Source organism: Natator depressus, chromosome 15 (genome assembly GCF_965152275.1).
Source record: "Natator depressus isolate rNatDep1 chromosome 15, rNatDep2.hap1, whole genome shotgun sequence".
NCBI lineage: Eukaryota > Metazoa > Chordata > Testudines > Cheloniidae > Natator > Natator depressus.
Genome location: NC_134248.1, coordinates 12,847,710 through 12,990,775, shown reverse-complemented (window position 1 = coordinate 12,990,775; position 143,066 = coordinate 12,847,710). Strand labels below are relative to the sequence as shown.

General features: G+C 43.2%; 6 protein-coding genes across 12 annotated transcripts in view; 2 read left to right on the top strand and 4 right to left on the bottom strand.

Annotated features, from left to right (window-relative positions):
- The window catches only part of CRKL (CRK like proto-oncogene, adaptor protein), a 19,829-nt gene extending 6,125 nt beyond the window's left edge, over positions 1-13,704 (bottom strand). The window contains exons 1-2 of the mRNA XM_074972393.1: positions 13,123-13,704; positions 7,882-8,347 (exon numbers count right to left, since the gene is read on the bottom strand). Coding sequence (XP_074828494.1) covers positions 7,882-8,347; positions 13,123-13,436 — 780 coding nt within the window. The 5' untranslated portion in view covers positions 13,437-13,704. The remainder of the gene's footprint in view (positions 1-7,881; positions 8,348-13,122) is intronic.
- An 8,835-nt stretch (positions 13,705-22,539) lies between these two features.
- KLHL22 (kelch like family member 22) lies at positions 22,540-47,282 on the bottom strand. Of its 2 annotated transcripts, none has more exons than XM_074972740.1 (7): positions 47,192-47,282; positions 36,368-36,641; positions 32,109-32,274; positions 30,047-30,765; positions 26,802-26,994; positions 24,708-24,941; positions 22,540-23,876 (listed from the first exon to the last, which is right to left on the bottom strand). In XM_074972740.1, exons 2-7 carry the CDS (start codon positions 36,592-36,594, stop codon positions 23,499-23,501), a joined length of 1,917 nt encoding a protein of 638 aa, XP_074828841.1. In that variant the 5' UTR covers positions 36,595-36,641; positions 47,192-47,282; the 3' UTR covers positions 22,540-23,498. The 2 variants fall into 2 exon arrangements, with proteins under 2 accessions (XP_074828841.1, XP_074828840.1); XM_074972739.1 differs by lacking the exon at positions 47,192-47,282 and adding an exon at positions 40,866-40,949 and having other exon boundaries at positions 22,541-23,876.
- Positions 47,283-47,757: 475 nt separating this feature from the next.
- Positions 47,758-90,467, top strand: MED15 (mediator complex subunit 15). 4 transcript variants are annotated; one of them, XM_074973019.1, is made up of 18 exons: positions 47,758-47,915; positions 59,333-59,420; positions 61,225-61,276; positions 62,234-62,263; positions 63,707-63,919; positions 65,010-65,266; positions 66,270-66,437; positions 67,922-68,014; positions 73,110-73,229; positions 82,045-82,187; positions 83,214-83,341; positions 83,763-83,897; positions 84,278-84,341; positions 85,216-85,282; positions 86,041-86,201; positions 86,403-86,569; positions 87,928-88,026; positions 88,132-90,467. In XM_074973019.1, exons 1-18 carry the CDS (start codon positions 47,848-47,850, stop codon positions 88,266-88,268), a joined length of 2,190 nt encoding a protein of 729 aa, XP_074829120.1. In that variant the 5' UTR covers positions 47,758-47,847; the 3' UTR covers positions 88,269-90,467. The 4 variants fall into 4 exon arrangements, with proteins under 4 accessions (XP_074829120.1, XP_074829117.1, XP_074829116.1 ...); XM_074973016.1 differs by having other exon boundaries at positions 47,759-47,915; positions 66,111-66,437; positions 88,135-90,464; XM_074973015.1 differs by having other exon boundaries at positions 47,759-47,915; positions 66,111-66,437; positions 88,132-90,463.
- A 453-nt stretch (positions 90,468-90,920) lies between these two features.
- Positions 90,921-105,320, bottom strand: CCDC74B (coiled-coil domain containing 74B). Of its 2 annotated transcripts, none has more exons than XM_074973021.1 (9): positions 105,214-105,320; positions 103,838-104,528; positions 101,891-101,935; positions 96,696-96,752; positions 95,938-96,088; positions 95,146-95,356; positions 94,932-95,014; positions 93,202-93,255; positions 90,921-91,216 (listed from the first exon to the last, which is right to left on the bottom strand). In XM_074973021.1, exons 2-9 carry the CDS (start codon positions 104,103-104,105, stop codon positions 91,078-91,080), a joined length of 1,008 nt encoding a protein of 335 aa, XP_074829122.1. In that variant the 5' UTR covers positions 104,106-104,528; positions 105,214-105,320; the 3' UTR covers positions 90,921-91,077. The 2 variants fall into 2 exon arrangements, with proteins under 2 accessions (XP_074829122.1, XP_074829121.1); XM_074973020.1 differs by lacking the exon at positions 105,214-105,320 and adding an exon at positions 104,892-105,086.
- Positions 105,321-106,939: 1,619 nt separating this feature from the next.
- Positions 106,940-135,406, bottom strand: SMPD4 (sphingomyelin phosphodiesterase 4). 2 transcript variants are annotated; one of them, XM_074972467.1, is made up of 20 exons: positions 135,297-135,406; positions 134,034-134,120; positions 133,411-133,497; positions 131,950-132,092; positions 131,725-131,800; positions 130,937-131,045; positions 130,348-130,400; positions 129,542-129,693; positions 127,979-128,111; positions 125,205-125,276; positions 121,176-121,265; positions 117,771-117,916; positions 117,026-117,116; positions 114,376-114,476; positions 112,998-113,161; positions 111,925-112,130; positions 111,012-111,245; positions 109,234-109,365; positions 108,948-109,076; positions 106,940-108,175 (listed from the first exon to the last, which is right to left on the bottom strand). In XM_074972467.1, the coding sequence occupies exons 2-20, from the start codon at positions 134,070-134,072 to the stop codon at positions 107,849-107,851; spliced, it is 2,484 nt and encodes an 827-aa protein (XP_074828568.1). In that variant the 5' UTR covers positions 134,073-134,120; positions 135,297-135,406; the 3' UTR covers positions 106,940-107,848. The 2 variants fall into 2 exon arrangements, with proteins under 2 accessions (XP_074828568.1, XP_074828569.1); XM_074972468.1 differs by lacking the exon at positions 121,176-121,265.
- A 537-nt stretch (positions 135,407-135,943) lies between these two features.
- On the top strand, positions 135,944-142,647 carry LOC141999442 (uncharacterized). The gene is made up of 2 exons (XM_074972844.1): positions 135,944-135,985; positions 141,484-142,647. The coding sequence occupies exon 2, from the start codon at positions 141,607-141,609 to the stop codon at positions 142,423-142,425; it is 819 nt and encodes a 272-aa protein (XP_074828945.1). The 5' UTR covers positions 135,944-135,985; positions 141,484-141,606; the 3' UTR covers positions 142,426-142,647.
- The last annotated feature ends 419 nt before the right edge of the window (positions 142,648-143,066 follow it).

Genomic DNA, 143,066 nt, shown 5'->3' with positions numbered 1-143,066 from the left:
ATTGGGACTCATGAGTACAGTGGTTGGAGACTAGTGAAACATTTCCTATTTCTGCTCTGTTCAAATTTTCTGCAAGTCAGTTGAAAGCAATTTGTTGTTGTAGTACTTCATTTCCACCTTGATTTATCAGACTGAATTTATTGTACTCCAAGCATGTGTACAGCATTTAGAACATTAGACAAAACCATATCAGACTAGACTAACAATTTAGGGACTCACAGTTCTCCTACTCTCCACAGAAGAGAGACCTACCTCACCCTCACATAAGCCTTCTCAGACAGATATGCCTTACTGCCTGCCCCAAAGGTCGAATCCCCACCAGCTGGGAAGAAAATTGAAGAATTCCAGATTTTTACTAAAAATCTCCTGTCTCCATCTCCAAGATGTTTTAACTTAGGACTGATAGTTTGACAACACTTTGGCTGATCAACTAGTGGGACACTAAGATTTAAACTATATATGGCTTTACTGACGACCACCAGCCCCATTTTAATTGCTCCTAGAATTGAACTGTTTTAGAGTAGCAGCTGTGTTAGTCTGTATTTGCAAAAAGAAAAGGAGGACTTGTGGCACCTTAGGACTAACAAATTTATTTGAGCATAAGCTTTCGTGAGCTACAGCAGTATGCATCCGATGAAGTGAGCTGTAGCTCACAAAAGCTCATGCTCAAATAAATTGGTTAGTCTCTAAGGTGCCACAAGTACTCCTTTTCTTTTTAGAATTGAATTGGAAGCCAGTACAAATTATGGAGCAAAAAAGGTATATGCAGCAGAAGCTGGGGATGTAAATATTGGCAAAAAAGTTAACCGGTTAAACGATCACAATTATATAGTTTAACCTATTAACCAAGGTAGCTGGGGGGGGGACTGGCATGGCAGGGTCCCCGCTTCCTCCTGACGGGGGACACCGGGGTTAACAGTTAACACTGGTTAACTGAATGCTTACCGTAACAGTTTAACCTTTTACCTCCCTAGCAGAAACGTATTTGTAAGCGTATGCGTATGCATCTGCATCAGCTGGAGTTTGGATGGTTTTAGCCCCACATAGAGGGCACTACCATAATCAAATTTTGGATGTGACAAATACACTCATTGAACAGTGACAACACTCTAGCTAAAACTATTTCAGAATGATTTCCTCTCCCTTCAGCCCAGGTGACTTTTCCCAGGAAAGGAAGATTAGAGGCAAAAACTGTCACCCTCAGCACCAGGAGACTACTAAAGTACTGGCCTAAAATGTATGTTTATGAAGCTGCTGACAATTTACATAAATAAAAAGGACCTAATGGCATGGTGCTAGATTTAAATAACCTGTCAGGGCATAGTTCTAAAATACAGATTGTGCACCCAACTTGCATCATAGATCTCCAAAGCTCCTACACCCTAAAACCAACCAATTCAATCTGAAGCAGGTGAATTTTATCCATGAAGTGGTAAAACTCCTCACAACAAGAAAATAGTCAACCAAATTTGAGCACTGACAGCATGGTGAATCCATTTTACCAATCTCCCAGAATATTTATCTGTATACAGTATGGAAGAACGCCACAACACCAATCACCTCTATTGCTTTGTCTGACTTCAAAAAAAATTATATTAAATCACATTCAGAATGTTATTTCTTCTATCTTGCAATAAAGGGCTTCTTAGTAGAGGAGTACTTAGTGTGTAAAATATGATCCTGCTAGTTCACTTTAAGTTTTCCAAACACATGCTCTACACCAAAGTTAATTTAACATGGATTTACTCCAAGAAATAGCTTTTAACAAAAGTTCTAGTGGCCACAAGTTTCCTAACAAAACATGAACATTTCCTTTTTTTGAATACATTTCTGCTGAGCAGCACTGAAAGAGAAAAGGCTTTAGGAGAGTGGATGTAGAAGCGATGCACCAGAACTCACCACGTATTTCTAAAGAAGGTGTTTAACAATTATAATTAGTAGAAGCTTCTGAACATCCTCTCATACTATATCTACAAAAGTAAAGCTGTTTCCTTGAGAAGATTTTATGAAAAGGATGCTGAAACAAGATTTTGAGTGGACATGTTAACGAATGTCAATGCAATGTCAAAAAGAAAAGGAGTACTTGTGGCACCTTAGAGACTAACCAATTTGAGCATAAGCTTTTGTGAGCTACAGCTCACTTCATCAGTATGCATACTGATGAAGTGAGCTGTAGCTCACAAAAGCTTATGCTCAAATAAATTGGTTAGTCTCTAAGGTGCCACAAGTACTCCTTTTCTTTTTGCGAATACAGACTAACACAGCTGTTACTCTGAAAAATGCAATGTCAAGTCAGTGTGGGATGTATTTTAGGTCGAGGAGTTTTATATTTTGTTTGAGAATTTATTATATCAACTTCCTATATCTGATTAGTCAGCATACTGAAAATGATTTAAGACAAAATGCTTGTGGAAAAATAAGGTCAACAATGGCAAATTATAGAGGTGTTTCAGATGTTCCCATGCTCTTCTGAATAAAAAACACTAGAGAACAAAATATTTGATCAGAAAGTAATTTAAGCCACTATTAAGGATGGTCATAATTAGGGCCTGGGACAGAGGGGGAGTAGAGGAAGTCGGGAGAATGAGCAAGGTTCAGAATACAGCTTAACCACAGGACAGTCAGAAAACCTGGGAGGTACATTTCCCAGCTCTGCCACAAACTTCTTTTATGACCTGGACAAGTCAGCTTCAAGACCTCATTATCCCCAATTCATAAAAAAAGGGCAATGCTTAGTTATCTCAGATGTTTTGAGGCTAACTTCATTTGCAAAGCACGTTAATATGTCTGGGAGGGAAGAGTAAAATATTGGACTCTTGAAATGAGAAATTCTTTAGAGGTACAGAGATTTAGTCCCACCCAATGATAAAATCAGAATGTATTTTAAATTACGTTCCAGTTACAGCATGAATTCAAAGCCCCAGGAAATACAGCTCTTGGAGTATGCTAGTCAAAGTGTTACTCATGTACTCTAGACTCTTCCATACCTGCGTCTTCCATTTGGAACTGATTCATGCATCATAAAAAGGGAAGAAGTTTGGTGAATATCATTTTATTTATAGAAAAATATAAGATTACATCCAAGTGAATTTTACAGCTACTCATTAACAATTTCATGAAGACACAAGTGATGTGTGTCTGGGGACAGGATTGACCGTGGAACACAGGAGATGCAAATCATAACTGTAAATCAGTGGTTCACTGGTAGCTGACTAGGTCAATAGTTGTCAGAAATAATCAAATGGCTGTTTGGAATCTATCTGGAGTTGGTAATCTCATTCCAATTCTTAACAGGCAGGTGTGTCTGCCTCACAACCGGTAATTTTGCCGAGAGAATCACTGGTGGTGTACAATACTGAATGGATCATGAAGATTTGGCTACCCATTCAAAACCAGGCACAATATGGGGCTGAGAAGAGTATCTGAGGTCCAACTGAACCAGGAAAATAGTGGCTGGGGCTAAATTGCTGCAGTGAAGAGAGGTACAAATCTGCAGCAAAGTCCAGCTACGTGGAAGGAAGAAGCTGGTACTATGTAGAGGTGGCAGTCATGCTAGGTCACTAGGGGCAGCAGGAGGGATGAAGGGAAGGGTGTCATTGGGAGATTAAAGGAGTCAACAGCAGGGAAATTATGCAAATATTTTCATGTTACATTGGGTTCCAAAGCTAAGGGACAGCAGAGGATGGCAGAGAAATGAGATGCCCAGGCCAAAGAATCTAGCCACTTGGACTAGGGGGCAAGACTGTCATCCATTAAAGTCTCTTCACACCAAGTAGGACCACCAAATTGGCATACAGGGGGCCTAAAAATGACATCCTACAGGAACAGAATTCCCCCAGTGCAGGGACTGAGGAAGACACCATAAGGTTATCTTCCAAGGATCTCTTTGCAATCCCAGTATAGGGAATTGCAGTGGTGTACGAATAGCTAGGGAAAGGCTGCCCTGAAGTGGTAGGTGCAAAGGTGGCTTAAAGACCCCTTAGATTCCCCATCTCTTCCAAGGCACAGCACAGAATTTCAACCAGCATCTCCAGCACACCTACATCTGGGGGGAGAAGAGAAATGAAGAGACTCCCAATATAGCTAGATTAAAAATCTCATCCAGAAAAAGCTCTAGCAGTAAGCCAACAACTTTGACAAAGGCACTGAAGTGAGGATTTGGTACACCTCATCTAATAAGGAGACTGGAACAAAAAAATTGGCACCAGGATTCCTGTGATTAATATAGGATGTCTATGGGACTTGTCCTGGTGGTAGTCTCAAAATAAACACTTTGAACTTGTGTGTACCTTCAAGTATTATGTAAACAGATGATATAGATGTGATGTTTAAAATATTAAGCATTTTAAATATCTTTACTTACACTGTTTTCTTCCACAAAGGAAATTTACCATTGCTGTATGAACATTAATGAAAAAAGTAGCCTAATTTTTGCCACTCACAGTTTTGTACATCATCATCAGGGGAATCTAACTACTGGCACATTTTGTCCTACTTGTGCCTCAATTTTCCTTTACTATTAATTGTTTTCTTTGTAACCTAATTGTAACAAGCCCAAGAGAGAGTCTAGAAGTCAGTTATATAATTAAGGTCAACAGATATCTATTTTGGTGAAATAAATACTTTAGTGACATACTCAAAACTTTTCCACAGCTATACATTTGCAGTCAAATGCCACCTGAAAAATGAAATAAGCCACTTCTAAGCTGGTTATAAAGTAGGACTTGAAAAACTGCCCTCCACAGTGAACAGGAATCTTTCCTAAGCAAATGCCATCAAGTTTGCAAAATTTAAGCTTTCATTAAAAACAAAACAAAGCAGAACACACACTTACGGGGAACTAACTCTTATGATTGCAAAGATAACCTTCCTAATGTAAACGGTGTTAACCAATGCAGTGATGTCTCTTTAGAATTAAGATGACATTGCCACAGCAAAGAGTTCTGGCTGATGCTACTGGTACACTGGGGCTACTACTGCTTTGGACGACCCTGTTGGGTGGGAGGCTTTTGTTAGGAACATAGTACCCCAAGGGTAGCTGCCACTCACAGAGGGCACTGTATTAGGCTACCCCGCCCCCACTACCAAGTTAGTAGGTCCTCACCCCAATACACAAAAAGAGCCTTCTGCCTGGGTTGCAGGAGGACCAGCACAAACTCGAGAACCCTCTTCTGACATGGTAGGTAAGGGCCTCTTGATTCCTTAGGCAGCAGCTCCATTTCTGTGATGGGCTGAGGTCAATCTAGTTCAGGACATGGGAACATCAGCGCCGAGTGTGGCTGACAGCATACATTTTATTTAAGGGGTTACCCAGCATTAACTGATCCAACAAGGGTATTTGGCACCATTAACTTGGTGGCAGAGAATTCAGCCACGAGAGATGAAGCAATGGAGGCACCCAACCAACAGGAGAGAGCACTGCTTTGGGTACTGGTGTATTTTGGCACAGTCAGGGCTTCATCCTCAGACTAGCAGGTGTCAAGTAAGTTTTTCAAGTCCTGATTATAAGCTCATGTAAATTTAAGACAACCAGTAGAAAGCCATGAAATCCCCAATATTGGGAAACCTAAGGTAGGATGTCCCTTACCCCCAAATTCCTTCCACCAGAGCTTCTGAAAGTGTGTGTGGAGGGGAGTGGACCGGGGGTGGAGGGGGAATAGTCTTTTGGCTAAAACATAAGATTGAGGATAATAAAATTTGGGCTCTATGCCCAGTTCTTCCACAGAATTCCTATATATCCTTGTGTCTGTTTAAAAGCATCTCGCAGTCTGAACCTGGCCTGCAGGTTGCCTATTGATTACTCTGGCATTAAACTATGACCTTACAGGAACTATTATTTAGTTTATTGATATTAAACCTCTGCCTCTTCAAGGCCCTACATGTTTGGTCAGTGCTTCAGAGGTCCACCTAGGTCCTAGGGAAGCAGAACGAAGACCACAAAAGAATTCCTTGGTAAGTATATCCACTGGAAACACTGGAAAAGATAGTATAGGAGCTGCTGAGATTCTGTATGTAGATGTATGGAAGAGCTGCAGCCACTGTGACTATGAACAGAAGTTGAGCAGCCCCTCCAAAGTTCACTTCAGAGGTCCCTGAGAAGACACCATGTGACCCCCAATATTAATTCTTAGCTAAAACTGATGATTGGGCAGAAAGACATCTCCCTCCCCAAAGAATTGACAAGGCAGAAGCAATGAAAGCGTGCACAAGAAAAGACCACCTTTTAATCAGACTCCAGATATTTGGAGGTTCAACAATCCAACCCCATTGGTCTGAAGCAATTAATTCCACAGGAGCAGTGGTGAGAGTCTGAAGTGACCACATAACCAGAGTTACGGAAAAGAAAATTTAAAGTATATTTGGGCAAGTTATCGCACGTTCTCCCCACCCCTCCTTTTGGAGCTTCCATGGCATGCTCTTTCCACCCCAAACTAAGCCTCCTGCCTTGGTTTCAGAAGCATGAGGAGCTCAGTAGGATGCAATTGTATATTGAACATGGCATTGAAAAATTGTTGCCTATATTATTTGCACAAATATGTTAGTGTAGGGCTTCTTGCAAATAGTGGGCCAATGGCTTTCCCCCCACTCCCAGAGTAGAATGTTTTGGTGCATTTTCATCTTTAGTCCCTCCACAAGAACACATCAAGAATCCCCTCCCTTCCAGTTAAGGTCCAATTTTTGACCCTGACAGTGTCACTTTATGCAGAAGGGACATTTAAATGAATAAAAGGTAGGAAAATTGTTAGACAACATTATTTTAAAAGGTATATAAAATTGCTGGGTCTGTAGACAGGAGGCATCTGCTTTAACAGCCTTAGCTTCTGCCGTGTTTTTGAAGCAGAGCACCAATGAAGGTTCAGAAGAGTCTCCTTATGGTGACCAATACTTAATAAAAAGTTTACATACCTAAGAAGCCATACATATAATATCTTTGCTTGCTCTCTTTCTTGCATTTTCTCCCTTCTCCCCCCACTCCCTGCTGACAGCAAGTGAGCCACAGTTATACAACACTGCATTCAGCATTGCATTCTGTGATAATCCACTGCTTCCAGCGACATTTAGTGGATAGGTTTTTCAGCTTCATTCACATGAGATGTCAAGAACGGGACCGATGTTTAACTTTAGATAATGTGGTGTGGCCAGCCAGCATTGATGGCACCAAATTTACTACATCTAAAGAACACATTAACATGGTTTGTCCCTTTTCAGTGTTTTAAACTAGTTTAGCTATAACCATGCTTAAATATGGCTCACCAAACTATTCAGGGGCTACAAAGCATAGCCATAAATCATTTGTTCAACACACCATTCCCAACATATTAGTTCTAATTATCTCTGGAGGATGCTATAACTAGTTCTCCCAACCAGGACCACTAGTGTGGCCCTCCAGGATTCCCACTGCAAAACAAAGCTCAGTGAGCACCACACATAGTTCAAGTGCAGGAGAATAGCCAAGCCAACCAGATTATTATTTCCTTTGCCACTGACAGAGGTGATGGACCCACATGTTTCCAGGGCAGGGTGTGCCCATCCCATTATTCTTACAAACACAACCTAGTAAACAATTCATATTATAGAAAAAGAAAAGAAAGAATCTGAATTAGGTACATCTTTTATATGTACTCTAGTCCCTTTCTAAAGGGAAGTGGTATGGATGAAGCAATTCTTTTTGTAGAGCTGTTATGGTATGAAGAAAGACCTTGTTCTCTCAGTTACTTGAGTTAGAGAGTCAGGTGAAGCCCAATCTACTCAAGACAACCACACAAATGAATGACTCGAATTACATAATCAGGTTGCCAACATTTCAACTAAGTTGTGCTCTTATTTTATTAAATTAACTACTGAAAATGTTAGAAACATAGAACTTGATAAAAATCTTACCTCTAATGCCAAGGCAGTCTTGTCATAAGCACATGGTACTCTTTTTTGAATAGCTTTGGCATAGACCGGTCCATTCTGTGTTGATGGCAGAGGGTTGATCACTGCTCCAGGTGTACTGGATACAGAGGGAAGGGGACTCGTGGTCTGAGGTTGAGCATAAGCATGGGCAGGTTCTGGAATACCATAGCTGTTGGAATTCCTGTTCCCATGTTTCCCATGAGGGGATGATCTCACCAGCTTCTCTACATAAGGAACAGGGATCATCCCAACACGACCATCTTTGTTTCTGGCACTCCACCACTGGTCTTCAGGCTTCTCTACAATTACCAGTATCTCACCCTTTTTAAAAGGCAGATCTTCAGCATCATTCCCAAGAAAGTCATAGAGAGTCCGAACATATTCCAGATTTTCTTCTGCAGTGGGAATGGTAGGGGCTGATCCAGATCCCATTGGTGGACTTGGATACCTGAGTATTTAAATAATAAATAATAATAGATATTTACCTTACTCTGTATACTGGGTAACAAAATTTACTCTATCATTTTTTAACAATAGACTATTCATTAACATTAAAGAGATACTAAGAAATTCAGCTGTCACTAGATTACCAGTTTGATAGCACTTTGAAGCATTTAGTACGACTAGTGCTTACCTGAAGTCTCTAAACAATGAGCTAAAGGCTATATACTGTGTAGTCTCTCAAGAACTCATTTTAAAAAGTCAAATTTTTCATGGAGGCTGGAGAAAAATGGATGAAGGATGCATATTTTATCTTACTGATTCAATACAGCAAGGTACTTTATTATTTTAATTAACTTAGCACCTGGAAGTCCTAGACATTGTGCTACACACTATACAAACACAGCACAAAAAGACATTCCTGCTCCAAAGGCTTACAATCTAAGTATAAGAGAAGAGACAACAGATGGATATTGTCAAGTTTTTCATAGGCATCACAGCAAAGGAGATTTGAAGGTGAATAATGAGGTAGTTTCACAGAATTGTACGTGGCAGCATGGGAGAAACAACAAAGGCATTTGTTTGAAAATTTAACAAGTAGGTAGCGGAGGCTTGCAACACAGGACAGAGGCAGGCATCCACAACTTGATATTGAATAAGAGAGGACGGGTAGGGTAGAGTAGAGATTGACTGTGAAGGGCCTTGAAAGTGAATACAAGCAGCTTACATTTGTCATAAGAGAGAATGGAAAGCCAGCGGAGGAATACAAAAAGAGGGTGACATGGTCAGAGATAGACTTGAAAAATTAATTTATGGCAGCATTCTGAATGGCAACAAGTAGAGCAAGATTGCATTTATCAGGGCCAGAGAAAAGGATATTGCAGTAATCGAGATGCAAGATGATGAGAACTTGGAAGAGAGTTTTAGTTGTGTGGATTGATAGAAAGGTTGTATTTTAGAGATGTTATATAGAAAGAATATGCAAGATTTAGATATAGTCGGGATGTGAAGACCCAGAGAAGTCAGAGTTGAAGCTGACACCCAGGTTACAGGCCTAAGCAACAGGCAGACAGACTGTATTATTCACAGTGATCAAGAGGTAACAGGAAGAGTTTGGGAGAAAAGATTAAGAACTCTGTTTTAACCATGTTTAGCTTGTGATGGCAGCTGGACATCCATGAGGAGGTATCAGAAAGACAGGACAAGATTTTAGTTTGGACAGAAGGTGACAGGTCTGGAGTAGGGAGGTAGATCTGTCAGTCATCAGTATAAAGACAGTAGTTGAACTTGTGTTTGTGGATGAGATTACCCAGAGATAAAATGGTGTAGAATTAAATCCCACTGTAAAATAGTCTCAATTTGCTGGGTAACGCTAGATAAACTGTCCTTACAAAAAAGGAAATTTAAGACTTAAGCATGCATTCCTCTTTTTACACGTACAATAATCCTATAGTGCAAGGTTTGAAAAATCCACTCCTCCATGACAAGGTGGCAGCTTCCCTGGCAAGTATGGTGATCTAGTGTCAGTTTCTACAGAACGTAAGTTATTTAAAATGAAAAAGTTTCTAGCGCATATGGTTGCAGACTCCAATCTTGCCTCTCTGACTGCTGCTTTAGAACTTTTCTTAACAGAGTGAAATTAAAAAGCCTGTTCAGATTATTGCCATTATGCAGAACTCTGTATGCAGCACTGAAACAGTCAAGAATCATGTCAGTTTTGTACTGTTACTGCATGGGAAAGAGATGAGCAGAGGCAGGCAGTGGAGTTATTTAGGAGCACCCAAAATACAAAGAAAAGTAGCGGAGTGTCTCCAGTCCCCTTGCAGCAGCCTGAAAACCTTTGTGGGCTATGGGGGTTGCAACAGAAGACAACCCAAGGCATAATTGCTGCTTCAACTGACCTAGCTTCACTCCTTAGTTCTTCAGAAACAGCAAGAAAACTGTATTTAAAAATAAGCTCCCAGTAGCTTAGAACAGTGATTACTTTACAGCAAAAATAATCCGTACAAAACACACACTTTCTTTTGGTGCTCAGCAGTTGCCCCATTCCTTAAAAACGATGGAAAAGAAAAGTATACTAAAATTGAGAACATAAAGGTACCCCATTTAGGTTATTTTCATTTTATTTACTATTCTTCATTTTATTACTATACCTTCACAGTCTGAGAACACTTCACAATCACACCTCACTACAGCCAACAATGCTAGTGTTTCTTTTGCCCATCATTGATCTAGTACAGGTGCAACACCAACTGTGGTATTAACAGGGGAAGCACTAATGTAGGCCAGAAATAGATTTACCATGTTGGCTAACCACAATGATAAGAACTTCTATGACTAGTCCATATTAATGCTTCCACTTATGCAGCCGCATTGCTGCGATACCAACAGTGGGAAAAGTGCTGTAAAATACCACACACAGAATAAAGACAAGTTTACTGTTAAACTTGTCAAAGCTTAACCCATAACATTCTGGAGGAAAAAAAAAAGACTACCCATCAATTTAACAAGCTATTCAGGAAAAAACCATATGGAACAATACTTGTTTAAAATGAACTTCTACTGAAGTCAGAAAGGACAAAAAGAAAAAATACAATACTCTCATATAGTCAAGAGCAAGAGGCCAGGTACACTTGCAATTACAGTCAAAACTGCCATCTGATTCAAAGCGTAAGTAACCAATAAACAGCTCAGAATAATCTGTTCACTTAAGTGAACAGAATTGTTAGTTCTTAAATGCAAAAATGCTCCTCTACATTAAGTATTTTTAAGCTGAGGGTTGAGCTGATCACTAAGTATGCAACAAGCCGTTTTTTATATTGTTTTTTAAAATTAATAAAGGATGAATAGCATCTTCAAAACACAAGAACCCTGGAATAAGATATTCCACTAAAAAAAATTGTACCAATGATTTTACAAGGAGGGAAAAATTAATACTATCACCTACTTCCAAGACCATGCAACTGGCTAGTCACAATGCTATCCGAGTCCTATACTACAAGAACACGTAAGTTGAGAAATGCTGCAGCTGAAAAAAGATTGGTTCCCACCCCTTCCCATCCTCTCTTTAAAGAGAAGAGAACTTTTAGACCCTACCATCATGTCACTGAATTTCTACAGCTGTAAATTTTTAACACAAAGGCTGAATTAGGGTAACAATTTAGATAGTTTTGCTTATAGCATATTTCCTCTTCCTAATCAATCCCATTTGTAGTATTACAACTACTGCTAGGAAGCCTGTCAGTTTGAGTTAACTTAGGGCCCAATTCTGTGTTCTTTATGCAGGCAGAATTCCAATTGATTTCTATAGTTTTGCCTGCATACTGAGTTTGTTCACTGAACTAAATCATCCCTATATGCTCAAGGCCAATAAAGACATGGCAAATGAGTGGGTTTGCCTGTGATCAAGTTAGATGGCACCAAGGCCTCAAACGGGTAAAGAAACCAAATTAAATCACTAAAGCACATGACTGAGAATAGAGGCTTAACTTCTAGGAAAGCAATGCAGTATCCAAGTGGAGAAGAATTAAGATAAACAAAAGGACTGTGAAGAATATCTGCAATAAGCCCTCCATTGATTGACAATCTGAGATACCAGGCAGTCCTGCTCAACTGCTCCTGCAAATGGGTAAGAGCACCTGTTAATTACTAAGCAGCTGTCTTTTCTGCCAAAGCATGATCATTACTACTGAACATTTTCTAGCATTTAGTTTTTAAAATACCAAGTGATGCTGTTTCTACCAGGTCCCAGGCAAAACTATTCCACTGCTTAATAATTCTATCTGGAAGCTTTTCATGACAGCAAGTTTTTCTACTCAGTAGAATTTTTTTGACAAGCCTATTTGACCCTTAGCTTTGCATCTGACGACTAAGTTTGGAGCTAAATTTAAATTAAGTATCAGTCTAGCTGAAAAGGTTCTTTAAAAAACTGGGGTCACTAATAGGGAGACTTTAAACTGTCTAAATAAATCAAGTGAGCTAAATCTGGATCTTAAAATACCATTTTGTTTAGCTTTTTAGTATTTTATTTTATTTTCATATAACATCTCAATAGTAGCTGTTTGTGCAGGATTCCAAAGACCTCAAAGCAGGGTGCTGAGAGACTGTATAAATTAAGGATAAAGAACAAGTTCCTCAATCATTTTCTAATGTAGTTTAGTGGCACAGGCAAGTACAGTCCTGTGATGGATACAGGACAAAACATTAGCTGACTGCAGAGTAAGTGATTAATTTCTTTAGTTCATATTCTATAACATTTCCCAAAGTGTGGGGCATGAAAGACACATACATTCAGATGGACAGGCCTTTAACATCAGATAGTAGAATTAAGTGGGAAATGCATATTTTATTTTATTTTATTGAATGGAAGGGTGGGGTGGGTTCCTCAGCTTCTAAGAGTTTAGGAAATGCTGTCCTAGATGCTAATGAACACTAAAATCAATGAGTTCACCATAGTCCAATTGAGTCTGTGCATGGGTTCTAAGCAGTTATACAAGTCTGTTGTAATTCATATCAGCAGGAGACATAGGGGTAGGGAGGAATATGGACCCAAGCACAGAGAGTACCACCTCTGTCGGATGTGAGGCAGGCAAGTACAGTCACTCACAGAACAGGCAGGATACAACATACAACCACTTCCTCGCTTAAGGCAATTGCAAGCACGAAGGTGAAGGGGTTGCAGGAGAGCTCCCAGGACGATGCGGCTATACGAGCATTCGGGCGGCCCACGAGTACCACACAGACACAGCCCCCGGGCGCGGGCTGGCCGAAGGGGGCACCTACCTGGGCGCGGGCTCGATGAGCGTGGTGGTGTCCAGGTAGTGGATCTTGTAGAACTCCAGCAGCGCCGGCAAGTGCTCGAACTCCTGGTCGCCGATCTTGAAGCGGCGGCTGGGCAGCGAGTTGATGATGTAGTGGGAGACCCGCGAGTTCTCGGACACCGACAGCACGTAGTCCCCCGGGCAGGTGGACGAGTCCCGCACCAGGAACATGCCGTGCCGCTGCCCCTGCAGCCGCGTCTGCGCCTCCGCCCGCGACAGCGGGCCCACGTACCAGCTGGAGCGGTCCGACGAGTCGAAGCGAGCGGCCGAGGACATGGCAACGGGCGGGGGAGCCCGAAGGCCCGGCCGGAGAGACCCGAAGAGAGAAACGGCTGGCCGGGGAAACCCAAGCGACCGCAAGCCCGGGCGGGGGACCTAAGGGCACGGCCGGGAAAGGAATCCCTGTGGCCGGGCAGGCGGAGGCCCAGCGTGCAGCCGGGTGGGGCGGGAGCGGCGGTCGGGCCGCTGCTTCTCTCTCAGCGGCGGGGCGTGCGGGGCATCCTTCCCGCCTCGCTCTCCGGCCGGCAGCGGGGCCCGGGGGCGCGCAGAGCGGCGGCGGGCACAGCCAGGCCCAGGGCGCTGGCGAGGGGCGGCTGCTGTGCCAACGCCGCAGTGAGGAAGCGAAAAACGCTCGGCTCGCGCTTTATCCTATGGGCTCCTGTCGCCAGAGCCAAAATGGCGGCCCGCGCCGGTTGAGGGAGGATTCCGGAGAACCCGCCCCGCGCAGGCGCTCTCCGCGCCTGGGCTCGCGCCCCCAAGGGCAGGGTGCAGCCTGCTGCTCCCCCCCACAGGAGGCATCTCCGGGCAGCGTGAGCCGGTTCGGAGATGCGGTGTCTGACGCGGAGCAGCCGCCCAGCCTGCCTGGCGGCGAGGAGGGGGCCGGCTCCCCCGGGCTCCGCGTCTGCAGTGGCAGAAGGAGAAGCGTTCACGTCTCTGCCGCCCGAGCTCCCAGAGTCACGCCGAGCTCTCCCCCGCCCCTCAGCGGCCCGGAGCCGAGCGCGCGCCAGCCACCGCGCCGCGTCCTCGAGGGACTTTCATCCAATCACGCCGCACCCCTCCCGCCGCCCCGGCCAGTCTGCGCTTCGTGCCCGCCTGGTCTTCCAGGAGCTTCCAGGGGGACGGGCTCGCTGGGTTCAAATTAACGGCACATGTAGAAACATAGCAAGGCTGCCAGCGTGTGCCCCCCCTCACCTGCTCCTAAGCTAGGCTAGTTCCCCCCCCCCACTCGCTATATTGCCTCCCTTCCTCCTCAGTCCCCATCCCAGTTCCCCGTGTTCCCCACCCCGGGCACATCCCTCACAGGCCCCCACCTCAACCCCAAGCACCATCCTGCTTCCCTGCCTACCCCCTCACAGTTTCCTCCCCCCTTCTCTATTGACTAGAGGTTTCCTCAGGAGACCCTGGCTTCAGGCCTGTTAAGAACAATAGGAAGCCAGGGCTATCTTTGTTGAGGGCAGCCTCACTGCCATCTTGTCGGTGGTTAAAATAGTTTCCCTAGATTTTAGAGCCAGAAGGGGCTACTGTGATAATCTCACCTGATCTGATCTAACACATGGCAAAGAACTTCAAGCAGATCTTAAAATAGCCCATTTTCCTGCCCTTTCCTATTCCCCTTCTCAGCTGAAGCTTTTCAGAAAATAAAAACCCTCCCCGCCACAATATTACCAACCTTCAAAAGCCAAGAGTCAGGCCTCCCCAAACATCAAGACTGACTTAAGTATTTTAAAACAAATTTTGGATTTGTTTATTGGCCTTCAGCTCTTTAAAGCATTCGCATTTACAATATTTTCTTTAGAAACTTTTTTTTTAAATGAAGGCTGAGAGGCTAACATAGTAACATGACTCCATGAACTGGGGATTTTAGAAAAACACTGAATAGTGCAAGGATCACAAAAAAGTCATAAGCAGGCAAAACAAGATCTGCTGTGTTCCTCCAAGAGGCAGGCACCCCTTGAAAACAGCTCCTCTTAGCAGCTCCCAACTCAAAGTGCCATTCCTATGAGCCACAGAAACTTTCAACATCAAGGTGGTTCTAACAAAAGATAGGGCAAACCAGCCTGACTCATGACATTCTGCCTGAGGTCTGAATAGGAGCAAGAAGAGATTATTAACCAACCAGTATGTTCCCGCTTCAAGTGCAGCCTTTTCCCTCCACTTCCATAGTCCCAGCATATTGCTAGGTGCACCAGCTCCATGGGATTGGCCGCTTCACATTAGCTAGACAGTTGTGATGGGCATGCTGGCCCAGCACAACCTCCTATTCTGCACAGCGACAGGAAGGCGCTGATACCAAAACAGAAGTCAGCCCTGGAGAATCCTTGACAGGGTCCAAAAAATGAGCCATTACAGTTACAGATAAACAAAAATTTAAACAAGTGCTGCCAACGCTCACAAGTCTATGCTATTTTGGCTGGGGCTGGAGCCATGCCAGAAGGTTCAGACCTCTAGTAAATTTCAGCTTTGCCAGAGGGCCAAACACCCCCACTCTAATTAGCTGCCTTCCCCCCGGCCCACCTCCTAGGGAAGAGCAGCTGTTGCAGAAGGCAGACAGAGCTCTTCCCCCTCCCCTTCAGAAGTCAAGAGGATTTTTGGGGTAGGGGATGGACCAGCTGACACCATTATTATTTGCATTACTCTAGCACAGAGGTTCTCAAACTTCATTGCACTAAGACCCACTTCCGACAACAAAAATTACTACACAACCTCAGGAGGAGGACTAAGACCTGAGCCTGCCTGAGCCTGCTGCCCCAGGCAGGGGACCCAAGGCCAAAGTCTGAGCCCCACTGCCCCTAGTGTAGGAGGGCCAAAACCCAGGGCCTTCAGCCCCAGGCAGGGGGCCTGTAGTCCCGCCACCCAAGGCTGAAGCTCTTGGGCTTCGACTCCGGCCCGAAGTGGTGGGGCTCAGGCTTCAGCCCCAGCAAGTATAATGCCAGCCTTGGTGACCCCATTAAAACGGGGTCATGACCCATAGTTCAAGCAGCAGTTCTCAAACATCTAGAAGCAAGGAGAAAAGAAAGTCTGGCAACTGAGGACCTTGCTTACTCCTCTCCTGTGAAAAATGGGCTGGCCCTTGTGTTCCTCCCTATAATCAATATCCTCAGAGCTGGGAAGAGGAGAGGGGAGTAAAGAACACCTGGAGCTGAAACAAAGGTGGGACTGGACGAACAGGCAGACATGGGGACCACAATTAGAATTTTGGGGAGATGCTGGAAACTCTACCATCAGATAGATACAGCTCCTGCAGCAGGAGCCAAAATTACCCTACTCAAATTTAGGAGAGTTGGAAACACTAATCAACACACACACACACACACGGGAGTTAAAAAACCCCAAAAGAGACCAAAAACACAATGTAATTCTTTTAAATCTGAAACATTTAAAATGAACAAAAAGACAGACTTGGGACAATAATTTTGTAGTTCCTACATTGGACCCTTTCTGCAGGACTCACTCCAACGTTAGTATCTTCTTTCTCTCTAAACCCTGCTCCTAAGAACTGGGTTGCAACATCTGGCAATTTCACCAAGTGTTTATATCCTACATTGACAAATGGTGCAAAATCTAAGAAGTCTGGGATGGGAAATGGGGTTTAAGTTTTAGACCCTTAACATTGTTCACATGGTTTAATATGGAAGATTTAAATCAGGCCTTATTTTAAAAAATATTGTCCAAGAAACGCACTTACAAGGAATGGCCAGATTGTGATATCAAGGTCACAGGTAAAATCGGAGATTTTATTGCAAATTAGACAGAATGTTTCTAGGTACCTAAGGTACAACTGTCAACTTGTAATCATCCAGGAGAAATTCAAAGCTTACTATTCATACATATAGAATTGCCAGTTTTGTGTAACATGGGGATCATATGTGAAATCCAAAACCTTATTTCAAATATAGAATCACACAACACCTTTAATATGAAATCTTCCCAAAGTACACCACTAACTTTGTGTATTGGTAACACTTCACCAACCACAGAAATACAACCATATCTAGGATAGAAAACAACAGCTGTTTAACGGCGTACAGCAGTACTAACAGAAATGATTAGGCCTGGAAGTGAAAAATGCCATTTTGAAGCTGCCTATACATGCAAAAACATTTCCTACATTTCTAAAAAAAGTTACCTATGTGTCATGCTTCAACTCCTAATGGTTTAAGAGTTCACATTTGTCTATTCAGAATCTTTGTTTCATTCATGTACGGATAGTTTAGATTGGACTGAGAAGCTCATAAAATTGCCTTACACCATTTGAAGATGGGTTTAGTCCTCTCAGTGTGATACAGCTGAAATGGAGATCAGGGGGAAGGGATAGTTCAGTGGTTTGGGCATTGGCCTGCTAAACCCAGGGTTGTGAGCTCAATCCTTGAGGGGGCCATTTGAGGGGGGATCTGGGGCAAAAATTGGGGATTGGTCCCGCTTTGAGCAGCAGGTTGGACTAGATGACCTCCTGAGGTCCCTTCCAACCCTGATATTCTATGATTAAACACTATCACATGCTAAATATAATAATTTGTGTAGCTATAAATACTACTACTATATCAATACTTTTGAGACTTTGGGATGAAAAAGAATTAATGAAAGCTGTTTTACAAACATTAATAAATTAAGCTTCATCACTGTAAGGTAGGCAAGTATTAGTAGCCCCATTTAAACAAATGGAGAAAACAACATAGAGAATTTAAGTGACTTGTCCAAGGCCACAACAATTTAGCGGTATAGCCTGGAACAGAAAAGACAGCAATGAAGAGTTCCTATTAAAATTTTACTGGATGTTTTTCCCTTTGTTACAGTTTGATTTACTAGAAAGTAAATTTAGCAAGCCAATTATACAGAGACTGCTCCCGTTTTCTTTGGATACCACCAGGTTAAAAAAGGAACTGAAACAAAGCTGTCAACAGTAAACAGTAAATTTTATTATAACAATTTTTGGTCTAGGTAGTAACATCTTTACTTCGTACAAATGCTGAATGGCTGGGACAGGAACTATGCTGCAATTTTAATACTGCATATAGCTGAGCTAACTTCTAACTTACTTCTTTGGTGGAGTACCAGAGAACACAACTTCCCATACAAAGGAGGATTTTAAAATCTAACAGATTTTAAAGCAATTATGTTCATCTGGTCTGACCTCCTGCATAAACACAGGCCATTGGACTTCCCTTTAAAATAACTCCTGCTTCAAGTCCAATAGCTGTGGCTAAACTAGAGCATATCTTTTTATAAAAGATCCAATCTGGATTTAAACAGAGATAGAGAGGGGATGACTTGTCCAAGATCAGCTAATAGAGCTGGGAGTTAAATCTATGCACTATTATAGCCCTACCACCGCTTGTTGTCTAGGCCTGTCAGCAGGGAGTGAGATGAAATTCACCATTTTGGCAGCAAACGCTCAAAACACTTTGGTTTAAAGGAGAGTGGTTGGTTTTAGTTTTTGTTTTTTTAAAACTTTTAAAGTTTTGGTTTTCAGAGACTGAAAAGGGATATTTCAATTTTAAAAGTTGGATTTGGGGGGGGTGGTAAGAAGGGGGAAACAGTTCTTCTGAAACAAACACAGAAGCAGCCACAACCACTTCTCTTCCAAGTATGAGCTTCTAAAATAGTTCTGTAAACAAATCCACTAACTGCAAATCCACCTGAAATGCAAACTGTAGGGCCATAGGTTGGGTTAAATAACTAGGACTTCAATGAAAGTACCATATAACATTTATGTTACCTACTTTAACATAAAAGGAAATATTATTGTTGGGCTTTAGCAGCCTGATCAGCATGACAATACTTACAGTAAATGCATCCATAGGCTCCAGGCTCAGCATCTCCTTGATTTCAAAATCATCTTTTAAAAACCATCAAGTCTCTGTCTTATAGGAACACGAACAACAGGATGATTAAATCAGCAGCAAAGAAGTTATAAAGGCAGTTCAGCTTCTGTAACAAAGATCCAAACTATTCACCATCCTTTCCTCAATCTTTCAAAGAAAAACTCTACTCTCACCAAGTCACCTCTTCGCTTTCCTGGATCCTACCATTAGCTCCCTCTTATTGCACCAAATGAACTTGCCATCACCTTCAAGCCCAAATATAATCTTGACTGTGCCCACATCTGTGCTCTTCCTTCCTTCCTTCCTACACTCACCTTACTGCTGCCTGTGCATCTTTAGTCCATTCTGCGATTGGTGCCTTCTGTCATGCTACTTCCCACAACTGAACCAGCCTTCCCTTCCCCCCCCTTCACCAAGCACCCTCTCCTGCCTCCTTCAAATTCCTCTTGTAGGAATCCTCCCTCACACATCTGCCTTCTCTAGAATTACCCTTCGCTTCTCCCTGTGCAAGATCCTTTGCAGCCAATTGGAGGAGCCCATGCTTTTCCACACTGTGGGATTGGGCCCATACATTTCCTAGGATTTGAAAGGTACAGAGAAGAGTCTTCTGTGATGGATCATAAGTACTTGAACAACCACTTCCAATTCTGTATTTTCAACATGCTGCAGAGATAGGCATAAGCAAAGCTCTGTTCTTAGCTCATGTAGCTTGTGACATGACACTCCGCTCTAGCTGCTATTACGATTACTGTGGCAATGATGGATTTCCTGATATTTTGAGACATCCTTAAAAATACGCAGAAAATGACACTGGGATTCCAAATGGAAGTTCTATCTATGGAACTTCATTACTGGGCCAGATACAAATAGACAACCAATGAAGTAACCCAAATTATTATTCTACTAAGCCTTGTAATGTATCAGCGAGACGAGCTTTTGTGTTTTTAATCACTTGATGCTGATAGAAGTATTGCATTATACTTTTATTAGTCAGAACAATTTTTATAAATTTCCCCATTTCTGGATATTTCTTGTGCTACACCACTGTCCAACAGAACTCAGTGTAATTATGAATGCACCTCCTTATTGCTCCAAGATACAAGGCTGGCATATTCAGGAAATCAGAGGAATCAAATTTAATCACTGACAATAGGGTCAAACTAAACAACAGAATCCTTACTAGTGCATGCCTTCCCATAGGAAGAGGCAAGGGCTTTTAAAGGCAGGGTTCCTATGCAGTTCCTGGGACACTGTTCTTGATAAGAAACAGCAATAATGACTGAGAATATCAATCTGTCCTCTCCTGCAGTTTTTTTGTGAAAGATGCATTATTCCCAGTAAACCAAAGCTACAAAGGACTTTCCATGTTCTCTATTAGATAGCCCTCTGACTTTGAAACTGAGATTTCATTATGAACACATTCATTTGGAAAGATGCACTTATAACAAAGTAAACCACTGCTGAATGACTAGCTTGGGTGAAAGTACACTAAACTTCTGTTACCTACTAACACAAAACACACACAGATAAGATGGGTCACACAGTATTACTTTGGATCAGACACACTATGCACAGCTAAAAAAGGAATCCATCATGGACACTGACAAGCATGTTGTCAATCCTCAACATTAAGAAATAATACCATCACAATATCTAATATAAAGAAAAGGAGTACTTGTGGCACCTTAGAGGCTAACCAATTTATTTGAGCATAAGCTTTCGTGAGCTACAGCTCACTTCATCGGATGCATCCGATGAAGTGAGCTGTAGCTCACGAAAGCTTATGCTCAAATAAATTGGTTAGCCTCTAAGGTGCCACAAGTACTCCTTTTCTTTTTGCGAATACAGACTAACACGGCTGTTACTCTGAAAAATATCTAATATGTTTACTTATGCACCTGAAAGCTTAAGTCACCTGGCAACATCTAAAATCAGAACTTTTTACCAGCTGCTTCTTTAGCTCAGCTGAGGAACATTCATTTGGAACCTAGTATATTATTGTCTCACCTTGACCTCTTCTGTGAAATCCAAGAATTAGCCTGAAGACCTGCTTATTTGCAAATTGTATGCATTGCCCTCTACTGGTACATACAGGTAAAGAAAACATGCCTCCACAAGCCTCACAAAGAATCATTAACCCCTTTCTATCACAAAAGAACACAATAATATCACTTAAAAATACATATATAATTAGGATGCCACTGGTAATAATGCTTCTCCATTGAACAGAGAGTTTTTCAAAACTTATCACCTTACTTTACATTAGGTCTGAACTTTAAGAGTAGAATTCTGTAAGAAGATACTGTAGCAAACCAATTAAAATACAGCACTTATTGGTGCACAGCAGGCAAAACAACAAACAAAAGATCCACATTTAACTTAGTCCCCTCATTTATTCAAAGCAGCTTTCTAGACACAGAATAAAGAGCCATTAATCTTCAATATTGAAGTTTGCCTATATTTTAAGAGTATGTGTAGGTGTTAGGTTCATTATCTCCTGAAAGGGCCTTTTCTGAAGGGGCTCATCTGTATGGTTTTCCTGGGTCTTCCTGCATAGCCCTCTTGCTTCATGTACTTAGCTGTATAGAGCACCCATTTCAGGTTGCAGACAGGGCCACTGACCTGGCTTAGGTCCAGGAGATCAAGGACTCTCAGTTTAAAATGAGTAGAGCTGAAAATTCTGCTCTGACCCAGAAAGTTGATTAGTGTATTGAAAGAACTGCATGGGGGCCTCCTTAATCTTTTCTAGAAATCCTGTTTACCGACGTGGAATCTTCTGGAACTATTTTACAAGTCATCCGTTTCCTTTACAAAGATTCCCTACTGTAAGTTAATTTCCACTGGCTTCCTCCAGTTCTTTATAGTGCCAGTTCCAGGTTCAATCTCCAAAGCCTCTATGTGATGGCATACTTGACTAAGATCACATCATTCCAATTGTCTCTTTGATTCTGTCCCTTCCCCTCCTTCCACTTTAACTAGGGTATTATTTTAACACCTGTTTCCTAATGAACTGATAGAATTGGTTACCCTGTGCCTATTTGAAAGCAGGGATTACAAAGTTTTTGGATGTCATAAAGCACTGGTTTCTATGGCAGCTGCTAAAATTATTAATTTAGCATCAAGAAAGCTGTTAAAATCAGAAGTAAATGATTTTACAAACTGCCAATTAATAAAAGGAATGCTCTGTTATACAATACGTGTTTCTTGCTCTGGTGGTCTACCATTGCTTTCCTGGCACTAATCTAGCAAGTCCGGATCCTTGGACCAGGGTCATTTTTAATCCCTTTAGGGTATGTCTATACTGCCCACGTTACAGTGCAGCCACGGCAGCGCTGTGACGTGGGCAGTGTAATCATGCTTTATTGCCGGTGGAGAGCTCTCCCGGATAAAAAATAACCGCCCTGAATGAGAGGTGATAGCTTTTATCGCTGGGAGCTGCGTAAAGCGCTGTCTATACTGGCGCTTTTCAGTGTTAAAACTTTTGTTGCTTGGGGGGGGGGGGGGGTTTCCACACCCCTGAACGACTAAAGCTTTAGCACCGAAAGTGGCAGTGTAGACACAACCGACGTTACCCTTGATTGAGGTTTTTTTCCTTCTTCCCCTTATGCCATTGCAAAACAATCTCATCTCTTTTTCACTTTCTAAGCATATAAGTGAAGATAAAACAACAACATAACTGGGCCAAATTAGTTACTGGTGTAACTTCACTGACCATAATGAAGCAATGAATTTGGCCCCCCCAAGTTTTAGATTGCCACATTCTGGTGGGGGGAAAAAAACAATAACCCAAAAAAAAATAATAATAAAAAGTTCCCACAAGGATTTATTATTTCATTTGTGAACAAATGGTATCTGTAAAAGTTCATCTGATAAAAGAGATTACCATAACCAGTACAAAGATCATTTTTCTAGAAGTCTTCCACCTTGTTGACAAAGCCTGCAGTACAGTAATTCAGAAGTGGGAGTCAGATCACAGTTTCTAAGCCTTTTATGAGGATGGCTGCATGCCCAGATGGGAGCAGGGTTTGAACCAACGTTCTTGCTGCGGTCACTGCTACAGCACTCACTCTCACTGTGTGACCTATACAGCGGACTGACAACTGACACGGGCAGACACTTGGTTGTATCTTCCTGGCCATTAGATTTGATGCTGACAGGGTCATTACAGAGGAACAAGGAAGTGATTTCATGCTGAAAGTTTGAAGCAAAGGAGCTAGCCAAGCTAGGTCTTTTGTGCTTCTTCTGTCCATGCTGTGGATTGAAAAGAGGCCCCTTCAAAAGGACAAAAACCTCTGCCTTTTTATTGAGAAGAAAAAAAAAAAAGTTCTTTGGTTGCTTTCACACTGCTGCATGTGACAAATAGAGAGAATGCAGAAGGCCTTTTGTACAGAACGTTTAAGTTTCCAAATGTTTAAATACTGATTCAACGTATGTTATACCAAAGACATTAAAAAGTTTCTAAACAATTTCCCAAGCCTTAATTTTCTTCCCTCCCTGAAAAAAAAATCCTCGGTCCTTAATCTTCACTTGAATTGTCAAATTCCTCCCAGTCTGACACACTCATAACCTCAGAGGCAAAGTCTGGGTGATGCTGTAGTCGCTCTGGGTTCCATTCTGGAGTCCACCTCTCTGTGTCCATTAGCATAGCCCTAGGCAGAGTGAGGACACAGGCAGCCAGCCCAGAAATATCATCCTCCAACTGGGGACCTTCCTCCCAGCAGTCTCTCTCAGCTTCATAAATATGGACATAGTCCATCCGGATCCCTCGATTGTGGGATCTGCCCCCCAAGACATAGATTCTATTGGCTAAGACAGCAATACCTGGCTCTCCATGCCCTGCAGGTAGAGGGCATACATTTGTCCACTGATCAGTACTTGTGCTATAGCAGGCAACCTGAAAGAATATAAAGAAATAAAAGATGCAAGGTAACTTATTCCTTTAAAAAACATTTAAAATGTCTACATGTAATGGGTGTCTGCCATAGTGTACAATATTAGTATTACATAATGGGTATTATGTGTAAATCTCAAAGATAAATCCCAACATTGCTAACTTTTTCACTGCTGATTCATTTTAGTAGAAATATCTAACAAATGCGTTTCTCACAATTCTATGCCACTACAAATGCTAAAACTCAATTGCTCCCAATCGAGTGCCAACACCTTCCTCAAGACACTGTCTAGTTATGCATTGCGAATACCAAAGCACTTGACATATCAAAAAAATGAAAGTGTGGGGATAGTGTAAAATAAATTGAATTAAAATCAAAACTATTTGATGATAATTGACTTAATTTCATATTATTCATTTAAAAATACAACAACTTTTTTAGTTTTAATGAAGCTGCTGCAGAGTTTCTAGTCTGCCACACCAGAGTGCTACAGAATTTAGATTTGCCTTGCTGGAGAATACCCAGAGCACTTAGTTGCTATCACCAAGGTACCGCCCAGTTGGATGTTCACCACCCACCACTGATTTTTTCTAAATTACAAGAAGCCAAAAGGATTAAGAGTTTTAATGTTGCTGAAGTCAGAGAGAATGCATGCAGTGGTGGGAGGAGTAAGTAAAGCACTGCAATGTTTGTCAGTTAGATGGAGGAGAGGCAGTCCAATAGTTAGTGTGTGGCTGGTAGTTGTGTGTTTATGCTCAATGGGAGGAAGGTATGACGACACAATGTGAGTGTCATGTCCGGGCAGGAAAGAAATAGCCATGACATCTTCTCACCTGGTGAACATCTCTCCTATAGCCAGAGTCATTGTTGCTACCTCCAATCACGTACAGCTTTCCCAGAAGTGCAGCCATCCCATGCCAGGCACGTCTGACTGGACCATCAGCTAAGCTGTCCCAGCGGTCAGCCCCTGGATCATAACAGTGTAGTTCCTTCAAATAATCATCTCCTCTCCTCCCACATGTAATATACATCTTTCCATCCAGTGCTGCTCCAGCATGTGCATACACCTACACCATCACAAAAAAAAAGGCACAGAGGGGAATGACAGTTTTCATTTTTTGTGTTTCCTCCAGCGTCAAGAACAGTAAGTATGGAATATATATCTCCTGGCAATACTTGACATCAGAGATGGTGTCTTCCTCTGATTACTTAGATGGCAACATTTGGAAGAATTCTGTGTATGCTGTTATTCTGTAGGTGTGAGGATCAGTCCTTGAACTGAAATTAAGTAGAATTTCTCTGACTCCTCCACAACTGCAGTGCCTTCATGTTTCTTATTGCTCCTGAATTAGCACCTCTTCAATACCAGTGCTTTCCTCCCTTGCCTTTTTTGAAGCCCTGTGTAGAAATTAAGTCTTACAGAAGTTTTAGCAAGGTTATCAGAAAGGCAGAATAGCCTAATGGATAGAACTTGAGCAAGTCATAAGACCTGGGTTCTATCCCCAGCACTGATTTGTTATTACTGACCTCAGGCAAGTCATTTCACCTGTCCATGCCTCCATTCCCCACCTGTAAAATGGGAATAATACTTTCGTGTTTGTAAAGCGACTTGAGGTTTTCAGATAAGAAGCATTGTGAAGTGGTTTTATTTTGTATTGTTAACCTGCTACAAAACTTGTTATAGTAGGATTCAGCATAATTTCTTGAAAAGGTGAATTAGAATTTTACTTCTCTTTCCTAGCCAAAATTGTCATCAAGAACTTTTGCATGCAGTTTTTAATTACGTCCTCCTTGTTTTGTGACAGTCTCTTAGAGACCTAAAAACAACACTTCTTGGCTGGTTAAGTAGAAAACTTAGAAGGATAAATACTATGTAAATGGCTGTTCAGTGACTTATCTCAAAAGAGCGCAGTGCTCTCAATTTAGTTCACCAAGAGCTGATGGTCACATCACATAAACCTCCACCACCAGCACCCTTGTTTGATGGTCATATCACATAAACCTCCACCACTGGCACTTTTGCGTGCAGTCTCACAACAGTGGCCAAGGACTGAATGGGCCATAGAGACTGACTTACCCTATCACCCTAGAGGTGGTCCCTTCAGATCAGGGCTGAGACGGGGGAAGCTTGCACTACTGCTGCCCATGCTGTATCCATTCTGGGAATAAACAGAGGCCTTCATTCTCCAAGGCTATGAAGCAGGCACCTTTCACCAGCATGAAATTAAATTTTAATTTTTTTAAAAAACAATAATAAAGTTAACATTTACGGGGGGAAAACTAGTAAGAAAAGAGGAAGACAAGTATCTAATTTCAATGGGAGGTCATACGAACATTGTCCCTGGTACTCATACACTTAGGGATTTTTTCCCTCTCTGCCCATACCAGTTTTGGGCTTGATCCTGAGACATATTGAGCACCTGCAACTCTGACTAAAACTGATGGGACTTGCAGGTGCTCAGTACCTCTCCGGATCAGACCCTACATTATTTAGGAACTACTTTTCTTTGGAAAGTATAATACAAACTTCCAACTTCTATGGAGCTGCCACTTGAGAACATACCTCTCAACCATTCTCACAAAGAGGTATACTGGCTTAATATTACATCCAAACTAACCTCTGTCATGCACATAGGATGTTTACCTTGATTGTGTGCAAATGCAAAATTAATTTCTCAATATGACTTAATTTTTAAGGCCTAACATTTTGATTCAGTTAGAGAGAACATACACAAAGAAGCAGATCCAGTGATATTTTAAGCATCCGTCTTACTACTTTTTGTCCCATACACAGAGGCCACTGACAGCCACCAGAATTTTTGCAGATTGAGAGGTATGCTTGAGAAAAGTAGCAAAAAGTATTTAGGAAAGATGAAGGCAAATATTAAGGGAGCTTATTAGCGTTTGCTGGCATGTGCATTCCTTACCTCCTTCCTCAGCGGTGCCATGTATTCCCACGTGTTGGTTTTTGGATCATACCTCTCTACTTCCCTTAGGTCTTCATGATAATCTCGCCCTGCGACAGCATATATATATTTGTCCACAACACAGACACAGAGGTCAGCATGCTCTTGCTGCAGGGACTGGATCTGGAACCATTTGTTGTGTCGTGGGTCATACCTTGCAAGGGAATATGATCAAACTGGGTTACCAACACAAATCTACCACAGGGTACTGAGACTTGGACACTATCATTGCTGGAACATTGGTCAGCACCACATACATAGATTGAGACCAGTGCATTCTCTTTGGCCCAAATTCAGCTTCGCTGTAAGGAGGTGCAATTCACTAGAGTGAAATTTGGCCATTCATATCAAAATATATTTATCAGCTAAGTTTTTATTGTATTTTGAAGGAGAATGCATAAGCAAATATTATCATGTTGTACACGTCTACTGTTTCCAGTATCCTTTGCACCACTGCCAGTCTACATACTATCAACCTTGTTAGTTTGCAATCATTCCACAATGTAAAAATTGGCTAAAAATAGCACAAAGTTTGTACCTGGGAATTTGAGAGGCCAGGAAGGACATGAAAATTTGGAGCTTCTTTGATTTGTTCAGATATCTGCTGGTAAGAGAGTACTGTGACACTCTGCAGCCTATATTCTTCACAGTGGTATGAATATAATGTAATTATGACATTATGATGCACTTTGTACAGAATGTGTCATGTGAGGTCTCATTGGAAAAGTTATGATTTGCTGAATAGGATTATCCTATTTGTATGCATGTATCATTTTTGTATATCTGGAGTTATGAATATTGACTATGTATCTGTACTTCAAGTGTGGTTACACCTGGTTGACACCCACTAGGCAAGATGCTTCTAATCTAGACACTATCAGAGGGGCCGTTTTAGTCTGGATCTGTAAAAGCGGCAAAGAGTCCTGTGGCACCTTATAGACTAACAGACGTTTTGGAGCGTAAGCTTTTGTGGGTGAATATCCACTTCGTCGGACGAAGAACTGCCTATTCACCCACGAAAGTTTATGCTCCAATACGTCTGTTAGTCTGTAAGGTGCCACAGGACCCTTTGGCCGTCTAGACAGCTGATTGTGAAGGGCCTATTCAAGGTAATGGGCCATTAAGGAAAACAATAGGCTTTGGGAGAAGCTTATCCCCCACCTGGTGAGCCTTCCTGAGAATGCTGCAGACAGCCTACAGATAAGGGCTGCTATGACTCAGCAAGGCATGAAAGGGCATATGACCAGACCATGCGATTTACCTGTATTTTTCCACAAACTGGGCTGCGAACTTAGCTTGGAACAAAGAAGTCCTACCATATGGAAAGGCTATAAAAAGATGGGGAGGGACATCACTTCTGGGCCTCACTCTCCACACAAGAGCACACCTGACGAACAAAGACTGAACTGTGAGAGGTACTGGTCCCAGGTTAAAGGGATTTCTAGCCTGTGTTTGGCAACTTGGTGAACTACTTGCATCATCAGTGAGGGAGAGACATTGCTGATTCAAATCCTATCTAGTATATTAGGCTTAGTTTGTGTTTTTGTTTAATTTCCTAGGTAACCAGCTTTAATCAGTTTGTTATCACTTAAAATCTCTCTTTCTGTAGTTAATAAACGTGTTTTAAGTTTTATCATAACCACTGGGTTTCTGAGTGAAGTGTTTGGGAAAAATCTCAGCTTGGTTATAACCCAGGCTTGTTGCATATCTTCCTCACAGCAAGGGTGGAGTGAACGCTATTAATGAGCTTGCACTATACAGATCCCTGTGCAGTGCAAGACAGTATAATTCCAGGTTTATACTCCAGTAGAGGTGCAAGGCTGGGGAGCTGGGAAATTGGCTGGTGCTTATATATTAAATTCTTGAGTAGCTTAGGTAAAGCACTCAGGTAACTCAGTTGGGTGTGTGGCACCACCTGCTGTTGTGTTGGGTGATAACAGTCCCCGGAGAGGCTGGCTGCGTTTCACCAGAGCAATGTGAGAAAGGCCAACCTAGCTGAATTGTTAGGGGGCACAGTGGTTCCAGATGGCACCCCAAGGGGTGACAACCCATCACAGGTACTTCAACCTTTTCAACTTTAGCTTTCACCCCCTAAATATCAATTCCAGATAAAATACTGAAATCTTAATTACAGGAGCAGCCTGAATGCAATGGCAGGAACTTAAATTCATCTTGCACGTGACAAACACAAGAACTGGACTAAAACCTATAAAAATCACTAGTTTGCAGACAAAAGGATGTTGTCAGACACAGGACTTGTAATACACCTGTTTAGCCACATAATGGGCATTAAAATCTAGAAAGAATGCCTGATCTCAATGGAACTTAAAAAAAAAACCCCAAAACTGTTACCAGGCTCAACTGTAATTTTCTAACTTAAATTTTAAGACTTTTTTTTTACGTTATTTAGTTGTGCTTCAATCTTGGGAAGTAGCAGGATGCTCTTTAATGGCATTATACACACCAATTCAAAATAATCAACTGATGTTACAATTGTGTTTAAAGTGTTTCACAGCTGTGCTCCTTAAATCACTTGCCTTTTATATCAGATTCACATATACTACATCTTTGAATTTTTGATCATCCTAATTCATTGCTGCAGACCATCATTCTGACATTTGCCCTCTGTCTAAGAAGGGATGAAGAATTCTCTTCAGAAACAGTTAACAAGCTTCCATTCCTGCCCTATTTAGGCAAACACACAAGACTTCATGCTTAAATACAGAAGCACGGCTGACTTCAAAGCGCTCTATAAACATTAACCTAATAAAGCCTCACAACAACCCTACAGGGTGGTAAATATTATCCCCATTTTACAGATGAGAGAAAATAAGAAAATCAATCGAGGTAACAGAGGAAGTTTGCGTCAGAGCCAAGATCAGCACACAGGAGTTCCTGGCTCCCAGTCCCGTGCTCAGAACTCAAGAATAATTTTACCACAACTCAACAGAGCTGTTGTGTAACGTTGCTACATTTGCTTTCCCCCTTGTGGTTGATTAGCAAATGAAGCATGCACATACAGAAAGCTTCCTCCTTTACAATCAGGTTGGTCTTCCTTAGTCCTTGCAGTTTCTTTCAATGAGATCTCAGTACAATTCCCAACTTTTCTGGCCAGCTATCATGTGCACTGTGAAAGTGACTGCCCGACTCAGGGAATGGTAATTGGCTGGTAAAAAATAACGATGGCAGAAGTAGTCTCCTCTTACCTCCAACACCTGGACTCTGCTCGAAAACCTCGTACGTTGTTATCTCCCCCAATCAAGTATACAAAGTTGTTGAAAACAGCGATTCCTTGGTTGGACATTCTGGGGGCTAATGCAGCAGTAAAGTGCCTCCACTCTCCCAATATGGGGTTCAAGAACTTGGCTTGGTCACTGAGGGCTGTGGATGGAGTGGAGTGCATCCCTCCAAAGCCCACTACACAGTGGAACTCTGACCTCACCTGTGTCTGTGAGGTTTGAAGCATGGGCTGAAGACATTCATTCTTGTGGTACATTAGTGCATCGGCTACAGTCTCTCTTAATGGACATGGGCTTAATTTGTCATGGAGCCTTTGCAGGATCTGGAGCTCCATCAGGGGGAAGCGGACTGTTTCCAGTAGCTTAGGAGGCTCCATCAGTGAGACCTGATCTGTCTCTATCTGTTCTAGGGTGTAATGATACAGAAGCACCCCTTCATAAACCTCATTCTCACAGCTGACCTCCAAGAGGTTGCTGCTCAGTAGGGAGTAGACCTTCTCCAGGGGTAGCTGGCGATATATCTCTGTCTTTGAGAAAGCTACAAAGTTCTTGAGAATGTAGGAGTCCAGCTGCTCGCTCAACTGATTCAAGTCAAAGAGGTCAGCTAATTTGTATACATCCAGGATGTTCTCCTCATCCACCCAGGACATGAGAAAATCACAACAGAACTTAATGACTTCTGGAATCTACAAGAGACAAAGCAGACTGTTTGTTTATTTCAGTAAAAAAAATTCTTGTCTTACACTGGAGAGACCAGATTTATAGGAGTATGGAAGACCCAAGCTGAGGAAGTTGTAATAAATTGCAGGGAACACCTGTCACCAAGAAGGCTGACAGTGGTCTCTGGCTGTTATCAGTACTGCGTGGAAATAAAAACTGATAGATTAATGGAGTACTGTTGACCATGGCTTTCACCAAAGATGACGTGAATATGATCCAATGTGAGTTTGTAGATGAACAGAATATAGTTCTTCTGTTTCCAGACAGATTAACCAGTGTCCGAAAGGCAGACGCACAAAAAGGCACAACAGGATAGTAAATTGGGCTGTATCATTCAAATGTAGAGGAAACCTTTTGCAAGGAAAGCTAATGTATTTTATGTAGTTTACTGAGTACAATATGACATTGCTTCTGGACACCAGGAGATAGCAGGAAAGTTCTTTGCTATACATGACAAACTTCTGTTGACTCCACAAAGGTTAATAGAGTAAATATCTAGTGAGTATGTAATCTAATATCACAGCATGAACAGTGTAGGAAATAAAAGAAGCAAAAACTGTCTTCATGGCAAAACAAGAGCCACTGTAGTTGTATCAACTGGGATCGTAGTTCCACCCATAGTGGGTCTGTGAATCAGCCTTTATACTGTAGATGAGAGCCTGAGAGGCTGCAGCACCAAAACAGTTTCAGAAGAAGGAAGTTAGGTCCTTTAATGTAGATCATAATGTAGGAACTCTTAACAGAATCTCCCCTCAGGAGTCACTAAGCAGGAAAGGGGTTACTGAGCACATCGGGGAAGTCAACCACTATAAAAGAGTCACACTCTGGATAAAATGATGAAAAATTATAAATAAAAACATAAAACTACTTATATAAACAACATATCCATCCATCCAAACCCAGTTTATACACATCTCTAGCTACTTACAAAGCCCTTGTCTACACTACTTATGTTGGTATAACTACGTCACTCAGGAGTATGGAAAATCCACATGCCTGAGCAACATGCCTAACCCCCAGTGTAGACGGTGCTATGTCAACAGGAGGGCAGGTGGAGTAGCCCTTTCACTAAGTGCTGCAGCTGCACCACTGCAAGTGTAGACAAGCCCTTACTCCACAGTTTAGAGCATTCAGAAAAAAGTTCTAGTCAAATCCACATATGTAGACAGAAAAGGCCCTGCCCCTTTACTCCTCCTCTATTGTGTTTGTTCACCTCTTCAACCTCTCCCATTTATTCCCCAGAGTGTCCCCATTCCTTATTTGTCCCATTCTTCCCTGTGTCTTCTCGCTCCATCTCCCAATCCCTCACCTGAAGTTGGCAGGCGGCAGTTAGCGTTTCTTGCACGTTGTTCAGGCTGAGTTCCAGTTCAGAGGTGTATATGAAGTTCAGGATTTTACACATAGCATTGTAGGAGACTCCATGAATATGAATCTCTTCCTGTTCCATCTCTCTTAGACCACCAGCAAACATTCCTCTGCAGAAAGAAAAAAGGTACACGCTACACTGGAGACGTACCAAAGCTATGTACAGTTCAACCCAGCTTAGCCATATTGTTCTGGGGACATCCAAAACATTCGGTCAGATGGGTAACTGGACAGATAGATTTGCAAAGCCTCCATGCCTGTTCCCAAATCCCGTACTCCAGGAAATATGCTGAGGAAGTGTTGTTCTTTCTACAAGCCATTACCCTCTGATCCCACTGAGGGTTACCAAAAGAAACTACACCATTTGCTCAAGAAACTCCCTGAAAAAGCACAAGAACAAATCCACACAGACACACCCCTGGAACCCCGACCTGGGATATTCTATCTGCTACCCAAGATCCATAAACCTGGAAATCCTGGATGCCCCATCATCAGGCATTGGCACCCTGACAGCAGGGTCTAGCTATGTAGACTCCCTCCTCAGGCCCTACGCTACCAGCACTCCCAGCTACCTTCGAGACACCACTGACTTCCTGAGGAAACTACAATCCATCAATGATCTTCCTGACAACACCATCCTGGCCACTATGGATGTAGAAGCCCTCTACACCAACGTTCCACACAAAGATGGACTACAAGCCGTCAGGAACTGTATCCCCGATAACGTCACGGCAAACCTGGTGGCTGAACTTTGTGACTTTGTCCTCACCCATAACTATTTCACATTTGGGGACAATGTATACCTTCAAATCAGCGGCACTGCTATGGGTACCCGCATGGCCCCACAGTATGCCAACATTTTTATGGCTGACTTAGAACAACGCTTCCTCAGCTCTCGTCCCCTAATGCCCCTACTCTACTTGCGCTACATTGATGACATTTTCATCATTTGGACCCATGGAAAAGAAGCCCTTGAGGAATTCCACCATGATTTCAACAATTTCCATCCCACCATCAACCTCAGCCTGGACCAGTCCACACAAGAGATCCACTTCCTGGACACTACGGTGCTAATAAGCGATGGTCACATAAACACCACCCTATACCGGAAACCTACTGATGGCTATGCCTACCTACATGCCTCCAGCTTTCATCCAGACCACACCACACGATCCATTGTCTACAGCCAAGCTCTACGATACAACCACATTTGCTCCAACCCCTCAGACAGAGACAAACACCTACAAGATCTCTGTCAAGCATTCTTACAACTACAATACCCACCTGCGGAAGTGAAGAAACAGATTGATAGAGCCAGAAGAGTTCCCAGAAGTCACCTACTACAGGACAGGCCCAACAAAGAAAATAACAGAATGCCACTAGTCATCACCGTCAGCCCCCAACTAAAACCTCTCCAACGCATCATCAAGGATCTACAACCTATCCTGAAGGACGACCCATCGTTCTCCCAGATCTTGGGAGGCAGGCCAGTCCTTGCTTACAGACAGCCCCCCAACCTGAAGCAAATACTCACCAGCAACCACACACCACACAACAGAAACACTAACCCAGGAACCTATCCTTGCAACAAAGCCCGTTGCCAACTGCATCCACATAACTATTCAGGGGACGCCATCATAGGGCCTAATAACATCAGCCACACTATCAGAGGCTCGTTCACCTGCACATCTACCAATGTGATATATGCCATCATTTGCCAGCAATGCCCCTCTGCCATGTACATTGGTCAAACTGGACAGTCTCTATGTAAAAGAATAAATGGACACAAATCAGACGTCAAGAATTATAACATTCAAAAACCAGTCGGAGAACACTTCAATCTCTTTGGTCACTCAATTACAGACCTAAAAGTGGCAATTCTTCAACAAAAAAACTTCAAAAACAGACTCTGACGAGAGACTGCTGAATTGGAATTAATTTGCAAACTGGATACAGTTAACTTAGGCTTGAATAGAGACTGGGAGTGGATGGGTCATTACACAAAGTAAAACTATTTTCCCATGTTTATTCCCTCCCCCACCCCCCACTGTTCCTCAGACATTCTTGTCAACTGCTGGAAATGGCCCACCTTGATTATCGCTACAAAAGGTTTTCCCCCCACCCCACCCCGCTCTCCTGCTGGTAATAGCTCACCTTAAGTGATCACTCTTGTTACAGTGTGTACGGTAACACCCATTGTTTCATGTTCTCTATGTATATAAATCTCCCCACTGTATTTTCCACTGAATGCATCCGAAGAAGTGAGCTGTAGCTCACGAAAGCTTATGCTCAAATAAATTTGTTAGTCTCTAAGGTGCCACAAGTACTCCTTTTCTTTTTGTGAATACAGACTAACACTGCTGCTACTCTGAAACCTGTCAAAGGTTTTAGAGTTCATGTTATAAGCCTTTGTTTTTAAAGAAGTTTAAAATAGCCATTGAAGTGTGCTAGCCTAGTAACAGTGCTTTATTGCTACAAAGGACCCATGGATTCACATGCCATTGTGTTCTCTTCCAAAAAGGGGTGGGGTGATAGAGAAGTGAGTGCACTCAGTTCAAAGGTGAACAAGCCCATTAAATGTCTACATTGCAGGTCTAACAGACTCTGAAACATGTTTAAGCCCAATTCCCCCTACCATCCACACAAAGCCCTCAGACATGTGCCTATATGTTCTCAGCACATGCGTTTGATGGCTCATCCAGGGATACTGGTATAAGCCCTTGTCTCACTGTACCACACATCTCTGCCCTCCCACTCTGTGGCAAAGACACAGCTAAGGGTTCATGTGGCTAGATTCAGATTGAGACAGTCCATCAATGCTATCCCACAATTCCTGGGGCCTGTGTGTTCTGGCCTTTCTAATTCCCAAGCTCCTACTCACCTCCCATGCACCATAAGCAACCCCAACGTCCAGAAATCAGAACATCAGAAATTTGTCAATGCAGTGACTGTGTGGACAGGGCATGGGGCATTCATACCACTGCAGTATGCACGCTCATAAGCAAGTTTGACAAGCACAGCTTTGCAGGCATGGATGGCTGGACACAGGTACACTATGCAGTGTAGACATACCCTTAGCTGCTAGGAAGGGAAAGGAGTGCTTCACGTCATTCAACTGCAACCTACCCCAAAGCAGTGTCGATGGGGTCTAAGGAAGTCCCATGCAATCCTTGTCTAGAAAGATGATGGCTGTTACATCAGGATTTGTGGGTTGAAGAAGTAGGAGTTGTTGGAAGGAGACAGAATCTTCAGGTGCACCATCAGGAATGCAAAGAAACCAAATTGCTCTAAATGTGCTCAGAGCTGAAATCTGGGAGTGTGTGTTTTGGATCAGTATGGTATTACTCCAAATAAGACTGGTTAAAAAAAAAAAAAAGGCTTGTCCCACTTTTGCGTGCCACTCACTAGAACTAATGTGGTTTTGGAACTGAAAACTTGCGGGACATTAAATCTATGATGCAAGACATGACTTTTCAGTATTTTTAATTTTTAGCAGCTAAGGGCTGCTGCAACTCCCCTTAAAATCAATAGAAAGACTCCCATTGACTACATCAGGAGTTGGATTGCCCCTCCCAAGTTACATAAACAACAACAGCATTAGGGACCACTACTTCCCATAACATGTTTTATAACTTGCTATGTATTATGAAATTACTGTAATAGGCCAAATCTCGTTGGTGCCAATAGAACTTTAACAGCTCTGTAAAATGACTGTGTCATACTTCTAACGAATGGGGCACGTATAAAAGAGGGAACGCTATGTTCCTCCAGCTACTATGGGTTCTGAGTGAAATGGAGGCACCTGGAAGCAAAACTCAATGTGGAGTAATGAGAGATTAGCTTTATTTTGAAAGTCACACAAAAGAAAAATAAAAAGAGACAAATTAAATATTTTAAATGCATTCAACGCATCTTAAGGGTCTGATTTTAAATGCACAAGGATAAGGATACTCCAAGATACGGCTAAATTTCTATTTCTTTCATTCCTCTATGGGTAGGCCTCCAGACTGCAATGGGCAGGCATTAAAGTGTTCTGAATAAAGCATGGTATGCCATATGCAACATAGTACAACGTGGGAAAGGACGGGGAGTCCCAGGGGAAGAAAGATGGAAGTCCAGACACAATTTCTTTTTTTTTTTTCCCTGGTTCGAGTCATATTGAGAAAGATGCTGGTTACAGATTCACAGTGACACTGGACTCACCTGAAATAGTCACATGACGCAGCTAGAAGTATCCGATGAGCTTCAATAGGTTTCCCTTCCACTACCAGGACTACATCAAAAAGGATGCCACTATCTCGGAGAGCTACCAGGCCGCTGAGTAAGGACTGGGAGTGCTCTACACTGCGGTAAGTGTTGCTGGTGCACTGCTGGAGGGAGGGCTCCAGGGGAGTCTTGCATGGCTGAGTCAGCTCCTGATCCTCTGCCATCACAAGCAGAAATTCTCAGTACCTCACCAGTTATAGCAAGAGGAATTCTGTGAGACAACAAAAATAGCAAATGTTTGTGTTTGCTGATTAACAGCGTTTTATCTGTTATCACAATCAGCAAAACACACAAACCCTTAAGTACAATGGAGAGACCTTAAAACAGGGTTCTACCCCAATGAGATTATTTTGGATTTACACCAAGAGCAGAGTTTGGTGCAAAATGTCACTTTCATTTACCAAATTCCCAGCTGCACAGTGTTCTTAGATACCTTTGCTGTAACAGAAGCTGTAAATTGAGTCTCCATCTTTAGTTTACCAGAGTACATCAAAGGGCTTGTTTTGTTGTATTTTTTCTTGTCTTTGCCTTTTTACATTAGCTGAGCACATTTCCACAAATGCCCCTTCTTGGCCCAGGGTTAGGGTCCCTACACTCACGGCTAATCAAGGAAAGGAAGGCACTAAGGCATTTGGAGACTGTACTGGCCTTTTACAACCTTGGCTATGAATGTTCAGTGCTGTGAGAGCATGCTTTTGCTGTCAAAATTAGTAACCTTCTAGAAAAACAGCACTAAAGTAGGAATATAAAGACAACTTTCAGGAAGAACTGAACTTCTAAACAATTCCCAGTCTCTAGAATCAGTGGAACATTTGAAAGGGAGAAATCTCCATGATACAATATTGTCTAAACTACATTTACGCTCACAGCTCTATATTTTACTATATAGTATTCACTGCAAAATTATGCTGAGAAAATGTTAAAGTTGCAAATTGCATAGCTAGGCAATCAAAAGTCAGGAAATGCCAAAGTTAAAACTGAACATACAACTTCAACTGTCTTGTGCAATACAACAGACATTAATTGTCCAATCACAGACTACTCTCAGATGCAAATACAGGTTCTTCCTACTCATAAACTGCAATACATATTCTCACATACCCACATTATGCTCATCATCATATGTAGTATGCTGTAGAGATTTTTCTTAGTACAAGTTCTGTTTTCTATATCAGAGGTTCTCAAACTGTGGTCCATGGATAGTGGTTCACCAGTGGTCCACAAGCTCAATTCAGGTGGTCTGCAGATAGTTCCCTCTAAGGCGCACGCTTGGGCGGCTACACACGAGAGAATGAAGGGCCACCCACCTAATTAGTGAAGCTGCACAGGCATGGCTCCACTAATTAGGTGTCTGGACCGTGGAGAAGACGCACATATAAAGTGAGGTGGTAGCCTTGGGGGTAATAGGGGGCAGGTGGGAGGGGACAGTGGGGTGAGAAGGGGGGGGGGAAATTTGGGATGTGCAGGACTGCGGCAGTCAGAGAAAGAGATGACTTTCCCTGCTCCAGGGCTGCAGCTGCTGGGGAGAGACAGCCCTCCTTCCCAGCCTCAGCTCTGTGGCGGGGGAGAGAAAGGGCACATCCGTCGCATTAGAAAGGTAAGACTACAGATATTAAAATATGAGTTGTGTGCTTTTATTTGTAGAACAAAAAAATGTTAATTATTATGAAGGGTTTTTTTTATATAGCGCTTTTATCCAAAGCGCTTTACAATAGTTAGCTAACGGTACAAACTAAATTTGGAAAGATCATTAAGTGGTCTGCTGAGACCCTCAGCAATTTTCAAGTGGTCCGCAGAAAAAAAAAGTTAGAGAACCACTGCTAGAGATCATGGGGAAAATCTTGGCTCCAATGAAGTTAATGGCAAAACTTCCACTGAATTTACTAGTGTTTACATTACTATGCGACTTTTCCGTGTGTGTGTGTGCGCGCGCGTGTCTCCGAACAGCAATATATTATTGGAATATAGTAGTTCACAAAATGTTTCTCAGAAACACACCATAATGGAGTTACCTTAAAAGTATGAATTTCTTAACAGTGGCTGTTTTACGGAGATGCTTGCCCAATATTTCTCTCTCATGTGACCTTTCCCCCAAACTATAAAATTACCATATGATAGTTTGCACTATGTTCTTGAGCACTACCTTGTAGGCCACACACTGGGCATTAATGCATAATAATGGAATTATAAATACAGAAAAAATGCTAAATAAGCAAAAAAGTCTTTCCAAAGGTTTTTATAAGGCCTCAGTGTATCTTTAAGAGTTCACTGCTTCTGCTATTTATTCCTCCTTACAGGTCACGCTCGCCTGTTGTTTTTAACATTATAATTTTCACAGCATCTACTTAGGATGTCACATGGATTCTGACAGACAGCGGCGGCAGCTGAACTCTGGTATAAAAACAAGCACTTTTTTTTTAACCATCTCCTTCATAAAAAAGAAGAAAGAATGACAGAGAAAAGTTGAACTTAAAAAGAACTCTAAAGATTCTGTGAGGCTGTGCAGGTTTTTAAGCAGTAGGTAATTTAATGCAATGGCTTTCAAATTCTGGTCCACTGAATGATATTTTGTTGGTGTGCAGGTAGCTATCTGGTCAAACGTTGCTTGCTCTCCCCTATGTTTCCAACTGTTAAATCAGATTAAGACAGGTAAAAATACGTAAATGCTTTCTCAATATTCCTTTTCCATTTAAGTCATTGCCGTATTTGCCACAAAGATATCATATAATTGTGAATGAGAGAAAGGTGTCCAGGAGACATTTAAGTTGTGGTCCACCCTTAAAAATTTGAGAACCCATGATCTAAATGGTTTAACTGCCATATGTGGATTCACTGGCACTACTGATACCAATTGCATCTGTTATAAAACATTACTTTCCTTCCCAAAGTAATTCCAGGCCCCAAAGATCTATTACAGGCTCTGTACTATCTTTTATGGGTTAGAAGAAATGGAGCTTTCTTGCAACAAAGTGCCTATTCTTTCCAATAACAGGGCAGTTCCAGTTTCCTAATATCACTCCCAATGTCCAGTTCCTACTGTCAATCCACAGATTCCTAATTGTGAAAAGGGTATTCCAGGTTACACAAGACTGAAAGATAGTTTCCCAGAAATCAATTTGGGTTCCAAACTAATCAGTTCATGTCCATTCTCAGGTCAGGCAAGAAATACAGATAAAGTCAACTTCCAGTTTTACTACCAAACTCTCTCTTCTAGTTGCTACAATTATTGCTCACGTGGAACTGAAAACACCATCCCAACAGTCATCCCAATCTCAAGATACACGGTCCAGATAAGGCAGGATAGCATAGTTAACAACCCTATTCCATGACTGCTTTGTCAGGACTCAGTGATGAAACTACAGTGTCCCTTGGGACCACTGGCTAGGTTAGTTTTGGAGCTAGACACTCAAAATAAGAACAGCATGAGGTCAGCAGTCTGACTAAAGAATCTTCTTTCCATTTAGAACAGTGGAATCCAGTCTCTGCTCTACCAATAGAGAGTGCTACAGGTGGGACTAAGATTTGACTTTTCAATGAGATTCCCTGCTATATACTGTGGCTTTGCTTTTCATGACACCTGAAGGACAAGGTTGACTGCTCATTCACCTTTAACCTCTACGCCTTTATCCTATTTGTGGTTGTAACAGTACTTCTAAAGCTGTGGGTACAGCCCTGCAGAAGACTTTATGTTTTTAGCGGTTAATTAAAAGGGATCTCAGAATCACGAATGCAAATAACAGAAACGGCTGTAAGTGGTCGTTTATTTGATCCTTGTTCCCGCAGGCAAGACTAGACCGAACCAGTCCTGCTAGTGGCTCCCACCAAGGCTTTTGAGCGCTACTCGTTCCCTAGAGTCCCAGCTCCAGCTGGATAAGCCGCTGTGTTACACGCCGGCCGAACGGGGCTGACAAGGCAGGATCACAAGGTCAGCTCCACCCCACCTATTCGTGTGTCTCTGCCTCGCCACAAACACACCAAGATGGCTCTCCGACCGCGGCAGCCAAGGAGGAGGAGGACAGCGAGGGAGGGGACGCGCCAGAAGAAGCGGGCCTAAAATATCCGCGGTGGGGGGGATTCCTTGAGCCCTGGGCTGCGCCGTCCGTGTAGCCACCGGCACCGGCCAGCAGGCTGGTCAGCCGGTGACTCCGTTGCTGGACAGCGCCGCGGGCCGCACACGGGCACGAAGCCTTACTCGGCGCCGGGGGGCAGCACCCCGTGGCGGGGGCCAGGAGCACGGGCGCCCGCCCCCGGGGAGGGGTGTCTCCCTATCGGTGGGGGCAGGGCGGCCGCTCAGTCCGGGGGAGCTAGTTGTCACTGGTTCTCCCCCCCCCCGGGCGGGGGCCTTGGAGCCAGCCCCCCCAGAGCGGCCACCCGCCTGGAAAATCCGGGGAGGGCAGAGGGAGCCGCACCTGGACACAGCCCTGCAGTAACCTACCGGCAGCGGCGACCCCCAGCCTCACGCCTGCGCCCGCCTGCCTTCTTCCGTGTTCATCGTCGCACAACCATAGAGTCTGGCCAGAGCGCCCTTCCCACGTGATTGAACAGAGGGATACGCCCACAAGCCCCTCTTAAAGGGGCCCTCACCAATTTCCTCTCTCGGGCTGGCTGCGTATAGATCTGCCTGCTTGTAGCGCTATCGGGACATCTGTCATGTCTTTCGGATAGGCGTCTGGCACATTTGCCCTGGTTAATGCAGTGACCCGGTTCCATCCAAGCATACACTTAAAAGTGCTGCCAATGCTAATAGGTCAATGGCCAGCAAGAGAGAGAAATTTCGATGATATCTCCGAAATCAAGTGTGATGCAGTGTAAGCGCACCTACATGCACCGTAACCCACTTCTTCCCCCCGCCCCCCAAAGAGCTTTTATTACCGGTAACTTATTTGTAAACGGAGGCAAAGGGTGCAGTGAGTCACAGAAATCTTTCTACTACAAAACTATCAGTCCCTTGGCTCTGACAAACAATAACTTGCCAGCTGTGTAATGTATTTTAGCTTCCTGCTCTATATTTTTCAGTGTATTTCCATTGTAAACATATTAGCATGCTGTTGTCCTCCATCTACAGCTTTCATAGCTTCTCCCTGTGTTCTACAGGTGACCAGGTCCACCACATTTTCACAGATGAATGATATGCGTGGCTGCTTATTTCAGAAAATCCACCACTGTGCATTGATGTGCAATTATTAGAGTGGATTTATTGAGACTGAGGTGATCTACATCTCGAAGGGCTTCTCTATATGGGAGGTTTACTATACACTAATTTTAGTTTGTGCACATTGATTAAAATGACCTTGGTACACACAATGCAATTTTTAAAGCATACTAACATGTCAGTTAATATATATCATATAATTTACTTTGAAAGTTAATTAATTGCACGTTGATTTAGTGTGCACTGTTTGTGTGAACACATTGCTTCATCATGCTAGTTTGGCACAGTACTCAACCTTTCCAGACTACTGTAACCCTTTCAGGAGTCTGATCTGTCTTGCGTACCCCCACGTTTCACCTCACTTAAAAACTACTTGCTTACAAAATCAGACATAAATATACAAAAGTGTCACAGCACATGAGTACTGAAAAATCACTTACTTTTTCATTTTGTCTATATGAAATTTTAGTTTGTACTGACTTTGCTAGTGCTTTTTATGTAGGCTGTTGTAAAACTTGGCAAATATCTAGATGAGTTGATGTACCCCCTGGAAGAACTCTGTGTATCCTCAAGGATACACATACCCCTGGTTGAGGACCATTGGCTTGGCAGTCATCCAACTTGTATCCCACTGCCAATATTCCCTCTAATTTTTGACAGACTGTGTACGCAAAAAATTTCTTCTGTGCAAATTTTTGAAGCAGAGTTCAAATTTGTGCATCATGAGGCAAATGCGCCCAAGCGACTAAAATGTGTATATATTTAAAAAGTTTTAATTTGCAATTTGTGTCGACTTATATGGGTTTTCAGGTAGAGACATCATAAGTAAAAAAAGAAAAACAACAGTTTGTGTTTTAAATTTAAAATTTTCCTAAAAAATATCAATAAATGATTATCAGCCAAGAATAAGATATGTAATTACAAATGCATTTTAATTTCCTTATTGGTTGAAATGTCAAAGACTGCTAAACTAACCTGACTGTTTTTCCCTGCAATCTTTTTCATTTGCCCGTTCAATATAAACTCTGTCCAGATCTATCAATCCTCCATCTAGATGGTAACTCTTAGTACACATCAGCATGTCCAAATGATCTACTTGTAAATGATTCCGTAGTTTGTTTTTTAGAGTGTTCATTAAGCTAAAGCCACGCTCACACTCTGCACTTGATGCTAGGAACGTTCCTCCTATATCCGTCAACTTTGCGAGATCCTGAAACTTGTTCGTTCTGATAAGCAAATGTCACCATATCTGGGAAACTTAAAACCAATTGGCTTTCGATTCTTTCAGCTACTGCAAACTTGAAATCATTGTACTGACTGACTATAACAATCTCTTCAGCAAGAAAGTCTTTGTATTTTGAACATAGGGATTTGACAGATGACGCTTTAAGAAATCCAGCTTCCAAACATTGCTCCACATTCTTCCTGTTGAAAATTCTCCTGAAGCTCTAGCATCTCGACAATATACACAAACCACTCCGTTGTCCTCATGATATGTGAATATTTCACGAAGTTTAACAAGCATTACACTATGTGACTTCAGTGTAACCGTCTCTATAGTCTCATCCAGCCATCCAGATTTAAATGAAGTCGCTGTTCTTTTATGCTTTAGACCTCTAGACAGTGACATTTTGGGATTGATTTTTTACCAGATTGGTTTATTTAAAATTAATACTTTTATTATATGGCTACTATTTCAATGCGCTTAACAGCATGACTCGACAAAAGGGCAAATGGGAGATCATTCCGATCAGGATACCAGAAGTTTGTGCATAGCTCCGATCACATCCATGAATCTGTGGCAAAAAAACCGTGGGAAAATGGTAAAACATCACAAGTAAATGTATGAAGTCCAATGCCTTTGAAAGATTTCAATCACGAAAACAACACTTACCTTTGTTCATTTCTGGGAAATCTTTGCAGTTCCTTAGCAACTACAGCCAGGCATTTTGACTTATTTGCACGTACTTGAGTTTGTACACAGCCAAATGAACAGACTACAAGGAGATGTGTGGGTCCCGACTGTCCCGACGTGATCAACGTTCCACATTCAAAATGCTGGCAGGGAGGGGTATGATTCATTGACCTCCTTTCCCTTTCGCCCCCTTGCCAGCTAGTAGAATCTTGCTGTGTTGATAGATGGCGGATGAACAATGTCAAAAGTCGCCTGTAAATAGGCTGACCAGATCGCAAGAGTGAAATATCAGAACAAACTGGGCAAGTGGGGGGATGAGGGGGGAGGAAGAGAGCCACACAGCTCCCCTGCCCTGCACCCCCTGAACCCACTATGCCCAGAGCCTCCCCACAACCCTCCCCCCACATTTCCACCACAAATGCACAGTGCTGTGCACACCACCACCCCTGGCCAGCGACCCCCTGCCCACAGCCCGCCTACAGCTGCCCAGCACCCCACGCAGAACCCCCCACTCGCTAGTTTCCCAATACACACAGATTTCTCCTCCCTCCCTCCCTCCCAGTGCCCCTTCCCCACAGCCCCACCACCACAACTAAACAATGCCCCACACAGACCTCCACTGCCCAGTGCTTTGACACACACAGATCTCCCCCACTGCCCAGCACCCCCCAACAGGCCCCTACTGCCTAGCATCCCAAAACACACAAACCTCCCGCACTGCCCAGCGCCCTCCACACCCTCACAGCCCAGCACTCCAACCCAGACACTCACTCCATCACGCCCTGCCCCCTTCCTTGGCCGCACTCACCAGCCCTGCTGGGAGGTCTCTGGCTCCTAGGGTCAGAGCGGAGAGGTGGGGTGGGTGGTCTCCAGACTCTTCACGAGCTGTGCCTGCCACAAGCGTGAGCTCTGTGGCTCCCATTGGCCGGGAAAAGCGCCGCGGAGCAGGGTTTCCAGGCATCGGTAGCGTGCAGAGACCCTACGAGCCAGCAGGTCCCTCTGGCTCCTAGGGTCGGGTGTGGGGGGGGCGGAGGGCTCTCCGCCCACTGCCAGCACCTGCAAGCCCTGCCCCCGCAGCTCTGATTGGGCAGGAGACCCCCTCCACCTCTGTGCCTAGGGGCCGCCCGCACTGCAGGCTCCTGCCGGTGGGCAGGCGCACTGCCAGGAGCTGCCCCAGGAAGCGCCGCCATGCCAGCCCCGGGACTGTGGCAGTGATGGTGAGTAGTCCCCGATATCGGGACAAAGGGCGTCCCAACCGATGTGCGGTCGGGACGCGGGATAAATGTGTGCGCGGTGTTTCACCGTGTGCTTGGGGTTTAGGATCTGTGTGAGCGCGCACACACGCAGAGCTTAGAGGGAACAGTGCCCACTGCCCACACTGCTTTCCATGACACCAGGATCTATCGACTCTGTCTAGTCTTAATTATTGTAATAATCTCCTGTTTGGCCTCCCATTTCTAGTCTGCTCAAAACGCTGCTACTTATGCCCTTTGAACATCTTCATTATCTTCCTTCCTTTTACAGCATCATATCAAGTTAGGCACAACTCCCTTAGTCTCCTGTGAAAACCTCACCCCTTACCTATAATTCTATGGTTCTAAGTTCCTCATAAAAAATCTATACTCATCACACTTTTCAGGATCAGTCCCTTAGTGTGAATGTAAGTAATTGCCACATAATTGAGAGATAAAATAGCTTATTAAGAAAGTAACATCAGTACAACATGAGAGAAACCCCTTACCAAATGAGGGAAATGGCAGCTTGTGTATAGGGGTTTATAGTGCTAAGAAACTGGCACTTGGGAACATATAAACACACAGCCTTGCTCTGCCCCTTCTCTCCCCTTGAGAAACCACAGCTGCTGCTGGACTAGAGCATCCCACCTACATGCCTGAATTGGGCCATTCCAGTGCTGCACTCAGCAGAGAGCGTAGTAATACTCTCAGTCTCACAAAGGTGTGCTATCCAGTTTCACCTGTGTGGTTTTTTTGACTGCCTCATCACTTGTATTAATGTTTGTCTCACTGTCTGAAATTTCTCAAGCCCTAGACACTACAGTGACTGGTCCTAGCCACACGTGTCTTACTCCAAAATGTGCTGCTGTTGCTAAGTGAACGACCAGCAAAGTGAGTACAATTTGGTTGACATTTCCCTTACCAAATATGCTCCTAGGTGTGCCATGTCCCACTCTACTGCCTCAGAGATTAAATTCTACAGTGTCTTATTTGAGTCAGAGAAATCCCACTACCGCTGTACCTCTAACTTGCCTGCCAGGGAATGTATTTTCATTTCCTTTTCCACATCTTTCTGTGTATTATAATTACAAACCTATTAACAAGCTTTTTCCTGCAGCTATAGCTCTGAAAGCTTTGTATGGCTTCCTTTGTAATATGCAGGTGCCCATACTTGCCACATTATCACAAGTGCAACATGCATGGCTGCTTGTCTCAGAACATTTGTCATTGTAACTTGGTGTCAGTACAGTGAGTCTACTGACACTGTGATGATTGCTCCCCACACTTTAAATTGGCTCTAAATTTCATCCTGATTCTGTTTGAATCAACTGGAACTTGCATAACTAGATTTTTACTATGAAAAGTATGTGGAACCTGAACTATAGAAATACCACTGATTGCTCCTCCGTAGGAATGTTTCTTAATTGTTAGGTCATCCTTTGGTTCTTTCCTTATACTTTCATTTTCAGTTTTCAATTTAAATGAATTATAGATGTAAAAGTCATATGAAGAAAATAATTTCAATTAACCTGAAGAATTTCTCTCTCTTTAAATCTTTCTGAGGGGCACCTGGTATGTCTCCATCTAGCCTTAATTTCTGTAACTGGCTTGTCTGGCTTCCATGTCTTTTATCTCTTCCTCCTGTAGTCTGTTAAAAAATGAGGCTGCCCAAAGTAAACTTCCTATCCCATCACTCCATCCGTGTTTCTTGAATCTTTTCATTAGCTACCTGTCTCCTACAGCATGCTATTAATTTTTTTTCCTCATCTACATAAAGTCCTCCATAATCTTGCCCCATGTAGTAGACCTCTGCTCCATTTTGCCTGCTTCTGATGCCTTTACTAGATTTATTACTTTAGTCCTCTGTCTCTTCCCATTCTTAATGATGTGCCTCTTCAGGGTGGCCCCACTGATCTATTTAGCAAGGGGGCAAATATGTAGTGCTGTCTAATGCACAAAGTAAACAAACAAAAAAAGAAGTATGTTCCCCTCAAATCTAGCAGTTATAAGAATCATAAACTCTGGTTCTGCAAGCACTTATACAAATGCTAAATGTATGGAGATGAGTAAGAGGTGATGTTATTTGGAACTAAAGAGCTGATCCTGTGCTTAACTTTAAGCATGTGTGTAGTTCTCATGAATTTGGTGATACTACTCGTGCTTAAGCACAGGGGCCTATAGTAGGTACAAAATTGTCAAACAGAATAGTCTCCCATTCTTATTTTTGTAAATTAAAGCATTAAATTCTGAAGCCATTTAGGAGGGCAGCAGCGAAGGGGCAGGGCATGATAATGCCCTGCGGGGCTTCACTCTGGCTTTTGGGAGAGAAAGCATTTAATAGATGGACTTGAGGCAATGCTGGCTGTAACCAAGGCCTCATCCGTGCAGGCTGCTCTGCCTGGGCAAACCCTTACACCACCTGTGTGACGCCCCGCTGAACTCAATGCAGCTCTGCATACCTGCAGGACGTGAGCTTCGTGGAGCCGTTTGTAGGGCTAAGGCCCAAGCCTCTCATTCGCCCTTGAGGGATTGAAGACAAAATAAAATTCTCCTAGGAAACTGAATGCATCCGATGAAGGGAGCTGTAGCTCTCGAAAGCTGATGCTCAAATAAATTGGTTAGTCTCTAAGGTGCCACAAGTCCTGCTGTTCTTTTTTCCTAGGAAACTGTGCGCACCCCTCAGCGGCCCAGGGCCTCGGGTGGGGCTGCAAGCCCCTCGGGGGCTGCCCCACTGCGGGACCAAGGCCGCCCTGGGGCCACGGGCTCTAAGCAGCGTCCCTTCCGGCCGAGTGCTGCTGAGCAGCCGGGACCGTCCTGGTGCGCGGTTACCTCTGAGCCGGCTCCACACACAGAACTACATCTCCCACGACGCATCGGGGGGCCACATGTGAATGTGGAAGCAGCGGGACTACGTTTCCCAACATGCATCGGGGGAAGAACTGCTGGCGAGACCGAGGCCAAAGGAGACTTCATTTTCCAGCGCAGTCGCGCGCGCCCACTGCGCCGGAAGTTGATGTCACTTCCGGGTTAGCCTGTGGCGGATCGTCGTCAGCGGCGGAGGGAACCGCGGCGGCTGGGGTTGGCGGCGGCGGCGGCAGCGGCGGCAAGGGCGGGGATGGACGTGTCTGGGCAGGAGACCGATTGGCGCAGCACGAACTTCCGGCAGAAGCTGGTCAGCCAGATGTGAGTACGGGGCCCCGTGGGGACGCGGGGGCGGAGCAGCCTAGGCCGCAAACGCGCCCTGCTTCGGCTGCCCGCTGCCCGGGCAGGGAGACTGGCTGGCCGGCCACCCGTGACACTCCCCGCCCTGCAGCCGGAGCGTGCGGGGCCCGCTCCCCGCAGTCGCCTGTCTCTGGCGCTGGCAGGCCGCCGCGATGTCTCTCTCTCCTGCCGTGTTGCACCGCCCCCGTCCTGGTCGGCAGCCGCTTCCTGTGGGGGTGGCCCCAGGGGCGGCCTGCCTCCTTGCTGCCCGCCGCCAGCCTCTAGGGGTGGCGGGCCCCCGGTACCCCACCACACTCTCTCTCCCCGCCAACCCGGTGTGTCTCTGGAGCTGGCTTCCCTGCCCCCGCCTCAGTTATCCGGAGCCAGCCGACCACGCCGCTGCTCTTTCTCCCCTGCCAGCGGCCTGTCCGGGGAGGGCGTAGTTCCCCCCCCCCTTCCGTTCCCCACACCGGAGGAGGCTGGTCACGCTGCTTTCTCCCCTGAGCTCCCTTCCAGCCTCTTCTGTGGGCTCTGCTGATCATCCCGTGCGGCTTCCTGACCAACTGGGTAGCCTCTGGGGTTTCAGAACAATGTTCAATAAACCGCTGGCTGTGTGGGCCCTACGCTCTGCTCTGCTGCTTATGTGATGCAAATAATGCCAAACAGGCTTAACGTTTCTCTCAGGATGGTTAGATGTTTCACAATTTAACCACCTGGCTTCATTCCTGTAACCCTTGTTCCCGATCCTATTTTATTTGTTTTGGTCTTCATGGAGGTTCATGTCTGAATTTAGGTTATAAACTATTCAGGGCACGGAGTGGCTTTCCTTGTGCCTGTGAAGTTCCTCGCATGCTTTTTGGGTACTCAGAGCTAATATGTTACTCTTTTAGTTTGTTCTGTGAAGTCACCTGTCTTACACAAAGACAATCCGCCGGGGCAAGGAAACTTGGAGCTAATGCTCAAACTCTTTTTTTCTGTCTGTGCATGTCAATCTATAGCAGTCTTCTGTCAGTGGTATTTAAAAAATGGATGCTGATGAATATGTTCAAGAGAAACTTAAAATAACAGATTAAATGTATTAGTCTTGGCAAACAAAATCTTAATTAAAAATAAAATAGTTGTATAACAAGGAATGCCACTTAACTTAAACACTTAAAATTATGGAAATTGGAAAGTAGATAGTATTAAAATACCTTCTAAGTTCATTGGCTGTTTTGTGTTATCATTCTAAGCACTGACAATTTTCCTCAGGTCCAAAACCTTTTGTGTTCTGCAAGTGATAGTGTTTCCCCTGAACTACATAACACATCTCAGACATAAAAGTAGCCATATATATTATTTTAATTTAAAAAAAAATGCTTTTGCTGGTATTGGTGAATCATTATTATAGTGCTTTTATTGAGATTGGGTTCATGTGTCACATCTGAAATTACAGTTTGGCAGTTTCATCTTGTTGCAGTTAGAATAAAATAAGACTTGCCACAACCAGGGGCTATAATAGCCAGAGGTATGCTCGGTGTAATATATAGCAGCAAGGTTGGGAGCTGTTGCCTAGGAATGTTTTGAGGTCTGATCACGCATTGGTTCCTCTTCCTGTGCTTCCGTTTTCATCTTCAGTGACTCATAAGTAACTGACATGTAAAGGAAATAATTAAAATAATTACTATGTAGATTTCCTTTGGAAAGTGTTCTGTAACCATAGAAAGTGTTTAACAAGATCTTGCAAAATAGTCCTGAAAACTCACTAGTCCATGCACAAATCTTCTCGTTCACCTTTACAAGATGATGAAAATTAATGTTACTTGCCATTAACAAATATTCACACTATTAAGAATCATTTAAAATAAATTAAACTTGTATGAAAATATTCAAGTGACCCATCTTTAGAGAGAGTCTCTAACCTAACTCTTGGATATGGTATAGCTGCGTAGGTGGTAAATGAGGCAGCTTCTGTTACTGCGATTCAAACATGGATTCACACTATCAGTCTGATTTTAGGCATTTGCTGGAGAAAGCCATGAAATGGTGGTATAGGCACAAGCAAAGCATCCATGCTAGTCTTGTTTCAATTATAAATAGCCTTGGATACTAGTGGCCACTAGGCATTGTTGACTTTTCTGCAAAGCTTTTGGGAATGGATGTGAAGATGTTTCAGTATGTTTGTTCTTTGGAGAGCTCCAAAGGGTAGTAAGAGATGCTTATTCTGCCCTGCAGGGGGTTGTCTTGTGCAGGGTTCCGTCTTATTTATGTGCATGTTTCAACTGGTAGGGGCAGTAGGGTTGTCAATGATGGATGACGCTTAGACCTTATGATTCTTTTTTATTAAACCTGGATACTAGGTTCATGTGATCTCCAACTGTTTGAGACAACTGGGGACGTATATGGTAGAGAATGGCTTAGGCTCATCCTGGATACGATGGAAGCTTTGCTCTTAGGTACATGAAAATGTTAGAGGAGTGAGTGGGGGCTGAGAATGTCTTCTGTTTGAGGTGTATATTCCACACTTGTCAGTGTGATTCAGTCTTTGGGTTACTGTTGATCCATTGCTGTTCCTGGTTGTCAGCCGAGAATACCATGATGTGTCATTTTCCATCTATGGCTGCTCAGGAGGCTGAGACAGTTTCTCTGGTGTGTTTCTTGGTACTTGGATCCATGCCCTTGTAACAAGATTATTGCAGTGTGCTCAATTTGGGGCAATCCTTGAAACCTTCAAAGCTTCACATAGGGCAGAATTGAATGGGATGAATGTGAACAGAACAGATAAGGGCTCTGCACAGGTGCCCTGTTTGGTTTAATTATATTCACTATTTCTACACTGTACATACCTAGTTAGAAAGATGCCTGGTACTCATGGATTGCCTCTTGCTCTGTGTCTTCTCATAGGAGTTCTAATTCGTGGGATCCATTCTCACTGTAGATTCCTATCAGACTTCTATGGCCAGCGACAGGGTGTTCCCAGTAGAGAACTCACATCACTAGACCCTGTACCCTTCAACAGTTTGCTCCAGTCTCGGGGTACTTAACAAAACTTATTTGCTCGCACTTTGTATTGGCCATTATTAATAATAGGAATAGGTGATGCTATGGTGGTTGCTAGTAAAGAGTTGTTGAAAATATATGTTTTATTGATTTAAGGTGCTTATTTTAGTATTATCACATAATATTTTTAAAAGTGCAGATATACAGAAATAATCTTAAATTGTGTAGAAAGGGAAGGAAAAGTACTGATCCTTAAACTGTCAGCTGCAAAACAAACTTATCAATGGGAGCCAGGTAATTGAAAAAGGTAAAATTGTCAGTAGGGAACAAAAAGCAGTAATATTTGCCTGTTAATTCACTAGGGCTTTAACAGTTAAACTTACAGGGTGCTCATACCGAAAGGTATCTTTGGGTATATTATATGTTATAGTACATCTAAAATATCTGTTAAGAAAACATTAAGGTTGCAAAATCAAACACTCCAAAGTTAAGAAATGCCCGAATTAAGGGTGACTGTACAACTGGCAGCTAGATTCCACTCTCAGCACATTAAGTGCACCATAGTCCAGGCATATGCTCCAACAAATGATGTAGATGAAGAGGACAAAGAGAAAGTCTATGCAGAGTTGAACAATGTAATGAAAGAAATACCAAACCACAATCTTGTCCTGGTTATGGGAGATTTTAATGCCCAGATCAGAAATGAAAGAAGAGGTTGGGAAACAGTCATCGGCCCACATACAACTGGAACAGTGACAGACAATGGCACAAGACTTCTTGTTTTTGGCACAAAATTCAATCTTAGCATCTGCAATTCTTTCTTCCAACATAAAAATGTACACAAAAAGACATGGATTTCACTAGATGACCTTACACAAAATGAGATCGACTATATCTGTGTTAGTCAGAGGTGGAAAACATCTGTGTCAGACACAAGAGTATTCAGAGGAGCCCATATAGGGAGTGATCACCACTTGCTGACAGCAAACATCAAATTGAAGTTTAAAGTGCTCAAAAAGAAAGAAGACTCTGATTATTCAATACACAGAATTGTGTATTGAATACACAATACAAGATTGCAGGATACAAAAAGAGTACCAGATAGAGGTCAAGTACTGGTTTGAGGCCCTTAAAGATCTTGAAGAAAACGAAGTGGAAAAATACTGAAATCTTTCCAAAACAGCTATGCTAGAAGCAGCTGAAAAGATAATTGGTAGAAAGAGAGGAAGCAATAAAGATCAGTGGAAGAAGAAACATGGAAAATTATAGACAAAAGGAAAAAAAAAAAAAGGTTCTAGTACTACAACATGCGACTGAAGAAACAAAACAAATCTACAGAACCTTGACAAAGCAGTAAAGAAACAATGCAAAAAAAATAAGCGGAACTGGATAGAAAGTAAGGCTAGTGAAGCTGAAGAAGCAGGGGAAAGAAACGATACAAGAACAGTCTACACGATCCTGAAACAGTTAACAGGATATGGACCAAAATTCACAAGTGTCCCAATGAAAGGGAAACCAGGAGAAATTTTGAAAAAACAGGAGGAACAAGAAAATAAATGGGTGAAATACTTCAAAGAAGTGCTAAACCAACCAGAACCAATTACAAGAATTTAACAATGATAAATAAACCATTAGACCTAGATATAGATGTATCTGACGTAAAAATCGAAGAAGTAAAAAGAAGCTGAAAAACAAGGCACCTGGATTGCACGACATTCATCCTGAGATGCTTAAATATGGAGGCGAAGATGTGGAATCAGTCATCTGTTTGCTGTGCAACAAAATATGGATGCAGGAGAATGTGCCGGAAGAATGGACCCTTGGTATCATCATCAAGTTACCAAAGAAAGGTGATCTAAACAATTGTTCAAATTGGAGGTGAGTATCTGTCACAGGAAAAGTATTAGCAGCAGTCCTCCTGAACAGAATGAAAGGAAAGATGAATACCATCCGACGTGAGCAACAATCTGGATGTAGACAAAGGAGATTGTGTACAGATGCTACTTTCACCCTGAAATGGATTATTGAGAACACAATTGAATTCCAAGGCAGTCTTGCCATCACTTTTGTGGATTTTCAAAAGGCATTTGATAGTGTAAACAGAGAAACAGTGTGGAAAATTGTGGAACAATATGGAATTCCAACAAAATTAATCAATATTATGAAGGTATTCTATGCCAACTCAAAATGCTGCATTAAAATGGAAAAGGGGTTGAGTAGGCCATTCAGCATCAAGACAAGTGTAAGGCAGGGGTGCATTCTGTCTCCTTTTTTGTTTATGCTAGTCATCAACTATGGATTAAAACAATGCAACAGTGATACATATGGCCAAAAATGAAACAATTCAAGGCTATTTGGTCTAGACTTTGCAGATGACATAGCTCTTATTAATGAAGATGTCAACAGGCTACAAAAATACAAAAACCAAGTGAAAAGTAATGGAAAAGAAAGATTTAAGATACAATGCAAAGAAATGTAGAGTCATGTTAATGGGGACTACAGAGGCAGAAATCAAAACTGGAGAAGGTGGACAATTTTATGTATCTTGGAAGTGCCATCAGCCAAGATGGTGCTTGTTCCGAGGCAATAACAATCAGGAAGGCAAACATCTGGCAACTCAAAAACATCTCCCTCAAGACAAAACTGAATGTGTACAAAGCAATTGTTGTTGCCATCACAACGTATAGTGGTGAGACATGGCAACTTACCAAGATAGATAAGCAAAAGCTGGATGCATTTCATCACAAATGTTTGAGAAGAATATTGGGAATAACGTATAGAGATAAGAAGATGAATGAAGAAGTCAGAAAAATTACTAGACAAGGCACCCTCTCCCAAATCTATAAAAGAAGACATCAGTGGCTGGGACATGTGCTGAGAATGGAAAAAGAACGCTTACCAAATACTGCCCTTGAATGAAAGCCAGAAAATGCAAGAAGAAAGACAGTGAATAACATGGAAACGAACAGTTCTGAACGACATCAAGCACCTCAACATGAAATAGGAAGATTTGGAGAGAAGGGCCGTTGACAGGCAAGGATGGCAGTTGTGGGTAGCCCAATGTGCAGCAAAGCATGGGATGGACTCAGGTCTAAGTAAGGTACAACCTTAATCTGGCTCCTTTGTGCATTATGATACAGACTTTATCCTCTGTCATTCAGCGAACTGGTTAGATGGTGGTCATTGAACAGGTAGGCTATTCAATATTTCTTTTTATCCTCATCATTCATCCCGTGCATGATTTACACACACTATCCAAACCCAGCTCTGAATACAGAATTAGTGCTGTCATTGTAGTATCTTAAATTCATTAGTGTTTGTAAAGAATTATCTTTACAACATCTATGTGAGGTGACTTCATCTTATCTCCATTTTAAAGTGTCAGCTAATTTTTGGTGTCAACTTTGAGAGCCAAGAGCCTGATTTTTCAAAGTAGTACTTTATATATTCAGAGCGGAGCTCTCATTGACCTCAGTTGCAGTTGTGAGTCCTCCGTACTTCTGCAAATCAGATCCCTGGTGTCTCAAGATGAGTACCTAAAAAATGAACAGACTGTGGCCACCTGTGAACACCTTGGTTTGTGACTTGCAGAGTATCATGTATGAACGCTCTGGCAGAGGCAGGGATAGAATCTAATTCTTCGGGGTAGTATTCAGCTGCCTGACCCATGAGATCATCTTTTCTCTAATCCAGTGTCTCATTCACTACATATCTTCCACTTTCTCAGCAAATGAGTCAAGGATCCTACAAACAAACGACTCATTTTCTACACAACCTTGATTTAATCCCTGAGTACTGTCCCACCTGTGCACTGAATGAAGCAGGGGTCCTGTGGAAAAAATAGTGATTGTGAGAGATGGCAATTTCCCTGACAAATAGTATTAAATTAAGTTAAATCTTACTGAATCAAGTTTAAGTATCTTAGGAGTTCCTTGTACTAAAAATGCAAATATTAATGTATTAGTGTGGGCTTGTATGAAATGTCTCTGGAGGAAGACATGAGTAAGGTAAACCAGGGAGAGTATTAGCAGCTTCACAGGACTATTTAACACAATGTGCCAAACAAGACTGAACTTTTAAAGTTAAGTGGGTTTTCCACTAAATCTCTAGGGAGAGGATATGCAAATGTACCCCCATCCAGTTATGTAAGAATGTAGCCATTAGAAGCTTTGCCCTGAGGGGGAGACTTTTGTCTGCTGATCATCTGTTATGTGAGGACAAGATCAGAGGCCCAAACTGTATAAAGGAGTGACTCACAAATTCATGGGGGTATTTGTTCTGAGCTAACAGCTGTTGTGAACTTGTAACCACAGGAAAACACACTTGGTGGGGTTTGACTCCTGCCAGAGCCCTTGCTGGAGTTGGGGTGATCTACGGTAAGCTTATTAGCGTACATGTAGGCTCTTTTATTGTTTTAATATTTTCTCTGTAATGCTTTCACCTTAAGAATAAATGTGCTTGCTTTGGAAAAGCTGTGTTGGACCTTAAATTGTGAGCAGTTACACAATTATGCCTCTGAGGAGAAAAACAAAGCAGGCCTGCTTGGGCAGTCTGACTTACTGGGGAACTGTGTAGCTTGGAAATATCTGGATCTGAAGGGAGTGAGGCACAGGTCTCTGTCCAAGCAAGGTGATGGCTGGGGAGCCAGAAGCCAGTGGGTGCCATTGGTGGATTACAGAAGGAATACAGGTGCAGATGCCCTGACCTGTGGCAGTGATTATGTAATTAGACTGTGTCATAATGTATACACACGAGGGTTGAATTACAGTTACATGCGTGTGAGAATCAAAGACTAATTAGAGGGAGCTGGTCAAGCTTTTAGGTGTGTTGTGTTTAATTTAAATTATTTCAATATAGTATAGTAAATTTAAGCCTCAATATAGGTTGTCGTCATTTCAAATTTAATTTTAAAATGAAATTTAAAAATCTGTTAACAAAAAAACAAAACAGGTTTATCCACCTTGATCACAGCGTGGTTCTCCCTTCCCACAGAGAGGAAAGTACCAGCTTCGGGGACACAGGTTAAGCAGCTGACTGAGAGGATGCAGGAACAGTGCAGTGATCATAATAGTGACAATGTTTTTGAAAGGGAGGGATAGAGTTGAGGCAGTGCAAAAGAGGAAGGATTGTCCACTAGCTAGTATTTGAATCTTGGGAGACCTGGGTTCAATTCCCTGCTCCATGACAGACTTCCTGTGTGACCTAGGGCAAGTTACTTTGTCGTTCTGTCTTAATTCCCCATCTGCAAAAATGGGGATAATATAGCACACCCTATCTCACAGGGGTGTTATGAGGATAAATACATTAAATATCATGAGGTGCACTGATACTAGAGTGGTAGGGGCTATAGATGTATCATTGATGGATGTGGAAGTTTTGGGGGGAGAGACTGAAGTTCCCCAACAGCACCCACTGAATAGCTCCACTCTTCCCTGCACAATCCCAACACCTGTCACTGCTGCAACCTGCATATTCTCCTTTCCACTGTTCAGACATCTGTATCATTGCTCCAATGCCACCAACATGTTCTCTGTCATGCCATTTCATCAATGCCCCATGCTTTCCTTTGAGTCCTCCCACACCAGCTCCATTCTCCTCTTAGTGATTCCATGCCCCTGGTAAGCTTGGAAGGACCATGGAGGGGTGGAAATGTGGTGGGGCTGTGAGCAGTGGCCTGTATCAGTTGGAGGGAAGAAGGGACAGGAGAGTGGAGATGCTGGGCGTGGTCTACACTTAAAATATACATCAACAGCTACAGAGCTCAGGGGTGTGAAAAATCTACAAGGAGTGCTGTATTTAGCTGTGCCTAACTAACTCCCAGTGTAGATGTAGCTAGGTCGACAAAAGAATGCTTCCATCAACCTAGCTACTGTCCCTTGGGGACATGCAGTTCTTATAGCAGTGGTTCTCAAACTCTGGGTCAAGACCCCAAAGTGAGTCGCTGGGGTCTGGAGCTGAAGATGAAGCCTGAGCTCTGCTGCTTGGGGCTTGGGCTCTGGCCACCCCCACCCAGGGTCATGTAGTAATTTTAGATGGCCGAAGGAGGTTGTAGTGCAATGAAGTTTGACATCTGCTGTCATACGGCAATAGAAAAACCTCTTTGGTCACTATAGGCTGTATCTATCCTACAGGGCCATCTTTGCATAGCTACAGTCTCCGGAGTGTAGAAAAGGCCAAGATGTAGGCTTAGATTATGGGGAAGGGGCTCTATGTGCAACTAGGAGGTTCAAAATGGTGTAAACTAGCTCATTCATCTCAATGCTATGTTCTTGTTCAGCTGAGAACACCCCAAGGAGATGAATACAATATGAAAAAATAGCTCTGAGATGTGTGGACTTCTCCATTCCTGTCAGTGTGTGTTTTCCTCCTTCTCCCTAGTGCCAGTGCTTGTGAACCTGTGATATGCAGGTGGCATGCCTATTCTGAGCTCCCAACCCAAAGGGCCCTCAGATACTGGCTCACAAAGGAGTGGGATAAGGGGAAGGGGCATGGCCCCCATATCCTGCTCATGGGAGACAGGGGCTCAGACCTCCCAGAGGAGCAGCCCCCCCAACCCAGCTCACATGGGGAATAAGGAGAGGGGCTCAGACACTCCCCTACACCAGATCGTGTTTCACATGATAGTGGGGGGCAGGGACAGTGGTGTGGGGCTCCCCAGATTCCAGCACGCACAAAGGAGAGGAGAATGCAGGGTTGATGGGGGAGCCCCCACTCCCTCTACCACTTATCCCCAGGTCCGTTCTCCCAGAGTCCAACCCTTCTCCTCCCCCATCCCCTCCTGCCCTAGAACTCCCTTCCCTTTCTAAAGCCCCCTAATCCCTCCCTCCCACTTCCTGCACTCTCCCAACCTCCACACCTTCCTTACTGCTCCCACACATTCACATTTCCCCTCACTGCTTCAACCATCCATATTCCTCATAAGTGTATGAAAAAAAATTAGAATCTAAAAATGTTATCAGGAGCTCATGTTAGGGTGTTGTGTATGAGGAACACCCTGACTTTAAGCAAACTGAGGTCCATTGTTCAGGAAACATGATTACATTATCCTAACTCTTTGATCTTCCTTAGAATGAATCAAAGCTAATAGATTAATCATTGCTGGTACTGTGCTATAATAAATTGAGGCCTTATCTTACTGAAGAGGCATGGAGAGGTTGTGGAGAGGTTCAGGCCTTAGCATGTTTGGTATTGTGCTCAGGTCTAGCCGCTTTCACTTGCTGAAAAGACCCCATCCTAAACAACCCTTACATTTAGTAATGGAATAAATGAGAATTCCATACCAATCTATTGATAGGATCCTCTGAGAAATTGGAGCTGTTTAAAATATAGAGGAACCTGGCAAGAAACGGATGCTGGCCAGCCTGAGAGAAGTTGGAGAGAAACAAAGTCAAGCCTGGTCTACATTACAGAGTTAAGTTGACATAAGGCAGCTTACCTTGACCTAACTCTGTAAGCGTCTACATTAAAATGTTGCCCACTATCTAAGTCTGTTGCCCACTACATTGACTTAATAACTCCACCTCCATGAGAGGCGTAGCGCTTAAGACGCAGTGTTTGTGTAGACATTGTATTACTCACATTGCCTGTTGGCTATCAGCCCCCCTCCCCCCCCCCCCCATGGGGCTTACAGTCAGAGGAGGGTTGCCCCCTGCCGCTCGGGGGCTCACTGCCAGAGCATGCTACCCCTATTTCTGTGGTTATGAATCCAGAGCAGGTGAGGCTTGCACCACTTCTGTTTTTTACAAAAAAGCTTAACCACACAACCCATCAATAATGTACTGAATTCATAAAGCTTCAAGTATATACTATATTTATATTCCAGTAACGTTCAAAGTGCGTGCTCAGGATTGGCCGCTATTGACTGGGTGTTGTATAAACCTCATGTGAATACATGGTCCCTGCTTCAAAGGGTTAGTAATCAAAGGAGGCAGGTGATGTCGGAAAGGTGGAAAGAGGGGAACAATCAATGTCCCAAGTTAGTGTCTTTAAATGGCACTGGGCTAAAAGTAGCATGGAAGCCTCATGGCAACCCCCGTAGCACAGAAGATGTTTATTTTGGGCCTCTGACAGGAGAAGATGGTCTCCTATGCACCTTGAAATGGAATCAGTTGCTGAATCTCATCCCATCTCTGCCTGATGGGAGGTATTTCCTAGTTTCTTCCTTTCTAGCAAGGAGGTAAATGTCTAATTAGAAGAGGAGACTCCTATTGATGTGCTGGCTACCTGGCTATCTGCTATTGATGTTAATCAGATTGTGCATGTAAATCAGTGGAATTGGTTTCCTTTATGTTTTATGTATGTATGTATTTGTCAGTTATTCATTGGTGAAAAGTTGCCATCCATCTGTTCCCTAGGTAGGGAAGGGGGTTTCAGCTGCCCTCAGTTAATGTCCTTCGTGAGTTCCGTGTCTTGTTTTGCAGTGATGAGGCCATGAGGAAGGCCGGTGTAGCCCACAATAAATCCAGCAAAGATATGGAGAATCATGTTTTTATGAAGGCCAAAACTCGGGTAAGGCACTTCCATGTATTTCCAATTGTGTCTGTCTTGGTCTGTTGTGAGTATATACACCAGGTTCCCAAATGCATCTAGTTGTCTAGCAACATCTGGCCAGGACACCTGCATAAACTATGTTAAATTTATACAGGAGCATTTAATGATGAGGGGGGAGCCAAAGTGCTTTGCACACTCCACAAAAAACAATGTGAAATGAAATGTTTGGCAAAGACAATATGGTAAATTCCTATTATCACAAAAGATACAACAGGCCCTCCAATGACCGTGAAGAACACAGGAGTGAGGTTTATAAGGTCTCATCGACCCACATGCAATTAACTGCATGGAACTCACTTTATCTACAGCTTAGCTTGACTTGTGCTTAATTACATAGAATCATAGAATATCAGGGTTGGAAGGGACCTCAGGAGGTCATCTAGTCCAACCCCCTGCTCAAAGCAGGACCAATCCAACCGCCTGCTCAAAGCAGGACCAATCCCCAATTTTTGCCCCAGATTCCTAAATGGCCCCCTCAAGGATTGAACTCACAACCCTGGGTTTAGCAGGCCAATGCTCAAACTACTGAGCTATCCCTCCCCCCATGGTTCAGGAGTGTGGATTTTTCACACCCCAAGCAATGTAGCTGGATTGACTTCACTTCTGAGTGTAGATCTGACTTAAGTAAAGGCGCTGGGTTGATCTATGCTGAAAACTTTTATTTGCATAGCTACAGCTTTCGAATGTGAAAAATTCATCCCACTGAGAGACATAGCTATGCCAACCTAACCCCTGGTGTAGACAGCACTACCACTTCTCGAGGAGGTAAATTAATGACAGCAATGGGCATGGGCAGTGCGTCTAATAGGCAGGGGAAGGCTGTGCCTACCCAAACAGCCCCACATGGCCCTGCCCACACTCTGTACAGAGGCCCCCTCCTGCTGCTGGTTGGCCCCAGCCCAGGCAGGCTGCTCCTTTCCCGGGAAGAGAAGCCTGCTGGGACTATGGTGGCTGGAATTTGAGGTAGCTGGGGCTACCCGGTGCTGGGGGGGCCCCAGCACTGGGGCCACGCCATCCAGCACTCCAGGGCTGGAGGGGACAGGGGTCCGCGCGCCGCCTACCAATCTGGGGGGGGGTTGGGGGCTGCTTTCTGCCCGCCCGCCCACCCACCCAGTGCTCTGGGGGGGGCTGGGGGGGGCTGTGTGTCGCCTGCCTGGTGCTCTGGGGGGGCCATCCGCCTGGTGCTCAGTTGGCTGGGGGAAAGGGGTCGTGCGCAGCCCACCCGCCTGGTGCTCTGGGCTTGGGGGGGTTGGTAGCTGCAGGAGAGGGGCCTCAGCTGGAAGGGGTGAGCCAGGCGAGGGGCTAGCCTCCCCAAGCCGGTGGTTCACCCACCACCCATGGCAATGGGAGAACCCCTCCTGTTGCTGTAGTCAGTGTCTACACTTAAAATGCAACAGTGGCACAGCTGCAGTTGTGCCACTTCAAGTGCAGACACAGCCTTTCTCGGTCTATAAACACATATACAGTACTGCTAGTATGTAGCTGTATTGGCAGTTGTCTACCTCTTCTACCCAGCATTTGCTGTTTCTGCTTCTGTCCTGCACAGTTAAGCACAATGACCTTTTCTTTAGAAACATACCCCGCCCATTTCAGTTCCTGAGCACATCATGAACTGTTATGAAAAGCATACCAGTCCTGAAGGAGGAGGGACCCTTCTGTTACACGGTGGGTGGGAGTGGCAGTGTGAGGAACGGAAACAGTGAGTCATGGAGTGTGTTGCTTCCCCATTCTGTGCTAAGCTTTTTCTTGTTTTCAACTTTAGGAGGAATATCTTTCTCTTGTGGCCAGACTTATTATCCATTTTCGAGACATTCGTAAGTAATCCTTGTATTTATTTGTTAGAGTTATAGGAGTGCTAGCTTTCTGGGTGGCTTGAGTCTGCTAGTTCTGACTGGCATTCTCCCAGAGTTGCTTCAGTAGTTTCTGCTGCTGGATCTGTGCCCAGCTCTTGAATGTGTAATATTCTTTACAATATCTGTCTAGAACTGAAGAACCCACTAGAAAGTTCTTGATATCTCCACTTTTCATTTCACCAAATGTTTTCTCTGAGGTCATCCTCCCTTTTCATTTCCATCACAACCAGAATGCTGTGAAGACAAATTGGCTGAGCTTCATTTCTTTGTTCTACTTTGATTTGCAAATGAATTAAAAAGCATTCAGTTATGCAATATTAAAGTAAATTTTATCCTCAGCATGGAATCCTGAATTAGGGTATCTGCCCTTCTGTTTAGCTTTATTCCTCCAGAAATAAGTCTATGAAATGGAACAAACAGTCTCAAAGTGCTTATGAGTCTTCCTAGGTGTGGAACTGCTGGAGGAAGCCACCTGTCATACACTGCACCAGGAAGTGTATAGAGGGGCTGCCTCAGACGCTTGTCCCATTCTGTAGAAAATTTCACAAAGCAAGCATTAATCTTTACACCTGGGAGTGAAATCTGACTTGCAGAGCTCTTACACTGGCAGAACCGTGTGGGATGTTGGTGGCAATGGTTGACATTACAGAGCATGTCTGCAGCAGCACTCCATGGCCACCTGGGATGCTAAGTTCCTGATCAGGAAGTAACCTAGGAGCTCTCTAGCTCTGTGGCTTGCTGCCTAGGGTAGGGAATGTGGGTAAAATGTTTGGAGGCACTTTGGCATGGGGGTAACTAACGGGAAGCAATTCTTTGCGCTATTAATGCGTTGGTTGTTAGGAATAACAGTTTAAATTGCTGTTCAACAAAATGCAGCAAAATTTATAACTTGTGTATGTATTCACTCTTATTTTCTAGACAATAAGAAATCTCAGGCTTCGGTCAGTGGTAAGAACATTTTTTTCAGACTAAATGAAAAATTGTCAGTATTTTTGGTGGCATATGAAGTGGGGAGGGAGGGCTTACTGCCAACTTGCAGCAAAGGAGGGCAACTTAAATTCTTAATCATACTGTGGTGAGGAGCAAAGTTCTAATGAGCCTCTTAGACTCCTCACATATGGATGTTGTGTGGAACACTCATTTGATTCCACCTCTCTACTGTGTGTTGGTGCTAAATATTATTAAACCTATTCAACAAATGCCAGTGTTGTGAATTGGACTGTCCAGCAGGAAGTAGCTGAGTTCCTCCTTGCTTACCTTCTTGCAGTTCTCATTGGTGTATGAGCTTGATACCTGTTCTGCATTACAAGACTATGGAGTAGTCCTGTCAGCAGAAACTATGTCCTGGTGGACTCTGCATGTGACTGAAGGAATCTCCTCTATAACTATGTTAATCCCCCTGTAAGAGAGTATACGGTGAGGCAGCAATTATCTGTTGCCGCCTCGTCCCAGCACGGATTAAAGATGTGCTGCACAATATATGTTAATGCCAGTACTCTGGAGTGCTCTAAAGTTATGTCCTCTTTGATCTTTACACTTAAGGAGGAAGGCAAATATTACATACTTGATGAACACCCGTATAATAATGTTCCTGAAATGCTTGTAATTCTCTCTCCTTCAGAAGTCTGTTTGCAGTTCCTTTCCCCTTGCCCCAGACCCCAGATTATCACCCTCTCTCTGACTGAGGAGTGCTGATCATGGGTATTTGAGAAGTGTGTGGAGAAGCTTCAGTGTGCAGTCTAGAGGAAGTATATTGCAAGGTACTTCGTCAGGCTGAACACCTGGTCTCCTGAGCACTCCCACTCCTTAACCTGGGACGGAAGGGGCCTAACTTGGATCCATCACATCAGTGTGCTCTTATTTCCTGGATTCCCATGTGGTAGCACAAAGCTCTGCTGATAGCATGCTGAGCCTGCCGTGTCTTGCCTTTGTACCTGGATATCTGTTTAGAGTAGAGGTGACTGATGATTTCCCTTTCGCTAATATATATTTAGTGTTTTGCATATTTAAAGTAGCATGACCAGATGTCTCGATTTTATAGGGACAGTCCCAATTTTTGGGTCTTTTTCTTATATAGGCTCCTATTACCCCCCACTCCCTTTCCCGATTTTTTCACACTTGCTGTCTGGTCACCCTAATTTAAAGCATTTCACAAACCTCTAAATAATCCTCAAACGCTGCTGTCCCCAGTTTACGGGTGGAAAAATGGAGACAGACTTATGTAAAGCCGCTGAGTCAGTGGCAGAATTGTGATTGTAGAATTCAGGGTGGCCTCTTAATCCCATGCTGAGTCCACTAGGCCAAAACTTTCTTGTGGCTCCACAGCACAGAGAACTATTTCAGTGGACAGGTCTTCATCTTGTTCTCTTAGTAATGATGTTGTATTCACAGATCCTATGAATGCACTGCAGAATCTAACAGGTGGCCCCCCAGCAGGAGCAGCTGGAATGGGCATGGCTTCACGAGCTCAAGGAGCACCAATGGGTGGGATAAGTGGACTTGGGCCAATGGGCCAGCAGATGAGCCTTCCAGGGCAGCAGCCTCCTGGAACCTCTGGGATGGCCCCCCATGGTATGTCTGGCGTCTCTGCAGCTACTCAACAGAGTAAGTATTCACTATGCTCCCATCCACTGAAATTAAGTCAGTTTAGGGTTCCAGTGCAGAGCCATTTTCTAGGCTGAAAGGAAGAGAAAGTTACAGAATATTCCCTAGGTCTGTTTTTATTTCTCCTGCCAGGAGGATTGGGGATTATGGTGCATCTCACCCTTTGTCATTGATATGGGAAACACAGATTTGAATCGGGGAGGAAAGGGAGGGTTTGCCTTCAAATACCTCTATCCCCACCATAAATGTCCTCGCTGTACTTGTATGCAGTGTTATAGCTGTGTTGGTTGCAGAATATTAGAGAGACAAGGTGGGTGAGGTGATATCTTTTATTGGACCAACTCTTCTTCAGCTATTTGAAAGCTTGTCTCTCACCAACAGAAGTTGGTCCAATAAAAGATATTACCTCGTCTCTCTTGTCTATACTTAAAATATGTGGCTTTCCACTTGCTACTTGGTTTTGGACTCATTTGCAACTGCGTTTGAGACTGAGGTGGCATATTCTGAGCAAGAATCTGGCTCTGACTAGTAGACTCCTTCTTCTCAAAATATTTTAGTTCTTGAACATCCTTAGTGTTTTGGTTCTACCTGCCTTGCATTTTATATCACCTCATATTGTGGCCTCCATTGTTCTGACAGAGAGCTACTGGATGAGGCTCCTTTCAGAGCCCATTTGAACAGCTCCTCCTTTGACCGAAGAGTTCTTTGTGGAACAATGTGTGAGACCTTTCCTTTCTGTTCCCCTCAGGGCATGAATGAGCCCATCCTCCTCCTCCTCCATGCAGTTCTTAAGCTGTTCAGTTAGATTGCAGAGTCGGCCAAAGAGTTGAGGCTTAGACGTAATAGTGATGAGAAATGCCAGGATGATACGAATAACGAGCGTTGTTTAAATGTATATAATGTATACCTGGAAATGGGAGGTTATAATGGCTTTTATGCAATTGCTCCTAGCACAAATGTGGGCTATAAAGTGAGACCCCGGGGTATCTTACGTTTCTGGTCAGAAGAGTTGGTTTGAGCTCCCCAGTCTTGCCTGTCGGACGGCTGGCTACAGGCCGGTCACGCTGTACAAACACGTTCTGACTTTCAGCCCAGCTCCAGCTGCAACAGATGGCGGCGCAGCAGCAGCAGCAATTTCAGCAGCAGCAGGCTGCTTTGCAGCAGCAGCAGCAGCAGCAGCAGTTCCAGGCACAGCAGTCAGCCATGCAGCAGCAGTTCCAGGTCCAGCAGCAGGCGGCGGCGGCAGCAGCAGCTGCACAGCAGCAGCAGCAGCAGCTGCAGGCAGCCCAGCAGCAGCAGCACATGCTCAAACTGCAGATGCAGCAGCAGCAGCAAAATCAGCAACAGGTAACGAACAGCGAAGCAGTCGCAGGGTGGGCAGCCTGCTCTCAGCCGCTTGTCAAGTGGAGCCATTCCAGAGCTCCGGCTTACCGAGCACTATTACGTGTCGGCCCTCCGCACTAAGGGATTAACATGCTTCTGCTTGTGGGCAAGGCATCATCTTGGGCTGGTTGAGTTTGTTGGCAGCAATGTGCTCTATCCGAGAGAAGACTGATCTTTCCTAGCAAGAAAGAAGCTACGAATTTTGTGCCCTTCTTGTTTGAGACTAAGAGTCAGGGTGATGTTTGTCTGCTTCGGAGAAGGTCAGGGATACAGGAGGGGATGGGAGTGGACACCTGACTCTCCTCCCTCCCCCGAGTTTCCTCTAGAAATAGTAACTATTTTGTCTCAGTTGTGTGAATTACTCATTTGTCACTTAAAAAAATATTGCGGTACAGAAATATGAGGCATGCCTAAAGATGATGTATGCAAGAAGAGGTTGATGCTGTCCTGTTCTTGTGTAGGTAAATGGTGATGCTGACATTAGCTTGATGACAGTTTGGAGAAGTGTGTTGTGATCTTTTATGCCGGAGAAGCTAGAGGGCTGGGTACCTTAACCTTGAAACTCTCTGTTAGTGGTAGCAGATGACTTTGTGCCCGTCTGGAGAGGGAAATTAGAATATAAACTGCATGCAGGTGAGTTGTTTGAAGCCTGAGGCTGGCTTGACGGGTAGACCTTTTCATTTGGGCTAAATGCTTTAACTCAGTATGATGAGTCGTGTGCTGCCTGCAGGCCATTGGCTTTCTTTCTAATACTAAAGACACTGTTGCATTGCTGGAAACTTGAGCATCCCGGCTTTTCCTGTTTTAGATGCAGCAGCAGCAGCAACAACTACAGCGAATTGCTCAAATGCAGTTACAGCAGCAGGCAGCTCAGGCTATGCAGGTGCAGCAGCAGCAGCAGCAAATACCACAGCAACAGATACAGCAGCCGCCGTCTCAGCAAGTCATGCAACAGCAGATGCAACAGATGCAGCAGCAGCAGCAGCAGCAGCAGGTTGCTCAGGCCCAACAGTCTCAGCTTCCACCACAGTCACAGCCCCAGCCCATGGTCTCTCAGGGACAGGCAATCTCAGGACAGATCCCTAGTCAGGTCATGTCTGTACCTTTTACCCAGCAGCAGTTAAAAGCCATGCAGGTAAGTGTGTTAAAGACCCAAAACAAATGGTTGTGTATTCCATGAGCCTCTAGGGAAATAGAAAGGTTTCAGAGTAGCAGCCGTGTTAGTCTGTATTCGCAAAAAGAAAAGGAGTACTTGTGGCACCTTAGAGACTAACCAATTTATTTGAGCATGAGCTTTCGTGAGCTACAGCTCATGCTCAAATAAATTGGTTAGTCTCTAAGGTGCCACAAGTCCTCCTTTTCTTTTTAGGGAAATAGAAAGTCCTCATTGATAAATAAGCCTTGTTAGTGCTAATAGCAGAGATGTGAAATAGTGTAACGTGTTAAGAGGTTAGCTGTTAACCTAGTGCTTGCATAACAATGCTAACCACTAACTTGTGTTGCTTTATTGCTTGCCACCACAGCATAGTAAAATCCCAAGGTTTTGTAGCTAGTCTATGAAATCGTTTGGTATGCTGGATAGAGAAGCTAGTGTTTGAGATTCAGTTCCTTTGTTGCTATTGGTGGGACAAGGAGATGAGTGAGATCTCGTTCTATATAGGTGTAACATTACATTCTGGTGAATGCTGATTTTGCTAGAACATGAGCAAACTTAATTAAATGCCCTAATACATGTGTGTACACGTCAGCCCTCTCACGCTACTGCAGCATGAGACCCCTTTGGGGTTTGCTTCTGCTACTACATTGAAAGGGATTGGAACCTCAGTGGGTTGGGGAAGGTGCAACAATGACAGCCAAATCTGCCCCTGCTGACTGTATTGTTAGGGTTGAACTAGGCGGGGATGATTGTCACTTGATGCAACTTCTCTTAAAATAGCTGTTCGTAGGTTGAGGACAGGGTGATTTTGATTTTTGTACTTCATGGTGGATCTCCTAGTATCGCTTCAGTCTGAGTCAGCTAATGCTGTTAATGGTGCAGATTTTCTTACTGTTGACTTAGTGTTCAGTGCTATGGAAACTGACCTAGTGAGGGCTTAGTGAGAGTGCTGTGCATTACTAAGCAGCAGATCTAAGTTTTAATTGTGAGCTCTACTCTACTTCACCCTTGGCCTTATTGAAGGTTGGGACTTGGCAGCTAATCTAGGAGTAGCTTACATGTGTCGCACTTCTGCAACAGTTACAGAGTGATGCACAATTCTAACCAGCTGTCGCATGCAGGCATCTAATATTGTGTACTTGAGTGAAATTAACAAAGCTAATGGTTTGTCATGGCACAGTCCAAGTGGCCGTTGAGTCTGCCTGTAGGAATGCCAGTGCAGAGAAGATGCCACAAAGAAAAGTCAGTGTTAGAGGTGTAGCACTGGGGAGGCTGATTCTAAGCCAGCTGCTCGTGTTCATGAAGTGAGTCATACACTAGTCCAGTGTAAATGCATAGCCGACAGTCTTGTTTGCTCATAACTGAAGAAGTTAGTAAGATGGTTGATCTAAATGCTGTGGAAAGGTGACATCCACCCTAACCAGTTACTCCTGCTTACCCCCTTCTTTCTTCAAATATTCAAGGTAAGAGCTCAACTGGTGCAGCAGCAGCAGCAGGCAGCGGCAGCAGTCCAAGCAGCTCAGGCCCAGGCTGCTCAGATGGGAGCTTCAGGGCAGGTAAGGGCCCATGGAGCCAGTGTCACTAGGGCAGGCCTGTAGCAAGTGCATGCTAAAACTGAGCATGGAGATGGATTTTTGGTAGCTTTCTGAGGAGGGATTTGACATCAGTTGTCCTTACGAAGGTGGTATAGGTGATTATGCACTGTTTCCCTTTTGCTGTGAGTCAGAGGCAGGATTTCATTGACACCTTTGTGCATGCTTGTCCCTAGTAGGTCAGATACTGCTGCCTGGAGTGACCTAGCAGTGCACATTAAGACTGTCTACTGTAGTCATGCGATAGGTCTAGCTTTTCCTGGAGTGTTTCACTTCTATTTCCATAACACTTTCTTAAGAGACTGCCTTGTCATATGAACTTCTCTCTGCTATGAACTGGTGACTGGCGGTCTATACTCAGATGCGATCTCCCTTCCATCTCCCAAACACAGAAGTATTAGTGGAGGTACTGACATGTTCCCCCCCCCCCCACTTTTCTCTGTTCCATCATTTCCTCTCCCCTCTCATTGAGTAAAATGGACAGTAGATATAAATAGCTCTCTTTTTGAATGTTAACTCTCAAGATAAATGGCACATGTAAATGAGTCACATATGAAGTGCTGGATGAAGGCTTGTTGTCCGGTGCACAATTCAGTTTTTTTTAACTAGCAGTACACTGTAGCGTCAGACTATGCTCCCGTATGTGCCCAGCACCAAGGCTAGATGGGGAAGACTTGGGCTTGAGCTGAACCATGCTTCCCATCCTCTCTAAGGGTCTCATATAATGCTTAGTGCTTTTCATTCGTAGTCTTTTACTAACAGGGGTAAGTATAATTATGGACGTTTTTCAGGTGGGGAAACTGAGGTACATAGGTGAAGTGACTTGTCCAGGATCAGTCAGTGGCACAGTTGGGAATAGAATCCAGTTCTCCTGACTCCCTGTGCACTATGTCATGCTGCCTCCAGTGAAAAAGTAATGGCCTAGACATCCTGCACCCCTTCAGTGTTTAAAGTTTGTGTGCAGTGTGAATTGTAACAATTGGTGGTTCTTCTCACCTGTATCCCTGAGGATCTGTACTAGGAATAGTGGCCTAAGATAACCCAAAGCTACTTCTCTTATTGATGCTGAAGTTCTGCAAGGCCATTACATTCTGTTTCTATACTGGGCCTTTTATATTTCTTACATTATGTTCACACCAGATGAAAGATGAGCAATGGTAAGTACAGTGGCAGTGACAAGAACCCATTCATTACAGTTTAAACATGTGCTTTTAAAACTATTCTTTTTGTTTTGTTGTGTGAATAATCTCCAGGTGGGAGCTACAGGGAGTTAGGGTGGCTAGCAGGACAGCTGTCATGTCATTAATTTAGTGTTGCTGTCCAGCAAGTGGGTTGTGTTTATATGGGGGCATTCTACTTCTTGCCCTGTTAAGTGAATTTCCCCATACAGGTTGCTTAATACCACAGTGCATCTGGAAAGCTTCTGGTGATGGTGGTTGACAGCTGGTTTTGCATCACAGCTACATTACCATATGGGATATAAACTAAGGTATAACTCAGTGTCTGTCACAAATTAGGGCTGCTGAAAGCTTTCTAAACTCCACTGGCAGGTTTATTCACTAAACTCCATGTAGGTCCATACTGATACAAGGTAAATCAATTAAAATTCAATTAATTCTCTTCTGTCCAATAACTAAACATGTTTCTTGTACTTTGTGTAATAGTGTTTTATATAGTAAAATGTTTAGTTTTGAGAATATGGAAGTGTACAATGTCAATACAGTTCTGGACATCAGAGCATTGATTGGATTTTCTTGGGTTTATAAAGAACAGCTTCTTTTGGAGAGTAAATGTTACCTCCTATTACTTTTATTCCATTAACACCACTTCCTTAAAATTTTCTGTAAAGCTTCCTTGAATTCTAGATTCTATTCTGAGGAAGTTTAATTATAAGCCTACCCTATCATAACACTTGCCTCATTATATATGAGTTTTATGTCCTGTGGTTGTCAAATGGTCTGGGAGTCTGGATCAATGCTGCTGTTATTATTATTTGTATTGTCATAGCACCTAGGAGCGCCAGTATGTTTGTGTCCTTTTCATTTAAGTCTCTGTTCAGCGTCTTTGGGTACAACTAAAATCATTCCTAAATCCTAACATGGATGAAGTGTGGAAGCAAGAATTTGACTTTTCTCTGAAGTTGTCATAGTGATTTTGTTCACACACGAGCATTCTGCTGCCTATGTACCAACCTTTTATGAGACTGTAACTGTGCTCAGATTGAGCAGATGAATGAAGTAAGCAGTGTCCTAATGACCAGAGGCTACATAAGATCACTCTGGAAACCACACAAAGATGAATGATGACCTGAACTTAAGTTTAAAGTTTAAGCCATTCTGTTCTGCTTTGACTTATTCCAGATGCTCAGAATGCAGATTTGCTTGTTGCTCTTTGAAAGCCAAGGAGTTGGTAATCCCAATGTGATGCTAACTTGGGTATTTGGGAATTCTGAATCCTCAAACTAAGGAATCAGACTTCATCTGGAGCAAATCTGGGTTTTTTTTAAGACTCAAGTTCTTATGTCCTGACTGACTGATACTATCAAATCATGGGATTTATATCTTAGGGGAAGAATCCTTTCTTTATTCCCCTCTTCTCTTAGGATGGATTCTCTCCCTTCTCCCAAACTAATTTATCCTGATTTTCACAGTGAGGGTATCTCAAACATAGTTTGTTTTGCCTCCAGTATCAGTTTTTCTCCAGAAGCCCCAGAGCAGGGTCACTGGAGCAGCAATGTCTTCCCATTTTTATACAATAAGTCTTGTAAATGTGGTGCTGATGTCCTGTAATTGCTTGCACAAAGCAACAGTAGTCTCTTGAACTCCTTCCCCTCCCTCACATACCAAAGGGGCAGGGGACCCTACTCACTGGAAATATTGTAATGAACTTTTTGAACACCTGGAAGGGTAGCAAAGGGCAAATTCCTTATTAGAATTATACCAATTCCATGACCTTCGAACAGCATATTCCCTTCCTCTCCAGCAGCACATGCTTAAAAAAACAAACTAAACCAAACAAACCGCCCAACAGCTGTAAGCCTTTGAATCAGAGTTTGTTCTGTTGCTTCATGGTTAGCCAGACTCCTTAACAGTGAATCTGCATCTAATTTCATTGACTCTGGAAGAGATATCTAATACACTCACTTTGGTGGTATGGCATGAGAAACAGGACCAAGATGGTACATGCGGTTCAGCATGGCATCCATGGGTTTTCACATACGTTACTGGACCCTCATGTGTGCACATGTGAGTTCGTGGGATGGGTGGACTAGGCTTTGAGGGACGTGTATTCTGCCAGCACTTTCCTTTTTGTTAGGGTTGTATTGCTCCACCAGCTCTTCTGTTGACACTGTAGCTATTCACTGCACTCTGTAGCATCCACCTGTGCTTTGTGCCAGTGCTCGGTTGTTTGCTTGTGATGGCTGTTGCATGCTGTATTTGTACATGTGCATGTGTGTGTGGTGTCTGAAGTTCTCTCATTTGTTTACCTTCTGAAATCCTGTCTCTGACATCCCTCACTTCCTGGATGGAAAGAGACCTCATTGCTCTGATGTTGTGAACTAACAGCTGTGCTGAATTTGATGCTGGTTTTTTATCAGTTATTGCTTTCCTTTCTCAGTCTTGCTGTGTTGTAATTTAATTTTATTTATTTTAACAATTGTAAGCACATGCATTCTCTGACTCTCTAGAGACATGTTGCTGGCTGCTTCAACCCATTGACACAGAACACTAAGCAAGAATGCCCACAGTCATTCAAATAAAAGGAGACTTCTTTCACACCTGGATTAGTTAGGTCCTTCTAGCAACAATTAGTAGTGTGCAGATTAGAGAAAGGGGACTTGGAGCTCTCTATCTGTCATAGAAGTGAAAAGCAATGAAAAGGAGCTCTTCCTAATTGATATGCACAAATGTGCCAAAATTCCCTGAATCCCAGTAGCAGAATGTGCCACAATATGCTAATTTTTCACTTGTTGTATCAGGCTTCTGATCGATAGCACATTCTGTGTAATTACAGCATTTAAAGCAATTATAAAAAAAAAACCTAAAAAAACTATGGTTTCTAGACCCAGCAGCCTGCAAGGAGATTTGAATGTTCTGGGACCAGGAGTAGCTCACCCCTAAGACTACTTCTAAAAATAAATCCATTCTACCACTGACCCCTGAAATCTGTCCTAAGCAGTGTTTATATTCCAGCTGATTCTTCCGAGTCCTTATAACTGAAACCAAGTAAAGAGATGAACATTCCTGAGGGAAGGCTACTTTATTGAAGTTAGTACTTTAGTACTTAATTGAAGTTAGTGGCCCTGAGGGCTGTTTATTTAGCAGAAGGGATGGGTGTTCACCCAAAGGGAATTCAAACTTTAGTTTTGACCGTACGTTTCACCTATTCTGGGGATTGCAGGAGGAAGGACGGAGTATTTTATCTAAACCATAGAGGTCCTTTCTATTGGAAGTCTCTTTTTTGGAGTCATACTGCCATAGGTTGGTTGGTTCTGAAGTCTTGTTCACTAAATCACAGGCTTCGTTGGAGGATTCTTATCAGCAGTTACTGTTGAAATGTCTGTCAATTCCATTAATGTGGAAAGATACAATGGTACAAATATTGCTGTGGGTTTCAAATCCTCAGATGAATCCATAGCATGGTAGAGGACATCAGAAACCAAAACTTGTGACAATATATGATTGAAGAAGCTTGTATAAAGCATTCTTGATAAGTCTGAGCCGTTAATTCCAATATTAAATTAGAAATTCAAGATGTCAGGCAAAATTTGGGAAACCCTTTCAACCAAATTATACTTCTATATAATTGGCCTTTTCCCATATACTTGAATTTAGATATCACCCCACACAATATTTAGAGTTCACTAGATACCCTATATCTCCATTTGTAGAGGGCATATGAAGCAGGGGGTTGGATCCATAAACTAGCTTATTAGGCTTATCTGGAGAAAAGTTCACTTGAGTCTCATCCCGGAGGTTGCATGTGCTTCTCATCCTGCCAGTGCACTGCATTTCTTGTTTTGCGATTACTTTTGTCTGTTGTCCCTCTGTCCTCAAAGATGATCACCGCAACTATGGCCAGAGGTGGGATGCAAATAAGACCACGGTTCCCGCCTACCACCGCTGTATCTGCCACACCTCCAAGCTCCATTCCTTTGGGCGGACAGCAAATGCCACAGGTATTTACTGAGTCGAAGTGCATTGTGTCAGGAATTGTACAAGGCATTCAGTGCTTGGGTTATATTTAGTGCTCATCAAATTAAAAGAAGTTCACTTTTATCTTCATCAAAATACTACGTTCAGATAATTGCTCTTAGCCACTCGTAGTGTTGGGCTTTATTTTTTTAGCAGGACTGTCCAAAGTGTACCCTTCTCCCTTAAATGGAAGCTTTTTGAGAGCTTGAGATATTGAATAAAGCTTTGAAAAAGTAACACAGTTCACATTATTTGAATGTTTAAAAATTCCATGTTCATATCTGGTTCAGGTCTCAAATGAATCGAATTTTCTGGTCTCTGCTTAATCTTTGCACATATCACAAAACCACTGCATGGCTAGTCTTTGCTCAGGAGAGGCCCCAGGACTCATATATGAAGTGTCATGGGCCAGGAGTGCAGGGCATTGGCTGAGTTGTGTTGGGAATCTTGCCTGACACCTCCCCATGCTATGCATTGCTCTAGCTAGTGTTAGTCCCTCTTTCATGAGCAATAAACTTGGCCAATTTCAGTTTCAGTTGATGATTGGGACATGGTGCAGGAGATATGGAGCTAATTGAAATGTCCCTGAACTGAAGAAAAAAATGTTACTACTTTAAGCTCCTAGTAAGGCTGCAAATTATGAACAATCTTCGCAAAAAATAAAACAACACATGATTATGCACCCAAATTACAGTTCTGGATTTCTGCTGCATTTCCTACCCCTCTTTCACTCAGGAAATTGTCCATGTTCTGCCTGTCCTTTCAAAAATATGAAGCAGGAGTCAGCATAGCTGCACTTTGTCTGTGGACCTGCCTCAGTGAAAAGGCTGACAGGGCCCTATTCCACATTTGGAAATGTGTTGGATCAGAATGTGCCACAGGTTCTGGGTCTATTACAGGAGTGAGTGGGTGAGGTTCTGTGGTCCCTTCTGATCTCTAAGTGTGAGTCTATTATACCTGCCATAACAGAACAGGCCCAGCACTAGCTTTTCTCACATTTGTATTTCACTTGTGCAGTATATGCCATCTCAGGAATGAACAGGGAAAACTAGAAGGAAGCAGAAAAGGAGTTTGGTGCCCCTCTACTTATTAGCATTGCCACAATAACAAAGTCCCTCCTCAGCTCTATGAATTGGTTATGAAATCCTCATGCACTACTGTTCTGTAGTGCTCAGCCCTGGGTGAATCTTTTGATTTAAAGCTATCTCATGCAGTGACAGTGAAGTGGAGATCAGTTCTTCCTGCTGCTCATCCCAGTGCTTGATTGGCTTTGCATGTATAATGAGGGACTCCCTGGGCCTCATGAGCTGCATGTCTTATATGTTCACACTGTCACCTTCACAGCTCATACCTCCCCAGCAGCTCCAGTTTCCATATTGCTTTCTCCTGTTAATGGATGACAAAAGACTTCTGCCATCCTCCCAGTATTGTGTTTTGAGTTTCTTTTGCTATCAGGCCTTGGAGCTCTGGGAGTATCTGAGATCATAAATCCTGAGTCCTTTGCACGGTGTATTTATTGCTGCTGAAGTGTCGCACTTTGTGTTAAAGTAAGGTGTTGGCTAAGGTGGCATGTGCGGCAGAAAGAGGCAGTGGCCAGAAATACACCACAGGCTCTGGCATATTTATTCAATGCCATTTTTTTCTGGTTGGAACTGGAAAAGTCTTTTAATCCTGCTAATTGTTCTGTAGTTGGAATTACTTGAGTCAAAGAAGAATTTCCGTAGGCGATGCTACACCGCTAGCCCTGAGTCTCTCATCCATCCAGTCTGTCAGTCAGCTGCCTGTTCTGTATATTGACCTCTTAGTGCTATTGTACCAGTGGTTGTTGGGAAGCCTTAACTCTTGACATCAAATGAATTAGGTGCAGATTGTAAGAGTCAATTTCATGAAAATTATGTCCTGTAGTATTGGAAAACTGGGGAATCGTAGGCCAGTGAAAGAGGGAAATGTGCACATGTGGCACCAGTTGGAATGAAAATAGCTCCTGGAAAATGTAGTGGGATGAATGGACCATCAGTTAGCAGGGGATGGGAAGAATGTTTTAAAAACTAAATTGACTTGGGCAGGTGTTTGGGTAGCTCAAGACCCACAGTGTGAATTTTTAAGTAAAACCAGTCCCCCAAAATTCAATTCAGATTGCAGAGAAATATATAGTTCTGCTTGTCCTGTGGATGCTGTGGTTTTGGTCTGTACCCTAGAGAAATGCTTGAATAATGTTGTTTGTTGGATGTGTCACCATTATCTTGTCTTCAGACCTGTTTCTGCTGGGTAGAGCAGCAGTAGAAAATAGCTTATGGCTAGGGCTGTTGATTCATCACAGTTAACTCATGCGATTAACTCAAAAAAATTAATCACGATTTAAAAAATTAATTGCAATTAATCACACTGTTAAACAATAGAATACCAATTGAAATGTATTAAATATTTTGGGATGTTTTTCTACATTTTCAAATATATTGATTTCGATTACAACACAGAATACAAAGTGTACACTGCTTACTTTATATAATTTTGATTACAAATATTTGCACTGTGATAAACAATGATAAACAAAAAATAGTATTTTTCAATTCACCTCATACAAGTACTGTAGTACAATCTCTTTATTATGAAAGTGTAACTCACAAATGTAGATTTTTTTTGTTACATAACTTCACTCAAAAACAAAACAATCTAAAACTTCAGAGCCTACAAGTCCACTAATGCTGATGCTTGTTTAAAATTAAAAAAAGTGTTAATTAAATTTGTGACTGAACTCCTTGGGGGAGAATTTTGTCTCCTGTTCTGTTTTACCTGCATTCTGCCATATAGTTCATGTTATAGCAGTCTTGGATGATGACCCAGCACACGTTCGTTTTAAGAACACTTTCATAGCAGATTTGGCAAAACACAAAGAAGGTACCAATGTGATATTTCTAAAGAGAGCTACAGCACTCGACCCAAGGTTTAAGAATCTGAAGTGCCGTCCAAAATCTGAGAGGGACGAGGTATGGCACATGCTTTCAGAAGTCTTAAAAGAGCAACACTCAGATGCAGAAACTACAGAACCTGAACCACAAAAAAAGAAAATCAACCTTCTGCTGATGGTTTCTGACTCAAAAGATGAAAATGAACATGCGTCAGTCCATTCTGCTTTGGATCGTTACCGAGCAGAAACCATCATCGATGCATGTCCTCTGGAATGGTGGTTGAAGCATTAAGGGACATACGAATCTTTAGTGCATCTAGCACGTAAATATCTTGCGATGCCAGCTAAATAGTGCCATGAGAATGCCTGTTCTCACTTTCAGGTGATATCGTAAACAAGAAGCGGGCAGCATTATCTCCTGCAAATTGTAACCAAACTTGTTTGTCTGAGCAATTGGCTGAAATAAGACTGAGTGGACTTGTAGGCGCTAAAGTTTTACATTGTTTTATTTTTGAATGCAGTTAGTTGTTTGTACATAGTTCTACATATGTAAGTTGAACTTTCATGACAGAGAGATTGCACTAAGTACTTGTATTAGGTGAATTTAAAAATGCTATTTTTGTTTTTTATAGTGCAAATATTTGTAATAAAAAATAAATATAAAGTGAGCACTGTACACTTTGTATTCTGTGTTGTAATTGAAATCAATATATTTGAAAATGTAGAAAACATCCCAAAATATTTAAATATGGTATTCTGTTATTGTTTAATAGCACGATTAATCATGATTAATTTTTTTAATCGCTTGACAGCCCTACTTATGGCTGTAGCTGGTTATTGGTAGTCTGCGTAAGTCTATCTACTTGATCTCAATTATTGAAAGATTAATTTGGTGATAGTGCTAAAGTTAAGAAACTTGGTGTCATATTTGATAACACCTTTTCGAAGAAAGGACCAAATATGGACTTGGTATAAAAATATTGGGTGTCCAGGCTGTGCTTTCGATTTATCCTACATGACAGAAGAGCAGCATGTGCCCCTGTCACCAAAAGACTTGATTGTCTCTTTGCAGAGTAGCTTCTGGATCTTGCTAAGAATGCCGCTGCACTGTTAATTGCTGGTAGGGCTTAGGACTCAACAATTTCATGGCTATTGAACTTGCCACCAAATTCAGAACTGAGCTCCATTTTTTTAAACTTTAGTCTAAAAAAGTTGGTCTTCTAGCCCTTGCGACTGAAGTGCTATGAAGCACGAACTGAATGTCAGTGGGGTCTCGCTAAGTCTAAAACAATAACCAAGAGGAGTGAGCTTCCCTATTTACCTCATTTGGGTTGACTCTGAAGCCTACTGATGGTAATTTAAATGTCAGATTAAATAGTTCTTTTCTATTTTAATAATGTTTAGCCGAGTGTTTCTGCTAAAATAAGAGCCAGTGTACTAATCCCAAATTGTCTGCTACATATTCTTTGGTGTCAAAATCTCCAGCTTCCCCTTCTGATCTGCTACAATCTCCAGTAGCCTTGACTGCTACAATGCCCTTATGAAATGTTGGTACAAAAATTTTGAGCACACTGGAAATCTAGGAATAAAGTAAAACTGAATGTAATATCAAATTAATAGAATGGATACAGATCCAACTGCAAATATGAAAGCCTGTGTTAAGCTTATTGTTTCTGCAGAATTTTCAGTCTTGCCACCAAAGCAGGGGCCCTTGATGACAAACTTAAATCCAGCTTGCTACAGGGTACACAGGGTTTTGTTCACTGGCTTAAGCATTAAAAAAATATAAGTATTGTTAGGTAACTGATTGCTAGAGTTTTCCTTTAGGCCAAAAGTATTTTTACTACTTGGTGAGATTCCCTTAAAGAACATGGCAGGATTATGTGCAACAGCGGGTAGCTTGGATTTGCTGGAGTCTTGCTGGGTGCATACTGTCAAAACCTAAAGTCCAATTGAGCTGGACTTCACAGAGCTAGTCTGAGCCAGTTGTAAAGATCATATCCTGGAAACTGAGGTTTGGTTTTGTTGTGTAATCTAATCCTACTCCCTGGGAATAGTGCAGCGTAGGAGTCAGAAGAGTACAAATGTATAAGATGGCCTCTGGTAGGGGAAGATTCGTGAAGCAACAAAGCAGCCTTGGGAAAGGAAGTTGTGAGATAACTAAAACTTTGGTGGGCATGGACTGAAGAGGTCGGTGCTCAGCACAAGCCTGACCTGCATCTCCTAGTACTTTACTCTCAGCAGAGGGATTGCTGCCAAAAAGGAGGCAGGAGCTTCTTATACAGGAGGTCAGACTAGAAGACTGCCTTGGAATATATGAAACTGTCATAACCACACTGAGTGTCAAGCACCTGACTGCAGCCTCCCCACTTGACTCCTGCAGGGGCTGCAGGCTGGTTTTAAAAGAGGGAACGTGCTCTGTGGATGCTCATACCCAGTGGTGAGCTGGAGCCAGTTTGCACCGGTTCACGCAAACCGGTTGTTAAATTTTGAAGCCGGTTTAGAACCGGTTGTTAAAGGGGTGGGCAAACTGCGGCTCGCGTCCTGCCTGAGCTCTCGGTTGCGGAGGCTCCCCTGTGAATTTTTACTCACCCGGTGGCACTCTGAGCCTTCGGCGGCGGGTCCTTCACTCGCTTTGGGCCTTTGGCGACACTTCGGTGGCAAGTCCTTCAGTGCCGCCGAAGACCCGGAGCGACTGAAGGACGTGCCACTGAAGTGCCGCCGAAGATCCGGAGCAACTGAAGGAACCGGTTCTTCAGCTTCTGGCAACTCATCACTGCTCATACCTTGTGGGAATGGGTAGTACTATGAAAGGAAACAGGATATAAGCATTAATTTAGTTTGCCATTGTGTAGTAGGGGCACTGTACAGTGCGTATTCAATCTTTTAAAGAGAAGGATCCCATACATTGGAGATGAGGGTCTGGTCCTGAGCTAGGAGCACTGCAGATGCAGTCCTTTGCTCTTCAACAGCTCACGCTATTTGATGTGCTCTGAAGGGATACTTGCCAAGAAGAGAGGACCTGTGCATTGGGGCAGACTAGGAGTTAAAGCAGGAGGAACTCTCTGAAACGTTTTTCTTCTTCCTCCACTTGAGCTCTTGGGGCACAAAAGTTCCATGGGAGGCAGAATTACGCCATTTAATTCCAAGCATCGTTCTTCAGCTGCTGGGAAGAGAGCAACTGGCAAATATTCCCCTCCCATGGAAACCAGTGAGCACAGCTTATTATGGAGAAAAGCATCTGGAAAGAGAAGTCTTGAAACCATGTATTAAAGTCATGGGGGAGTGGGTGGGAAAGGAATGGTGTTGCCGAAAGTAGAAATGAGACCATAACATGTTACATTGCCATGAACCTTAAGCTGTACCTTAGTGGATGATCAACTAGAGCAGGGATTCTCAAACTTTTGTACTGGTGACCCCTTTCACATAGCAAGCCTCTGAGTATTCTCCCCCTCCCCCCCCATCAATTAAAAAAACTTTTTTATATTGAACACCGTTATAAATGCTGGAAGCAAAGTGGGGCTTGGGGTGGAGGCTGACAGCTCACAACCCCCTGAGAGGTCCCGACCCCGTTTGAGAACCCCTGAACTAGAGTGTCTGTTGGTTCAGAGAGGCCCTGGATTTCCATCTAGCTAGATCATTTGGGTTCATTTCTTTTTCTTGCCTAGAATCTCAGTCCCTTCAGTTTTGCTCTTGTCTTTTCCCTGCTGTTTTGCTGTGCCCTGTCTGCTGGCTGAGGGGGGCACTCTACTAAAATCCGACTCACTGGAACACCACATGTAGGATTATAGTAACCTGCACGTTATGGCTCATTGTAAGCAGCATAAGAGGTAGAAGAGAATGTAGAGGACAGCCAGTTAGTAAAAGTTTAACTCTTCCTGTACCCTTAAGATGTGTTGTTCCAGGCCAAGGATACCTTGTGATTCTCTGGGTGCATAGGGTAGATCATGCCATGCTTCCTATGTTTGCTGCGTTCATTATGGCCTGTGACAGTAGTGGGCTGGCACTGAATTAGTGAGGGAAAGGAGCAAATCTACAGAGCACCTGAAGTGTTTGGAAAGTAGAATGATCTGGAGGATGGTGTGGATTGCACCCTCAGCAAGTTTGCAGATGACACTAAACTGGGAGGAGAGGTAGATACGCTGGAGGGTAGGGATAGGATACGGAGATACCTAGACAAATTAGAGGATTGGGCCAAAAGAAATCTGATGGGGTTCAACAAGGACAAGTGCAGAGTCCTGCACTTAGGACGGAAGAATCCCATGCACCGTGACAGACTAGGGACCGAATGGCTCGGCAGCAGTTCTGCAGAAAAGGACCTAGGGGTTACAGTGGACGAGAAGCTGGATATGAGTCAACAGTGTGCCCTTGTTGCCAAGACGGCCAATGGCATTTTGGGATGTATAAGTAGGGGCATTGCCAGCAGCCCCACACTACAAGAAGGATGTGGAAAAATTGGAAAACGTCCAGCGGAGGGCAACAAAAATGATTAGGGGACTGGATCACATGACTTATGAGGAGAGGCTGAGGGAACTGGGATTGTTTAGTCTGCAGAAGAGACAAATGAGGGGGGATTTGATAGCTGCTTTCAACTACCTGAAAGGGGGTTCCAAAGAGGATGGACCTAGACTGTTCTCAGTGGTAGCTGATGACAGAACAAGGAGTAATGGTCTCAAGTTGCAGTGGGGGAGGTTTAGGTTGGATATTAGGAAAAACTTTTTCACTAGGAGGGTGGTGAAACACTGGAATGCGTGACCTAGGGAGGTGGTGGAATCTCCTTCCTTAGATATTTTTAAAGTCAGGTTTGACAAAGCCCTGGCTGGGATGATTTAGTTGGGGATTGGTCCTGCTTTGAGCAGGGGGTTGGACTAGATGACCTCCTGAGGTCCCTTCCAACCCTGATATTCTATGATTCTATGAAAGGAATTTTTGTGCTCTTTGCTTTCCACATGGTAGAAATTAAGTTGGCTGATTATCAAGATCCCATTAGAAGACTCATGGTAAATTCATGGGATACTGTGATGTCATGATGTGCTGTCTTGTAGACTAGCTCAAATCACCTTTTGTTTATCTGAGTTAACACTACAAAATTATAGGAATAAGTTGTTTTATTTCAATCCGCATCGCTTAATTTTATCTCTTTGATCGCAAGTTGAAGAATAAACTTTATTGTACATAGAATTTCTCCTCTCAAGGGTTGTAGATTTGAAGTCATTGTGGCTTCTTAGAAGACTCCACAGCTTGAGCTTTCTGTCCTTTGGGTTTATGCAACCCCATCCCATCTCTAAAACCAAAATAACCTCCCCTTTCCTCATCCCATCCCAACCACTTGAAAACTTTTCTGGCTCCCCCAGGCTTTCCAATTTGAATATCAAGAGTCTTATATTTCACTCTCCATACATTGTCCTTTCCTTCCCTCTCCTCCTAAAGAAAAGTGATTTGGATGCAGTAGCCAAAAAATAAGAAAAGGGTTTGAATAATATAAATTGAAAGCAAAAATAAGGAAGGGTTCTTTCACCATGGTCATAAATTCTCAAGCCAGTCCTCCATGACCTTGTTTACTGTAGTTATAATAAAGGAAATGATAGTTCAGATGAAACACTTGCTATTGTAATCTAAGAAGGAGGAACTCAATAACTGACTCCAAAATAATTCTCATTTTTTGGAGTTTTACCTGTTAGTTAAATCTTGGTGTGAAACATTTCCCCTGAGTACCTCAAGAAAGAAGTGTGAGGTACTGGCAGTGCTCTCTTTATGGAGGAGTTTAGGAAACTAACACTTTCTGTTTCTTATAGAGTCCAGAGGCTGCTCTTCTCCATAGCCAAAGCCTTTTTAGATTGGTTCCCATTATCAGCTCTCTTCTTTGTTGAATGTATTCTTTCCCGTTTCAGGTCAGCCAGAGCAGCATTACCATGATGTCATCTCCCTCACCTGTCCAGCAAGCGCAGACACCCCAGTCAATGCCACCACCTCCTCAGCCACAGCCATCACCTCAACCAGGGCAGCCAACTTCTCAGCCAAACTCGAATGTCAGGTGAGCCAGAATGTGACCACCTGAGGTGAGTGGCAGCCGCAGATGCTCTCACCAGATGGTGATGAACATGAATGGAGGTTAAACCAAAGTTGTCATAGGTGCCTATCCTGGTGCACTTTCTAGTGGGGAGTCCAACCCTTGTGATGCCCTGAGGTTGACATTGCACGGATTGGGACCTTCAGTAGCACAGCTCTTGGGCTGTCATGTCATAGGAACCTGGAGGAGTCATGCTCATGTTGCTATCCCCTCCCCATTCACCTTCTCTGAGGCTACTCTGTGTTTAGCCACATACAGATACTCCCCTAACTATTGTGGCTTAATGGAAGGTGAGTTAAAGGATTGAATGGGATGTCAGAAGCAGAAGGCCATAGCCCCTAAATCCAAGGCTTCTGCTTGGTCTCCAGAGAAAGGCCCCATCATGCTCCTGGGTTGATGGAGGAGTTATTCAGAGACCTCTGGAGTTAGACCTACTAACAAAATTCCGTCTTGCTAGAGTGAGTCTCTCCCACTAAGTCAAAATTCAGTGGTGTTAGCTTTGGAATCTTTACTCAGTGCTGTAACCAGACCTTTCTGGCAGGGATTCTGAATCTTCACCTTGCAAGAGTGGTGTTGAAACTGACAAAAAGCTGGGTCAGTCTTAGATTGTAAGCTGTCTGGGGAAAAGACCTGTTTGTGCTGCAGCTAGCGGCACAGTGGGCCTGAGCAGTACAGTGACATACGGGTGGGATTTTCCAAACCGTTCAGCATTGGCCTAACCTTGCTTCCGTCAAAATCCATGAGATTTTTACCAGGAACTTCCCTGGGAGCAGAGCTAGGTCAATGCCGAGCACTTTTGTAAATCCCACTCCCGTGCAGCTGGGTGGAATACACACTCAAAGACAGTTGCCATCAGTGGGGTTTGCAGAATGCTGCAGCAGCACTCAGTAAAACATACCTGCTCAGACTAACCATTTCTTCTGCTAGCTTCTTACAGGCCACTTTGTCTTCATATTAAGTGTTGAGTTGACTTTCATTTCCATTCTTCAGCTCCGGCCCAGCCCCATCTCCCAGCAGCTTCCTCCCCAGTCCATCTCCTCAACCATCCCAGAGCCCAGCAGCTGCACGAACACCACAGAACTTTAGTGTCCCATCTCCAGGTCCTTTAAACACTCCAGGTAACTCATATGGTCATCAGTAAGAACTGTACTGCGGAGCATGATCCAGTGATGCATCTTAGTAACTAGAACATACAGAGAGAAATCTGAGGCTGCATAGTTATGCCGTTGGCTCTATGGAGCTCTACCAGTGAGTAGTATTTCAGTGGTGGACTTGCCATCTGCGCTACGTGTGCAGCAAGGAGAATATTCGAGTTTTGGAATTGTCTGATCTCATCTTTTTTTGTCATTGAATTACATGAGGGTTTTCATAATTTTCTGACAAAACCGAAATGGTAACCAGAAGGGGATGTAAAGGTCTGTTGACTCTGAGGTTTCATGCAGCTGGAAATCGCTAGCAACAGTTCATAAGCCAATGTCCTGCTTTGCCTGACCCCTCTTGACATGTGATATATAATCTTCACCTTTTTGCCTGGTGCAGGAAATCCAAACTCTGTCATGAGTCCAGCGAGCTCCAGCCAGTCTGAAGAGCAGCAGTACCTGGAGAAACTCAAACAGCTGTCAAAGTACATCGAGCCACTTCGGAGGATGATCAATAAGATTGATAAAAATGAAGGTGTGGCCCCTCGTATTTTACTGTACGGTTCTCCCTGTCGGCCTGTGTACTGCTCTTTTAGGGGTTCTGGCGGACTAAGCCTGTGTCTATTGTTTTCCTTGCTCATGGTTGCAAAGACTAAACTCTGAAGCATGACAACATGTTCATCTCCAAATCCCTTTCTTTCAGGACCTCTCTTTTTCTTTACTGTATCTAAACTTTCTTGGATACAGACTCTTCCTCATGAAAAGATGGAGAATCACAGGTCTTTACTACTTTCTCCTTAGATGGGTCATGTTTTCAGTTTTCCCAGCCTCCAGTTTTTGTGCTAATGACTGCAGAGCTGGAAGCTCTGCCTGCAGTGAGTGCATTTCTCACTAGTCCTTTTTATTTTATTTCAGATAGGAAGAAGGACCTGAGTAAGATGAAGAGCCTCTTGGATATCCTGACTGATCCTTCAAAACGGTAACGTCCTTTTCTGTTTAGCTTGTGCGAGCACCTCCCCAATGAACTCTCTTCCTCCCAAACCCACTGTCAGGAATATGAGAGAATACATAGGCTACCATGGAGTCCCAGATGAGTCGTGGTGTCCCAGACATTAGTCGGTCATCCTGCGGCAACATGCAGTATCTAGACAGCTCTTAACGCTAATCTGAATTTCCTTGTTTTTGCAGACCCTCAATGTTGTTGTATGACTAACTTTCTTTTATGTTGAGAAATCGCGGTGGGCAAGAGGGTTAAACTTCAGAACCCTGGTTTTGCTGATTCATTCTGTGTTGCAACGTCTTTCTAGGAAGTTGTGCAAAATCCTGCCAAAAGATTTTACAATGTGATGTCCCCTAAGACGCAGTATGGGATCTTTTGTGCACACAGTTTCATAGAAAGCTATTCAGTAAACTGATAAGTCAGGTGTGTTTTCTTTGCTGTAATACAGTCTGTTTGAGCTAATTGAAATGATTGGAGAAATCCACCTGGGTTAACTTCATTTTGCTGAAAACAGTCGGCTCTATTTCACTTAGACATTGTGGTATTCATTCTTTCTTTCTCTATTAAAGTCCCTCCTTAATGTGCCCTTCAGCAAAGCCATTTAAGGATCCAAGTAAGTTATTTAAAAATCTAAGCACTGTGTGATTGGACCTTTATTTGCCAGAATGTTAGGTTTGAACCATGTGATCTAACTTAGAATTTAAGTTCCCTGAGGCAGAGCTATAGTTCCTGTTTTGAACAGCATCCAAGCATATCAGCACTGAAATAATGTGGACGGGAGGCTCAGATATCACAAAGTCCTCATCTTGGACAGCAGAGCAAATTGGGCTAATTCTTTCCTCTTCCTTTTCAGATGCCCTCTGAAGACTCTACAGAAATGTGAAATTGCTCTGGAGAAGCTCAAGAATGACATGGCTGTGGTAAGCAATGGGGTTTACTTTTCATCTTACTGGAGAGTTAGGCTGGCAGTGAATTCCACAGAGGGCACCAGTTTGGCAGAATTTTCCCATCTCTTTGTGTTCACAGTGCTGGACTGAGCAAGTAAACAGAAAACTGGTTAAACACTGGGCCATTCAGCAGGAATGTCCTCGTGTGTACCTCTTAAAAATTATTCTGCTTACTGAACTTTCAAGTATTCATGCTTTGTACAAGCACCTAGGAATGGATCCTTGTTCTTGTCTTTAGCAGATGTCACCAAGACAGGATTTCTACATGAAAGATACTGACAGTGTCAATTTTGTTTACTATGGGCTTGTCTACATGGGGACAGTCAGGAAAATTAATCCCAATTATTTAAAGGTGTGAATGCAAAATAGATTAGTTAAACTGCATTAAACCCCTGTATGGACACTCTCATTCAGAATTAAAGTGGTCTTAATTTCATTTAGCGTAATTCACTTTCAAAGTTTAATTATGAATGAGTGTATCCATATAGCTGTTTAATACAATTTAACCAATCCATTTCAAATTCACAGTTAGTTAATTTGAATTTACTTTACTGCGAGTATACGTGGGGATACTGAGGAAGTGTTTCTAGAGTAACACAAAACAGAGATTAGAGGGATTCTTAAATGTATTGGAAATACTGTAGTGCAAGTTTGCATAATGAATCAATGTGTCTCATATGGACTATTTGTGACTGACAGCACATAAAATAAGATGTGCTTCTTTGCTTTAGCCCACGCCACCACCTCCACCAGTGCCCCCTACCAAACAGCAGTACTTGTGCCAGCCACTTTTGGATGCTGTCTTGGCAAACATTCGTTCACCAGTCTTCAACCATTCCCTCTACCGTACCTTTGTGCCAGCTATGACTGCGATACATGGCCCTCCAATCACGTATGTATCATTGGCCTTCTGTCTGTCGTCTTAAGAAAAATTGTTTGGTTGAAACGTTGGAAGGATGGGCTGGCGTGATGGATATGTGCGTGCTTCCTTGTCATCTGTAAAGTACTTGAGAAATCAATTTTGTTTGAAAAACGTGGACTTGGCATAACATGATGCCCACTCTGAGTCCCTTTGTGGGTGTATTTTACGCAGGGCCCAGATGGCTTCCCCTCGAAAGCGTAAATATGAAGAGGATGAAAGGCAGACCATACCAAATGTATTACAAGGGGAAGTTGCAAGATTAAATCCTAAATTCCTGGTGAATCTGGATCCCTCCCATTGCAGTAATAATGGCACAGTCCACCTCATATGCAAGCTAGGTAAGCTAAGAAGAAATTAAGACTGTTTTCAAGAGGTGTTGATTTATTTTCTGGTGAATATGTACAGCTGTAAATCTTGCCAGCCTATAATTTCATCATGGTTTTTCTTTAGCTCGCCACAGTTGTGGCAATGCATAATGTACCCCAGATCAAGTAGCTAGATATTTAAACCACTTACAGCTTTTTTTAGAAAGTGGGGAAATTATCTTTATAAAGCTAAATTATTCTGTGGTGTTCTGCACAGCCCCCCCCCCCCCAAAAAAAAAAATCCCCAGTATTACGGTGTTGCTACTAAAAGAAGGCAGTATTATAGCCTGGTCTCTGAGTAAAATGCTGCTTTTTTAAGCTGAAATATGAGCGGTTTTTGTTGCTCCATGTGTGTATTTAATTGGTTCCCTAAATTGGGATCCAAGCAAACTCTCCAGGTAATCTGAATTCCTGATAGTATGAAGTGGCCTATTTATAAACATAACTACATTTCTCTCTCCTTGTATTTCAAGAAACTTGCTGTCTGGGATGTGAGAAATAAATTGGACTTGTCGGTAATTGTTGCCACTGTGGAAGAATCCCAAGAGTGAAACAGTACAGTATTTAATTGTACTACTGGATCTTGTTAGATTTCTGCTCCACAGATGAAAAATTCTGCCTCTTGCACTGATGGGTGCAGCTTGCTGATGATAATTCTTCACCCTTAGCTAGAGCTCTGCTGGTGTGTTAGAAAATGGTTTAATGCCTAGTGTAGTCAGGACAAAAGTTTTCAGCACCCTAAAACATGATATTGGGACATTGAGGAATGGGGCCTGTCTAATTGTATTGAAAATGTTTTCCCAGCTGCACCAGCAGTTGTCACAGCTGGTGGTGTGAGTGGGGAAGTGTGTGTAAGTCTTTGCCCTTCTCTCTCAACCAAGCAAGAATGGAGTATGCCTTCATAGGAACTTGTTTTGCCCTTGGACAGAAAAAGGTAAAGTGGGTTCATTTTAGTGTGTACCAGACAAAACATGGGAAAGCTCTGGTCCTGGCTTACATGTGTAGTATGAACAGTACCTAGACATTTCATATTTAGGAAACCAAACTCAAATGAAGTACACCTCATGAAAGACGGAGACTGGTGAGATGCGTGGGGTGTGTTGTGGAGCTGGGAGTTCCAGATTGAGCTTCCAGCAAGCAGAGGCCATTTTTAAAGTGAGCTTTTCAGAAATGAAGACTCAGAGCCATGGTTCCTTCTAAAGATTAGATCTAGTCCCTCCCTGTCCATTCCAGTATGTAATGTACAGACATAGGGAAAACACCACACAAAACTTACTTTGATGTCCTGATGGAAAATATCTTTTGTTAAAGTAAATGTGTTTGAATTCTAGATGACAAGAACCTTCCAAATGTCCCACCACTACAGCTCAGTGTTCCAGCTGACTATCCAGATCAGAGCCCTCTGTGGATAGACAACTCTCGACAATATGGTATGGGGACAATAGGATGGCATCACTTTAAAAAGTGAGGGATCAATTCGTGATATTCAGTTGTGCAACTGTGTTTATCTGGGCTGTCTCCTTTTTCTTTTCCAGCAGCCAATCCCTTCTTGCAGTCAGTGTATCAGTACATGACATCAAAATTGCTGCAGCTTCCAGACAAGCATTCAGTCACAGCACTCTTAAACACCTGGGCACAAAGTATCCGTCAAGCCTGCCTCTCTGCTGCATAACTTCCTCCCCTTGTGAAATCATGAAGCAAAGAAGTTGGGTCTCGACAGCTGGCCTCTCCCACGGCCACTGGAAGAATCACAGGCATTTTGGGAGGGAACTTCAGAAGAAAAAGCCTTATACTGTTTTGTTTCTAGGTGCCAGGTTCAATAGGGAACCTGGTGTTAGATTTAGATTTCATGCTTTTATCTTCTGCCTTTGTGGACTTTGCCAGCATTTTCACATATACAGAACATGTATATATGGTTCTTGAGACTGATGTATTAGGAGGGGCTTTTATTGTCTTCTTAGAGAAGAAATTATTTGTAGACTTCCATCAGGGAGTCTGAATGGTATAGAAGGGAGAGGGGAGAATGTCCTAATTTGCTTCAGACTTTGCCTGATGCCAGTATTCCTCACACTCTGTATGTTGTGTGACTTGATATTGCCCCAAGAATAAATTAGCTGCAGCTAGAATGTGCTCACAAACTTCCCTATGGTTGCAGGAGTCTGGTAATTTAATTTGGAGAAAGGGGAGAAATCGGGGCCTTTTTAGGGCATCCCTAATGCGTCAGATTAATCTGAATAATTATGTTTAGGAGGCAAACCAACCATAGGAAAATTTTTATAGCTTATTTTAAACACTACTTTGTATAAACGGTTTTTGGTTAGCACGGACCATGCATTTCTCACTCTTAGAAAGTCGGATGATCTGAAGGAGGGGTATTCAGTGTGCATGCTAACTGATTTCCCTGTGAGCTCCAAGTGTGTGTGCAGGGAAAATCAATTGATTGAATCATAGCAGCACTGTAAATGAATCCAGCAGGCTGCAGCTACTTATCTGCATTTATATTTACCAGGGGAATTGCATCTTACCTGGCATTTCTCTTGGGTGCTGGCTTCTTTGGGGAGTGATGCAACTCATGGGAAGTGTTTGCATATCCCACTCGCATCTGTTTGTTTAAGAAAACTGAACACAGCTTAGGCCTAAGACTGACAATTGACCTTGCGTGCCTCGGGCACTGAGGGACACCCACCTGTAAAAGTATTACTGGTCATCTAAATTAGGATCAGAAGACTGATATCAGCTGCTGTGTTGTGAGGCAATACAAATGAAGCCACTTGCCATAAGTAACTGGTTCCATACACAATGTGATTACATTTCAATCTGCCCTATCTTTGTAGTTCATTCACTCTTAATTCCTGGGTGTAAGGGAATTTCAGTGTCTCAAGTATTTCCATCACCCCCTGCTCCATCCCCCAGTATTGTGCAACAGTCCCTGACAAGTAGCTGGACTCTTACAGTGGTGTCAAGAAATTGCTGTGACCTCTGTAAATCTGTGTGGTGTCATCGGTTTTAGGATGTTTTAAAATGTGGGTACTTAGTAAGCACTGATTGAGGCAGCCGAGTGGTATCAATATTTTGTACATGAACTAATGCATTATCTGTTTGTTTTATCGTAATAAATTTATTATTATTCCTGTGTTTGAAACTAAAACTACTATCATTCCAATGTTAGTCCTTGGGCAGCAGCTCTGCAGTGACCAAAGGCGGGTGCTTACTTCATATGTCCTATCAGGAGCCGAAATCTCTGCACCCAGAAGTGAGGGAAGAAAAATCACATATGGCACTACATTAGTTGTCCTGTGCTGCAGAATAGCAGCCACGTTCATCATCAGCTGGAGGAGAGGTTCAAAAGATTTCTAAGGGAAATGTTATATAGAGGTGAAAGTTTTTTAATTTAGATCTAGCCCAGATCATTACTAACTTAATACCATTAGATGGGTGTCCAGGTGCTTTTGTAAAATGAGCTAGTGGACAGATGTTCATATCATAAAAGCCAACATCTCAGTTTGTTTCCCTGTTGCGCAGTCAGGTGAGAAGACAAGAATTGAACACACACACGCACCCCACCCCACCCCCTACCTTTTTAGATATTTTTAAGGAGCCTATCACTGTGGTGTTGACAATCGTAGGTCTGCTCCCTTGGGGATAAGGTCCTGATGCAGATCAGGAGCCTGGTATAGGGAATCTTGCATACTTGCTGCACATACAACATTCGTTTTCAGAGCAGTCAACCCACTATGTTGCCGTGAGTTGAATGGAAACTAGCCCATAGCAAAGATGAAACAATGGAATGTTATAGATTCTGAGTAAAGAGTGTGCAGCCTAGAACAGAGTAATATCTGAGCCCCCCATAGTTTCAACTGCCCTTCTGCTGCTGATCAGTGGGTCCTATACCCGCATCCAAAAAAAAATTCTGATACGACTACTCTAAATTCAGCTCCGTTCCCATCTAGCAGCTGTGCAGGGCTGTGAAATCTTGTCCTGCCAGGTAACATGATGTAGTATGTGGCTTCCAGCCTTTCCACTGATGGATTAGCAGTGATCTAGTGTTATCTGTAAAACTGTGCAGCCCATACCTGCATAAAAATAAATGTATGCTGCTTTTAAATAATCTCTGCCGGACTAGAGAAGTTTGTGGGACACTGCATTGACCTGCTTAAAAGTGACAAGCATCCAATTTCCTAAACAGTAATCTCTTACAGGCTTTCATCATTAAGTTAACTCATCAAATATACATCCTGAAGAAATAAGGGAAACCACTGAAGGAATGAGGCAAAGCTGCAACAATAGATGCATAAACTTTGTTCCTGAATAGAAGACACGGTGATTTCATAATTAGTTTTTACTTGAAGTGGGGAGATAATAGCAGCAAACCAATCTATGCTGAACCTACAGTGTAAACTCAAACATATACTGGGAGTGCTGTAGCTACTGGAACACTTTTAAGGAGAAGAGATCTGGAATGCAGTTGCTGAACAACCAGACTAAAGCACAGTCCGACGAAGACGGCTTCTTTGAATAGCTTGAGTTCTCTTCTGTCTCTCGGCAAAACTGTTTCCCAGCGTTTGCTTCAGTGCTGGCAGAACTGCCCTTTCAGCAGCTGGCAGTGGAGTTATAATCAAACTGGAGATAAGAGTTGGAGAGAGAGGAATGATTGGCAATGTGATGATTTTAAATCACTTTCTCTTTACCAAGGTCTCCCGGATTAGGGTCACCTTCTACATTAGTCACCCCAGTGATTCTACATGATGGATGGACTAACCTCTGCAGTGCTCTGTCCCACTGATTTAAATTTCTGTAGTAAGAACTCTCCCTAGCCTTCAGAGTGCTTAACAAATTATTTTTCTAGTAAAGTGAGGAAAAGAGAGAACTTTCAGTACAGTTTCATGGGATGGAAGTGTGTGTGGGGCCCTTCTGCTAGTGAGTACCCCCGTCACCATTAGGAGGCATAGCAGCTTTTTTGATAAGTCCCTCAGATAGATATTTCCCCATCTGTAAAATGAAGGTACTGATACTGACCTTTGTAAAATGCTCTGAGATCAACAGATGAAAAGCGCTATTATTTTAAGTGTGAATGGCTCGTTACCTGCCCAAGTCCGAGTCCAGGATTCTGTTACACTGAGTGCATGAAGCTGGGCTTCTTGCTTTGCTTTTACTAGCTGACATCACATGTTATAGGAGAGACTAGTCCTGTTTTCGGGGGCTAATAAGCAGCTAAAGGAGGGACCTGATTTTTTTTCAGTACAAAAAACCAAACTTCCCTGTTTCATGAAAGAAGTGAGATCCTACAGTTTAACTTAAGAAAAACCTTAATAAACACTTCACGTCAACTTTTAAAGAAACATAGCTATATCTGTCACCTGTGTTTTGTAAATAGTGTTTGTGTTGTGTTTGCAGCATCTGCATGAAAAGATGTATTAAGGGGGAGAGTTTAGAATCTTTATTCCTCCTATTAGCTCATAGGTGGGGAACTTTGTTAATTGGCTCTTATCTTGACATGGAGGAATGGAGAAAGCCCATCCACAGGATGAGTCCTGGGCTGAGCTTTTGTCTTCTTAAAAGGGCTTGTATGACTTATTGTATACTTGTTTGTGTACTTTGAAGATGGCAATAATCATAGTCTAACCCAATGATTTGTCTTTTCTTGTTCAAATGACTGGGTAAGATCAGAGTATTGCTTTCCTATTTCCCTTTTATGCAGTCCTCACAAATAGAGTACTGCTTTTAAATCCTATTGCAATCTAAAATTCAAATTGCTGTGTGACTGATTCCTCAGTGGCAGTGGAAAAGTTACATGTGTGTAATCTCATTATGGGTAGAACTTGGCCTTGCATTCAGATCTTAGCAAATAATTCTGAGGTGGATGCCAGAAAATCTTAATCCATTCTTCCTTCAGCACTGCAGAGCCACCATAGCTAATGGCAGTAAAATGTTATTAGCAGACTTGACTCTGAAAATATAAAAGGAAGGTCTGAGTAAAGATGATGACTGGCTATTTTTCACAGTGGAACCACACTTTAATGTCCTGCCTCCTTGAGAGAGGTTTTTGTTGCCTCTGACTTAGCATACATATCGGATGTTGCTGAGCTCTGTGATCCTTGGAGAAAAGTGAGTGTCCCAAGGGACTACATCAGCATCAGATGTTTGACAGAGAAGCCACAGGAGGCCATACAGTCCCTATTACCTGAGTCCTGTGTGTAGAACTCTGTGAAAAAGAGGCTGGTAGTGTGAACATGCAAAAGCAACCCTCAAAGAATTAGTGATTAAAACACTTTGTGCAGCTTCCTCTGTGGCTATAGTAGGACACTGAGAATAAGCTAGATAGATTTCAGATGAGATCACTGCAGCTATCTCCTGAGCAGGGCATATGAATTGATCTTTAGACAATCATGACCTTAAGTGGGGAGAGGCTTGTGGCTGATGATAAAGTTGAAGGTGAGATGGGGAGAGGGGAGAAACCAGTAATAGGCTTGTTTTTAACTTCATGATTAATACTTAATTGCTAAAGGTATCACATGCTTGACTCAACAGCTGATTACATTACAGATGTAACTAGAATGGCTTTTTCATGAAGTGTCTTAATCTCTAAAGAAAGTAGAAGTACTTACCATTTCTTAGATGTATCTTTTAGCATTTTGGGTAATCGTGAAAATTCTTGATTCCTAAATCAAAAAATATTTGCAGATATGATACCTTGGCTACTTCACTCTGTAGCATAGTAGCAGAGCATTGATTGTGCTGGCCCTGTGTAACCTGGATTTGAAAACAACATAATAAACCTTGCTGCATGTGAATGTTGAACCGAGAGAACAGGAGAAGCTGCACCACCACAGAATCTGGATAGGGCAGTCGTACAGAATGATCTAGCTTATGTGATAAGCTGGGCCCATTCCATCAAAATGCATCTTAACACAGCCAAGTGCATAGTTATACATCTAGGAACAAAGAATGTAAGCCATACCTATGGGGATTGTATCCTAGAAAGCAATTACTCTGAAAAGGAGTTAAAGGTCATACAGTTCAACATGGGGTCCCAGTGCAATGCTGTGGAAGATGGCTACAGTGCAATCTTTGGATGTATAAATGGGATTAGATGGCATTGATGAGACATACTGGCATAGTATGTATAGTTCTGGTGTCCGTGAAATAGGAGGGAGTGCAGGAAGGAGCCAGTGTATAAATACCTTCACACAGAAAAAATACCAGCTACTAAAGGACTCTTTAATTTAGCAGAGAAAGGCATAACAAAAACCAAGGGCTGGAATCTGAAGTCAGATAAATTTTGTTACAGTGAGGATGATTAACCATTGGAACCAACTACCAAGGGAAGTGGTAGATTCTCCATATGTTGATGCCTTTTCTGGAAGACATGTTTTAGTCAAACAAGTTACTGGATTCAATATAGGGGTAATATGGTGAAGTTTAATGGCTTCTGGTATTCAGATCAGGCTAGATGATCTTTTGGTACCTTCTGCACCCCTTGTTAGTTGGCTGCTCCAAATGCTACTCCAACAGACCTACTACCCTTCTAGAGTTTTAACTGGAGAACTGTTGTGGCAATAATACGGGGGATGGGTAAAAGGTAAGGGAAATCTGTGTAAACTATGATTTTTTTTTTTTTTGTTGCCCTTGTAATCTCTTGTCTAGACAGCAACAGTTCTTGCCCTGAAGAGCTTACAATGTATTTATATACCAACTACTACAATACAGCCCTAAACACAAAGGGGGTCTGTAAACAGTACCACAATATAAATAAAATCATATTACTTAAAATAAACATTAGCCTTCAAACCATGAATCCCTCTGAATCTTTCAGAAATGCCCATATGTCTGACTTTCAGTTGGATTGAGTAGAGTCTGTTAACCAGGTGTCTCAACTCCTCGTAGGCTGATATCTTAAATGATTGTAAGTGCTCTGAAAGAACAAACTGACAACCTTGTCTACCTGCACCCTAAGTTTATGGACACTTATCTCCTGTTAGGTTAGTGCTGTTAACAACTGTGTGCAGTAGTCTTGTTATAATACAGGATTTTGCCGCTTGTGTGTAGAGGTATATTAAGGCAGATATCATTTAAATCCTCTCAATTCACATTAACAGATCGCATTCTGGAAAGTTTGAGAGGGGTAGAGGTGGCTCAAAGATAAATCACAAGGGAAAGTTAAGGAAGGAAGCCCTACAAAGTCAAAGCTCGCTAATGACCTCTATCTAGGCACCTTGCACATGGCCTCTATTCCACAAATTCACTCCAATAGAAAGTAGAAAGGGAACTAGCGAACTCAGCTACAGTCTGTCTAATACCCGAGCCTTGAACCATAACTCAGAACAGCTTAGCTTACCCAATCTGGCTGGCTAGCAGATAGTCTTCAGGAATCCTTTTGTTCTTGTGGATGTCCTCCAGATATGATTTCAAATACATCAGCTGAAGGACAGAGAGGAGAAAATAACCTTTCTGCTTGCCTCTGAAAATCTATTTCCTATTTCGTCACCACAAACTTACTGTATCTTAAAAGCTGTGAATAAAGTAGACTGAGCTGGGGTCAACAGCCTCACCTCTTGTGCCTGCATGTGGTTGATGTTCCATAGCTGGTGAATGACAATCTCACACTCTTCCAGTGTAGGTGGTTTCCGGATGTGGGAGGGGAGAACATTTACCAGGAAAGGGTTGGAGGAGGCTGGTGGTACCTGAGCATGCCCAGATCTAATCTGGCTTGGCAGTGAAAGTACTGGAGATGTAATTTTATCAGAGACTTCTCTGTCCTCTCTAGATCACAATTAAGGAATAAAAGAATCACAAGGGAAATGGATTAAATGTCTAAATATTTATTGCATTTACCTTGCCAAAACATTTGTCAAACGTTGATTAAGACTCTCAAGAGCGTGATGGTACAGGTAGGTATTCTACTTATTTCACAAGTGGGAAATGAAGGAAACATGGCAGGTCCAGGAGTCTTAACTCTACAAGATCACATCCTTCGCTGTAGCTAAACTACTTTCTGTGTCCTCTGTCTAGAATGGTGCATGGCAGTACACTTTACGCCTGAGTTTTTCCTTTGAATTAATTAGCACTTCTGTCTATGCCCATTACAATACACGACAACTCAATTGAAAACTGTATCCCCAAAGAGCTTCCTAAGTACCCCTGCTAGAATCAGTTGCTCACTGTAATTTATTCTTAACCCTCATAAATTTGTATTTTACATTATTTATATTTCTGAGATATGCGAGGTGCATATGCACCATCAGTGGGATCCACATGGTCAAAGACTCAAAAAAGAACACACACAACCCAGAAACCTCAAATGAGCTGCCTACAATTGCTGTATTCGGATAGCTTGCTCATACCTAGAAAAAACCTCCTCTTGTCGCTTCTCCACCTTTGGACAGGGAGGCTCTGGTTCCCCTTGTACCACGTTGATCACCTGTTCTTCTGTATTCAGTTTTTGCTTTTTGGGCTGGTCCATCTGCTGCCTGTTTGTCAGTGAATACCTAGAAACTGCAACAGCAGCAGCTGTTAGACAAAATATGAAGGGGAGAGGGAAGGGGGATGGGTGTGCACGCATCACAGGCCAGGCCAGGCCAGGCCAGAGACCTAACAGCTTGCAGATACAAGTTTTAAGTACCCTTATCTCCACAGTAGTTCAAGGTATTCCATGCTCTTAGGCTTTATTTTGTGAGCTATTGAACAGCTTCATTGTAGTTTAGCTTATTTTAATCCTTTAACACAGTGTCAAGAAATCCTACTTTACTATGTTAGCACTAACAACCATAAATTAGAAGCAGCCCAAACATAGGCTTTGCTCTCCCAATTTCTTAGCAACTCAGTCATAATGTAAAAGGGATTATAAACGTGTGTGCAAGCACACATGATCCAAATAAGTGGAAAACAGTTATACTACGACTCCTGATCATCATCAAGAGCCGTAAGAAGAGAGATTTGAAACAAATCTGATAGGTATTCAGACTTTTACATTGTTGCCTGTTTCTATATCTAGGTCTAGATATTTTCATTTAATAATAATTTATCTTCCCCTCCTCTAATATATGCAGTTCCTAGTCCTGCTACCCCGAAAGTTAAATCTTGCAGTTTTAAGCTATCTTACCTGCTGAACCTTGCCTTGAAAGCAACTTGTCAAACAAGGTGGGAGTTAAATTATCACCTGCAAAGAAGAATAAGTGATGAATTGGGCATTATGATCATAGAACTGACCAGCGAAGAGGCTATGTTATCCTCAGTTTAGAATAGGAAACACAGGTAAACTATTTATTTAAAGTCTGCAGAGCCAAGGCTCTCTACATGCAGGATTGCTGAGAGCAACCTGCAATGTAACTGTTTCCCATAGCACCAGAACAGCTGCTTGGTTTAACCAGTGGGAGTGTTTTCTGCACTCAACATGGAACACAATGTGATCACAAAGACCTGGATAAAATCACTGAAGATTGATCTATAAAAGGGAGGGATGCTCAGGGGCAAGGTTAAGCAACTAGGAACACTGAAGACTGACTGCTGCTTATTGGTGGAGTTTGTCCACCCGTGGTCACAGTAGTTGACTATTGCAAGGTACTCCTGTATACTCAGGTAGTAGTGGTGGCTCATTCAGTTCTCTGCAGTTAACTTAGAGGCTGCAGCCTTTCTTTACTAAAACTGATCTCACTATGATCAGCCATGTTTTTTGTCCCCTCTCATCTGGACAACTTCCATCTACTACTTTGGCATACCTTGGAAGCTTCGGCTAAGGCAGAATGTGAGATATCCTATCTGCTTACGTATGAATCAGCAGAAGCATATTAACGTGCAGTGAAATACACCAGTCCCCATCTGCTTCTGAATGAAGTTCAACATGCTTTAATCTATAAAGGTTCCAGACAATGATTTTCTAGTCATAGGTCCAGCATTTAAAGTCCTCCAGATGAATGTTGAAGGGTTGTCTTCTGCCAAGCAGGAACTTATTGGTGTTCTGGCAAAGGAAGTTCTAGCTGACATTATTTGTTTACAAGAAAATCTCATCATGCTGAATGAAGCACATTGGTTTAAGATAATTGGTTTCAATGTTGTCACCATCTTCATGCAAAACATGGTCGAGCCACGTACACCCACAGTGATATATCAGATGTTGTCCATGTTGAATATTCACCTTTTCGTGACACAATTAAAGTTGGTGGGTTTCAAATCACGAATGTATAAGCCACTGGGTGAAACATGGACTCCACATGTTCTCCCAAGGCTTAAGCATGCAGCCGCGTATGTTGGCGACTTTACTAGTCATCACAGCAAGTGGGGTTATGCAACTGCAGACCCAAATGGTGAACAACTGTTGGAGTGGGCAACAAATAATGATCTTGCATTGGTCCATGACCCTAAGCAGTATGGTACCTTCCATTCAACATGCTAGAATAGGAACTACTGCCCAGATCTGTGCTGGGTCATATCGTTTGCCAATCACGCATTAGCCAGTGGCATGTACTGTACTTAATGATTTTCCACATAGCCAACGCTGTCCTCCTTTGATTCAGATGGGAATGCGTCCTCCATCTGCCAACTATAAGGAGTGTACCAAAGCCTAGATGGAACTTCTGGAAGGCACATTGGGGCTCTTTCACAGAGTACTTAGAATGGATCGTCATAACCATCCCATTAACCATCTCCAAGGAAGATGCAAACCGTTGTTTCTGTTGTCCTTTTTAAAGCTGCAAGTGCAACAATTCCACGTGGCTTCCAACCAGTGTACATTCCATGTTTGAATGAGGATTGTGCAGACTTGCTGATGCAGTTTGAGCAGTCAGGTGATCCGGAGATTGCAGACCATCTTACAGAATCATTGGATGCCGCTCACTGGACTCAAAGAGAGGAAGCAACAGTGGTGCTTGACTTTACGTGGTCAAGCCGGAAGAGCTGGAGTTTAATTCGTTAACTAGGTGCGGCTCAAATGCCCATGTACACAAAGCAGGCCAGCAGTTACTCCAAATCAGATTGCCAGTCATCTGTTGAAGGTTGCCAAAGCTCCTGGTGACAGAGTTGTCAAATGCCAGGTACATGACAAATGGCAACATTTCCTAAGAAGTAATCCTGCCGATAGTAGGATGGAGCCATTCACTAGTCTGGAATTGGATAAAGTGCTGAACAATTTAAAAACCGGTTCAGCTCCTGCATATGATAGATCGCACCTGAATTCATAAAAACATCTGGGTCCTCACGCTCAGGAATGGCTTGTTCAGTTTTTCAACAGACTTCTGCAGGAATCCAGACTGCCTAGAATCTGGTGCCAAGTGAAGATCATTGTCTTGCTGAAACCTGGGAAGATCCACATTTGCCTTCAAGCCGCAGACCAATTTCACTTCTGAGCATCTGTTTTAAGGTGCTTGAGTGTCTGATTTCACAAAGAAGGCATAAGTGGAAGGCATGCTGGGACCAGAGCAGGCTGTTTTTTGCTGTGGTACTAGTACATGTGATCAAGTAATCGAAAATGGCTTCCAACATCAGCTGAAGACTGTTCAGTTTTTCTTGAACTGACCACGGCATACAATACGGTTTGCACATTGGCCTTTTGGTGAAATTGTCCAGAACTATGCCAAGTTGGTTTGTATGTGCAATGGCTCTGTTTTTGAGAAATCACCATTTCCATGTGCATATTGGTGATAGAACAAGTACTTGGATGCACCAGAAGAATTGGCTCCCACAAGGATCAGTATTATCTCCTACATTATTCAACTTATATTCGAATGACCTACCATATACCGGCTCTTGTAAGTTTGTTTATGCAGACAACATATGTCTCGGCACTCAGTCACACTCCTTTGACATACTTGAAAGTGTTTTGAATGCAAATATGGCGGCTGTGGCACCTGATACCAAGTAGAAGTAAGACTGTGTTAAGTTTCTTCCACTTACATCATGCACAAGCAGGCAGACAGCTGAATATAGTTCTCAGTGGCCAGCAAATGAAGCATGATTCATACCCGATATATCTAGGTGTCATGTTGGATAGAACTCTCATATATCAAGATCATCTTGCAAAGACAGCGACTAAGGTCAAAATGCGTATCAACCTGCTCAGAAAATTGGCCGGAACAACATGAGGTGCCCAGGCCCAAACATTATGCACATCAGCCTTAGTACTCTGTTACTTAGCGGCAGAGTACTTCACTCCAGTTCAGGCTCGCTTGTCTCACACAAGGATGATCAACATACAACTTAATTCTACTATGCATATTATTTCAGGCACACTTAAATTTTCTCCTCTACCATGATTACCTGTTCTCTGCAATATTGCTCCACCCACTTTTCACAGAGAGGAAAGTGTAGCAAAACTCATGATAATGATAGATATGGTATATCACACAATTTTAACTAAAGACTTGTTTAATCCACCACATGGTCATCTGCCCTCATCGCGCCCGCTGTGGATACGGTTACCGGGTGAAGGATTATGGTAGAGGACGTGGGGTAAGTTTCATAATCCACAGAGAAAGTGACAAATAATTATCTTGTCTCAGACCCCAAGCAACGTCAAGTCCGGGTTTGATTTACCACGAAGGCAATGGAGCCTTCTCAACCGGTTTCGTACCAGACATGGAATTTGTGTTGCAGCAGAATTTCCTATGGCATTTTAGAGAGAGTCCACTCTGTCAGTGTGGGCAGCCACAAACCATGACACACGTTGCTGAGGACTGCAAAATGACTCAACTTCCTGGAGGTCTTTGTGCCTTGAACATTGTTGATAAGAATGCTGTGGTTTGGCTTGACCAGATTGCATACACCAAATAAATAATAATCTATAAAGTGCAACATGCGTTGGGACCCAGCTATTTCCACAAGTGCTTCTTTCATTCTACAAACCACCACAGTAACTGAGGTAAACTAAAGCACATTCGTTGACATCCTAGATATGCAGTGTTGAGGACGTGTGGTAGGGTATTTTTATGGGCAGGGTTCCTAATTGCAGAACTTGCTTCCTCTAGCAATCTGCCAGAGTGAGTATTAACCTTCAGAGCATAGCGCAAGTGCATAGTGTATTTTAGGTTGAACATTTGATTATGCATCATCTCTGGTGAGGCTTTTCTTATGATAGGTTGTGGAGATACAGATCCCTTCAGTTGCCTGGCATGATGGATGCATAAAAGTAATAAATATTTAACTCTCCACAGGGATCTGAACTTCGCCCTTGCATATCAATAAAGTTAATGGACTGAATATAGATTTGCAGTGAAAGATTCAGTATTGCCAACCTCCAAACGTTCTAAAGTTGTAAGTCAAGCCCTAACACATAATGAGACTTTGCAAAATAATAAATTGGGGCTTCTTTTTATTTCTCTTGTGGTTTTTGAGCCTGTAGCTTTGAGCCAAAGCTTTGGCTTCTGGAATGGTAAGGATACATGATAATGCTGGTTTCATTAAAAAATGTTCTAACCTTGATAGCTCTAGAGAACAGCTTGTAAACAGGATCCCTACAGGCTCAAAAACCACAAGAGAAATAAAAAGAAGCCCCAATTTATTATTTTGCAAAGTCTCATTATGAGATACATTCAATGAATGTTTGTACTTGTGAAAGCTTTGCCAATGTAGCAATATTGTCCAAACTCTCCTGGTATAGATGCAACCGATGCCAGCCACACAGTGCTTTAGCTAGTATAGCTTATAAATGTTCGGCGAGCAAAATAAATTATACTGCCAAAAAATGTTTGCCAGTATCACTACATCCACAGCAGGGCTTTTGTTGTATGAAGGTGTTGCCACCTCCTACCCCCAAAAAATCACATTCAAGTACTCTTGCTATACTGGCAAAAGTATCTAATACAGAGGGGTCCTTAGGGCCTTAACTGTAGAATAATGTGAATGGAGGAGCATTGTAGTGCAGGCAAGTACTGTCTAAGGTTCTCATGGCATCACCAATATGCTTCCTCGTTGACCTAACCCACTCAGATTGTAACCTGTGAATCATGCTAACCTATGTGTTGGCTTAGGGAGACAACTCGCATCTCAATCAGAATAATGAAACTCAGGCCACACTTATCTATTCCATTTTCCCCTACAAACCCATGAAAACTGAATTCTGACATGAAAGCAGCAAGATTGTGTTCATTGTACACAGTCTTCAGTCGCCAGAGAGCTAGAACATTTCTGCATTGCAGAGGGGAGGCGACACTTCCAAGATTCTCTCTCAGGACTGGGAAATGGACAAAGCACCAAGGCAAAATGTTTATTAATAATAAAATTAAAAAGGGGGAGACAAAGGGACTTCCAGGGGATAAGACACTTACTAGATCATCCTATTTCTAGAACAGTAAAAGCATAGCCTACCTTTTAGCTGCAGCGACTGATTCATTATGAGTTTATAATGAAGCTCTGTAATCAAATGAGAACACAATTTTTAGTTTGAGCTCTCTCCATACCCCCTTAACTTCCCTTTTCCCATTGTAGAATAAAGCTAAGCTTGCTCCTAGAGAATGTCACTCACATCAGCTTTCAACATTTCTGATTTTAATGAAAAAAATTTCAGTCTAATGTACAATAAACATATGGGCTCAAAGGGTGAGGGAGTAACCGTAATGTGAAACCTAAGAGTGGATATTATTTAAATAATATTGGGAAGGGGGTAGAGATTGGAAGTAGAGTTACAGAAGACAAATTTTTTCAGTAGTTTTAAGACAAGTATGCACACAGAAGTATAGCATAACTCAGGTCACACTGAATGAAACCAGTCTGTGTATTCTGCACTATGAACAAGGGTTTATAAGTAGCCCAAACATCTAGCTCAGGAGTGGGGCAAACTTTTTGGCCTGAGGGCCACATCTGAGTATAGAAATTGTACGGAAGGCCATGAATGCTCATGAAATTGGGGTTGGGGTATGGGCTCTGGGGTGGGGCCAGAAATGAGTTCAGGAGGGGGCTCCTGGCTGGGGATGCAGGGCTTGGGGTGTAGGAGGGTGCTCCGGGCTGGGGGGATGTGGGCTCTGGCTGGGGATGCAGGGCAGGCGGTTGGGTCGCAGGGGAGGGGGGTGGCACAGGAGTGCAGGCTCTGGGTGGCGCTTACCTCAAGCAGCTCCCGGAAGCAGCAGCATGTCCTCCTCCTGCTCCTACACGGAGGCGCAGCCAGACAGCTCTGCAGCACACTGTCACAGCCGTACACACCGCCCCCACAGCTCCCATTGGCTGGGAACCACAGCCAATGGGAGCTGCAGGGGTGGCACTTGGGGCACTGTGCAGAGCAGAGCCCCCTGGCTGGCCCTATGCATAGGAGCCAAAGGGGGCACATGCTGCTGCTTCCAGGAGCCACCGGAGCAGGGCAAGCCCCAGATGCCACTCCCCAGTGGGAGCTCGAGGGCCAGATTAAAACAGCTGGTGGGCTGGATGTGGCCTGTGGGCCGTAGTTTGCCTACCCCGATCTAGCTACTGTAAGCTCTAAAGAATTTACTGATGTTACCATGAATGTAAAGTGTTTTTTTGTTGTCCAGGTACAAGCTTTGAACTGTTTTGTCAATTTTCTCATGGTTGGATTTCTTGTAAACCAGCTGTGCTCAAAATTAACCAGTCTGTCATACTGACACTTTTTGCCTACATCTCTTATTGACAATATACCCCAACCCTGATCTGGAGAAACAATCAACAAGACAGGGGGCACATTCTCTCTACAAAGATTCAGTCAATAGCTTCTCTCAAGGATGAAAAGAATGCTAATTTAAATGGTATTTTTGTAATGTGAACACTTGTCCAGCAGAAACTAAACTTGAGATCACACCAGCTGATTTCAGATGTACTACTATATATCCATCCCCCGGTAAACTGAAGTGATGGCCTACTAGGTGTGAAAGACTAATTTCATTACCTTTCCCCAAGTTATCCAGTCCCCTATGCCTTTTCAGGCTTTGGAGTCCGTAACTGACCAGATTTGTCTTTGAGCTTTTGTTAGCCTCACAGTCAAAATCATTAGAATTCCCCTCTTATATCCCCTGTTATAGTCTAAGTGTTGGGAAATATTTTCTAACAGTTTCAAAACAAAACTCTTGTGAAAAGCACAAGGAATGGTAGGCCTAAGCAAGTGGCATCAGGGACCTCTTTAAAGAGATGACACGGAAGAAGAAATGTGGGGATGCAGAAGCAAAACCTACATTCATTGTAATTCATTCACAACTTAGCATGTTGAGGAAAAAGATATCAAAGATTTCTCAACTTGCAGTGACAACTCTCCAATCTCTCATCTAGTGCCTCTAGAATCTACACAAAGTTGTATATGGAAAGTCACCTCACCTTTGTTTTCCCTTTTGAGATATTCAATTTCCTCATGAAGCTTCGTTAGGGTCTCAGCATGCTGCTGTTGCAGGAACTTCAGGCTTCTCTCCAAGTCCATGACTAGTTTATGTGAGTCTTTGTTCCAGACTTCAAAAGACTGGGACTGAGAGAGAGGCTGAGGCCCCTGGTTATTCTGGATGCCAAGTTGAAGATGGCTTGATTTATCCAGTCCTACTCTTGACCACTGTGGTAGGTTCCCCAGCGGAGGCAAACTGGTACTGTACATCCCCAAAGGTCCTGATACAAAAGTTGTTTTCAGACTAGGGTTATGTGGGCAGCCTACAGCTTCTCAGTAAAGTAGCTGAGGAAATGCCACTGAAGTTGAACAAGGGTCAGTGACCATGTTTAATGTGCTTCAATCTCTATGAGGTCAGGCCCTGTATGTACCTTGTACCCCTGGCATGCAAATGCGCCTTTACTATGACCCTGGCATCATGGGTTTGGGGGGTGTCTCCTCAGGACTTGGCTCTGACACTGGGGCTTGTGTTCACTGTCTCTGATGGAGGGAGTGGACTATGGCTCTGTGTGCCTCTGCTCTACATAACTTGCCCTCAGAGGGGAATGGGGATGGGGCAGGTATCACTACCCAAAGCCTCCTCACGGTCACCAGCCATTTCTGCACATGACCCTCAAATTTACAGCTGCCAACCTAGAATGTGGGGGTGGGGGTGGGGGAAGAGAACAAGAATGTGAGCTTAATCAGCACGGAGCCAGCAGGCTGGAACTTGGGCCCCCCCCTTCACACCCCACACACCCAGCTCAGCCCCCTCCCCTCTCAGCCCACCACATACACATCCTGGGCTCAGCCACCCCCACATATATACACCCTTGGGCCCAGCCACCCCTCCCCCCACATATATACCCTTGGGCCCAGCCACCCCCCGACCTCTCCCCCCACGCTAAGGCTCAGACACCCCCCGACCTCAGCCAGCCCCGCACCCGTAGCCCCAGTTGCGAACCCACCAGCTCCTCCCCCCAAAGCCCGCTGGTAGACGTAGCCTTCCCCCCCCACCCTCTCCACGCGGCCTGGGCTCCTCTTTCCGCTCCGCTCTCCTCAGGCCCGGCGCCTGCTGTCAACGTTCCCATGGAGACAGGAGCACACCACAACGCCGGACCGGCCGCCGCCCCTCTCAGAATGGTCTCGTCCGAGGGATGCGGGTGGAGGGGCGCTCCCCCTGCCCCCGCGGCAGGGTGGTATCACCCACCTGGGACAAGGCCGGCGCTGGGCTCGTGCTGACTAGCCCAGGCGCGGCCTGTTGCGGGAGGGGATGTGCAGGGAAGTTAGCTGGGCTCGGGTCCCGTTCCGAGACGTTTAGACAGACAGAGCCTCTTACCTGACAATCGGGGCCTGGGGCTTGCAGAGAAGGGAGGCCAGGGGCTGCTAGCAGGAGCCCTGCGTTAGCAGAGGAAGGGAGACCCATCCTCAGCCCCTGGCACTGCCACCCCCCCACCCCCGTAGCAGTGGCAGGGGAAGGTCCTAGCAGCACTTGGGAACTGATGCTCCATAACACATATAACATCCTGTAGGCATAGACTCAAAGGCCCCAGGGGACCAGCAAGACCATCTCATCTGACCTCCTGCACGCTGCAAGCCACAGAACCTCACCCATCATCCATTCCTGTAGCAGTCCCATAACCTCTGGCTGAGTTACTGAAGTCCTCGAATCTTGATTTAATGACTTCAAGTTACAGAGACTCTCATTCAAACCAGCATGTGACCCACGCTCCACCCTGCAAAGGAAGGTTAAAAAAAAAAAAAAAAAAAGCCCAGGCTCTCTGCCAATCTGACTTGGGGGGAAATTCCTTCCCAACCTCAAGCATGATGATCATTTGGAATCTGATGATATGGGCGAGAGCCACCAGCCAGACACCTAGGAAATAATTCTCTGTAGTAACTCAGAGCCCTCCCCCATCTATGGCCATAGGAGATATCTGCTAATAGCAGTTGCAGATGGCCTTATGCCATTAGAGGCAATCTCCTTTATAAATTTATCAAGCTCAGTCTTAAAACAAGTTAGTTCTAGGACTGTCTTCCAACTGTGGGGGGGGGGGGGGGAAGAGGACGGACTGACTGGGACTTCACTCCTCTCATGGTTAGAAACCAGTCTTCACTATTGTCTGCCCATTGCATCTCTGCTAGCTACCCTGCCCTCCCTGGCTAAGAATGGCAGTATTTGAGAGCATAGGGACCAATGCTGCCTTGACAAGGAAAAGGACCAGACTTCCCAAAGGCTTTTCCGCATCAGCTTATGGTGCTAGAAAGTTTACATTTCTTATTCTGCTTTTGCCCTACAGCTTCACCTCTTCCGTACCACTTTTAAAGATGTGTTGGTGAATTTCATCCTCAGCAGTAAAAGCGCAGTGCTTGCTACACAAAGGTATCTGCACCAGTACTGTGTTAGTCCAAGTCACCTGGTGCAGAAGCCAGCAATCAAGTGACAATGTGATTTGAATGTGACAATGGACAAGTGTTATTTATACAGGCTCGTAGGTGGGCAAAATCCTTTACATATAAAATGAAAAGTGACAAATCTCTGCCCAGAGGATATTATGTGGTACCCTACATCTCACTACTGCAAGGTGTATTTAATCCTTTATCCCACAAGTGCCACAACGGCACCTGACAGCAGTGTATTTCACAGGAGAGCAGGTTAAACTAACTGATTCCTTAAACATATTTTCTGTTTAAACAAAGAAGCTCAATTTACTTTGGTTTAGTTGGTGACTCTTTTCTAAAGTAGTTTGTTGCTGGGAAGGTAGCACATTTGTTAAAAAATGAAACGTGAGCGATTTTGAACCCAGGGCTACAAATTAGAGGCCTGAACATACTTCCTTTATGCCATCTACCAGAACAAATTGCAGTACTAGAAAGAAACTGACAAAATCTTACTAAAAATAAATGCATAATACAGTACTCACTATTTCACTTACACACACTGCAACACAGTCCTGCTCAAAAAGAAGGTTTAACACAAAACACACTAGGAGACTTTGCTTTAAAAATAAATCAAGCAAGCACTTTAATTTACATACACGGTTTCAAAAGAAGAAACTTGTACCACAAAGAGAAATCTGATTGAACAAGATGAGTGAAAGTTTCACTGGATTTGGTAAACATAAGTTGGAAATGCAGTTATCAGGAAACATGGAAAGTTCCTCATTTTGAAAAGACAGGGACCAGTGAAGACAACAAGTAAGTATTGGTTCAGAAAAGGGAATGCAGAGTTAGTCCCTGTGCTAGGCTATGGGATTTCAGCTGCCAGCTCCTCTACCTTTCTTGGTACTTTGAAATACTTATAATGCAATTTTTTGCAAATCAGAGCAATCATATGTATCTGGCAACAAGATGCAACTCTCCTCTCCTGTTTCTGAGCTAAACCATTATTACCAATTTCCTCCAGTTTTCTGGTAATTTAAGCCAAAACTTGTTTATGCTAATCATGTCATTTTTGTCCTACTGATTTTTTGGGATTCAGCTTTGTGGCCAGAACTCATGGTTTGTGGCTACTATTGCCTTTGTCAGACTGAAAACCCCCTCCCCAGCAATATGATATAAAACCTGCAGAAAGCAGCTCAAAATGGCCAATTCCCAAATTAAGTGGAAAAAGTAAAAAGCTGCAATATGGATAGATTGCCAAATCTAGAGCTGTTTTTATGTGTAGTTTCCCATAGCTACTTTGGGCTGTTCGTTTCAGCTCCACAACTATTGGAGGTTGTTCCCCAAACCACAAGCAGTGTCTCTCATCCCGCACATTCAGTAAACTGTATAGAAAAGACAGTTTATCAAAAGAGAATTTACACAGATTACAGCAGTTTCTCCAACCACAAACCCATCCCTCTGGCTCAACTTTAATACAAAAAACACACTTAAAAGTTTTGAAGTGATCCTTTGCCGAAGCCTTTTAATCACGAACCACTGTACTTTTATCCTTAAAAAGTTTGTTTTACAATGTACACTGAAGGGAAAAATTAGTGTTGATGAGGTTTCCACCTTTCAGTGAAGAAAGTCATTACTACTGCATAAAGAAGATACCCAAGGAGAATAATGAATGTGCAGGCCAGTGGTCCAATGCAGAACCAAGATGCAATGAAGTACATCATGAACAAAGAAAGAAGAGTCCTGTAGCTAGCCAGAAATCTCAGACTGATCCTTGGTCGCCGAGAATGTCCGGATCTTTGTTTCAGTGCTGGGCTGTGCCTGCCCTTCTCTGCAAGGAATGGGTTGGTAAGATGATAGCGACACAAGCTGCCAGTAAAGTCTTCCCTGGAGCAGAGAATCTCCATTTGATCAGCAAACTAAGGTATGAAAAACAAAGTCAGTAACAGAACAAGAAAAACGTAAATAAAAATTAAAATGTGGATTTTAAGTTCACACTGAAAAATTGTTGCTTTTATGTTTTGGTTTGTATTAAGGGACCAGAAAGGATATAGCAATTATAACTCAAAACTCATATGTCTTTCAAAAGTTAGAATTGTTCCGACACAAATTTACATCTGTACTGTAGTAATTCTGCTCATTTACTATTAGTGGTACAAAACGCTAAACCAACAGAAGGAAATCTGGAACACCAGTGGTCACGCCATTCATATGTACTCAGAAGTGTATACATATTATGTCAGGATATAAGTGGAGAAAGGACTAACCACCAGGTTGCAAGACAGAGCTTAAAGGAGTGAGAGGCTGGAGGAGGACGGAATAAAAGGGCTTGGTTGGATTAACCCTTTTCCGGCTTATTTTGACAACTAGGGAAACAGAGTGTTCTTTCATTATGCTAATATGATCCTGTGAAAGATATTCCTTCTACCTCATCTACCATGAACAATACATTTCAGTGTACTGTTTCTGATTTGGAGAAACTGTTGTGACATTTACAACTCTTGAGCAATAGGGAAAAAACATGATTCCAGGCTGGAAGAAGAGCCCTATGGAATATTTGCAAACTCATGCCGAAGTCCCGTTAATGGTGAGAGTACAAAACAAGTGTGTAAGTTGTACATTGACACAGGTCAGAGGGAGAATAGGAATATGCAATTGGAAAAAAGAAAGAAGACTTCGCATTGCACTTACCCTTTGATTAATTGCTGAGGATAACTGGAACAACAGTCGCACTAGAGTGGCATTTTCATAACTTCTAATGGGCTGAAGATCAGTATCTCCCTGGTACTCGATCTCAAACCGCCGTAAGCCATTTATGATCTAGGAACAGGAAAGGAAATCACATACTTTATAGCTCAAATTTGAATTGCATTTGAACTGGTATCTCTCCTCCCATCCCTGACAAGCTATTTCTTTTGCTGTAGAGGCATACACTCTGCTTTCTAGAAGTATTGGACTGGAAGCTTTTCTCTCTTACCTGATACCTGCCAAGAGGCGTAAGAATTAGTCCATCCTCACTCTCAATGCAGTCTGGAAGTTGCTTCTTTCCATTCTCATCCTGAGCTGCTCCACAATTCATCATCATTTGGGTCAGCTGGGCTTCATTCAACTAGTCAAAAAGCACAATTTCTTCATAATTATTCAGTTTTACCACTTTTTTCTGTTCCACCTATTTCCCCATTCACCAGCTCCTGTGCAGCCCCTGAGAACCACATAGCCAATGACTGACAACAGAACAGGCACTGAAAACAACCCATTTACCAGTCTACAACAGAACTTTAAAAAAAACAAAAAAAAGGCAACTAAATTCCTAATTGTTTTCAGAAGGTGACAAGCCCTGGCAGACAGAAGTATTATTCACTCAGTACATCCTAGTCTTCCCATAGCTGTTGCTTAGCTCTGTCTTCTCCCAGTCATATGCAAGCAAACTTGTGTAAAATCTCTTTGCTTCCTTTCAGCTTAATGAAAGAAGATAATAGAAGATGGCTGCTTCTATTAGCTTTATCACTTTTGCATTTCTACAGCATTTTACATTAGAAAATCTCAAAGTGCTTTAAAAACATTAAGCCATAAAATGCCCCTTGGTAAGTAGAAAAAATATGGGATTATTCTAAGTGGCTACTTATTGTTGGTACCTAGTTTAACATGGCTTGGGACCAATGTTGCCTCTAATTTTTTATGTCCATGTGCAGAATGAATTTTGTTATGTGCACCACTATGAAGGTGATGTGTCTCATATTGGTGCACATAACAAAATTCATGTGATGGAGGTGGGGCTGAAGGGTTCAGAGTGTGGGAGGGGGCTTGGGGCTGAGGTGCGGGTGTGTGTGTGTGTGGGAGGGCTTTGGGGTGGGGATGAGGGGTTTGGGGTGTGGAAGGGGTCTCAGGGCTAGGGCAGAGGGTTGGGGTGTAGGGGGATGAGGGCTCTGGCAAAGGGTGCAGGCTCTGGGGTGGGGCTGGGGATGAGGGGTTCAGGGTGTGGGAAGGGGTCAGGGTTGGGTGCAGGGGGTGAGGGCTCTGGCTAGGGTTGAAGGCTCTGGGGTGGGGCTGGAGATGAGGGGTTCAGGGTGTGGGGAGGGGTCAGGGCTGGGACTGAGAGTTGGGTGCAGGGGATGAGGGTTCTGGCTAGGGTTGAAGGCTCTGGGGTGGGGCTGGGGATGAGGGGTTTGGGGTGCAGGCTGCCCCAGGGCTGCAGTGGAGAGAGAGGACTCCCCCCAGCCCTCTCTCACTGCAACAGCTCGGGGCCAGGGGAGAGGCGCCTCTCCCCATCCACGGCAGCTCCGGTGGGGCTGGGCTGGGCCGATGGAAGGGCTCCTTTCCCCGGCAGCTCTGGTGGGCCTTGGCCAGGCAGGTCTGCACTGAGGGAGAGAGACCTCTCCCTGCCGCAGCCCTGAGCACCTGCGCAGGGCTTAATACACAGCTGCGAAGCCATGCGGCTTAGAGGGACCTTAGCCTGGGATTGATATTTTCAAGTACACAGCACCCGCAACTTTAGCAATAGTCAAGAGGTTTACAGGCACTCAGCACCCCTGGGGAAAAAAAAAAAAAAAAAAAAAAATCAATCCTAAAGTGTCTCAAGATGGGCACCAAAAATTGAGGTACTCAAACTGAGTGTCCACTTTTGAAAATTTTGGCCTACATGACTTGCCAATGATCATACTGCAAGTAAGTGTGAAAGCTGGAAGTAGACTGCAGAAATCCTGACTCCCATTCATGCTACTTCCCAGTGACAGCACTTGGAAGGAAGTTACCTACCCGAAAGATCTGGCATAGGTACTCCTGTGCCTTCTCCAAATATTCATCTGTTTTCTTGATGCTGTCTTGCCCAATTTCATCTAGGTCATTGCCTGTATAGGAACCATTCATGTCAGAAGGGCTGAACCTAAACCAGGATAGGAAGGACTGACTAGCCATGGTCTCTGCAGAGTGGTCTGATATGGATTTTGCTGTTTGCTTGGCCTGGCCTATTAACTGGGCCAATCTTAATACCTGAAAAATAAAAGACAGGAGGATGACTAAATAAAGCAATAGAATAAAGGACACAAGTCAGTAGTAAGCACCAGCATATGAATACAAGTCTGCCTGGTGACGTGTCAGTCAGAACAGAATCAGCACATTCACTCCCTTAGCTGACATGGACTTATGCTGGTAGTAGTAATGTGCTCCAGCTCCAATAGAGTAAAGGAAGTCACTGCAGCTGGGGCAATCAGAGGAATGCGAGTAACCCCTCGGTTTCCTTTGAGATGCATCTTCCTTCAGTTCACTAGCCTGCTGCTTAGGGAGAGACCCTCTCCCTTTGCTACACCGTTTTTAACTGGCTTGCTGCTGGGTATTGATTATTAACACTATGAATCAGAAATACACACTCAGTCACTGTTGAGAGATGAAACAAGTACATGCCCATAGCAGACTGCTCCAAAGCTGCAAACCCAGTCCACCCCACCCTTCAAGACTGGAAAGCAGTCTGTACATTTCTATTTTCGTACTTGTTATGGACCCTCTAAACAGATTCTATAACCATCACCAACTCCTGATTCACCCCCTACTTTTAAAGAGCTAAAATTTCTCCCCCCGTACATGATGGAGCAGATATTCAGTATGGAGACATACCCCTCACAACAGCAATAAAGGGGCTTCCACAGAGCAAGTAAGCAAGGTCATTGCTTACCAAATTCCTGACTTCTGGACCAAACATCTGCTTGTACTGGGAGTCCTGTCCTTCCAAGCAGTAAACGTGACTCTTCACCTTAAATGAGGCATCTGTGATTGATGGAGGCCATGATGACAAGAAGCTCCCACCAAGAGTGGGGGTCATGAAAATTCGGTGTTGACGGTGAGGGATAACAAGTTCTGGCTCCAGGAATAACTGCTCCCCTAGAATTTGGGATAAGATGATGTGGGGTGGAGAAGACTAGATTACACCTTCCTTCTGATTTGGGGATCTAGCAATAAAATTTTTTTAATCCCTCATTGTAACAAGGTTGTGAGGTTACTTGGGGGGAGGAGAGGGAGGGCAGGGCCCTAGTTATTACTTCAAGTTTTCCACTGAATCTTCACTCATACAGCAGAAAGAGCTTTCACAATTACAATGGTGCATCTAAATCTATATAGACATAGTACTTCTAGGCCATGATTGCTTGTTGGAAAGGATATTATGGTCCCCATACCTGCCCAACTAAGCATGTTCCAGCACCTGAAATTTTTGTTGCTTGCCTAAACCCTCCTGTGCGCTGCCGGCCCCCGCCCACTGTACCCTAGTACACTCAACATGCAGCTTTCAGGACACTTTGAACTGATATCTAGAATTTGGAGTGCAAGTTCTTCCTGACTAGCCATCTTGCTGAAGTCTGAGTAAATATAAATTTCTGTACGGCATTACAAAGTTTTAATTCTGAGTTAGTTAATAACCAAACACCACAAACAATAAGGAAGTTGTAAAACACAAGGAGTTTCTGTTTACTAAAAATACCCAGCATCGTGTTCTTTTTATGTTCGTTAGAACAAATAGGAATCAGTGAGACTGATGAATGGAAATTAGAAAAAAAAATAAGAAAAACATATATATATATATATGAATGAAACCAATACTGTAAATAGAAGCAAAGATATCAGGTCTCTGAACTTCAATGTCACATGAGGCAGACACCGAATCCTCCAATTCATATTTCTGCATGCTTCTGAGGCAAAAGAGTTGCTATGGGACAGACCAGGGCAGAAGACTGCAAGGAGGCATTCAGTTACCTTTCTGGATCATTTCAGCTAGGTTGGGCTGAGCAAAGACCTTGGCTACTCGGAACACCATCAGGGCATTTTTAGCGCTGACCAAATCGGTGCGGAGAGCTCGGTTCAGAAAGCCTACAAATAGCTTGGTGTACATCAGTAAGTTCTCTTGAATGAAGGGAGCCCTGTCAAAGTAACAGTGGATTTGTGAATACAGCTATTAAAATAAGGAGTAAGTATATTCAGTCTTCTACCAAGTAAATAATCCCATAGAATATATTTTAGACCATCAACTGGAATGATCTCATCCTTTCCATTTCACACACATAAAAAAATGTTCCTCCTTACTCTAGCGTTTTTAGGTACCAGTAACAATCTATGACTTTGTGCTGGCAGATATCTAGTTGCATAGATGTGCAATGGGAGGACTTCAGAGACAAGCTGAAGCCTGAAGTGTGGTTTCTATCAAAAGCACTGACTTCACTGCCTCCTGCACAAGAATCCAGGGACCAGAGAAACTGATGCTGCCTCTTCATGAAACCCACCCTCACTGCTGAATGGATTGTGCCACTACAGGTCTTAGGGAAGGAGGAGGTGCCTCAGAACAGCTGGTAAAGTCAACACACAGTCTACTTGTGGAACTCGTTGACAGGGGATGTTGTAAAGGCCAAAACTATAACAGGGGTAAAAGAAGAAGAACTAGATAAATTCATGGAGGATAATCTATAAGCCAAGATGGTCAGGGATGCAAAACCATGCTCTGGATGTCCCTAGCCACTGATTGCCAGAAGCTGGGAGTGGACGACAGGATCACTCAATGACTGCCTGTTCTGTTCATTCCCTCTGAAGCACCTGGCATTGGCCACTGTCAGGAGACAGGATACTAGGCTAGATGGACCACAGTCTGACCCAGCATGGCTGTTCTGATGACCCAGGATTTTGGACGCAGCACAATGCAATGAGCAGTGTAGTTTGTAATGTTGGAGCCACTTGGGGGGGACTTGTCAATATAGCTTTAAGCCAAAGAAATATTTTTACCCATGTCAGGGTGACAGATATGCCATCTTTGTTCTTCCTCAGCAGGAAGGCCAGTCTGGCACCTGCTGTATGAAGCAAGCTACTTAGAGTAACATGTCAGGAGGAACTGAATGGGGTAAACTAGGAAAGTAGATCTCAACCTTTTCCATTCTGTGACCCCACCTCATGATAAAGAAAGAGGGTGCTTGGGTCACAATTCCACAGTTCGGTATCCATGAACTAGATGCTTACAAGGAACAACATTTAAAACTCTGCCTTCAAGATTTTCATATGCAAAATTCTAACGGTTAATAGATGCCATCTGCTGAAGTCAGGATTGGAGTGACCTTCAGATTCTGCTCAGGAATAACCCTATGTTTACCATTTCTCTGATACACTGCGAGGCTGAGGCTCTGAACTCTGAAGTGGTTTCTCAGGAGCATATCTCCAGGGCTGCACGTAGCTTAACCACATCTCCAGGACCTGAAGCAAAACCACAACAACATAAAAATCAATTCAATTGAAGAAGGAAGATTTTGCTTGTTTGTTTTGCTAAGTCCCTTGGACAATGACACCCACTTTCTTAATGCCAACAAAAGACTTAAGGAATGAAAATATCTGGCAAAAGTCTCAGCCCTGAAGAACAAGATCGTGTGCCCTTGCATCAGAGCTGAAGAGAACTAAATGCTTAGTAAAAATCCATTAACAAAACATTTTAGGAAATGCCTGGTTTTACTGAACAAGCAGCTCACCCTCTACAATAACAGTTAGATGAAAGCGTGCGCAAGTGGCTGCCATAGAATTGAAGATGCATCCACCAATCAAGCTGATGTACTAGTATTGGTGTATGCAGTGTTGGGCCCAGGATATTAGAGACAAGGTGGGTGAGATAATATCTTTTATTGACCAACCTCTGTTGGTGAGAGAGACAAGCTTTAAAGCTTACACAGTGCTCTTCTTCAGGTCCAGGAAATGTACTTAGGCCAGGTCTACACTACAGAGTTAGGTCAACCTAAGGCAATTTATGTCAACCTAACTGTAAGTATCTGCAGATTTACAGCATTGCTCCCGCCGATGTAAGTCCTCCACTATACCAACCAGTGGCAGAGTCTGGTGCCGCTTTGAGTTGGTGTGTCCTGGTCTGTGGGGAGCTTGCTGCTAATGATGAGCTTCGAGAGGTTGGGAGGGTTGTTTGAAGGCCAGGAGAGGGGATTCAGGAAAGATTTCTTTCAGGATGAGGTCCTCATCAAGCGTGGGTTGTAGTTGTTTGATGATACCCCGTATGGGTTCCAGTGTGGGGTGGTAGGAAACAACTATGGGTATGCGGTTGGAGGGGGGTTTATTTCTGTATTGAAATAGGTTCTCTCGAGGTATTTGTGTGGTCTGTTCTATGATGGGATCTACTTCTCTGGTGAAGTGTGGTTATTCAGTATGGCAGTTTTGAGCGTGTTAAGGTGTATATCCTGGACTTTCTCCTCAGAGCATATTCTGTGAGTGCCTGACTGCAGACAACAGATTTCTTGGTGTGTTTGAGATGGTTGCTGCATCTATAAAAGTAGGCATGGTGATCTGTGGGAAGTTGTGGTGAAAAATCTATAAGGGAGTGTCTGTTTGGAGGATGAAAATATCATCGATGTATCTCAGATACATTGGTTTCATGGTGCATTTGTCCAGAAATTCTTCAAGGTGGTCCATGAAGAGGCTGGCATATTGGGGAGCCATCCTAGTACCCCTGGCTGTTCTGGGTTTGAACAAACTGTAAAATTGTTATGGGCGAGGATGAAATGGATGAGTTCAGCGATGTGTTTAGTTTGGATATCTGCGGTTTCTCCATTGTTTTGTAAATATTTGAAGCAGGCAGCAATGCCATCATTGTGAGGAATGTTGGTGTATAGTGAAGTGACATCCCTGCTGGCAAGGATGGTGTTCTGAGGGAGGTTGTTAATATTGCAGAGTTTGTGGAAGAGGTCGGTTGCGTCTTGGAGGAACCTGGCCCTTTGCTTGGTGAGTGGTTTGAGGATGGTTTCTATAAGTCCCAATATTCCTTCTGTGCGAGTGCCGTGGCCAGATATGATGGGTCTGCCTGGGCTCCCTTGTGTATCTTGGGAAGCACGCAGAAGGTTCCTGGGGTGGGTTCTTGGGTGATGAGTTTGTAGAGTTTCTCTTGGGAGTTGTTTGGGGAAGGATTTGATGATATCCTTAAATTCCTGGGTAAATTGTGGTGCGGGGTCTTCTTTGAGTTCTTATAACAGGTGGTGTCGGAGAGTTGTTGGTTGGCCACATAAATGTAGTCATCATGGTTGAGGACTGTGCTATTATTCTGACATTTAATATCATTCACTGAAGCACCGTATAGTCTAGTGAGACACATGGAGGATGGGCTGAATAGTGTTTTGTGTTAATGCTTTTTCAGTCCTTCTTCTCCAATACAGCAGTGGGCACTCACACAAGAAACTACTAGGCAACAGGGGGTGAAATCTTGGCCCCACTGAAGTCCGTGACAACTTTGACTTCAGTTGAGTTAAGATTTCACCCCTAGAGGCTTCCCAGTGGTGTATTCTGTCCTATCTGCCAAACACGGCAACATAACTGACCCAGCCATGTCACTTCCCCCAAGGAAGAGGAATGTATATTTAAAACATCTTGATATAAGAAATTAAAGCCGTATTTCTTCTCCCAGTCTGGTTAGTTACAACAAGATTACAGTGTATTATTAGATAGGACAAATTTATCCATAAACATACAGATTCTCTGTGGTAAGAATAGCTTGTTCTCAATCAGTGGTCATTTCCATAAAGGGAAAGAGAAACGAACCACCCCCACACAGTTTCACCAGTATCTAATACCTTGACTACACTTCATTTCTAACTAATAGTCTTAATAAATGTTTATTTCCCTCTCGCTGAGGAAAAAAGTCATGAACAGGGAACAGTTCTACAAAGACAGTAGTTTTATCACTGCAGCTGGCTGAGTGTTTTATTAACTAACTCTGATTTTGTATGGACTCAGCAGAAATAAAGGCTGGTACATACAGCTCTGAAAGAGGCATCCAGAGGCCAGTGGCCAAAACAATGCTGCAGGAAGATATAGAGCTTCTGCTGGACAAACCGAGGAATCACAACTCTGCAATGAGATTCAGACACAAAGACACATGTATAAACAAATAATAGATGATAAAGTAATATCTCAAACATTTAATACAGACGTAACAAGTTTTGATAGCTTCTTTCTCAGCTGAAGGAGGAGCCGATGATTTGAACATGTCTGAAAAGTTCTAATAGTGATGCACACAACCTGCTATTCCAGGGCCAAATGCAACCCAAGTGCCTCTAAGAAAGCTGCCCAGTGTTCTCAGCTGAAATTTCTTTCTGGTGCAGTTTCAGTAACACAACTTTTCTCTACTGATCTGCACATGTCCTTTGCAGAGATATGCAGAGAAATTATTTCTGCACCAGTCTGACTGCTCTTCTAAACTTGCTTCAACTTCCCTCTGTTCTCAGAACAAATACTAGCACCTCTAAAGCAGTCTGAGCCCCTCCCCCTTTTCTAAAAAAGCTGAAGCATTTTCCATTGTGGATACATTGTGGATTGGGAGCAACTACTTTCTTCTTCCCTATTCTGATCTGGACTCCAGCCCAAAGTGCATGAGGAGTATAAAAGTGGGCTCTCTCATACTCCTAATAATGCAATTTCAAGCTCTCAACAAAAGCAAAACTGCCAAGGTATGTATTAATTAGTGCTTTGTATGCCTGAAAGGCAGTTTGACAGTATACCTACCTCTTGAATTCCTCCAGTGGGCTGGCTGTATGGGAATGGGCTGAGGGCGAGAGTGGCTCTGGTTTCAGGCTGTTGGCAAAAGCATGTAGATGCTTCACGAGCAGTCTTATCACTAACACATGCTCTTCTGTGGGTTTAAATGACTCCTAGATTTAAAGCAATAGGCAGAAAGATAAGTTTTGCTTGTTAACGCGCTATGAGGGAGCTCAGCACAAAGATATTTTCACATCAGACATTTAAACAGAACAGGAGTGTCCCTACCTGTTTAGTTCTGTGCCACCCAATTTGAACAAATTATCTCCCCAAGAGAACAAGTTGCATCACAGCTCTGCCTTCAACAGCTCACTAACAAATTTTCCACTCCATGCATCTGATGGAGTGGATTCTAGCCCATGAAAGCTTATGCCCAAATAAATGTGTTAGTCTCTAAGGTGCCACAAGGACTCCTCGTTGTTTTAACAAATACCTGTGAGGCTTCTTTTAGTCACTATGATTACAGGAGAAAGGGGTTTACAGTCTATCTTTTTGTTTCAAGTTATAGTAACCCCCTAGAGAGTAATAACAGAACTTAGTTTTACTTTAACTTACCCCCTCTAAGGAAAAAATAAGAATATCCATTACTTTATTTATTATTAATTATTATTATTATTGTCTGTTGTTGGTAACAAAACAGAACCATTATTATGCTCTCAGCTCACTCTCTACTAGGCCTTCCTTCTTATGTGGGTGTTCTTCTGCCTCCTAAAAAAGAAAAATTCTAAAAAAGTTATGGAAAGAGTAATATTTGCTTCTGTTGCTCATGTCCTGAATGATCCTGTTGCACTTAACATCAGTATAAGTGTTTTTTGGGTTTTTTTGGAAGGGGTGGTCATTCAATCTTTTTACTGGAAGTGTGGGAGATGGGAAGATCTTTTTCATGCAAGGAACACGGAGGGGTGAGAGTGGGCCAGTTTGGTATTGCTACCAGAAGAGTGAGCATATGGAGGAATGGGGAGATGCTATAGGGAGAGAAAAAGGGAGTCAGATATCAGTGCACCCCTTCCCCACTACTGCAGAGCCCAGGAGCACACACCAGCTCTACTGGTGTTCTAACCTGCCTTAGAAACAGTAAACTAATCTCAATCCACCACTAAGGGCTGTTTGTGGGACACCAAGGATAGCCAAACACAAGTACCACAGCAACAAAAACAAGTGTGATGGAGGGTTGCACTGAGCTGCATGTGTTATCAGCAGCTGTGAAAGGAGATTCTTGGATGCTATAATGAAGCTGTGTTCAGGTGAAACTTCGGGGCTGCATAGTTTGACTACTTGGGACAGGTTGTTTTGGTTTTTTAGGAAACTACTTCTTATCTTTTAATTGTGTTTAACTGTATGTGAGCAATTCAGAACCATTCTTGGTGCTGCGATGACACTTTAAAGCCCTTCCTACTTGCAAGGGCTGTGGGGAAGCAGCTAACAGTTTTCATGTGCTTAAACAGTGCTGAAAATTTTCTTAATACTTTTACATAGCTAGGGTTCCCTCTTGGAAAAGGCTCAACTCCTGACTGCTGGCAGGCGATGAAGGGCCTCTGTCTGCAGCAGTGCAGTTGGATGGATCTATGCCTTGTCTGAGGCCATGTCTACATGTCTGCTGGATCGGCGGGTAGTGATCGACCTATTGGGGATCGACTTATCGTGTCTAGTGTAGAAACGATAAATCGATTCCCGATTGCTCTGGTATCGACTCCGGAACTCCACCATGGCGAGAGTCGGAAGCGGAGTTGACAGGGGAGCGGCGGCCGTCGATCCTGTGCTACGAGGACGCGAAGTAAGTGATTCTAAGTCGATCTAAGATACGTTGACTTCAGCTATGCTATTCTTGTAGCTGAAGCTGCATATCTTAGATCGATACTCCCCCCCAGTGTAGACCATCCCTAAGGGAGGGAAGGCCCTATTACTAGGATTAATGAAGACTCCATTTGTATTCCTGCCAGTGTCCATCACCATGGACGTGAGGCTACAAAAGGGGTCACACCAGTTGAGAGGTGGCTGCGAGCCAGTTAGTCTATATAAAGTCTGAAGGAGAAAATACCTAACAAAGACCTCTTAGGTAGGCTCTTTCTGGTGCTATGAACTTAGACCAAGATTATCAAAAGTGGCTAGTGATTTTCACATATTGCTGAGCACCCACTTTCTGAACATCCAGGCCCCTTTAAGGAACCTCAAACTGACTAAAATCACTAGTCACTTTTGAAAATCTTGGCCATTGACTACCTCCAAGAAAGCATTCTATGTTGTTTTATATAAGTCTTCAACTGTTTGTATGGTTGCATTTAACTCCATTGTTCATTTTTACACTAACAAATCCTCTGTCACTTAAAAGCTATTTGACTACCTAATTTCCTCATAACCTGGATCACCAGCATCACAAGCATTGTTCTTTAAAGCTAAAAGGCAGCTTCTATTCTCCCAACGCTTTCCAAAAGCTTTTGACCTCCAGCCCTAATCTGCAGGAATGTTCACACGATCGTTCCTCCCCTCACCAAGAAAGGTGGAGAAAATACATATTTCACATAAGTTTAAGAACAATACTATGGACTGGCATGATGATTTAAGGCTATAAAACAATGAGCCGGGTAGCAGATTCTTATTTTCCTTCTTAAGCGGAATGTTGAGTAATAGTAAAAGTGTTATGCCGCCTATGCAAAAGCAGAGGACTAAGTGGTTAAGGCAGGGAGAATTCATACCAACATTAACTTGGCTTTATGGACTCTGCCTCACCAAGTGAGTAAAGGGCTGAAATATGGAGATGAACCCAGGAATCTGTTCCAACAGGAATGGCTTTGCAGACATGTCCTGAATAATCTGCAAATGTGCAACCCACATATCCCTTTGTGAAGTTAGGCAATCAAGCTCAGGCTGCCAATATTAATTTAACCCTGTCAGCTGTTTCTCACTGGAAGTGCAGAACGATTGTTTACATGTTACCTACCTCTCTCATTGGGGTACAGCCATGCAACCTCTGATCTCCTCTTCCCTGCAAAATTCATTTAAAGGAGCAGTACATGACAGACAGAATTCTGTCATTAGCAAAGCAAGTTGTTGGGCCAAGGAGATATTAGCACAGTGTCAGATTTTTCCCTTTAAATCCATTAAAAGAGATGCATCTCTTAAAATGGGGATCCCAACTGGTCCTTCTAATATGTGCTAGTCATCTTACATCCTTTTCCAAGGTGTTCATCAGCATCTCTCAGTATCTGCTGCACCTAGCTTTACCAAATGTTGTTTCAGTGGAACTAATCTCTGAATCATCTTGCAAACCTGCTGTACAGCTGCCTTTTCTGCTAGTGCCAATTAATACACTTTGCAGATTATATGATGAAACAAGATTTTTGAAAAAGAAACAAAATGAAAAGATGGCAATACTTGGTATGCGTGGAGGGCCTGGTAGCCGGATTGGGCAGGACTACTGTGGTGTGTACTGGAGATACTGAGTCGGTAGTGGAGAACCTCCAGCTGAGAGACAACAGAAACAAAAAGGAAGGAAAAAGGGAGAGAAAAGAGCAAGAGAAAAAAAAACAAAAAACAAGAAACAGTGAGAATGATCCAGAGAAGGGGTTGTGGGGGGAAAAAATGGAAGTCACAAATACAGTCAATGACAACATATCACAGCAGCTGCAGGCACAGTATCCTCTTCTCCTTTTGGTAATCAGTTGCTTGATTGCACAGGTACCTTGACCCGCATTAAGTTGGGAAAGTAATTGACAGGACATTGTTGTTGGGTTCACAATTAACATTAGTGGGTTGGGGGGAAGCTCTGAGTGAGTCGTCTCTGTGTCTGCCTCTACCACAGAAGCAGCAGGCTTGTAACCATGACCTGACAAGCATAGAGACACACAGCTTCCGCCAAACACGTTGAGGAAATCTTAGGCTCATGAAACTAAGTCCAACCTCTCCACTTGAAACCAGCTAAACTGCAGGACAGAATAGCTGAATATAACGATTAACACGTGGGATGCTTTGATGTGGGGCCAAACCAATAATTTTTCTGGAAACACTTACTTGCAAACTAGTATTATGAAAGCTACTGTAAAGCTATCCCTTAGCCTGCAGTACACTGGCAGACCAAGGTTTGGGATTCTTGCTGGTGTGCCAGTGAGAATCAGAGGAGCCAGTACGGGGACATATCTTGCCCCAGGGACATGGAGGGGGAAAAGGGAAAGGGTTGATTTCATCACTGTGAGCCTCTCCAATTAACTGCAGTATTGACAATCACCAGATAGGAGTCTGCATGCTCCATGCTTTGTTTTTCTAGTTAAAGGCCAAATACTATTGATGGGAATTCAGATTTGTGGAAAGTTAATAGGTCTCAAAGACCGAATGGCCTCTACTATTGTGGGGGGGGGGGGGGGGGGACACCAACCAAACAAAAAGACAAGCTTGTTGTAGAGATGGCATGCTGAAATAAAAACACGGCCATTAAAGTTCTAGGCGAGTGCCGAGATCTTCCCAAGTCTCAACCACACTCCTCCTTGGACAGGAAACATTTTCTAAAACTAATCAATATAGTGGTGAAGAGGATACTGTAGCCACATTGACATGTATGGAATAAATTAAAAAAATCAAAACAAAATGTACACCTAAACAGAGACCCAAAACAACAATATCAGACATCTAAACTAACTCTCCGTCTCACACCTCCTCTAAGTTTATCTGTTCCTTTCTCCTCTATTTTCAATTCAGTTTTATTCTGCTTTGCTTCGACACTGCTAAGAGAGTGGTAGCAATGCCACTGCAAGGTCCCCAACAGCAGAGCCCATCTTCTGCTATGGTAATTAACTCCCCTCCCATTTGCTGCAGCAAGATCTAGACACCTGAAGAGTGCCACACATGCAATTGTTACTGGGATCTGCGATCCCTGGCAATGTAAGAACAACAGGCTTTACACAGAACCCTATTAGATACTGGCCCCTTAAAATAAATCAAATCGTGACAAAAGCAGAAGCTAAAAGGAAACAGATACTGCACACCTGGCCCCCATTGAGCAGCTGCAAAACAGACAGAGGAAAGGAGAGTACAACAGAAAAGAGGAAATATGAAATTGAATCAAGTTGAATTAATGGTGGGGAGTCATTAAACCCACCATGATAACAGTGTCAACCTCAGGCTCACTCTACATTTGGGAGCAATTTCAAGCAGAGTAATCACAAAGGAAAGTAATTCTTCTTGAAGCAAACTCTCTACTGGCTCCTCCCCATACCTCAGCCCCACCCCTTTATTACTGAAGTAAAAGGTTTTCTTAGTGACATGAATCATTCTTAAGATCTGCCCGTTTCTTCCGACAATTCAGAGGGGCAATGGGAAATGACACAGCTGGGACCCAGCATAGCACTCCCAGACAACCCATGTTTTTCTGCTGGGGGAAGACGCACCAAGTTCTGTAGAATGCCATCCCATCCCCGCTCTTTACAGGAGAGTTTGTAGCTAGAGACTTAAAACAGCACGTTCAAAATCATGACTGGGCCCAAGTTCTGAGACCTTCTATGGCACTGACCATCCCTCTGCTCCACACATGCAGAAAGGTAAACGGAAACAGGGAAAGATACATGGTCATTATTCACTTTACTTTTGCAAGTTCTAGTTTCTTGCTCACATCTGAATGACTGATAAGCGTCACTGGTTTTTTTTCAAACTCATCCAGATAATACTCTGGTCAGTTAAGTACTCACTGCTTGAGAGAGAGTGCTGTCTCCACACCTTCCAAAGTCTTACATCTCAGATTTCTGGAGGAGGGTACCTTTTTGGATGGGGATGCCACTTCCCTGCCCTTGTTTTCTATCACAGAATATCAAGGTTGGAAGGGACCTCAGGAGGTCATCTAGTCCAACCCCCTGCTCAAAGCAGGACCAATCCCCAATTTTTGCCCCAGCTCCCTAAATGGCCCCCTCAAGGATTGAACTCACAACCCTGGGTTTAGCAGGCCAATGCTCAAACCACCGAGCTATCCCTCTCCCACCCAAAAGCAGGAGGATTTCATTTGTCTACATGCCCATGACTAGTAATTCTTGGGAAATCATCAGGGACAGAAGTAGAAAACCATCAGGCAGCCACAGCCTCAATCCTCCCCTGATCAGTGCATCTGGGTGGGAGCCTATGGTGGCAAAACTCCTTTAGGCGCTACCCATGCATTTCCACAGCGTAAGTCACACTGTTTGATGAGCACTAAGAAATCATCATCGTCGTCGTCGTCATCGGCCTGGATGCTGCTATAACATTAGAAGACAGTGTCTCAGCTACAGAGGGTGAACAGAGGAGAGAAGTTTAAAGCGATGCATTATTTTTTTTACCTAAACATAAAGCTGCATGCACAAAGACTATGCAGACAGAGAACAAAGGTACTTAAAAGCAAAGCCTTTCCATCATGGGTGCATAGCCATGCTGCTGGGGTTCCTGAGTGGAGACCTACCATCTTTATTGCAGTTTGAGCTCAAATCATTTTTTGGAATAAAAACAGACAAACTCACCACAATTAGATCTTCAACATTCTTCCCTAACAAAATATTTGTTTTATAACCTGATGAAGTGAAGGATCAGAATTTCCCAGTCAAGCAACTCTCATCTTACTCCTTCACACGTTAACAAGCCTTTAGTAACTTTTGCATTTCTTCCCCCACTGGGAATCCTGAGAATCATCAGTCCCCGGGCATTTTTCCAAATTCCCTCAAATCTCAGCACTCCCAACTCTTCTGATACCAGGTTCCCCTTTAAGCACATCAGTTTTATTCTTGAACAGCTAGAACAAATGGCTTGTAATCAATGTAATATCTTATTTAAGTAAGATCTTATAAGAGATCCCAAAGTTACATATACACAGAAAGCACTTCAGCCACCACTGAAATGCAGCGCACATTTAACAATGCCAGTTTCTGGGACAGGAAATGTAGACTCCTTAACCAATTAAAACTATAAAGACAGTTTATGAAAACCCACTGAAATTGGATTTAGGCTAAGATCTTTGCTCTTGAAAAATATGCCACTGGATCTTCAAATGACTAACTCCTCAGTAACGCTATCAGCTGCAGAAACCAAATTTAGGTCTCTTGTGTGGCCATGTTGACATTTTTGTGTGGGATTTTAACAGGGCATTTTGTACTGAAGTCTTACCAATAGTTACTGATCCAATTACTATGAGTAGCATTGATTGTTATGACCATTCCACAGCGTCAACTTTATATATATTTAGCTATTGCAACAAAGGCAAATGCGGATGACACAGGCATCTTCACCACATCTTTTCATCACTGCAGCTTAGAAGCTCTGATGTATGCTTTTAAGAACACTCCTTTGTAACCATCCACTTAAAAGTCCTCCATAAGATGGGAAGTGACAAAGGTTCACCCCAAGATAAGAAGCCAACAAGCAAGACACACCCACAAATGAAGCACAAGCTATTACCTTGACATGAGGGGACTGCATTTTCTGATACATTTCCAGTGAGTAATGGTGAAGCCACATTTCAACAAAAACCTGCAAAACAACAAATGTTTTCTCAGCTAGAGGAGAAGAGGGAAGATCCAGGAATAGCCAGCCACAATCTGCCTCTGACTGGCCAAATTGAAGCCTGTTGTACATCACTCAACAAAAGACTAAGTTATACTTGTAAAATAGTGTAAAGCATGTACTTAGAGACGTTTCACTTTTTACAGACTTCGTTCTTTCCAAGTTCACCTTTACTAAATTATTACATTTAGTGAGATAAGTGTGATCCACATAGTATAATACTATCCCAAAGTATTATTTCACAATATCTGCAATCACATGTCTGTATAGTTACACTGCATGTTGCGGTTATGAGGCCAAAACTTCTCCCAGTTACACACCTGCAAACCCATCTACTGTGTTTCAATGTGGTTCCACAGGTGCAAGAGCACTTTTCACCCCACCAAGGTACATGTTTTCTTTTCTCAATATTTTTAAGGCCCATTATGTTTCTGCCATTACTTGCATTATCACTGAACACACTCTCTCTCTCTCTATTTGTTCTTAGAAGACTATTATACAATATAAGTCAAAACACCTTGTATAAATACAAGAAAAGTAACAAGACAAGCTACAGCTACCATATAGATCATAAAGTCAGAGGAATTGTAAACACAGTTCTGAAACATTGAAAGAAGAGTTCTTCCTTTAGCTCACCCAGCAGAACACTCACCTGAGTGTTAGCCTGTATCCGCAAAAAGAACAGGAGGACTTGTGGCACCTTAGAGGCTAACAAATTTATTTGAGCATAAGCTTTCGTGGGCTACAGCCCATTTCATCAGATGCATGCAGTGGAAAATACAGTAGGACGATTTTATATACACAGAGAACATGAAACAATGGGTGTTACCATACACACTGTAATGAGAGTGATCAGGTAAGGTGAGCTATTACCAGCAGGAGAGAAAAAAAACCTTTTTGTAGTGATAATCAAGATGGGCCATTTCCAAGAGTTGACAAGAACGTGTGAGGAAAAATAAACATGGGGAAATAGTTTTACTTTGTGTAATGACACATCCACTCCCAGTCTTTATTCAAGCCTAATTTAATGGTGTCCAATTTGCAAATTAATTCCAATTCAGCAGTCTCTCGTTGGAGTCTGTTTTTGAAGTTTTTTTGTTGTAATATTGCGACTTTTAGGTCTGTAATCAAGTGACCAGAGAGATTGAAGTGTTCTCTGACTGGATTTGAATGTTATAATTCTTGACGTCTGATTTGTGTCCATTTATTCTTTTACATAGAGACTGTCCGGTTTGGCCAATGTACATGGCAGAGGGGCACTGCTGGCACATGATGGCATATATCACATTGGTAGATGTGCTCAAATAAATTTTTTAGTCTTATGCTCAAATAAATTTGTTAGTCTCTAAGGTGCCACAAGTACTCCTGTTCTTTTTTCTGGGAATACCAGTGATCCAAGTTTAGTGGCTTTAATTTATTAACTGGCATGTCTGTTTAATAAGAATGTGTGTGTGTGTCTCTCTCTCTCTCTCTCAAGGGAGATGGGAAAAGGCTGCAGGTGAACTACATAACAGGCACATCACACATTTCCTATAAGTATTACTTATCCATCCCTGAATTCAAATACCTTAGCAGAATAACCTATTCTTTTTTACTCTTCCATCTGTCTTCATTTCCCTTCCAACTTGCTTTAAGAATAAAAGCCCCAATGATCAGTTTAATCCTTTAGAGTATGAGAGCCTTGAAGCAAAACCTAACATAAGGCTAAGTTTCTTTAGGCCAAGATACGTCAATTCCAGTAAAATATTCAATTATTTGTTAATCAAGAGAGAGAGTGGTGAGCAAAGCATGTGGGGGAGATGCAGGCACAGACTTCAGTGGATGACTCCCCAACACTGCTGCTTTATTATTTAGATTGCGAAAGCACCCAAAATGTGTTAGGCAATTTCCCCATATAGAAAAAGACATCGTTCCTGATTGGAAGAACTTACAGGCACAAAGACGTTGGTGTGGCAATGGAAGGAAGCATTTTAATTTTTTTTCCTACTACCTGTCTAATGACTGGAGTGAGGGGGAAGATTAGGTCTAATTTAGCATGCGATTCCCCATAATGTTGTTAATACTTTGGATAGAAGTCATCACAGAAATGCAAATAACTCGGAACATTTGTGAATTAATTCTCATAACCACCTGTAAGATAGGTATTATCCCCCAAACTGAGGTGCAGAGATTAAGTGTCTTGCCCAGAGACACACAGCAAGTTTGTGGCAGAGTCAGGAATAAACCTACAAACTCCCAACTCCCAGTCCTGTGTTTTAGTCACAAGATCATCCTTCTCCATAAACATAATGCGTACACACTATTACACTGTACAATCAATACTTCAGTTTAGCACTGGGGCAAGATATCAGGTTTTGAATAAATTCTTAGTTCCTCATATTTCTCTCCCTAAATAAGGAGCGACTTATTCTGGTGTAAGTTGGATGAGACTCAGGCCCCTGAAATCCAAAGAGTGACAACTGTTGCTTAACAACTTAGCAGTGCCTTTTTATCTTATATTATGTTAATAGAAAACAACAGCTGCACTGCTCAGTTCCATTAACAGACTGCAAGGTAGAAAGGAATGGAAAAGAAAGCTGATCTTTAGTTAGGAAAAAAGAGATTTACCTGCAAATAAGCTTTTTCAGCCATTCTAACTTTAAAAATATAAGAAAATAAATCAGACTCACTTTAAGCACTGTTTCTGATCTCCAGATCTCTTGGGAAGCAGGATCAGCATTCACTGAAGGCTGATGGGCAATGTGCCGTTTCAGTAGACTAGTGTGGTGTATGCCATAAGAAGTGAAAGGCACTGCTGGGGATCTTTAAAGAGAAGTTTATATAAATACCGAAGTCAATGGGCCTCTGTACAGGGACAGAGGTCATAGATTGTAACCACAAGGACATAAAGAAACTGAATAAGAGTTTGTGCTAAATAAAGCTGCGTAATTAGAATTTTAAAAATTAAGCAAGAGTTGCAATTACTAGTCACAGCATTAGTAAGTGTCCCGTGCCTATTTTCATTTATTATTTTAAATGTCACTATGCAAACCACACACTACATTCTGCAGTACACTATTTAATTTAGCCTGTCTCCTATTCAACTTTACTGTGAGGTTAGACCTTCATTAGGCAGCTAAATCATTAACAGACTTTATTAATCCAGTTTAAGGTTGAAGAAAGCCTGAGAGAGAGCTTTTGGGAGTCACTCAAAATGCCATTGTTAAAAAAAGCCAAAACAATATATATTTGAGTAAATAAACATTTTTGATAATAAAAATAATACATCAAAATACCAAATTCAGAATTATCCTTACAAAAATTATACATTCCCACTCATCTCAGATGAGTAAGATACCAGCTTTATCCCTATTAATCATTGTAGATTTTGTGCATGTGCTGGTAAATTTTCATGTCCATTTTGCAAGGCTAATTGAAGAGCATAAGTTAAAACTACACAGAGGCTCAAAAAACTTTAGTAAGAGGTTGAAACTCTTTCCTCAGGTCCTTCTCAGTTTGTGGCTCAATAAAATCAACATATATTGTTATGCATAGTCTGCCACCTAAACTTTGATAACCCTTTTGTACGCTGGATAGTAAAATAAAAAATTCTACCCAGGCTTTGTATACCAGATCAAGTAAGAAACCCACAACAATTGATAGCTTGCAAGGAAACACTGACGCATTCTTAACTAGGACATGGAAGTTTATAGCAGCAGAGACTGAAGCTGGCAACATCAAAAAGTTAAAACAGAAGATACTGTTTGCCAAAATTGTCTGGAGTCAGCAAAATTGTTAGAATGTGAGAAGTTCCTTCAGCTACAGCCAAGACCAATTCAATTTCTCCTTGACTGCACGCATATGCATTAAATGGTACAAGCCACTCCTGGGTGGATGGTGAGTGTGTCCCACACTAGTCACAGCAGGAGCCATAATTAGTGGTATTGAATGAAAAAAATCCAACAGCTACAAACCACATTTATAACTCATCTCTGGCTCCACTACTACAGGCCCGCAAACTTTCAGGAAAAAAGTTTCTCAGCTTTCAGTGACCCCTGTATTATATCCTCCATTGTAAGACTACTATACAGGTACAATCATATTTATTTTATGTATGCATATACACACAATATAAAAATGGTGGCATTTTCTTACAATATCTGTGGTGAGAACTCATCATTGAAGCAAGCCAGTTTTTGTGAGCACTGCCCATGCAGTCTAGCACGGATAACGCAAATTTACCAAGTCATTACCTAGGAGCAGGTGAAGGGATGCCCCCGCCAGGATTGGAAGAAGGTGGAGGAAGAACACTTCCTTCTGTGGGAAGGAACCATTTCAGGTATGTGTCCACCAGACTGAAGTAAGCGCTGTTTGAAGGGCTGACATGATGGGTGGTAGGAGAGTTCTGGAATATATACACACAGCATATAGCTACAATAAGTAAATACACACGCTGTTACAATAAGTCACTGGGAACAGGGATTTCAGGACCTGATAAATCTCATAATGCAGGAATTACTGGATGAAATTCTATGGCCTGTGTTATGCAAGAAATCAAACTGGATGTTCATAGTGTTCTATTCTAGCTTTAAAGATCTGCGTTTTCATGAGCTCTTCCGCAATGATTCAGTGTATTGAATCACACTTCACATCTGACAGCAACATTAGATACTGCTAAAAACAAGGGAAGTTTGGTGCGCAATATAATATGACTGCCATGTGTATTGTTTGTACAACAGAGTACGAAAGATGATCAACATGCTCAGCAGGTATAAAGTAAGAGTGCACAGAAAGCTGAAGTTTCTATACCTCATTCATCCTCAGCCACCGACAATGGAATGCAGCACTCAGAAGAGGAATATGTGTACCATTATATAGATGTGTATAATCACTGCCTATGTTTTCATCATATCAAATGGTATTTACAAGCAACAGGTGCAAGATTCAGTTTAACTAGGTTCTTGCATTTAGAGAAGATGGAAGCTTTCAAAGTGCAGTGAAGAAATGGTTTGCCAGAATGATGCTACTTTAAAGGGAAAAAAGGATAAAATTTACTTACCCTCTGTGTGATAAGGCTTATTGCAAAGTAAAACATGTAATATTCAAAAGGATCTGGAGAGACAGAGTCAAGGATACAATAAGTACAGCTTATTGTAAACATGATATGAACTTATTGGCCTTTTAAATCTTCAGTATCTCAGTGCTAGTTTTAGAAGACTTTCTAGAGCTCAACAGCAAGTTCAGGTTTGATCTCTTGCTCTCTTCCCAGGTGTTTATTACACACTGTCAAGTAGTTTAGGTTTTTTCTCCATACCAGACAAACAACATAGAAATATTTATGAAACATAAGGGCTGAAATCCTGGGCCCACTGAAGTCAATGGGAGTTTTGCCATCAACTTCGATGAGGCCAGAATATCATCCTAGAAGTTTTCAAACATTCAAGATTTCAATGGATGACAAGTTTAAGTCTAAACATTCCTCTACCGTGTTTGCAATCTGAACATAGCAGCATTGGACTAAGACACATCACTGTACAGCTAAGTACAGTAAGCAAACAGCAGAAATGGATCTTGATTTCTCAGTTTTAGTCACTTAAAATATTAAAAGGAATTAAAAAGTGTAAACCCTTCAATTGTCAAAAGGATACTGAGGGCCAAGTTCGAACCCAGGCCTCCAGATGGAGGGAACTGGACTTTGTTGTGGTACAGTGAGCATTCTGGTAGGACTCGTTCTTGCATTGAAGCCTTCACAGGGCCCTGAAAAGAGAGGGAGTAATGAGATACCTACCAGACTACTAAGAATATGTGAATGAGTTTTTGAGGATGTATTCTTGTATTGGACTGTAAAAAGATGACTGGTTCTTTGTTCTAGACTGTGGCTATCTGGTTGCAATGGAAAAGTTATTTCATGAAGCTTCCATGGAAAATCTGTTTTCCTACAACCATAAAGTGTTATGTTCCATAACCAGGAGGATAGTTAATCTTCATTAAACTTACAGGAATGAAGTGTCTGAGAGATAGGAGATGTTGTTAGAGGTGGGGATGCTTTCCAACAAGTTTGGAAGAGAAGTTTTAAACTCCATCTATTGGTAATCAAGACAAAAATAGTCTAGTGCCTATTTTGGCAGCCAAATAATAAAAAAGAGAAGTGAAATTTCTTAGTTGAACAGCACAAAAGTTGCTGATAGTAACACAAACTAACAGCACAACTTCTTATAAAATCCATCATGACAATGAATGCTCTGCCTCTAACAGCCCTCTGAAACAATCAACAATCTAGAAATCCCATCTCCAGAGCCTGCTATGCTATGAAACAGTAATTCAAATACTACAGTGGCAGGTCCTATCCTGAACCCAGAGTATCTGAGTAAGTAACATTCCAATGGGTGCAACACCAAAATAATTTTCTCTTACATAACCTTTAACAGTTACTTACTGGAAGATAGGAGACTGGGAATTCATATCTGTACTCCTCAGCTTGGAGTTTGTAAACCAGCTTCATCATCGGGCCACTGTAAGCAAGGATGAAAAAAAACAGTGAGCATCTTTTTTTTTTTTGGGCCCCTTTTGTAGATGAATGTTTACACATGAGGAAACACATCAAATACTAGTTTATGAATTCACCATGAATTTTCCACTGCTCTAAAGTTAGCACATTTACCTGGGATCCAGGAAATCCAGCGCAATAGCATACTCTGTAGGATTCACTCTTCCATGCAAACAGCGAAGATTCCAACCTATGATAATGCCATCCAAACTACCAAAAATATTCTCCACTAGCCATGGGAAGATGGCATGCAGTTCCTACAGGAAAACAACCAGATAAAGGGGTGGAGTCATAATAGATAAATAAAATTTAAAAAAAAGAAAGATTGTTGTTCAGGTGTAGATTCTTTGTCTGAAGAGTCTTAATTTCAGACATCTAAATGCAAGAAATATTTTCCACCAACTACAGTCAAAATGTGCATAATTTTTTTTATTTCCAGGGCACACTTCTATGTGCAGAACATTCAGTGGAAATAATTTAAAGAAATTTAAATGCAAACATATATCCCCCCCCCTTGATGTGAAGTTAGACTCTGCCTGTTTTCTAATTCCTTGATTCCCATCATTTTACAGACTGGACATAAGAACGGCCATAATGGGTCAGACCAAAGGTTCATCTAGCCCAGTATCCTGTCTTCCAATAGTGGTCAATGCCAGGTGCTTCAGAGGGAATGAACAGAACAGGTAATCATCAAGTGATCCATCCCGTGTCGCCTATACCCAGCTTCTGGCAAACAGAGGCTAGGGACACTTCAGAGCATGGTTTTGCATCCTTGCCCATCCTGGCTAATAGCCACTGATGGACCTATCCTCCATGAACTTCTCTAATTCTTTAATGAATCCTGTTACAGTCTTGGCCTTCACAATATCCTCTGGCAAAGAATTCCACACACTGACTGTGCATTGTGTGAAGAAATACTTCCTTTTGTTTGTTTTAAACCTGCTACCTATTAATTTCATTTGGTGACCCCTAGATAACAGTTCCTTATTTACTTTCTCCACATCAATCATGATTTTATAGATCTTTATCATATCCCCCCCCAGTCGTCTCTTTTCCAAGCTGAAAAGTCCCAGTCTTATTAATCTCTCCTCATATGGAAGCTGTTCCATACTCTTAATCATTTTTGTTGCCCTTTTCTGTACCTTTTCCAATTCCAGTGTATCTTTTTTGAGATGGGGTAAGCAGATCTGCACACCATATTGTTACCATAAAAGTTTTCAATCTAGAGCGATTAAGGTAGCAGAAAACCTCATTCTTTAACCCTAGACTACTATGTTCCAACTCAACTGGTTAGTATCAGTCATGTGTCACATCTTAAAATATTAGTGTCTTCATATTTGGCATTTCAGTAGAGAATGAAAAGTATGATTAGGAATGTGATCAATTAAAAAAATTTGGAGTTTTGTAACTATTGGAAAAGTTAGGTAACTTTTGGGAAACTACTGAACTCATAAAACTTCACATAAGAATCTTAAAACTCTTTACAAAGGCCGGAATAAAGAGAAATATTTTTAAAATAATATTTTTGTAACTCCACTCATAGCTCAGACTATATTCATTGAAAGGTAGCTGTACCTTGGCAGGAAAATCTTCAATGACTATCTCCAGATCATGACACCTCTGAGCAAAGGGCTTGTTCATGCAATCTGCCTTCAAACTGGCCTGTTATGGACAGAAACTGAAATCAGATCACTTCTTCAAGAGAAAGTAAAAAGGGCAACACTTGTAAAGATCTTGGCAGAGAATTCTCTAGTTACAGTGTTAAATATTGCTCTTGTAAAAAAGCAATGGGCTGTCATTGTTTCCATCATAAGATTTACTCTAAACATAAGTATTTTTTAACTCAACACAAATCTCAGATACAGGTTTTTTTACCTACTTGGATCTACATTACAAGTTTTAAATTAAAGAGCAAGTACTCAATTTGTGACCATTTAAGTTCTATGAAAATAAGACTACATTGACAATTAAAATGGTCAACACACACTAGAGTATTTGAGAAGAGGAGCTGCAACTTTCTCAGTGCATTTCCACAGAATGCTTTCAGAGTTTATGCTATGCATTCTGCTTATAGATAAATTGTCAGGAATTAATATGTGGAGGATTAAATTTTCAAGTGATTATTTGGCAATTCATTAGTCAAAAGCAATATCACCACAAGACTTTCCTAACCTATAACCATCTGTACTGGCACTTACCAATAGGAAGCTAGGCTGTTGTAAGTGAGGGACAGCCATAACTGTCTTTCTACAATACCCCAAAGGAAGTGTTATCTCAGGAAACCACTGGAAAGAAAAGAGATAGAAACATCTAAGTGAATATTAAAATCTCATGTTATAACACTGCTACAACTCACTTTCTGATATATTCATCGACATTTATGCATGAAAACAGGCAAAATGTATGTTTATTATGTCTATGTGAGCTGGAGTAAACCAAGGCAGATCCCTGACAAAGGTGACTACGGTGTAATTTCCCCAAAGTTGATAAGACTGCACATTCACATAGAAATAATACAGTCTTTTCCAAATAAACATAACTTGGGAGGTGGGGGAAGGACGCAAAAAGAGCCTTTGTTTAATTAGACTGCAGCCAATGCAGGGGCACAAAACCATCTCTAGGGGACACAACCTGTATGACATGGACTGTATGACGTGTTTATGGAAGCACCAGTCCAGCAAGAGAAAGAAGACACTATCCAAATATGAGACTGTCTGCAAATAGCTCATGCTATAGCTCCTGCTGAGATGGTGGCTGCTGACACAGGGAACACAAGCACATTACCACCAGTTTCAGAGTAGCAGCCGTGTTAGTCTGTATTCACAAAAAGAAAAGGAGCACTAGTGGCACCTTAGAGACTAACCAGCTCACTTCATCGGATGCATCCGATGAAGTGAGCTGTAGCTCACGAAAGCTTATGCTCAAATAAATTGATTAGTCTCTAAGGTACCACTAGTACTCCTTTTCACATTACCACCAGCAGCTGAAGGGACCAAGAAAGACAGGATCCTGGAAGGTTTTATGTTTGTCGGGGAGCGGTGGGGCTGAGACCCCCTCCAGGGGGCTGGATATTGGGGGCCCAGATTACAGCCTCCCCCCCCCGGGACTGAGACCCTATCCAGGGGGCTGGATATTGGGGGCGCTGCTTACAGCCTTCCCCTTGGGGCTCAGACCCCTCCAGGGGGCTGGATATTGGGGGCCCAGATTACAGCCCCCCCCTAAGGCTGAGACCCCCTCCAGGGGGCTGGATACTGGGGGCGCTGCTCACAGCCTCCCCCTAGGGCTCAGACCCCTCCAGCCCCGCCCCCAATCTCCAGCCCGTTCTCCCGGGAGCCGGACCCCGGCGGGAGGGAGGGGGCGTCTCCCCACCTCGCGCGGGGGCCTCTATCAGGAAGGAGCGGGAGCGCGTACCCTCCCTCACCTGCAGCTTCCTGCCCCGCGGCCCAGGGGAGGCCCCTCACCTCGTCCCGCTGCCCCGTCCCGCGCTCTAGCGCCCCAGACCATTTTCAATCCGGCGCCGCTTCCTCCTCCTCTCGGGACATGCGCTGTCGTTAGACGTCATCCCCCTCTCGGCGCGTTGCAGTGACGCACTCCCTCCCCCTCCCTAGCTGGCTGGCGGGCGGGAAAGTCGCCGGCGGCGCGAATGCCAGGGCCTGGCCTCGCCGTGCGCGTGGCTGCTGCCTGCGTCACGGGGCTCCCCTGCCCCCAGGGCCTGCCGCGCCGCCCTGGGGGTGAGCCGGAGCCCCCGGCCGCGCCTCCGAGCGCCCCCAGCGGGGAAGGCGGAGGCAGCGGAGCAGCCTGCGAGCCAGGCCTTCCCCGCGGGCGGGAGCCGGGGCTGTTCTTTGTCTCAGGGTAGGGCCTGCAGGCCAGGGCCCCATTGTGCCAGGCCCTGAACGGCACATCCCGGAGCGGGCCCTGTGCAGCCCCCCAGAGTTGCAGGGCCCTTGTGGTCCCCCCGGCGGTGCTGCCTCCCGCCCGCACCCTGGGGCCGCTCTGTGCGGCAGAGACAGACCAGTGCTCCCCAATCCCGAGCCAGGCTGCCAAACCCTGAAGTGGGTTTAAAACTGAGTTGGGAGGTTTTTATTTACCATCTGGCGTTTGAGCCTTTAGGTTACACTCGGATTATATTTTTAACTTCTTCTCTTCAACGGTGAGAGCTAGGAGCAATGTTTGTTTGTTTAATGGAAGCTGAGATTCTTCCATAATCACTCCAGAAACTGAGGCTTTAAGAAAAATACTGTCTATCTTAGGGGTGGGCAAACTACCGCCCATTGGGCTGCTTTTATCTGGCCCTCAAGCTCCTGCTGGGGACCAAAGTCTGGGACTTGCCCTGCTCCAGCGCTCTAGCTGTGGAGCAGAGTCAGGGTCCGCTCCACGCAGCTCCCAGAAACAGTGACACGGCCCTCTCCAGCTCCTATGTGTAGGGGCAGCCAGGGGGCTCCGCTGTGCACACTGCCTCCGACCCTGTAGCTCCCATTGGGTGGGAACCACAGCCAATGGGAGCTGCCGGGTCTGTGCCTGCAGTTGGGGCAGGGTGCAGAACCACCTGGTTATGCCTCTGCGTAGAAGCTGGAGAGGGTACATGCGGCTACTTCCTGGAGCCGGTTGAGGTAAGCACCGCCCGGAGCCTGCACCCCGAGCCTCTCCCTGTGCCCCAGCCCTGATCCCCCTTCCACCCTCCGAACCCCTCAATCCCAGCCTAGAGCACCCTCCTGCACCCCAAACCCCCCAGCCCCACCCCAGAGCCTACACCCCCAGTCAGAGCCCTTGCCCCACCCCTCTGCCCCAGCCCTGATCCCCCTCTGAACCTCTCAGTCCTAGCCTGGAGCACCTTCATGCACCCAAAACCCCTCATCCCCAGAGCCCGCACCCCCAGCCAGAGCCCCCTCCTGCACCCTGAACTCCTCATTTCTGGCCCCACCCCAGAGCCCACACCCCCTCCCGCACCCCAACCCCAATTTTGTGAGCAGTCATGGCCTGTCATACAATTTCTATTCCCAGATGTGGTCCTCGGGCCAAAAAGTTTGCCCACCCCTGATCTATCTTCAGGACTCAATGAAATCACAAGAGTTGGCAACACTGTAATTGCAGCCACCATATCTCTCCTCCTTCAGTCTGTAAAACTGCTCATTTTTCATGAAAACAAGCAAACCTAAATACCTGGGGGATTCTAAATGTGTGAAATCAAATGCACTTTGATAAAACCACTTCTACAGAGACATGATTAGCATTAGCACCAATTTTTATCACTAATGAAGAGTTTGCATTTAATTGCTGGCTGAGGCAGAGATCTTCAAGGAGGACAGGTTTGATCTCCTGCACAGTCGACATCAACTTTGAGGGCATCCTCTTTGAGAAGAAATTCATGGTTGTCCTTTCAGAGTAACAGCCGTGTTAGTCTGTATTCGCAAAAAGAAAAGGAGTACTTGTGGCACCTTAGAGACTAACCAATTTATTTGAGCATAAGCTTTCGTGAGCTACAGCTCACTTCATCGGACGCATACTGTGGAAAGTGTAGAAGATCTTTTTATACACACAAAGCATGAAAATACCTCCCCCCAGGAGGAGTTCAGGAAAGATAGAGAGGGCAAAGAGGTGGGAGGTATGCTACATGAAAGACACCATTACCTGTTTTAGAGTTATTGATAACTCAGAACTACTGGATCTTGGATGTCTGTGCATTTGTGTGCTAACTAACAAAGCCCAAGAGGGGGTATTGGTGGGGTGTCTGTTACAAACCACACCAGAGGAAATTATGAGTTTCATCTTAAGCATCTATCTGTAATGTGTGCAAAGAAAAACTGTGTTGTTATGGGTAACTTCAGGAAGATATGTGCAGGAGGACTCATGGAGACAGTACTAAAACATCATTAGAGGTTCTAAAAATTATTGGTAAGTTCCTAACACAAAAGTTATTGCCCCAAACCTAATGTAACTATATTGTGGAACTCCTTGTGTTGGATAAAGATGAATTAATCACTGAACCGAAAGTTGATGATTGCAGAGGGATCAATGATCATGACCTGATTATATTCAATATGGGCAAGCAGAGAACAGTCCCAACCAGTTTGTTTATATATATGTATACACACACACACTCAGTGCTTCAAAAGGGATAATTTTCCAAATTTGATGAAAATTATGAGTGAAATTGGTATAAAATTAAAACTGAAAAATGTGAATGAAAAGTGTGAGTTCTTTAGGAAGGGTTTATTAGATGACTTAAAAAGACAAAGTTCCATTTGGCTAAAAGCCCATCCTGGTTCAGTGGTGAAGTGAAGGCAGCAATATCTAACATATGGAAAAAAGGAGAAACAGGTACCAATCAATATAAATTAGAAGTTATGAATTGTAGAAAATTGATAAGGGAAGCTAAATGAATCAGGAAAAAATATGCCTGGCAGGGCTAAAGACAATAAGGAGCTTTTAATGTATATTAGGAACAGAATTAATCCTAGCAATGATATAGGCCCATAATTAGATGGAGATGGTAAGGTTGTTAACAATGTTAAGAAAAGGCAGAAGTGTACAATAAATATTTCTGTTCTGTATTTGGAAAGAAACAAGATGGTGCATTCATATCACATGAGGATGATAGAGTACATCCCAGTGCATTAGTAACTAAGGAGAATGTTAAGCAACATCTTAAAGGGATTAACATCTTTGAGTCAGCAAACCTGCCTAATTTGTATCCAAGAGTCCTAAAAGAATTGGCGTAGGAGGTCTCTGGCCTGCTTATGTTAATTTTTAATGGAGTACTGGGGAAATTCTGGAAGACTAGAAGAGTGCTAATGTTGTGCCAGTATTCAAAAAGGACAAGTGGGATGACTTGGGTCTGCACTGGGATGACGGATAAGGTTAGCCTAACAAACTCTGGGCAAAATAATGTAAAAGTTAATATGGGATTCAGCTGATACAGAATTAAGGATAAGAATGTAATTAATGCCAATCAACATAGTTTTATGAAGGATAGGTCTTGTCAGTCAAACCTGATTTCATTCTTTGATGAGATCTCAAGTTTAATTGATAAGTACATTACATTTATGTAGTTAGCTTTTAAGACTTATGTAAGGTGTCTAAGTACCAAATGATATTCTGATTTAAAAATTAGCAAAATATAGTAGCAATAAAGAACACGTTAAATGGATTAAAAACTGGCTAAGTAGCAGGTGCTTTTCTGGAAGATATGCTTTAATCAAACACAAAACACTGGGCTCAGTGCAAGGATAACTGGGAGAGATTCTCTGGCCTGTGTTATATAGGAGATCAGGCTAGATGATCTAATGGTCCCTTCTGACCTTAAACTCTATGAATCTATGATTAAAATTAACATTGATGCAATATTTAAAATCTCATTAGTCTAATTTAGAAAGAGGTATAGATGGAACGTAATTGTAACATAGGCCATGATCCTGCCAATACTCATGCTCATAAGCAATTTTACACACGTGAGTAGTCCCAGTGAGTTTAATGGGACTACTCACATGTGTAAAATTACTTAATATATGCATAAATGTTTGCAGGAGTAGGGACATAATTATCACACCATTTGATGTCTCTCTAGCTCTTTCCATTCTGTGACTTTTTTAGCCAGAAAGGTCACTGAAATATAGTCACCTCTGAAGGCAGGGCACCAGCTGGTAAACAACGCACTCCAAAGCAGTGTGGGAAGAGGTTATATTTGGTCAGCAACACCAGGGCAAACCCCTTCTTTGAATGGGGAGGAGACATATCCTCCTGAATATGGCCTAATGCTGTCAGTGACCAAATTGGGCATGGGGAAAGATGGTAGTATAGGTGACTATGCCAGATTTCCATTTGCTACTGCTACCATTTTAAAAACAGGAGGTGAAAACCATCCATCCCTTCTCCCCCAGCCCTGCAGTTCAAGTACTGATTGTAAATGAACCTGAGAGCTGAGCTTGCTTCAGTGCACTGAGACTCTGAAAACAAAATCAGAATGAGGGAGAGGCTGCTTACACAGGTATGTTTATAAAGGGAGAAATTGTTTCTAATCTGGTGGTGCGGAAACAGTTGCTCTCATTAGTGGAAGTCAAGAGCCACATTCGTATCCACCAGAGAAAAAACGAAAGGTGGGTACAAAAACTGGAAGTGAATGTGAGAAAAATACAGTAGTAACTGAAATCATAGATTAGTAAAAATTTTAATCTAAGCAGGAGATTTTTCTCAAATACGTGGAGGCAAAAGGCCAATCAGCATCTAAAAAAACAGCTAATGAAAAGGCAGCAAAATAGAATAATTAAAGAAAGTAGCAGCTATACAGTACTGGCTGTTTCCCAACCTCTGACAGCCCCAGGTAGAACTCTTTTTTTTATCTTCCATGTTCTGTGGACAGTTTCACATGTCTGAGGCAGACCTGTCAATCTGTTGTTCTTATTCCTTTTCTTTTTTACGTCTTATGTTTCACATTGTACATTTCATTCAGAAACATCAGTTATTTTCATAAAAAGAAAAGGAGGACTTGTGGCACCTTAGAGACTAACAAATTTATTAGAGCATAAGCTTTCGTGAGCTACAGCACTCAAACTGGTCATGGGATGATAAGAGGCTGCTTTGGTATAGACAAGCGTGTGATTGAATATAATTGTTCATGCTACATTTCAAATAAATGGACATTTTCTCATCAATTATATAAAAATAAAAATTCCTAGATTGATGGAAGGATATTTTTCATTTTATAGTAATGCATTTGAAAGTGGAGATTACTAGTGGTTGAGTGTGAAAGCTTTCTTTAAGGTTATTTCCTCTTGGTGGTGATAAAGAGCTACAGTAGAATCTCAAAAAAAGAAAAGTTTCAGAGTAGCAGCCGTGTTAGTCTCTATTCGCAAAAAGAAAAGGAGTTCTTGTGGCACCTTAGAGACTAACAAATTTATTAGAGCATAAGCTTTCGTGAGCTACAGCCCACTTCATCAGAGTTACGAACACCAGAAATATGAACTGACTAGTCAATCACACACCTCATTTGGAACCAGATGTACACAGTCAGGCAGCAGCAGAGATGGGGAGGGAGGAAATAAAAGCAAGTACAGTATTATGTTAAATGTATACTGCTTTAAAAAAGGAAAAGTTTAAACATTTTTTGACAAGGTGAGGAAACTGTTTCTGTGCTTGTTTCATTTAAATTAAGGTGGTTAAAAGCAGCATTTCTCTTCTGCATAGTAAAGTTTCAAAGCTGTGTTAAGTCAATGTTCAGTTGTAAACTTTTGAAAGAACAACCATAATGTTTTGTTCAGAGTTATGAACATTTCAGTGTTATGGACAACCTCCATTCCCAAGGTGTTTGTAACTCTGAGGTTCTACTGTATCTTCATAGTTTCATCTGGAGGAGTGGGGATTTCCCTAAGGGCTCCTCCCCCCCCAAATTTCCCTAACACCCCGCCGGTTACACACAGTGTTGCCAATTTAAATTGAAACATTAATACACGCTTTAAAAGCATATACAGTATATGAGAAAATACTTGTACCTGAGAAAGCATAATGGGTTTGAAAAGTATGAAGAAAGACTAGCTTCCTCATGCAGCTGTTATTTATGACAATGTCAGTATATTTGTTTTGGCTATATTGGCCTACCTAATAATTTCAAATTATGATTTGTAAGCAAGGTCTGACTGAGCTCTCCCCTGACAGCTACTGATGACTCAGTGGTGGGTGGAAAGGCTTCAGGACCAGACTGTATTTACATGAACTCACCTACTCTGCCTAAGTATCCAGCAGACAGAGCTGTGCTGCCCAAGTGTTCAATTTTGGCTGATGCTGGGTTACAAATCACTGTCTGAGGACAACACCATCGTCACCCCGTGCGCCAGGGGCATGCTGGAGAGGACCCTGAAGGCAGCCATCCACTCACTGTACATAGAAGCCCTGAAGCGTAAGCCGGACCAGGGAAAAGCCTTCGAACTGACCAGCAAGTGGGACGCCAGCAACCACTTCCTCGCCAGGGGCGGCTTCGCCGACTGGCGGTTCATCCACCGTGCCCGGCTCAACTGCGTCCCGCTCAACGGAGCCGTCCGCCACGGGAACCGAGACAAGCATTGCAGGAAGTGCGGCTACTCCAACGAGACCCTGCCTCACGTCCTGTGCAGCTGCAAGCCCCACTCCAGAGCCTGGCAGCTGCGCCACAACGCCATCCAGAACCGCCTGGTGAAAGCCATCGCACCGCGCCTGGGGGAGGTCGCCGTGAACTGCGCCATCCCCGGTACCGACAGCCCGCTGCGACCCGACGTGGTCATCACCGACGAGGCCCAGAAAAAGATCATCCTCATTGACATCACAGTCCCCTTCGAGAACAGGACCCTGGCCTTCCGAGAAGCCCGAGCTCGGAAACTGGAAAAATATGCCCCTCTGGCCGACACCCTGAGAGCAAAGGGCTACGAGGTGCAGCTGGATGCCCTGATCGTCGGAGCCCTGGGTGCTTGGGACCCCTGCAACGAGCGTGTGCTGTGGACCTGCAGGATCGGTAGACGCTATGCATGGCTCATGCGGCACCTCATGGTCTCGGACACCATCCGATGGTCCAGGGACATCTACATCGAGCACATCACCGGCCACCGACAGTACCAGGAGGAGTGAGCCGGTACGACATTGTGCATCCACTGTGGGAAAGGGACTGAGAGGCTTTCCCCGTTGGACCGTATGAACTGGAACCATAAACCCACTGAACATTAAATCCCACCAAATGAGGGTAGACCCATCCACACCATCGTATCCGCTCACTCCGCACCTGAACATAGCCGTTATATGGATAACTTACCCCCATATCTCAATGTCTGTACTCTGACCGGTTAAACTTTTACCCCCAGTCGGGGAGATTGCAGATTATTATGTAATCCTTACTCCATCAGCTCCTAAACCGAATTTCGCATGCCTTGATAATCTGTATCTTATTCCCTGACAACCAGAAACCTCTATGCTTGAACTCTGTACCGTTTTTTATTTCAACATTATCTTAATAAAATTATTAAATGTGGGGGTCATGAAATGTTGTTATCCTTATTGTATGAGTAAAGGGCAGCAGAACTGTACTTAGCCTGCCTGAATGAGGGGGTCTTCCTCAGTACTTAATTTGTGCTAGCACTTGCCAGGGCCAAGCCCCAGCACCTCTAGGCTTGTCAGTTCATAGCCCTAGGACCTCTGGGCTTATCACATCAGTTATGAAAATAACAAACTTGTTTGAGCCCCGGCACCAGTTTCATTACAAATTAAGCACTGGT

What these genes read in the sequence shown, in the direction of transcription:
- KLHL22 (XM_074972740.1), bottom strand. Translation starts at nt 36,594, where the DNA reads ATGGCAGAGGATCAGGAGCTGACTCAGCCATGCAAGACTCCCCTGGAG. An exon ending in CTGCCGCCTGCCAACTTCAG is followed by an intron (nt 30,766 to 32,108) that starts GTGAGGGATTGG and finishes TGTCTCTTGTAG; the next exon opens with ATTCCAGAAGTCATTAAGTT. An exon ending in GCAGAGTCCAGGTGTTGGAG is followed by an intron (nt 26,995 to 30,046) that starts GTAAGAGGAGAC and finishes TTCCCTTGCAAG; the next exon opens with GTATGACCCACGACACAACA.
- MED15 (XM_074973015.1), top strand. Translation starts at nt 47,848, where the DNA reads ATGGACGTGTCTGGGCAGGAGACCGATTGGCGCAGCACGAACTTCCGG. An exon ending in CCACCTCATATGCAAGCTAG is followed by an intron (nt 86,570 to 87,927) that starts GTAAGCTAAGAA and finishes TTTGAATTCTAG; the next exon opens with ATGACAAGAACCTTCCAAAT. An exon ending in AGACAACTCTCGACAATATG is followed by an intron (nt 88,027 to 88,131) that starts GTATGGGGACAA and finishes TTTCTTTTCCAG; the next exon opens with CAGCCAATCCCTTCTTGCAG.
- CCDC74B (XM_074973021.1), bottom strand. Translation starts at nt 104,105, where the DNA reads ATGTACAGTACCAGTTTGCCTCCGCTGGGGAACCTACCACAGTGGTCA. An exon ending in TCTCAAAAGGGAAAACAAAG is followed by an intron (nt 101,936 to 103,837) that starts GTGAGGTGACTT and finishes ATTTGATTACAG; the next exon opens with AGCTTCATTATAAACTCATA. An exon ending in CAAGAGGAGGTTTTTTCTAG is followed by an intron (nt 95,357 to 95,937) that starts GTATGAGCAAGC and finishes ATTGTGATCTAG; the next exon opens with AGAGGACAGAGAAGTCTCTG.
- SMPD4 (XM_074972467.1), bottom strand. Translation starts at nt 134,072, where the DNA reads ATGGCTGTCCCTCACTTACAACAGCCTAGCTTCCTATTG. An exon ending in ACCTATGCCAGATCTTTCGG is followed by an intron (nt 109,366 to 111,011) that starts GTAGGTAACTTC and finishes CTTTTTGACTAG; the next exon opens with TTGAATGAAGCCCAGCTGAC. An exon ending in CGCCTCTTGGCAGGTATCAG is followed by an intron (nt 109,077 to 109,233) that starts GTAAGAGAGAAA and finishes TCCTGTTCCTAG; the next exon opens with ATCATAAATGGCTTACGGCG.
- LOC141999442 (XM_074972844.1), top strand. Translation starts at nt 141,607, where the DNA reads ATGCTGGGTTACAAATCACTGTCTGAGGACAACACCATCGTCACCCCG.